Raw genomic sequence first — 144,179 nt, 5'->3', positions numbered from 1 at the left:
TAATACAAATCGGTTATAACTAATAAGTAGTTATTAGACCACTATGGACAGTCAAAACAATGACTCATCCATAGTGGCCTTGGTATTTTTATCGAGGAGAGGTAGGGGGGGAGGGGAGGGGGATTATAATTTTTAGAGAGAGAGAGAGGGAGGGAGAGAGAGAGAGAGAGAGAGAGAGAGAGAGAGAGAGAGAGAAAGAGAGAGAATGTCACGAGTTTTTGTCATAACGTTAACGCTCGAATCGTCCTGGCGCTATTATTTGTTCGTGCAAAGTTGTAAATCCTCTATTATTGACTGTCTCGTATATGATCATCGAGTGATCGTTACCGCCAAAACAATAAATTGCTTATATATGCGAATTGCCGAGCCCCCACCCCTTCGATAATCGAGTGACTGACATCCCAAAATCAAATGAGTAATACCGCCTCTGCGTGTCCGTGGTAGCTATTTGATACTTTTTTTTCGTGTATGTAAGTTATTAAATAATGAGAATATTTAAATAGCCGCCAAAAATGATTCTTTAGAATATATATAATAAATATTGATTGATAATAAATAATTATATGAATATTGTTAATAAGATTATGAAAAATGTGTATGTAAGTTATTAAATAATCTCACGCTATGATAGATGCCCGTTCGCTCTCGCACTCCGAATATAACTGACCATTTGTTAGCTTATCATATTGGATGCTTCTAGATATACCCCTTCTATCCCCCATAATTAATATATACCAGAGATAATGTCATAAGTTGGAATGCAATGCAATGCAAGAAAGTAAAACATTTCTAACACGTGTGACATCGTAAGATGATATGTGTTTTAGTATCTTCTCATGTAGGTATTACATATTATAATGTTAGGTGAGAAATAATACTAGCTAGTAAAATTTTTATACAAACGACCGGTATGTATGATTTGTATTGTCATGGTATAAATATGCTATATTATATTTAATTAGATGTGAAGCGATATAAAATATTTCTTGATGTAGCTAAATATGGATTGATAATAAATAATCATATGAATATTTATTGAAGCCATATTGATAATAAGATTATAAAAAATGTGTATGTAAGTTATTAAATAATCTCACGTTATGATAGACGTCCGTTCGCTCTCGTAGCTTGAATTTAACTGACCGTTTGTTAGCTCATCATACTGGATGGTTCTAGATATATCCCTTCTACCCCCCCCCCCCATAATTAAAGAAGAGGTAATCATTTGAACTAAGGATGAATAAATATATACCAGAGACAATGTCATGAGTTGAAATGCAATGCAAGAAAGTAAAACATTTCTAACACGTGTGATATCGTAAGATGATATGTGTTTTAGTATCATCTCATGTTGGTATTACATATTATAATGTTAGGCGGTGAATAATATTAGCTGGTAAAAAATGTAAAATATTTCATAAACTTTTTATATAAACGACCGATATATATATGATATGTATTGTTATGGTATAAATATGTTATATTATATTTAATGAGATGTGTAGCGACATAAAATATTTCTTGATGTAGCAAGATTTAACTTCAACCGGTGTTGTCTCTGTGCAAGAAACCGGCCGATAAAAGTTGCAACGCGTGTCTTTTATGCTACAGTATGATCATATGTGTTATAATTCTTACATAGCGCTAAGAAGCGCGACGCGTCTCACTTACGCTACGGTAAGGTATATTATATCGTTTTCTTTGAGAAATGAGTATATTTAAATAGCCGCCGACAAAATGGTTCTTTAGAATAAAAGATATATCATGCTGAAAAAATGTATATATGCATACTACAAGATATAACATGAGTATTTTCTGCATACATAGATGGATTCATTACATGAGAAATATGCAATTCAGGAAAAAGCTTGAATATTACATTTTTGTTATTATAAATATTTGTAGTAAAGAGTAGCGGGGGAAAGATTTTTTGATGATTTAGTCTCTCTATGCAGTTGCAGAATTAGTATATATACCGCTCTTAAATGTAAGGCCTTATTGCAGTCTTTTTCTGAGGTTTGAGTTGTATGTGTCGTGTCGTTAAAGATAAATGATAAAAATGGAGTGTAAAAAAAAAGGATTTTATATAGCGTTATTAATTCGTGTTTTTTTAACGGCTGTGAATTTAGAGCCAAAACTAAAGAAATTCGAACATTTGTTTAAACACGATGGACTAAAATTGTGGAGAGTGGAAATTTTGATGCGGAAATTTCGCTCGTTAATTTCAAAACTTAGTGCCAAGACAATTAAAGTGATTTATAACAAGGGTTATTTAAAAAATCGTAAAGCGTTCATGATTGCTGGTGAAGTGGTAGTGATGCATAAAATTAACAAAAATAATCTACTCGACATGATTTTCGGGTATTATTGTTTTAAAGGTGAGTCATTTTTTTATCTTATAATTGTTAAATTAGATATCCTTTTGAAAGTACACTGAAAACCATGTGGAGCTAGCAATATTCGGTGAATGTTCTGCTAACTTGAGGGGTTTCCAGCGAGATAGAAATTAAGCAATTTCGCCTAAAATTATCGTGCAGCCGCCGCGTTAGGATATTTGGGTTAAAACGTCTCATATAGCAACATATTACGATTTCATAGCGTAATGAGCCCTTTTCCCTGGCTCAATTATTTAATTAAAAATAAACTTACTGTTGTTCCCAGCGTAACATATAGAAGGAGGGTTTACAAATAAATTATGACATTCATTTAAAATGCATACACTCTAATTTATTTAATAATATAAAGTCTTTTAACAAATGTATCAGCTTACTGATTTTTATTGATGAGCCAAGTGCTCTCGACGTGTTATTACGCTGTGCTGTGCTGACTGTTGCAGAGATGGACGTGCTGCACTGAAGGTATAAGCCCAATGCATGGTGATTGGCGGTGCTTATTAGATGATCTTTTGATTTCAATCACTATTAGAGTTCTATATAAACTCTTTCTTACTGCATTTGCAATTAATAAACTTCCACTTTTTAAAACGTAAACTGTCGTTAATTCGTAAAATATAAATTGAATTTTTGCGCAGAGCTTTGCCCTCGTTAGCAGTTACAATTTGTTTGATCCCCTCCTTTAGTTTAGAGGCTTCTTTATATACTCAGATTTTTATATTGCTTGTAAATGTGTTTTCAATATGCTTTTAGCCCTTGCTTACTGAAAAGCAGAGGAGAGCGCATATCAGTTATTCGCCGAATTATGTTGTTCAATTGTTGAGTCTGAGACCTGTTATTTTATATTTTTAGTCAATACCAAGTCATACCCTTCAATAATTTCAATTGTTATCATACTTTTATGCGCGTGTCATTTATGTTTAATTTCGTATATGAATTTCATACAGTATTCCATTCGTGTGCTTACTCATACAATGCCGTGGCTGCTTATACGTGTGCTCATTCATATAATGTAGTGGCTGCTCATATGTGTGTCCACTCACATAGTGCCGCAGTTGCTTATATGTGCACCCACTCATATAGTATCGCGACTACTCATACATGTGAGCCTGTTCGTGTAGGCATATACATACCAGGGCACTCACTTATGCGTGTAGGTACATATACTGCGGTGCGCTCGCTCATGCATGTTTTCTTTCATTCTACTAAGTTCTTATCTGGACGTAGTACTATACTATCTTATGTATTACTTGCCACGCGTCTCATCATTGAACGGTATGAATTAATTTCATAATAATTATATAAGGCCTTAGTTTTCTTAATGAAATGATCGATGGATCATTACAATAGCTTACGTGTATAAAGTTGTAGCAACGATATAATATTTAGCCGCGAGGACTATATTTTTAAGCTCATACAGTTTGACGCAGTCAATAATATCCGGATGAATGCTATACCTCAACATGGTTTTCTGTGTGTACTAAGAATTATTTTATTAATTTAACATGCCCGATTTACAGCATTTGACGATATGCAAAAGGATAGCGAAGGAGATCAATATATATTAAATGTCGATGAAGATCAATTAATAAAAGCCGCGAATGCCACCCATATTCCTATAGTATTACAGCCGCAAAAACCGACCATTAAATCCGTAGAAGGTATATATTTTTTTAAAAAGAAAAACGAGTATTTTAAAAAGTTATTAACTGATTTCTATTTTAGTTATTAAGTTATCACCGAGCGAAATTGAAGCTTATCGCCATCCACGCCATCCACCCCAAAGAAATCAAATTTCATTTGGTTAGTATTTGAGAAAAAATATTTGATATAATTTAGTAAAATTTTTTATAATTATACTTGTTACAGCAGCTGATAATATTGATGATGATATATTTAATGATGCAGTGTCTTGTGATATTCAACAACCTCCTACCCAGCCATTAGTTTCACAGTCATCACAAGCTAATATCGAAGGTATATAACAAAATTTTTTAATTAAAAATCAAATTAATAATAATTTTAACAATTTCAGTTATAACAATAAGCGACGACTCCGAGCCTTGGAATATTACGGCAGAATACGGTGAATCGTTTCAAGAAGGTCAAATAATAGATGAATCATTTATTGAGGAGTCTAGCAACCATGATGATTATATGAACAGCAATATTTTTTTTGAAATATTGAATGATTCAACCCAAGAAGAAGACGAAATACAGCCCGAACAACCAGTGGAAAATAATGATTTGGGTAAGAAATTTTTATCTATTTATATGTAATGACTTTTTAATTCATATTTTTAATTTATTTTTAGTTTTACAGGTTGGTAACGGGCAACGTTATTTTGTCATCGAACGAGAATCCTCTCGTTATTACCGTAGATTTAGAACGGAAGGCATAGAAATTAAGATTCGACCGCTCATGCCACATCCAGACGAAAATCCTATAGAATACACACATCAAATGATGGCTTCGTTATACGAATTGCTCGCGAGCCGCGGCAATCCAACAGATTATATCGGATTAACTATCGCCTCGGATGCATTCAAAGATGGGGCTGTGTGGTTATCATATAGACCTGTTAAAGATTTTTCTCTCGATGATTTATGGTCTATTTTTTACAATGCAGTTCAAAGTAATCAAGATTTTTCTTTTAGTAATAATAATATTTTACATATAACATGCCAAATTGTCAATAATTTAACGGGTGCAGGCCGCGTACGATTATCATGTAGCGATATAAATAAGAGATCTATTTTAAGTATAAAAAATAATGATAATCTATGTCTACCTCGAGCACTAGTAGCAGCTTTCGCGTATGCCGTGCGAGGCCAGCAAAGATCCGGTTTATTACATGATAATTGGAATAAAATCAGAAATTCGGCTGGTAAATATCAACGTTCGCATGCTATACAATTGTTAGAATTATCAGGCGTGGTTGTGCCAGAAGAGGGGTGTGGGTTCGAGGAAATCGATCAATTTCAAACATATTTTGCTGAACAAAATACAGCAATAGTTGTATATGCTTTTACAGAATTCGGTCATGGTCATCCACCTATTTATAATGGTGAAAACTATGTATTACGTTTAAAAGGTAGCGTAAAATATTTTATTAGACTTATGTATTATGAACGAGAAGGCCATTTCCAGCCGATATTAAATCTAACAGCTGCTGCTGGTACAAGAGGCTATTGCATGGCGTGTAATAAGGCTTATTGGAGCTCGGAAAATCATCGTTGCGTGCATAAATGCCCAAAATGTTTAATGATTCCGGCTTGCGATACTCAAGTACAATCTATTAAATGTAATACATGTCTACGTACTTTTTATGGTGATGTTTGTAATAATAATCATAAGTTGCCATTTTCTTTTAATAAATCTTTAACCGTGTGCGAAGCAATAAGATTTTGTCATTCGTGTAATGCGACAATTCGTTCAAAAACACATAAATGCGGACATAGTTTTTGCCAGTTATGTGGTCAATTAAAACCGTATGGCCACCTATGTTTTATGAGACCGCTTAAGCCTTCTACTGATCGCGGTAAAGTATTATTTCTCTTCTATGATTTTGAAACGCGTCAAGACGAGTCAATGATTGGGGATGATGAGAAAAAATTACACGTAGTTAATTTATGCGTTGTACAGCAGGCATGCGATGCATGTAGCGAGATAGTCGATATACGCGAAATGTGTCCGATGTGCGGTATTCGCGAATATATTTTTCGCGATGATCCTGTACGCCAATTTATTGAATTAGCTACAGCAAAACGTAAAAATTTTACACAGGCTGTCGCTCTGGCCCACAATGCGATGGGATTTGATAACCAATTTCTCTTAAAAAGTCTCGTAGAGAAATTTACCGGCCGCGAAAAACCCGAAATTATTCTTAGAGGGTCTAAAATAATTATTTTAACTTTACCTTCCGTAAAATTTATCGATAGTTTAAATTATTTTCATATGCCTTTGAAAAATCTTCCAAAGGCTTTTGGTTTGGGGGCTATAGCAAAAGGAGATTTCCCCCACCTTTTTAATACAAAAGCCAATGAAAATTATATAGGCCCTCTTCCACCTGTAGAAATGTATGGTATCGATAGAATGAGCAGCGGTGATAGAAGTGATTTTTTAAATTGGTATCAAAATCAGGGGGATGTTATTTTTGATTTAAAAAAAGAATTGGAAAAATATTGCAGGCAAGATGTCAATATACTTCGTTTGGCTTGTATGAATTTTCGTAAAAATTTCATAAAATATAATGTTGATCCATTTGCAGATTGTGTCACTATTGCTTCAACATGTATGCGGGTTTTTAAAATGAATTTTTTAAAACCAAATTTAATTGGTATTATACCGCGTGGTGGGTATCGCCAGACAGATAGACAATCGATAAAGGCTCTAAAGTGGTTATATTGGATGGAGCGAGCCTTGAATAGACAGATCGAGCATTCAAATAGGGGTCGTGAACGGCGATTACCTGAAGGTATTTTGGTCGATGGTTTTTCACAACCACGTTTAACGGAAAATCATAAAGGTTTAGTATTACAATTCCACGGTTGTTACTTTCACGGCTGTGTACGTTGTTATACATTAAATAGAAGTTATTTATTGAGCGATGAAGAATCTATGGATGATCGGTACGAGAGAACTTGTCGAATTTCTCGTAAAATTACTGAGTCGGGTTATAAACTCATTGAAATGTGGGAATGCGAATTTGATTCGCAGTTAAAAACTAATATACAAATGAGAAATTTTGTAGCTAGTTTGAATGATCTTATTATTCGAAAACCCATAGATCCAAGAGATGCTTTTTTTGGTGGACGTACGGGAAATACAGTCAAATTTTATGAATGTAGGGAAAATGAAAAAATCCGATATGTTGATTACAATAGTTTATATCCGTTTGTTCTGAAATATAATAATTATCCGATCGGTCATCCAACCCTCTATGTCGGTGAGGATGAATGTAAAAAATTTATCGGTGATAATTTAGATATAACCAGAGTAAATGGATTGATTGCGTGCGATATTATTCCACCCCGAAATTTATTTCATCCTATTTTGCCAGCTAGATTTAACGGTCGTCTAATATTCGCACTTTGTCGTACCTGCGCCGAGATCGAAAATCAGTCCGAATGCGAACCCGAAGATGTGCAAGATCGTATTTTTCGCGGTGTTTGGGTATCGATCGAAATACAGAAAGCTGTCGAACTAGGTTATATTATCGAGAGCGTATTTGAGATATGGCAGTACGATATGACAAAGTATAACCCAACCACGAATCAGGGTGGAATCTTTGCAGATTATGCTAACGCTTTTTATAAAGAAAAAGCTATAGCCTCTGGTTTTCCAACTGCAAATATGACCGAGAGCGAAAAAGATAAATATGTACGCGAGCTTAAACTTCACGAAGGGGTGGACGTGGATAAAAATGAAATCGAATTTAACCCGGGACGTAGATTGGTAGCGAAGTTATGTTCAAATTCTCTGTGGGGGAAAATGAGCCAGAACGAAAACTTTTCTCAAACATGTGTGGTAAACGATGTAAAAACATTGATGGAATTTTTAACGAGCCCTGAAATCGTTGTTGAGGGTATATTACCCGTGAATGATTATACGCTTTATGTGACCTGGCGTTACAGAAACGAGGCTGCTCAGCCTAATTCTTCGGGGAGTGTAGTTCTGGGCGCGTTTACCACAGCACATGCACGTCTTATTTTATATGAAAGTTTACATAAATTAAATACACGCGTACTCTATTATGATACAGATTCTATCATATATGTTACCCGAGATGACGACGTTGAAAAATTGGAAACAGGAAATATGCTCGGCCAGTTAACAGATGAATTGGCTAGCTACGGTGAAGGTACTTATATAAAATCTTTTGTATCGGGGGGTCCTAAATTTTATGCATTCGAATATATTAAACCTAATGGGGAAAAAGGTACAGTTTGCAAGATTAAAGGTATTCGCTTAAATTATAATAACTCTCAATTGGTTAATTTTGATAGCATAAAGCAACTCGTTACTGGAGAGCTCGAAAGCATTTCATTGACCAATAGTATGATACGCCGTACGCGAGCGCACGATGTCATCACCCAAAATGAAACCAAAAAATGTAAGCCTGTTTATAAAAAACGACGGTTTATTTCATTAACCCAGAGTTATCCTTATGGTTATAAGCAATAGTTTATAAAAAATATAAGTGTACTTGATTATAGCTTATTGTAATAAGATTTATATATTAAGTTATTGTCTATATAATTAATAAAAAATTAATAAAAAGTATCATTTATGAGTGATTGGTTTTGATATTACCTAGATGAAAAATCATTCAACCAAGCTGGATAATTGTAATCTTAACAAAATATAAATAAATTTATTAAAAGGCTAGCATTCTTGCCCCCGTGACCATAAGGCTAGCATTCTTATTACGCGGCCATAAGGCTAGCATTTTTGCCCCGCGGCCATAAGGCTAGCATTTTTGCACCGCGGTTATAAGATTAGCATTTTCGTGCCGCAGTCATAAGGCTAGCATTTTCGCGGTCGCCGAAAGGCTAATAAACCGACCGCGCGCGATCGCACGAGCTCGTCGGCCGACGCCGCGGGGGGGCCCCGACGCGAATCACGAGTATCATCGCCAGTCATAATCATGTCGATGCCATGGATACATCCATGGACGTCTATGCTATCCGGCCCAACGGGGTGTGGGAAGACGTTTTTCGTTAAAAAATTTTTAAAAAATATCGATCGTATGAGCGATGTACGCTTCGAACGTATCATCCTGTACTATTCCGAATGGCAATCTTCGTATCGCGAATTGGGGGGCAAGATAGAATTTCGCGAGGGTCTACCGCAAAATTCCGATTACGCCGGAGATCCACGCCCCAAGCTGATTATTATCGACGATCTCATGCGACAGGCTTCTTCCAACGGTGCTATTTGCGATCTTTTTACGAAAAATAGCCATCACAACAACTTGAGCGTGATATATATCACGCAAAATTTATTTCATCAGGGTCGCAGCCAGCGCGACGTCTCTCTTAATTCGCATTATATCGTACTTTTTCGTAACGTTCGCGATCGCGGTCAGATTCAGCATCTGGCACGTCAAGTTTATCCCGAGGATATGCGTTTTCTTCAAGAAGCCTACTGGGACGCCACATCGAGACCGTACGGCTATTTGCTTTTGGATCTCAAGCAGGCCACACCCGATAATTGTCGTTTTCGCTCGTGTATATTTCCCGACGACACGTTTCACTACGTTTACGTGCCGAGCAAGAAGCAGATAAAAGGCGGCGACTCGGCGACCATGCTACCAGTTTTCTCTCTGTGATGGCTCCAACGGCACGTCGTCGTCCATTCGGCCGGAAAAGCGCAGCCATTTTGACCGCTCTCTATCATCTCAACGAAGAGGAGCGTCGAGCGCTGTTGAAAAAAGCCAACCCATCGCTCGTGAAAAATATCTGCGAATGCGCTCTCAACGTGCTAGCCGGTAATGTCACGCTCAGTTCCGCTCATAAAGCCAAGCTACGGAAACACGCGTGTATTTTGCGAAAATTATCGGAACCACAAATAAAATTGACGCGTAAGAAAAAAATTCTTGTACAACACGGCGGCTTTTTGCCGGCCCTACTTGGACCGCTGATAGGCAGTATACTCGCCGGTATATTGATACCGCGCTAATCATGGAACACGCAAAAAAATTAATTTTATTACCACAAGAGAGTGTAGAAAGACTCAGATATGCGGCAACGACACCCATCGTCAAGAGCGTTCAAACGCTCGGCACACGTCTCGATGGTGAGATGAGTAACATTTTGCAAACCGATTATTCGGACGAGCGCGAAAAATGTCGCAGCTATCAGCAAGTATTGCAACGCTATTTACAACTCAAGGATACAGCCGCTAAAAAAAAAATTGACGAAAAAAAATCCGACTCATCCGATATCGCCGATGCCGGCGATGCCGACGATGCCGATACTCCAGAAACGACCGATCCTATAAAAAAAAAACCAGACAGTTTCTATAGAATGATCGTTGAAAGCGTACCCGCCAGATCTCGGAATAATACCAAACATTTATTAAACTGGCTTCGTCATGATGGTAATATTTCATGGACTGATAAAGGTGTTGTGACTATAGATGGCTCTCTAGCCACTGGAAATATGCTGGATCTTGTTAACGAGATGATGCGATCGAGAAAAGCATCGCCAACTGCTGGCACTTCTCAGTTTGCTGAGGCGCTTCGTCGAGTGGGGACCCCGAGCGCATTCATCGACAACAAACAATATCGGCGTTTTATCGCGGAACCTACGCGATTCAGTGATACCGAGGAAGAGACTTCGAGCAATTCATCACCGGAGGCAAAATCAGGAGGCAAACGAAAACGGCAAAAGGGTGACCTTACATACATAGAAAGTGCCAGTACGACACCGAGACGGGCACGATCGCGTGTAGCTGCGCCGGGTGTTACTATTCAAAAATGGATGCGACTAAGCACACCGAAATAGTGTCATCTCCGAGCAACCGTGATAAATACGAAAAGAGTCCGATCAATCTTTTCTGCGATCTTGTACCGCTCGAGATACATCTTCCGACGTATAGCTATTGCGGAGTTGGGACCAACGTAAATAAACGATTGAAAAATGGAGACGTAGGAATCAATGCTCTGGACGAGGCGTGTCGCGAGCACGATATCGCTTACAGCGACAGTAACGCCGACCGCACGGCGGCCGATCGTCTCCTGGCCGAGCGTGCTTTATTACGTGTATTGGCTAACGATACACCGTCGGACGAACGTACATTTGCTATGTTAACAGCCTGCTGCATGGTCAGCAAATTATCGTTTGACAAATTTTTAGCGCTCGTAAAAAAATACATCGGGAAGAAAAATAAGAAAAACTCTATGAAAAAAGAAAAAATTTATAAAAATAAAAAAAAGTTACCAAAAAAATTAAAGAATGAGCACCGAATTTGAAAAGTTATATTTTTCCCCACCACATCCAGCTGCTTACGCCGGTGCCAACAGGTTGAAACAAGCTTTGCGTAAACTTTATAGCCCAGCCAAAATAACCGAATGGCTCGAACAACAAGATGCCTATAATTTGCACACGTATGTCAAAAGAAAATTTCCACGAAGATTCTATAACGTTCAGAATATAGACGATCTTTGGCAAGCAGATCTGATGGATGTCCGTGCTCTAAAAACTTACAACGATGACCACGGCTATTTGCTCGCCGTAATCGATGTTTTGAGCAAGTACGCCTGGATAGAACCTATAAAAGATAAGAGCGGCAAAAGCGTGGCCGCTGCATTTACAGCTATTCTGAAACGCAGCAACGGTCGCGTACCTGTAATTTTACAGACCGATAAGGGTAAAGAGTTTGTTTCGCGCGAAACTCTCGCAGTTCTGAATAAAAAAAATATTCAGCATCGAATCGTACGAAGCCCCGATACCAAAGCTGCCGTTGCCGAGCGATTTATTCGTACGATTAAAGAACGCATATGGCGCTACTTTACACATCTACGTACACATCGATTTTTGGACATATTACCAAAAATTTTAGAAGCTTATAACAATTCGCGACACTCCTCGATCAAAATGACACCGGCGAGCGTGAATTTATACAATGCGGCCGAGGCTCGTAGAAATTTAGAGCAACGCTACGGTCGTTACGAGAATCGAAAGCTCAAATATAAAATTGGCGATCTCGTACGCATCAGTCGTGCGAAGAGTGCTTTTGCGAAAGGTTATGAAAGCGGCTGGACTACAGAATTATTTAAAATTTATCGCATATCGAAAACCCGACAACCCTCGGTATATTATTTAAAAGACCTGGCCGATGATCCTATCGAAGGTTTTTTTTATGAAGAAGAGCTAACTAGAGTACGCAAAGACTTGACCGACACAGCGTTCGAGATTGAAGAAATTTTAGATACGCGGGGGAAAGGTCGGCGAAAAGAATATCTCGTTCGCTGGCGGGGTTACCCCGACAAGTTCAATTCCTGGGAACCTGCTGGACCTCTGGATCGCTTGAAAAAATGAGGAACGAATTTCATATTGTTTTACCGAGTAATAGTAGCTTAAAATTTTTTAATAAAAATACGACGACCAGCTATATAACACAGCTATCCCAGCCCATCAGACTCGTTGGTAATTGGTGCGTTGGGCTCACGGAGATACACGTACCTCTTACTTTTCAGCATATTTTACCCGATACTCTAGATGGTTTAGTTAGAGTAGAAAATATTCAAAGCCTTGATCCTGATGTACAAATCATAATAACAACAAACAGTAGTGATCCTGATACACAAAACATGATAACAAGTAAATATAATATAGAAGACGAGCGAGTTGGAAATCTCATCAGACCCGGAATTTATAAAAATATAGAAAATCTCTTACACGAAATCAACGAATTACCCCGTGTATCCGGACATTTACAACTTTCAGAAAGCCCCGGTCAGTATATAGAAATTACACGAGTTTGCGGTTTCGAGTGCTGCTTCACGCATAAAATTTCATTCTCCGATAAAATACGAAAAATTCTGGGTTTTGAAAATGACGATCCATCAGCAAACATAGTTTTGAACGTAAAGGATGTCAAGGTTGGTTCAAAACCCAGCAATCTATCGGAGGCGTTACCGAATACTCTAATGATTTATACGGATATAATCGAGCCAATTTTCACCGGTGATGTGCAAGCGCGCTTATTACGTAGCACTTCTATCAACGGCGAGAATTATTCTTACGGTTTCGTACATATAAATCGATTTTCACCGGCCATGTACATACCGTTACTCTATAACTCGTTTCAAACAATCGAGATAGATATAAGAGATCAGTATGGTATGCCATTACCATTCGATGGTGGTACGTTGACGGTAATACTACATTTTAAACGAATGGAATAATAAAAAATGGATTACGATAGTGTTATACAATATGGATCTGGTGGGGGTATTGGAGCCATATATATCGGATCGCGCTATCAACGTGGCCACGGCGGTATCGGCAGTTTTCTCGCGGGCTTGTTTAGACGTGTTTTACCTGTACTGCAGAGCGGTACCCGATTTCTAGGGAAAGAGGCTTTGCGCACGGGTCTAAATATAGCATCGGATATTTCGACCAAAAAAACACCGTTTAAAGAAGCTTTCCGTACACGCATAAAAGAGACAGGGGAAAATTTGAAGCGCCGTGCTGAGGAAAAATTAGATGATATGATGGCAGGTTCTGGTTATAATAAACCGCACTCATCATCGAATCTTCAGTTGCTCGAGAGCATTAGTGGCGGTCGAAAGCGCCGAAAAATATCTAAACGGAAAAAGAAAAAAATCATTAGAAAAAAAAAGACCCCCGCTATAAAAAAGAAAAAATCAGCTACGAAAAAGAGAAGAACGACTCGTGATATTTTTGGTTAGAAAAAATGTCTTTTCTACATACGCAATCTTGCGAATGTTTAAAGTCTGAGTTATTACTATTCGATATCCCACCGACTCAAACGACCATTGAAGGTTCCAATTGGATTCATTATAAGCCCATATCTTCGCTCACCGACGATTCACCGATAGAATTTGTAGTACCTGGCAATGGAGAAGATTACATCGATTTAGCTCATACGATGCTCAGTCTACGAGTTAGTATCGTTGATAAGACAAGTCCTCCCCCTGCTGCCACTACAACACCATACGTCGGACCCGTAAATAACTTTATGCATTCATTATGGAGTCAAATCGACGTGTATTTCAATCAAAAGCCTGTCTCGCCACCAAATAACGCATATGCTTACCGCTCGTATATCGAAACGCTGCTAAACTACGGCCCTGCTGCTGAAAATTCACATTTAAGCACAGTATTATGGAATACAGATAAAGCAGGGAAAATGGATGAATGCGCTGACGATAATACCGGACTAGCAAAACGCCGAAAACTTTTAAAAGATAATTCTATCGATCTTCTTGGACATTTACACTGCGACGTTTTTAATCAAGAGAAACTCTTATTGAATGGTGTAGAAGTTCGTGTTCGTTTGGTCAAATCTCGTGATAGTTTTGCTTTAATGGATCCCGATGATACCTATAAGATTCAAATTGACGAGGCAAATTTACTCATACGTAAGGTAAAAATAAGCCCCAGCATACAAATATCACATGCAAAAACTCTCATGAAAACAACAGCGAAATACCCCTTGACTAGAGTAGAGGTTAAAGCTATAACCATGCACAGCGGGATTTACGGTGAGACATTAGATAATATAATACTTGGCCAATTACCAAAAAGAATAATTATTGGGTTTATCGAGAATCAAGCATATAATGGCAACAATAAATTAAATCCATTTAATTTCAAACATTTCAATATAAATTACCTGTGTCTTTATATCGATGGCGTTCAAATTCCTTCAAAACCGCTTCAACCTGATTTTACCAAACGTCATACATACATCGATGCATATCATACGCTCTTTTCCGGTACTGGTATGCATTTTCTCAATGATGGTAACGATCTTTCTCGATCAGAATATCCCGATGGCTATTGCCTATTCGCTTTCGATTTGACCCCGGATCATTCAGCAAACGATTTGACTCATTTCAATCTTATAAAAAACGGTTGCGTGAGATTAGATGTACGATTTGCTGAGGCATTGACTTCTACAGTAAACTGCATCATTTATGCCGAATATCAAAATATTTTACAAATCGATGCAGCACGCCAAATCCTCGTCGACTTTTCTAGTTAAACATCAGTCATAAATGATAAGTATCAGCATCAACATATCTCTTTGACAAAATTTAAAAATGGGAAATAAATTTGGACGTACATCAAATAAATATAAACAATTTCATACACCAATCCAAAACCAAAATGAGGAGGAAAAAATTGATTTTACCGATATTAAACAATTAGCATGGATAAAAAAAGAAAAAGACGAGTGGCATCAATTTTCTACTGAGAGAGCTCATAAACATCATATATCTTTGAACTCTCCTTTTCTTAAGAAATTCGAGTAATCATAATAATAGTTCGATTTCAAAAAATGCTGATTATTAAAAAATATAATGAAGTTATAACTCGACCGAGCTGGTATACATCAGTTGCAATTCATCACTTGTTGACGATGGACGTTGTCGTAGATATACAGTTTATCAAAAATTTTAAAAATCAATACATCCCAAAAGAAGTGGCTATAGTTTGTTTTGATAATAATTATACCGCTCATTGGGTGGTTGCGACACCACCATGCAAAAATTTACCTTCTAATATCAGGCAACAGAATACTTGGCTTTTAAAAAATTATCATGGCTTGGACTATCACGACGGTGAAGTATCTTTGCGGTCTTTAAATACAGGACTTAGAGAACTTGCAAAAAATATTGGCAAAATTTATGTACGCGGCGACGAGAAGTGCTCTTTTCTACATAATTTGATGGCTCGTGAAGTTATTAATCTCGAACAAGATAATGATTGCCCGTCATTCAAGAATCTGCCATGGGACGATACATACTGCCTGCATCACGCTCTTAAATATTCATTTCTGCGTTATTCTTGCTCGCTCAACAATGCAATTCGTTTAAAACAATGGATATTACAACAGGAAAAATTTAAACAAAAAGATACTGATTTATATCGAGACTTATTTGACCCGGCACCGATCCAAGATGAACAGTTTGGAACTTTTGAGGAAGCTCTCACTGATATCGAACCACTCGGTAGGGGTTTTTCCTGCTGATCAGATCCCCAAAATATGGACAAGACCAGCAGCCTTTATATTTAATACAGACGATCACACAAAGCCAGGAATGCATTGGGTCTGCATTTATTTAAATAAACATGGAGATGGGTATTTCTTTGATAGTTATGGAATGCCACCTTTCATACCGCTACATATTCAACGAATACGGCAAAATTGTAAACGATACCGCTATAATAACATAAAATTGCAAAGTTTTACTTCAAATGTCTGTGGACAATATTGTTTAATGTTTTTATTTTATATGAGTAGTGGTCTCGGAATTCATAAATTTCTTGCAAATTTTTCTGATGATTCAGAAAACAACGATACTATTGTTAGAAAATATATAAAGTTCAAAAATATCAACAATACCTTCAATGGTAGTGGGGGAAATTTTGTGCGAGTTATACAAAATTCCAATAGCAAGATGTCTTTAATATAGCATAATCGGCAGATTTTACTCTATAAAAGACCACTGGGTCTTGCTCGACAGCAATCAGTCTGTCTAAACGTTCTGTGCTGTAAAGATGGCAAATCTACGTTGCTCTTTCCCAATTGCCTGCAAAATCTTTGCTCTGAATAAATCTTGGTCAAAGAAGATCCTCGTCGGCCTCGAGTACAAAGACATCCACGACAACAAGTTCGTACCCACCGTGCGTCTACTGGGCAACGACTTCAGGGGGATTCGCTTTGATCAAATCAACTGGAAAGCTCTTACCGCATGCTTTGACGACGTGGAGAAATATTTCGCCGACCTCCTGGACTGCACCGATGAAGTACAAGGCAACACCTGGAGTCTACGTTATACACATAGTTACGGTAAAAAAGCCATTGAAATAATTGAAAAACCGTTGTATGAATCTACTAATTATAAACAATTCACGCGTGCTATAGTACTACACGAAATAAGTTTCAAGTTGATGAAAAATTTTGCAATTGATTGTATTAATGGGTGGTTAGAATATATAACCGGTATGAGTAGTAGTGTGCCATATTTCACTGAAATTATCATGGATGTATTAAAAAAAAATGAAACCTGTAACCCGAACACCGATAATCAAATTAATTTAATTAATATGATCAAAGATCCGAAAATATTTGATGAATGCAAAGAAAAATGTAAAGAAAAATTTAATTTAACTGATATTGAATTATACGCTCTGTACTACGAGATAACAACCTATCACATTTATCACGACTACATATCATGGAAACATAAGTAAATAACAATTATCGATACATACAATATTTATAAAAAAATTATCGATAAATAAAAAATTCTTCAATTTAAAAATAAACTATTTGTTATTATTTTTCACACCTCGTTCGAATATTATTTATATAAAATACCATTCTGGGTTGATTTTATAATCAAAATAATAATAAATTCTCTCTCTTCTTATACAATTATTTAAATGGTAACTGAAAATCAAAAAAATTCTCTCTCTCACACATACTCAAGGTCGTAAACCAAGTTTATCATAACTCATGAGTCAGGAATGAGGGGAAAGTGATGAGTAAGAAATAAAGGGGGGGGTGGGGGGGTCAAGGTTATTAGATCACTATGGATGAGTCATTGTTTTGACTGTCCATAGTGGTCTAATAACTACTGACGTTGTTTCTTCCGGTATCGCAGCCATTGGTCTTGTTAAATTTCTGAGTCCCGTGTCTACCTTTGAACTTACAGGTTTTCGGGTTTTAAGAGGGTTTGCTGGTGAGGCAACTGCCTTATTTTTGGAGCATGTCCGTTGTGCGATGCACGAAGTATCTGCTGCTGAAGATGATGTTACACCCTTCTGGGTGTTCTTTTGAGTGCTAGTATCAGAACTTGATGCCCGGGTGCTTTCATCATTTTTCCTCTTTGCTGTGAGGATTCTCAGTTGAGGTAAGTTACGGTTGATTTCCAATTCTGGTAATGTGGTAACTGGGTTTCGTGATAAGCAATCTGCGACGACATTTTCTTTACCGGGTTTGTACTTGAAAGTGTATATATATCCGGTAAATTTGAACATCAACAACATGAGTCTTTGCCCAGGGTCCTTTCGATTATGCATCCAATTTAGCGGTTCATGATCTGCCACTAAAGTGAATGGTAGTCCCAGATGGTAGGGGCGGTAGTGGTACATAGCATATAGAGCAGCCAGGCATTCTTTTTCCGTAGTGTTATAATTAATTTCTGCTTTATTTAGTACTCTCGAAAGGTATCCAATTGGGTGTTGAAAGTCCTCTTTTTCTTGACTTAGTACGGCCCCGATGGCTAAATCGGATGCATCAATGGTTAAGATAAACGGTTTAGTGAAGTCTGGAAATATCAGTATTGGAGCTGATATGAGTCAATTTTTCAAAGTTTGGAAGCTAGTTTCACACTCGGAAGACCAATCAAATTTATTTCCCTTTTTGGTTAGGTCGTGCAAGGGCTTCGCTATCTTCGAGAAGTCTTGTATGAATCTCCGGTAATATCCAGCCGTACCTAAAAACTGGCGGATTTGCTTCACAGTTTTCGGTTGGGGAAAGTTGTGCATCACCTCTATTTTCTTTGGATCCATCTCGACTCCTTTCTCACTCGCTATATGTCCTAAGAACCCAACTTCTTTCTGCAGGGAGTTGACTTTCTCGGGTTCGAGGACAAGTTTCACGGCTCTCAATCGATCTAGTAGTCGACGGAGTTTAGCGTCGTGTTCTTTGAGATCTTTGGCATATACGATAATGTCATCTAGGTATTTTGAAGGCTAGCGTCTCGGTATTTTGAAGGCCTCTTAGGACGCCGTCCATGAGTCTTTGGAAAGTCGCGGGAGCATTTTTCAATCCCATTGGCATCCAACAATACTGATAGTGGCCGTTAAGCGTAGAAAAAGCCGTTTTCCATTTATCTTCGGGCTTCATTGGGATTTGGTGAAAGCTGCTGGCAAGATCGAATGTAGAGAAGTAAGATGCTGCTCCCAACTGGTCCATGATATCGGCGATATTGGGGAAAGGGTATGCATCTCCAACTTTTTTTTTATTGAGCTCTCTAAAGTCAATGACGACCCTCCATTTAGGACTTTCATTAGGTCCTGGTTGCTTAGAGACTATCCATACAGGGGAATTCATTGGGCTTGAGGATGGCTCAATAATACCTTCTTTCAGCTTTTTCTCCACGTCTTTATTAATGGCACCTCGATGAATTGGGGAATGTCTGTACTGTTTTGTGTTGATAGGGATATTATTTTCTAGGGGAACTTCGTGATATACCCAATCTGTGCATGGCAGGGAATCTCCTGGCAGGTGGAAAAGATCAGGGTAATCTGTTACAATTTTTTGAATGTTCTCCCTTTCTTCCGGGATAAGCTCCTCCAGCCGTAGGGTTTCAGGATTCGGTCACATCGGATTTTGACATCTTCAATTGGTGGAGTATCAAGTAGATGTTACAATAACCCGCCTCATTTTTAACAATTCCTTCCCCGCAACATAAACATCGTCGCATCCTAAATTGAGGCGAGGTAGATATCCTTCATCTAGATGAGTATGTATTAGTCCAATGCGAATAATTTTCCTAGACCGACCTGGGATAGTTATCCTCTGTCGTTCGGGGAGGATCGTAGCTTGGTTTCATAATTCATCGCATTCGGCCATGAAATCTCGATCTTCACAGTAGTCCTGATACTGATTTATAGTTGTAGGGGCGACGTAATTCATTGAAGGTATGCCTGCTCGATTTCGGGATACTTTGAATATGTTCGCAGTCGGGTTTTCCACTTGAGGGTTTGGCTCTGCAAATGGAATTAGATTCAGAGGGTCACTTTGTAAGACTATGGAACTATAATGATATGAAATGACTGCCTGTTCTTTTTTCATCAGGTTTCGTCCAATCAGCTTCGATAGGGAAATCATTCGGGACCATATAGAATCTATAGGAGTGACTGCATATTGATACATATATGTAACATAGTGTTTCTACAGGCTCACTTGTGATTCCTCCAAGAGATAGATAATGGTCTGTAAACATTTCCACATCGGGATCAATGGCCGAAATCTTTATTAAGTTAACAGTAGCTCCGTTGTATAGCATCAGACGAAGAGCAGCATCACAGCCTTCAATGATGGGGAGTCGGATTATTGTTGGAGTGTCATCCTCTGAGTCGCTTCCATCAGTTCTGCAGCTGTTGTAGTTGCTGGGGCATTCCCGTCGTCTCTCGTCATGTTTGATTGGACGGGTCGTCGGTACGAGGCCCCGGTTTCTGGCGTATTGGGTGGATGAGTTGCCGAGGTTTTGGGGCTCGTGACAGAGCTCTGGCGAGCCCCATTCGAGCTTAAATTCTGATTATGCTCGTTGATCGCTTGAGGGTTTCTGCCATATGTCGTGTTGTTGTACTGCCTCGGAGCATAGGCTCCCGGATATTGTCTAGGTTCGGGCTGGGGTCCAGCAGCGACATACGGAGGCCTTGCATTAGGCATTTCATTTCTATTAGGGTAATAGGGTCTGGGTGCAGCTCTATTTTGGTTACAACCCGAGTCCCTCCGATATCCATTGTCTTGGTTTTTATCATACTCTTGTCCATTATAAGAGGAGGGATATGCAGGACGTTGAACTTGAACGGCCTGTCCATACCTGGGTTCCCTCGGTTGTTGAGTCTGAACGTAACCTATCCAAGGGTAATGTTCGTCTTCCCTAGGAGGTCCATCATAGGTTTGTTCTTGGAGGTATTCTGGGACTTCCACATATTCCACATATTCCGGGTAGTAGTCAACTTGGGGGCTGTCGTAATAATCGCCCTGATTATTAATGTATCCCACGAAGGGTCCATGGTCGAGATCGAGGTCGAGATCGAGGTTCTTCGGGGTAGTAAGGGCGAGAAGATTGATGATGACTTGGTGTATTATCTCGTGGGTATCTTTGATAGCTAGTGTCGGGAATGATGCGAGCGGTCATGCGCTGCGCGATGCGTACTGCTTCCTTGAGGGCTGCGTCCATAGTCTTCAGTTTGATAGCATCCACTGAGCGGCATAGAAGTCATGTGTGGATTCTCCTTGTCGCATTCGAGCACTCTGAAGCATTTGGTTATAGTAAGTGTAAGTGTTGTTGGATCAAAATCTCTCTTTAAGATGTTTGATCACGTCGGTGTATTCATTGAACGTCTTACGGTATAAACTTTTTTTTGCTTTGCCTTGCACTTTACTTAAGAGCTTTCGTAAGAAACATGACTCCTGATCCTTGGTAATTCCAATGTGTGCGTTATGCACATGTAGGAGAAAGTCCCGTAACGGTATGTTGGTTCCATCATAGATAGGTATTTGACTTGTGGCCTGGCTTATAGTGAAATTGGAGGCAAGCAGCGTTCCTAGCCCTGTGGTTTTTGTTGTATAGTCTGGGATGATGATGAACTTTTATATACTTAATCTCTTGAATAAAATCTGAGTCTGACCTATAATCTGGTTATTATCTGAATGGCTATAATATTATCTGATTATTATCTGCATTTATTTATTTCGCAACTTTTCAAACCCGTGCCTACTCGGTTCATTTAATACTCTTTAGAAAGGGTTAAACTTGGTGAAATAAATAAATTAAATCGTCTAAAAAATTTATATCCATATCTGTTCCAAGTTATTAATAATTGAGTCAAAATTTAATTTAATTTCCTTTTGGCAATATTTTAAAAATATAAATCAGTAAGTACAACTCAATTTAATTTATTATCAAAACTCTCTAAAATGTGTGAACACAATTGCAACACTAAATATATATTTAAGGAATATCATTAGTGTATTTGAAGTGTGTGCGTAATCAGGTCGATAAATTAGATCGCTTAATATGCGGCATACCATTAATTGTACACATGCTAATTAGCATGATAATAGCAGACAGACAGAATACAGTGAAATAAAATTGCGTTAAACAATATTTGAACAACCTAGTGAATAATAACCTTGAATGTTGTTTCTTTGTTATTTACAGGTAGGAGTAATAATTGCAATAATGTACATAATTGTAAATAATGTAAATAATAATAAATTAAACCTTTGTTATTCACAGAAACGATTATATTATTCTAATCTAGGGAAAAATCATAATCATTATAAAACAACACTCTTGTTGTAAATCACGATTGAAAAGCTTCAGTTTCACTTTCAAATGCTAGAAGCAGCAGGTAGAAAAACGACTGTGTTGTGCGTAATTAGTATTACAACACAAGATGGCCAGACTTATAAAATCCCAGTTGATCACCTGCCTGCACAGAACCACGTAGAGCTTATAAAAACTCCTGCATATGCTTAAGTAAAAAAAGCGTTAAAACAAAGAAATCAATTTAGGAAAGTGTGGGTGAGTTTAAATAAGGAATTAAAAGAGACTTATGATACAGAAGGGAATTTATTATTTGGAGATGATTATTTGGAAGAAATCACCGAAAAACAAAACAGCAAAGAAGTAACGTCTGGTACAGCAGACCAACCATTGATGGAATTATTAGAAAAATTACTGGAAAAAAAGGAAGAAAAATCTGAAAAAATGAATTTTGGAAAATTAGCTGCAGAATTCATTATTGAAAAATTTGATGGTAAAAATTCAAACGCGGATCAATGGATTGGAGATTTCGAAAAAGAGTGTAAACGCTTTGAAGTAAAAAAAGACGAGAAAAAAATTGAAATTTTAAAGTCGTTTATGGACAAAAGTGCTACAGATTGGTATAGTTGTACGCTTTTCAAACTTACAATTAAAGCAACATGGAAGGAATGGAGAGAAACCTTTTGCAGTACATTCGCTAGTAAGTGCTGGTCTCCAATCAAATATGCATTAACATTTAAATATCAAGCAGGCTCATTGCTCGAATATTCATTAAAAAAAGAAAAACTTCTTTACAGGTAAGGAGAAGTATGGATAAGGACACACTAGTAGTCCTTATCGCTATGGGTTTACCTAACTTTGTGTTAGATAAAATCGATAGAGAAGGTCTGATGAAGCTTAAAGACTTACACAATGAAGTAAATAAATTAGAATATTTGATTAAAAACAAAAGCTTTAAAAAAAATACATTTAAACCAGAGTCCAAGATGAAAACCGAAAAAACACCTTGCAAAATATGCAAGGATAACAACAAAGGAACTAGGTTTCATCCTACGGTTTTCAATCTGTAGCCGACAACCGATTTTCCTAATTTCAAAGGGCCCAATTGTTGAAATTCCAATCGACTCAACTGTGGCATTTGTTATTACTTCATTCCAACCATCGAACCCTAACGAATCCCGGTGAGAAACGCTGGTTGCGAATTTTTTCACGTTCAAAACTAATTTGACTGGACTATGAAGCGGAATGTTGGTTTGAGGACCCAGACAAGAAAAACTCGAAATCAAGACAATTAAATAACCTAATCTTAGATGTAGATTTAAGTACTGATGATCCAAAAAACTAGATGTGCCATCATTGATTGAAATCCAAATTAAATTGAATGATATATTGGAAATACCTGCGATATATGATCCTGGCTCCAATGTATCATTGATAAATGCTAAATTAATTAAAATTAGGAAAAAAACTGTCAAAGAATCAAAAATTAAAATAAGAACAATTAATGGTGTTTATGAAACAAATGGCATGGTTAAATTGAAAATTAAAATATTGAATATAGAAAAGTACATGAACAAGTTCATTATTGACAATGACAATTTTAAATATGATTTCCTCATAGGATTAGATTGTGTGAGAGAATTCAAATTGATTCAAAATGAAAAATTAGAGATAGAACAAAAAATTCCGAATCTAATAAAAATATAATGAATGAGTATCAAATTAATTTCAATGAACAAATAGAAATAAATGATTTCAATGTTTCAATAAGTAATTTAAGTCATGAAGAAGAAAAAGCTATAACAAGCTTAATAAATAGATATAAAAATATTTTTGCAAAAGACGAATAGGATATAGGTACAGTAAAAGACTATGAGGCGAGGATAGATTTCATAATTGATAAATATTGTAGTGAAAGGCCATACAGGTGTACAATTGAAGACAAAAAAGAAATAGAAGAACAAATATCCCATCTGCTTGAAAGAAATTTAATCGAAGAATCATATAGTCTCTTTGCTGCACCTGCAACATTAGCCTTTAAAAAAGATGACAATAGGAGATCAAGATTGTCCATAGACTTTAGAGATTTAAACAAAATAATAGTACCTCAATCGCAACCGTTTCCACTTATAGAAGATCTAGTAACAAAAACAAGAAATTGCAAATTTTTTGTAAAACTTGACATTAACTCAGCTTTTTGGTCAATCCCTTTGCGAATTGAAGATAGAAGAAAAACGGGATTTGTAACGCAAGAAGGTCACTTCCAATGGACTTGCCTTCCTTTCGGTTTAAAGACGTCGCCTGCGATTTTTCAAAGAATCCTTAGTAATATCATTAGAAAACACAAATTATTAAATTTCACAGTTAACTACATAGACGACATATTAATATTTTCGAAATCCTTTGAAGAACACTTACACCCTTTGACGCAGTTATTGGAAACAATCATGAAGGAAGGATTCCGTCTAAAACTCTCGAAATGCACATTTGCACTGGACTCACAATCAGTACAATATTTAGGCCACATTATAAAACACAACTCAATTGCACCAATGAAAGATAATTTAATATCAAAAAGAAACTTTCCTCTTCCAAAAACAATAAAAAATGTTCGACAATTTTTAGGAAAAATTAACTTTTACCACGACTATATACCGTGTAACGGTTCCCGTGACCGCTACAATATTCACAGGGTCATTCTAGGTGATGCGCGTCCTCGCGCTGGTCGCCAGCTAGCTCAGTTATACGGTGCGACAATTCGCACCGACCGCGGCGGCGTCGTGGTCCAACCTAGGATAAAGAAACGGGAAGGTCTTGCCGAAATAATAATTCGCGAATTAATATAGTAATTAAGAATGAATTATTATTAAGTTCAAGTTCTGGATCGATAATTACAGCGCACGCAGCAGCGCAATCGCGATCACACACTCTTGCATACAGGACGCGATTGCACACGCATTGAGAGGGCTTGGTACTCGAGAGGTACTTACATTAGTTGCGCACGCCCTGGCCGTCGCTGGCCGCTTGTCGTCGCCTTGGTCAAGGATGGCCCCTCGTCCTGTGTGTGCTGCTGCACTCACGCACGCGATACGTAGAATCGGGCGGCAATCCGTTGCCGCGTACAAATGAACCACGTGGAGATCCGGAACGCGATACCGCTTCAGGTGTCCCGACAATCAAGCCCGTCCGAAGGCGTACACGCGAGTCCAAGTCGTCCGTACCGCACGCACCCGCGACATTCAGCGCTACTCGTTCACGCTAGTCCGGGTCGTGCCTCAAGGTACTTGCGACGTACGGCGCGATCAACTTACGCCCAACGCGACTTCTCGCGATTTCGGGACCACGTCGATGTGGTCGTCTCAGCGTCCGAAAACGATCTCTCCGTGCTGCTCACATTCGCGCGGCTCGCAGGAGCGAATCGATCACGTGACCAATTCGTCACCCCTGCTCCAAAATATGCTATGGCATCATGCGGTTCGCGACACGCCGTATCCTCACTCACACATATTCGCACACACTTGCGTCTCGCTGCCACTGCTGCGTGGAAAAACATAAGTCAGATGGTATATTTCATAATAGTCTGGCTGAGGTGGCGAGAGAGCTGTGACGGCGTAACGCAACCGTCACAACCGAAAAGTTCAATAACTTTAGAGCCACTGCATAATTTGTTGAGGAAAGGCCAAGAATTCATGTGGTCAGAAGAATGCCAAAATGTTTTTGAGAATATGAAAAATTTCCTTTGTACACAACCAGTTTTGGCAATCTTTGACCCAAACTTACTAATTCATATATCGCCGTTGCTTACGAGTAAAAACACACATCATCGAAGCGCCGTGAAAAAAAACACACCTCTTTGGATACCATGAAAAAAAACATACCTCTTCGGAACGCTGCGAAAAAAAACACACCTCATCGGAGCGCTGCGAAAAAAAACACAGCACATTGGATGCCGCGAAAAAAAACACAGCTCACTGGATGCCGCGAAAAAAAAACACACCGAATCGAAATTTGTTGCGTTTTTATTCTGCTGTGTTTTTTTTCGCGGCCTCCAATGAGGTGTGTTTTTTTTCGCGGCATCCAATGAGCTGTGTTTTTTTTCACGGTATCCAATGTGCTGTGTTTTTTTTCATGGCATTCAATGAGGTGTGTTTTTTTTCGTGGCGCTCCGATGAGGTGTGTTTTTTTTCACAGCATTCAATGAAGTGTGTTTTTTTTCGGGGCATTTTATCAGTATGTTTTTTTTCGTAGCGTTTTTCACTGTGTTTTTACTCGTAAGCAACGGCGATATACAGATGCAAGCTTGCAAGGCATAGGAGCTGTCTTAAAACAACCACAATTAAATGAAAATTTTAAAACAGATAAACCAGTAGCTTATTTTTCCAGAAAATTAAACGAAACACAGAAAAGAAAAAAAGCAATATAATTGGAATGTATAGCAATTAAGGAAGCGGTAAAGTACTGGCAACACTGGCTCATTGGTAAACATTTCATGGTATTTTCAGATCACAAACCGTTGAAAAAATGAACATAAAAGCTTGAACTGACGAACAATTAGGAGATCTCACTTATTACTTGTCGCAATATGACTTAGAGATAATATATCGCCCGGGTAAGGATAACTTAGAAGCAGATTGCTTAAGTAGAAACCCGGTGTTAGATGCTGAAGAAGAAGAAGATAAATTAAAGGTAGTGAATCTAATAAAATTACAAGATATTACAGAAGATCAAAAGAAGAACACAGATATAAAAATCGATGAAAATGGAGTGAGATTAAACAAAAAAATAAGGTTTATTATAAAAAAGCAAGATATAAAGAAAAATCCTTCTATCAGAAGAATTTAGCAAGAAATTAATAGAAGATACCCATAGAAGATTCGGTCACATTGGAATTAATCAAATGAACAACAAAATTCTAACGTATTATACAGCAAAAAATATACAAGAAAACATAAAGAAAACTTGTAGACACTACGAAATATGTATAAAAAATAAGTCAAGAGGGCAAGATAAAATTGGCTTAATGTTTCATCTTGGCCTAGCGTCAAAACCAGTTGAAATTGTCTCTATAGATACAATAGGTGGATTTGGTGGCTCAAGATCCACGAAAAAATACTTACACCTTCTAGAGGACCACTTCTCAAGGTATGCTTACATACTGACATCAAAAACGCAAAATGCAAATGATTTTGTTAAACTAACAGAAAAAGTACTAAAAGATCACAATATTCACATGGTTTTAACAGACCAATATCCGGGTATAAACTCCAAAGAATTTAAGAACTTCCTAATAAAAAAAGGAATTACAATGATCTTTACAGGAGCTTATGCACCATTTTCGAATGGTCTAAACGAGAGACTCAACCAAACATTAATTAATAAAATAAGATGTGCAATGAATGAAGACGAAAATAATCTCGCATGGAAAACTGTAGCTCATAACTGCATTGATCAATATACTGAAACTGAGCATACAGTAACAAAATTTAGTCCCAAATATTTAGTAGAAGGAGAGGATACATTGATATTAACAAATGAACTGAAGGTAATTAACAATTACAACCAACTAGAAAAGGATAGAATGATGGCATTTAAAAACAGTATGAAATATTATGAGTATAACAAGAAATTATACGATAAAAACAGAAAAGAATTCGAATTTAAAGCCGGAGATTCCCTGTTTAAAAAAAATCGCTGGATATCCAATTGGAAAATCTAGCAGGATTGGACTGGAAATCGAACTCGATTCGACTAGAAATCGAGCTGTATTTGACTAGAAATCTAGCTCGATTTTTTACTGGAAATCCAACTCGATTTTCGATCCGAAATCCAGCTCGATTTTTAAACTGAAATCTAGCTTAATTTTTGACTAGAAATTTAGCTCGATTTTGGACTGGAAATCGATCGATTTCAGATCAAAAATCAAACTAGATTTAAGGCCAAAATTCGAGCTGGATTTTCAAAACTCAAGCTAGATTTCAGATCGAAAATCGAGCTGGATTTCCAGTCAAAAATCGAGCTAGATTTCCAGTCAAATACAGCTCGATTTCTAGTCAAATCGAGTTCGATTTCCAGTCATATCCTGCTCGATTTTTCAACTGGAAATCCAGTGATTTTTTTTAAACAGGGTTCCGTGTATATCGAGAATGGCAACAAAATGAACCGAAAGAAATTAGATGAAATAAGAATCGGTCCATACAAAATCCGGAAGAAGATCTCAAACTCAATGTACGAAATTGACGTAGGTCACAAAAAACTGGAGTCGAATATATTTCATGTATCAAAACTTGTTCCAATACCCGATTAGCGGAAACCATACCAGATACTTAAGTACTAATTTACATAAATTTCTGTAAAGGATTATTGTTTAAAAATTTTCTTGTACACAAAATTTTACTCAAGGGCGGGAGATGTAAGGAATATCCTTAGTGTATTTGAAGTGTGCGCGCAATCAGATCGATAAATTAGATCGCTTAATATGCGGCATACCATTAATTGTACACATTCTAATTAGCATGATAATAGCAGACAGACAGAATACAGTGAAATAAAATTGCTTAAAACAATATTCGAACAACCTAGTAAATAATAACTTTGAATGTTGTTTCTTTGTTATTCGCAGGTAAGAGGAATAATTGCAATAATGTACATAATTGTAAATAATGTAAATAATAATAAATTAAACCTTTGTTATTCACAGAAACGATTCGGTTATTATTCTAACCTAGAGAAAAATCATAATCATTATATATATGGGTCAAAATAATACTTTTTTACAAAACCGTGAGCACGTATATCACCGATCTTTACGCGCTTTTGGTATGTTATAGTACATGGTAAAAAGGTCCTAAAAAAAAATTTTTAGACCCCCTCCCCCCTCCTACCCCCCACTTACGGTATAAACGTCCATTTTCGATCTATATTTTTTCTGAGGACATGAAGCAAGTAAAAAATCTGTAAAAAATTCATAAAAATACTTTTTTACAATCCAAACAACCTCGAATTTTTTCAGATTTTTTGAGTGCTTCAGGCCTTCAGAAAAAATTATTGAAAATTTCAAAAATCGAGATACGGTAGTACGAGCCAATGTAGTACTCGGGAATTTTTTCAGTTATTTTTCGCATTAAAAAACATAACCTCAATTTTTTCAGATTTTTTCAGATGACCTAACGCACCTTTTGAAGCCAAAACCCGATTTTTTTGACGAAAATAATTTTCTTAGGACAGTACGAAGCCTCGAAAAATCTGGAAAAAATTGTTTCTTGTTTTTTTCATCAAAATACATAATCTCAAATTTTTTCAGATTTTTTAATTGAAGGCGATAGCTTCTAGGGCCGAAAAATGCTATTTTTAACAAAAAAATGGTTCCTAGAACCCGATGGTTCCAATGAAAAAATTTGAAAATATTTCTTTTGAATTCCTTGTCAAATTTTAATAAATTTTGACCGTTTCAAAAGTTCGATTGAAGCTTCCTAGCTCATTTTAGAGCATCACAAAGATTAGTGCAAAATATCTGAAGACGTTTCTGAAGACACTAAGGAATGATAAAACTCGTTTCTTCGTTTCAAAGTCTTGTACTACGTAATCGAAGGGATGTATTTCTGCTGGGCGTATTTCAAATTCGACGTCGCGGTCTGTGGAGCATAGACTCGGCAAGTATTATCAGCATTCCTAACAAGATTTTCACCCAGAAAATCATCAGGATTACCCGTGTCGATTTTTGGTAAATACCCGTCTCGGAGAGTTGTGGCAACTAATTTTAATTGAACAAGCTTCCAGGTACGGGCTGGGATCTTAACCGTCTGCATATCTGAGGGTTTCACATTTCCTGACTGGCATAGTTCATCACAATCCGCCACGAATCGTTGATCAGCGCAATAGTCTTTATAACCGTTTGCTCCTGGGGATGCGACATACTCCAGGGATGGCATGCCTACGGCATTTCGGGTCACCACGTTGACTCGTTTGCCTTGAGATTTTGGAGTGTCAACAAAGGGTATAGGGTTGAGAGGGTCGCTGCGGACGGCCATGATATTATAATGATACCATATAATGGCAGCTTCCTTCCTCATTAGATTGCGGCCGATAAGAGTATCTTTTCTAAGAGGGTAGATAATTCGCTATAAAATAGAATCGGTACGGGGTTCCCCACAAGTTTATAAAAAAATATGTCCATAGGAGAGTCGAGGTTGCGGACTGATTCCTTCTAGTTCAATGATTTTTCCTTCGAAAACCTTCGTGTCTGGGGCCACTTTTCCGATCTTTATAAGATTTACGGTTGCCCTATTATCAAGCATTATCCGAGCGGTTCGTCTGGTGCATTCAGGTAGTTTGAGTTGTATTACTGTAGGAGTGTCATCCTCTGAGTCGCTTCGGCAATTTCCCCTATCACGTGGGGGTTCTCGGGGATGTCTGGTTGGCAAGCGATCGTCATAGTGGTAGCCGTCGGGTGCGGGTAGTTTTGCGGCTCAATCGCCGGGGCCGAGGCTGTTCTACGTGTTAAATTCCGCTCTTCCTGGGAGTGAGCCGAGCTTGACACTCGAAACGCTCCCACGAGGCGCACGCTGACTTGGCTGTCGCCAGACCCGTGCGCACAAGTTATGATTTTATTGCATGTATACTTATTTAATAGTGTATGCGTATTTAATATACTGAGGCACGCAGTGCCTGGTATATAACAGGTGTAATATATGTTATACGGGAAAGGTTATCAAAGTAAAAACAAAATTACCTATGTCAATCACTGACCCGCCATCAAAACCGTTCGATAAAATCTCTATGGATTTTTACGGGCGTCTAAAACATTCTTCAAAAAAGAATCATTATGTATTAACCAAGCAAGATTGGCTCAGTAAATTTATTATTTTAACACCAGTAAAACGAGGTACATCACGTGAAGTGGCGAAAGCTTTAGTCGAGAAAGTAATTTGTTACTCTGGACCCCCGAAGGCCCCAGTGACAGATCAAGGTACGCACTTTCAGAATAAGCTACTGTTGGATTTAGCCGAGGTATATAAGATAAAAAAATACAGCACTTGGGCCAGTTAGAGTACAGGTTGAAGTCTAATGGCACAATCGAGCGCATGTACCACGCCCTAACGGAATATTTAAACAAATTTACAACAGTCGAATGGGATGGCTGCCTACCGCTAGCAAAGCATGCATATTATAACGCCACCGAGCACTAAGCCAAGGGTTTTTCGCCTATCAAAATATTAACTGGTTTCAAATCAAGAACGCCAACAAGCTTCCCACCCCTTAAAGATTTTTAGTCATATTATGATTATATTACAGATACAATTACAGAGTTAACACATGTACAAACGCTCCCAGCTATGAATATAGTACAAGTTAAATATAGGTCGAAATTTTATTATGATAGGAAATTGAATGTGAAGCATTTCCGTCCAAGTAAAATGATATTTTTATTAAAAGAACCACAAATTCGGCATATGATATAAAGGTCCCTTTGAAATTAAGGGAGTTGATCATTATTTAAAAAATGTAATTTTATTATGTAATGGCACAGAAAAGAGAGTACATATAGATAAATTTGAGCGGGTATATTCAATTAACCCGCCAGATTTGGTTGCAAATAATTCAGGGGCGCAATTAGAAGAAATTGTTGAAAGTTAAATTTTAGCGGCACTTGAGTTGTTTAAAAAAATTTTTTTTCAACTTCAGCTGCGATGCTTTCTGAAGTTGTGATAAATAATAAAGATAAAATATTAGTATTGATACGTGGGAAGGGGTCAAATAAATAACAACACAGGAATTACGTGGTAGATTGGGGGTAGAGCACGAGAGAGAGACATAAAAGCATCGGTAGTTACTATCATACGAATGGAGTGGGATGACTCGAGTGCAGTGCGGCAGGTGCTTTTGCACCTTGCCTGCCTGCAAATAGTTACGTGACTAGCGGCTGCACTGCAAATAATGAAAAAAATATTCTGCTATTTTTTATAATTAACAGCTCTCTCATATTCTGTTCCCGAGTTATTAATAATATAACAATCATAACTATTTTTTTTTTCTCTTTTTCAAAACTTTTACAAAACATTTGTTTAATACCCTAATACCAATTCAATTTCAATATTACATAATATTCCCAAAATATATCATATATTTAAGTATTGCAAATTTTCATAAAAGAAAATATTTTTTTTTCTCTATTACAATCATATAATATAATTTATAATATCCAAACTATACATATTATATCTATAAGCTTGTACACATAATTTTTTCTTTTTAAACTTTTAAAAAACATTTGCTTAAAACCTTAATACCCATTCAATTTCAATATTTGTAACACGGTGGCGTGTTACGCGACACTCAGCCAGAGCAGAGTCTGGTGGGCGCTCATCCCTGCTCCTTTCCTTTACCCTAACGCCGTCACGACATGATGATTTCGCGAGTCGATGCAATCGCGAGGCGAATGCGAGAGAGAGCATATTGGGCAAGGAGAGCACGACACAAGAAGAAAGGTCACGTGACTGAGACCGCCTGTGCTCGCGGGAGACTACCACCAGTGATGATGGGAAGCAGACGACGCTTCTGGCGCCTTGAGTCTTTGTGGCGGGCTTGTGAGCAGCGTGAGGCACTCTGTCTCTGATAGCCCTATAGCGCGAACGTGTGTGAATCCGTTGCTGCGATTCTGCGCCTTATAATATTGTAACACGCGAGTGTGTGTGAGCTGCTGCGTTGCTACCCGAGGGTCTATCCTTCGCTGCCAAGGCCCTGCTACCGCTTTGTCTTAAGTCGAGGTCGCCCGTCGTATTTGGCTGTCCACAGCTCGAGTCCGCAACGAGTAAGTCGTTTTTCAACATTTATCTGCCAAGCTGCGCTCTCTCTCTCTCTCTCTCTCTCTCTCTCGACGCGAATTACCGTATTCTAGATCCTCATCCACCAAGTAGAGTCGTCATCGAGCCGACGCGAACGAATTCCAGTCTTATAATTAAGCATTATGCTCTGTGTAATATATTTATTTAATTGTGAATCATTTGGCTATTGATAAGGCGTCATCTCCGTGACTGGCGCCAAATAAATCACCTTATCGTTAATTTTACTATTAAATAATACGCCTAATTATTAGTACACCCTGACTCCATTTCAGCATTTATAAGGATTGAACGGGCCACATCTTCTATTACGCATCTCCCAGACAATCAGTCGCCTTCACGTGAGATAGCAGACGCACGAGATCATAATACCTCGGTGCGCGACACAGGCAGCAGCATACTGCAAAATGCTGACGTTACACATGTGACGGAGGAAGCCAAAAATGCGCAACAATGTCACGACAACGCGGCACTTTACAAATACTTTGTCGCAAAGTCGAGACCTCCTAGCGATAAACCTCCTTGGTGTGCTATGGCTTAAATGGGCATTATTTCTTTTTTTTTATATATATTTTTTTTTAATTAGCAACTTCGGTCGCGGAACGACCTGAAGCTGCATAAAAAGAAAATAGAGAGAAAGGAAATTATTACATGAATATTGTAACGATGTTACGGGCGACGAGCGCGAGCCGTTACGTAAGAATGCCGTGTGTATGCGTGTGACGCGCGACCGACCAACGGACCGTCCAGGGTGAAGGAAGAGCCGAGCGCTTATAACCTCCGTGCGCCGCGGCAGCGTAGGCACGTGCTCGACGGTTACCGACCGAACGAGCGGCGCGGCGACGAGCCGCCACTCGAGCAGCAGCAGCGGCAGGAGCACGGAAGACGAAGCGAGGAAGAAGAAGGCACGTGAAGCGACGCCATTACGACTACGACTGCGTATCGTGCGAGTGCGAACGACAGAGTCCGAGGCTAAAAAAAAGCAAGTTAAGTAGTAAAGAAGCCGACATAAAAACGAGTGATCGTCGCGTAGCGAGCGAGTGTGTTGGAGAGAGAACGAGAGTGAAAACGCGAAAAGAGAAGCTGTGTCCGAGGCGAGTGCGCGAGAAGGAAAAACCCAGTCGTGTGCGTACGAGCGAGGTTAAGTCGGCCGAGCGCGCGACGACGACGAGCATCGTGACTTGCATCCCGAAGTGCTGTGTGTGCCTGTGGAGTGCGTAGCCTGCGTGCGAGTACCGGCGTGGCAACAGCGACCAGTCAGCAGTGCGAGGTTACCGCGGGACGGACAGTCCACCGTGAACGGCACCAACCCCACGTGCGGATTGCGAGGCCGCTCAGCGATCGAGACACGGCGCCGATCCACGAGCCGAGTCGCAGCACGAGTCGACGAGTGAGCAGCGGCCGATCCACCACATCGGAACTCGGACAGGTCTGCAGCGTACCGCGAGCGGGCAACGACATGACGTCGTCGGACCGGGTCGAAGATATTGTAAGCGTTTAATCTGTACCTCCTAATCTTGGTCGGTCGTGTGTGTGCGTAAGCGTGCTGTGTGTCGCATGACGTGGAACGAGTGAAGAGTCGGTCGCGTAGTAAATAAGTCGAGTCGAAGAATTGTCATCGTGTGTGTGTGATTGGTCCGAGGCGAACAAGTCGCAATTACGTCGCGCGCGTTTCGAGTTTGTAAGCGGCCATTTCGCAGTCCGTCGTATCCGCTCGCGCGAAAGCAGCGAAGCCGTCGCAGGCCGAGCCACGTGAAGTCAAGTCCGCGTGTTATTAAGGTCGCGTCACGAAAACGGGATTCGAACCGGGCACGTGTTGTGACTCGGCGAGTCCCCTTGGACTTTCGCGAGCGAATTCACGCGACATAAGGCTTGGTGCATAGCGAGTCAGAGACGCGCGAGTGCAGGTGCGCGGCACGATATCGGGATTCGAACCGAGCTCGTATTGTGACTCGACGTTTTTCCCCTTGGACCTTATTGCACGAAACCCGTATGGTATTGTGACGTCACTAAAGTAATTGTCAGACTTTCCTTTGTCATTTATCTACATCTGCGTAATAATTCGACGATTATTTCTTAATTAATAGAATAAATAGTAACTTAACGTAAGACAATAAACGATTGATTTGGATTTAAACTAACTCCCTCTAGTGGTCATTTCGCGAACCTTTCCGACTTTTCAGCACACAATCGCCGACGCTCGAGGCACATTTGGTGGAGGGCTCGACCCCCTTTGAGGTAAGACGACCAGTTAGGCTAACCGGAGCCTCCGAAATAAATAATTAGACGGCAGGGCGAGCACAGGCTGCTGCCTAGACCCTCGCACGTCACAATATATTGTGACGTGCGAGGTTTTGGGCACTAGCCCATGCTCGGCCTGCCGTCTAATTATTTCTTACTGAGGCTCCGGTTATCCTATCGTTGAGTCTTACCTCAGAAGGGGTCGAGCCGCCACCAAGTGCGCCGCGAGCGTCGGCAGTCCAAGCTGAAAATAAGTGAGAGAGGGTCGCGAAAAGACTACGAAAAATGTACTTTTGCACACAAATAATCGTTCTTTATTGAGCTTCGACTTTCAACTATCATTCATACAATCATCACTGCAATCGCGCTTCACTTCGCAATGTCATCTCATTTCTTATCATTATCATCCTCTCATGCCTCGGACGTAATTGATTATACGCGAGTCCAAGGGGAAAACGCGCGGATTACAACGTTAGTCCGACGCGAGTCCCAGTCAAGTGCCGCGTAATTGCACTGCGCGCAATCGGCTCGTTTCTCCGAAATACGGTCGACACCTTCGCTCTGCTCGCGCTAGCAGACGCGCGATTTGGTCACACACGACCAAGGCGAACGCGCTATCTCGCTTGCTCTCACAGGAGCGTCCAAGGCGGAAGTACCGCTTCGCAAAAATGGCCACGCGCCGGCCTGAAACGCGACACGTGGACTCGAACCACGTCTTGAATGTCCAAGGTCCTCGCGACAATTACTCCGATCTCCACTACTCGTACTACAACGATTCTACGGCGAACTTCTTATTTTCTCTTCTACATTCACACTACGCAATCATACAACACTCTCACACATCCGCGCGACCGACCAAGCTTAATCCAATTTACAACCTTCTTCGTCGCTCCGTTGCCTCGGCCTTTATTCTCGATGTTGACTCCCGCTGTCCCCCAGCTGCTCCGTCCTCGTGGTCTGCCCGGTCCAAGGGCTCTTGCCTCGCCTCGGAGATGCCTCGGACGATTGATCAGAAAAGTCGCTGTACAGCGAATCGCGCGGCTCGCTGCCTTCCGAGCCTCACGATCGCCTCGTCACCTCGCAACTCTTCTCTCGTCGCACTGCACTCCAGGCTTAGGCTCAACCTCTCCACGAACACAACACACGAACTTCCGCTGCACGCACAGCTTGTTCACGACCGACTCTACCGCTGCCACACAGCTTGTTCACGACCGACTCTACCGCTGCCACACAGCTTCCCCACGACAACTCTACCGCTGCCACACAGCTTCTCCACGACAGCTCTACCGCTGCCACACAGCTTGTTCACGACCGACTCTACCGCTGCCACACAGCTTCCCCACGACAACTCTACCGCTGCCACACAGCTTCACACTCTACTTATCACTCTTCGACACGTCCGTTCTACCTCGCGGTCTAATTGCGAATCACCGTGTGCACTGTCGCGCAGATCGACGACGCATCGATCGCGAAGCGCTCGATTCGCACGGCTCGATCTACTCTTCAGTGCACGTGGTCCGAGAGCCGCGTCCGAGGTTAACTTGGCTCCTCCTTTGCCCTGAAACCCCGAACGCGCGCTCGAGCGATATCCAACTTTCCTACTTTATCATACTCCTCGGTCGTGCAACTCACTCATGCATACACACACTACCGTTCGCTTAATTTGCATCAAATGCCGCCCAGTGACATCGTCACAATATATATGAGGAAGGATAGTTTATTTATGAGATAATGTAATGATTTGATGTTGTCTTTGAGCTGAAGAGTATGACAGGGCAATGTGTACCTTGCAGCTTGGTTAATTGTGGGGCCATTGGGCCCCGTACATATTAATAATTATATTTTGTTATTGGAAAGCAGTTTGTTATATCAATTGTTTGGTTAATTATAGGAGAAGAAGATAATTAAAGCTTGGTGACATAAATTTGATTAAATTTTTAAAAAAAATGAATTTAATTTTTTGCTTTATGTTATAGCTGTAGCTGAGATTGAGTGCATCATGATATACGATATGGCTGACGCAGCTGAGCATAGGCGTTGCAATTTCAATGTATATAAATTATATGTGGGTAAAGTTACCGCGAGAGCAGGTAGAGCATCCGTGCATCGGAATTGCCATACCGGCGTCAGCGGTTAGCTTTTATATGAAATTAAAGTAAATATTTTTTTTTGAGTTAGAGTTTTGAATTTTTATTTTGATATAATAGTTGAAATTTGGGAAATTTGGTGCGATAATGAGTTGACCGAGACAGATCGATGCATTTGTTGCGATCGATGCAGTTATTTGCTATAAGTTAATTAATTTGATTTTATTTAAAGTTTTTGAGTTGCTTTTGAATAATTTTGTTATATTGTTACGCTTATGTGCAGTTGTAGTAGCTAGTTATATCGATTATTCACCATGGACAGCCGAATAAAATTGTTTATGATTTTAATATTATCAGCGCACAGAATACAAGCGCATTGTTTGGATATATATGCTGACCAAGCACACTGAATTTCATATCCGTAATGACGTCGACGATCGGGCGCTACGACGTGCTGGCAAAAACTTTAAAATCGCAGGAGTCTACATTCAACTTCTGCAACACCTTGTCTATAGATTAATGATTTTTTTTATTTATTAATTAAATGAGTATGAAGATGTATAATACAAATATATTGGCGTATAGATTAAAATTATGGTAAGCAATGCTAAATTGCAATGGAATAAAATATGAAAAAAAAAAGAATTAATTAGTAATATAATTAAAAGGCAATTAAGCTTATGGGAAAGAAAAGTAAAACAGAGAAAAAAAAAATCTTGAAATAACGATGATCATTGATTATAATAATTTTGTTAAGTACGTTTATGGGCTTCACACTACATACATTATTAAGATATTTATTGAAAAAAAAAAATGTATACATTGAATAATTGCGAAAATATTGAAACCGCAAGATAAACTAGTAATGGCATTAATGATGACTCAAAGCTATACGTAGCACTGGCAATCTTATGGAATTTCAGTTTTTACATTTTGATTGAAATTATGTGTTTCTCGTACACGGAGAGTAAAATGAAAATTATTATGATTTAAAGTATTATTTCATGGCTAGCGCATCAAACGAATACGCATAAAAGTTATTGAATGAGCCACGAAAAACGCAAGCAAGCAACGTGTCAATTGAACACAGTATATAATTTTACGTCGCACGTAGTATAGCACACAATATATACATATTATATAGCGCAACACAGCGTACGTAGCTTGTAATGCAACATGAAACGGCTCATCAAAACTATAACTTGGCCACCAAACGTGTGGTATTGCAATCGAACGGCCGAATGTATCTCACATGAACATAAGCCTATGGAAGCGTTTGCCATGAAAAGAAAAAACTATTTTATCATAATAGCTGAAAATGAGTTTATATGCGCCGTACACAGGAGACAGTACAATAAATTTGAATGAATTTCATTTGAGTAAAATAATTTGCCAGCCTGCGGACGGCAATGAGTTATAAGATAAGATGCATATTACATAGCTGATTCATAATATTATTATTGTTGATTTCAATTATTAGTTCAACTAGAATGCACACGTATGTACCAACTCACATACACATTTACCCAAAGAACAACTGCACACGGATGTTAGTAGAGAACCCTAACAATCGCTGCAGATAAACTTACACGTATACACTTGCCCAAGAAAAAAAATTGAAAATTATTTTATGGCAAAAGCTATTAAATAAAATAAATCTTCAAGTAAAAATAACATTATTATAGAAAAAGATTTAAAAAGAAAAAAAACCAATAATCATCGTACATTTTATTTATTATTATTAAATTGAAAGAAAAAAAAAACAAAATTTTTTAAAATAAGAATGTTAATGTTATTATTGTAAGCCTGACCGCTCGCAGGCCAATCTAAGCTGAAGCTTCATTATGCTACAATGATGATTGAATAATATATGGTATAATTTTAATTGGAAAAATTATTATTTTGAAATAATATTAATTGTAAGCCTGACCGCTCGCAGACCAATCTAAGCTTAAGTTTTAAGGAATAGTTATAATAGAAGACAATGGAAAAAAGACCTACTGGCATTAATCAAATTTGTAATCGTTTTTATATATGAATATTTTATATTATATGAAAATTTTGATGAATAAATAAATATCAAAAGAGGGGCCCATAAAAATATATATCGCGCCGGGGTCGGCGCGTAGCAACTTCGGTCGTGTCACGTGGGACGACAAGGCCCCACCAGTGACGCGGCGCACTACAATGAGAGTCATAAGCATAGCTCATCAGCGGCGGCAGTATCAGTACATCAAGCGACGAGGAGACACCTTGCGCGAACGGCCCCTCCCCTCTGATATATTTTGAGCCTAATTAGTTATTTCGCCTTTTATTTAACCCCTTCCCACGTAACAATATAAATGAAATATAATTTGAAAATCGAATACAATTATTGCTCTATAGTTAACCCATCGTTTCGTTAGTTTCAAAATCTTGATACGACTTTTATTGACTGAGTTATGACGTTTTGAAGTTTACTCATTTTTTTCTTAGGTATGGCAAAAGCGATTGAACGGCAGTGTATACCTTGTATTTACAATGTATATGGCCGATTATTTGTGAAGTCGAAGGGCCAAAAAAAATTTTTATGCAATAATATGTCGAAAAATGTCTTTTTTCGCACATTTTTTAGTGCGCAAAAAGCGTTTTTGGACACTTGTGTGCGGTAAAATGCTCCATTTTGGACACAGGTGTGCAGTAAAACGCCTCATTTAAATGAACGTATTTTTCGCCTACTATTGCATAAAATTTTGTATTCAACATGTGCCAAGCTTTTTGCGCACCGTGTGCGCAAAAAACACCTACACGTGTTTCAACGTAAAATTTTCCGCTCTTTTCAAATTTGCAATAAAAATAGGGGCTTCCATTTGAAAAATCGATAATTGGGATGCTGTTGCTTTGAGGTTATGTTCAAGGTCAAATCCAAGGTCACTATTGGATTCCCTATACGTCGGATATGAGGTGTTAGATTTTTTTTCTCTGCATATTATGCCCGCTTTTAAGAGGTTTCCATACTTTTTTGACACCCTGTATACCTTGTATTGTGACGTGCGAGGGTCTAGGCAGCAGCCTGTACTCGCCCTGCCGTCTAATTATTTATTTCTGTGAGGCTCCGGCTAGCCTATCTGGTCGTCTTACCTCAAAGGGGGTCGAGCCCATCCACCAAGTGCGCCTCGAGCGTCGGCGAGTCCGTGCTGAAAGAGATTCGAAAAGGTTCGCGAAATGATCACAAAGGAGGTTAGGTGAAATCGAAAGTCACTTATTTATTTACCAAAACTGTCCGAGTTATTTCCTATGCTATTATTTATTCAAGTTTCAAATTACCATTCAATTCGGTTTAATTACAAGAAAACTAGTCAACCGCTATCGTAATGTGACGTCAAATGATCGTAAGGGTACTCGCGCAACGAGGTCCAAGGAGAAAAGGTCGAGTCACAACGCACTCTCGGCTCGAATCCCGATATCGTGCCACGCTCTTGCACTCGCGCGTATGTCACTGTACGTGAGGCCTAATGCCACGTGAGTTCGCTCGCGAAAGTCCAAGGGGAGTCACAGAGTCACAACACGTGCTCTGCGCGAATCCCGATTTCGTGACGCGTGCGTGGCAACTACAGAGATTCCTCTACGTGGCTTGGCCTACGACGGCTATGCGGCGAAATGCCGACGAACACGGCGAAATGCAAAGATGGCCGTTTTGGCGTTCGACACGCGCGACGTAACAGCGACTACCTCGCCTCGGACTACTTGCTACAAATCGACAAGAATACTCTCGATCCGACTTAACACTACGCGATCTACAGACTCACACATACAACATACTCCACTCGACACTACGCATACACGACCGACCAAGAATGACGATTAATAACAACGACTACGCTTACGAGGTCTTTGGCTCGCTCCTGCGACGTCATCTGCTGACTGCTGCTGGCTGTCGGTGAGGTTACGTCCGGATGGATGGATTGGATTGGCGCCGTCTCTCACTAGGCAATGACTTTACGTGGCACTCGTACTACTGTTTCTCGCTCGCGAGTAGCCACCTCGGACTCGTCACGAGTTGGTCCGTGCACTCCGCGGCACACACAGCACGACACACTATCTGCTGCACTGCTCGGTCGTCGCTCACCAGGCTTAACCTGTACCGACACGTGACGCGCACGACTTGCTCGCGATCTCCGTGTATTTCGCCTCGGACGCTTCTCATACGCTACTTCTCTCGGCTCGGCTTTGCTGGTCGTTCTACTTCGCCTCGGACACGTTGGCTTTTTCGCTCACGAGCTCTTTTTGTACTTCACTCGCTGCACGAAAACTGAGGTGCGTATACGATCGCGCGGTAACACGTAATGGCCGCTCTTTCACGTGTCGTCGTCTCGCCGCTTCGTCTTCTTTCTTCCTCGCTCGTGTTGTTGCGCTGCTGCTGCTGTTGTTGCGATTTGTCGCCGCGTCTCTCGGCCGGTAACGCACGTGCCTACTCTGTCACGGCGTGCAGAGGTTAGAAGCGCTCGGCTCTTCCTTCACCCTGCACGGTCTGTCGGTCGGTCGCCCGTCACACGCATACGCGGCATTCACACAAAACGAGCGGTTCTTGTCGCCAGTGACATCGTCACAGTATATATCTTGTACAAACTTATTTTATATTTCTTGCTTTCTTAAAAATTCTTACAAAACTCTGACTAAACCGAGCTAGGTAAGTCGCTAGTTATATAGATTAAATTTTGAATTGATAATTTTTATTCTTAATTTTTAATATTATATAATCGTGACATTTTCTTTGACGTCGACGAAGTTAAGATCGAGAGGGCAGTACCCAGGTAAAAAAGTTTGGTAAGATCTTACGTAGGAACTTACTTAAGACGGTAGGTAAGAACTTACGTAAGATCTTACGTAATTTCTTACGTACGATTATCGGTCAATTTTCTTATGTAAGAACTTACGTAAGTTCTTACCTGGACTTTTTTGCACAGTTTTTTTTTTTAAAAATTAGGAATCGTCGGCCATTTTTGAAATTATTCACATTAATATTTAGAGTTTATTAAATTGTAGACATTATGGCGGTGAAAAAGTTTCCCGGGGCCTGGGATTAAACCGGTGATCAATCGGCCACAAGGCCCTACCGCTTGAGCCATTGATTGGTTATACAAGAGCCATCAAAAAAGTTATATAAATAAAATGTGTGTATGAATTTTTTCAAATGCTTTTATCAAACAATATTTATATTAACATGATGATATAAAAACTAGTTGAAAAATATAAACTTTTATATATGGTTTTCCAATTTTGTGGAACCTCAGTGCCTCAGTCATGGAGAGACTAAGAAAGTTTGAGCGGCAGATCTTGCGTGTGTGCTTGTACGTGTACCGTCGCGATTTTGATGCACATTATATCAGCAATATTGCTATTTATAACAAGGCCTGTGTGCCTCGTATTGATAATTTTATATTAAAATTGGTCCGAGACTACATGGCCGGCTTGAGAAGTGTTAATAACTGTTATATTAAAGATTTTATTCTATTTGACGAACGTCTTGCGACTGAAACAGCTCGCTCAGGATATATCTCTCCTCATAGCTTTATGTTTTATGACAGTAGGAGGAATATCATTCAGAGCGACAATAATATACCAGTTATCTATCATGTCTCACGACATCAAGCCAATAAATCTATTAACCTTAATCCACCTCTCCCTGGAATGATTAAGTATTCCACATCTATTACGGATGTTGATAAGGAAAATAATTACATTGGTAAACCGAAGTATTGGTGGATGCACAATATCATGGATATGTTTATGGAAATGCGTGGTAGACCAGATGTAAGATAACATTGGCTACCGTAACATATTGTTTGATTATTTCAATCTATGTACGTTATTTTTTACTATATGTATATTTTTCTTTTGTTAACCATGTTATTCTTTTATAATTTTATAAATATTTTTATTGTTCTGACCTTATTTAATAATATTTTTCACGGATAATCATATTATCTGTGACGTTTTTTATTATAACATATATAATTTTTGGTGGTTTTTTTTGGTGGCTTAGGCGCCGTGATCTTATCAATAGATCGCCTATTTACCATTTTTTGTTCCAATTTAAAAACGTAAACTATTGTACAATAACGCATTATGTTTGATGCTTTTTTATTTATATTACTGTTTTTATCTTACTTATGTTACTGACTACGAGACGCACAATAATGTGCCATGTATGTAATTATGCTGTATATTATATGTAGGGCCTTTGTTTAAGTTTTGGTTGAGCCCATTTTACAGTGGACATGAACTACTGTATCCAATCAACATGAATAAACTTTAAAAAAAAAAAAAAGGTCCCGGGAAACTTTTTCACCGCTCTAATGTCTGCAATTTAATACACTCTAAATAATAATGTAAGTAATTTCCAAAATGGCAGACGATTCCTAATTTTTTTAAAAAAAACTGTGCAAAAAAGTCCAGGTAAGAACTTATGTAAGTTCTTACGTAAGAAAATCGACCGATAATCGTACGTAAGAAATTACGTAAGAAATTACCTACCATCTTAAGTAAGTTCCTGCGTAAGATCTTACCAAACTTTTTTACCAGGGCATCACCTAGCCTGTTAAAATCCCCATAACATATTTTAGTATAAATCATTAAATAACATAAGACAAGTGTAAATGTGTAATTTTTATTGATATAAACACACTTCTTTCGACAATAGCAGAATGTAAAATGGGTATTGAACCTACTGAAAATGCACGTCATACTACATCTCTCAAAGTTAAAAATATTCAATGAATTCTAATAAATTATAATTTTTTTTCCTTAGAAAAAAATGTACAATAGAATACTTAATGTAAATTAGTTTATAATTTTTCTATTAATATTAGGTAACCAAAAACACCTTTACAAAAAATTTCATCACGCTAAATCGCTGTCTTTCAAAAGTCAGCAACTGATAACCAAGTAAGTCGAGTAATTTCGAAAAATCGTAAATTTACCGATTAATAAACGTATTTTCATTAATTTAAATTTTTCATCACAAGCAAAAAGCGGCATATATTTCTTCAAATCTATACGCATACTCAATCATGAGTAAAACATTTTTAACACACTCAACTCTTGAAAGAAGTCTTTAAACCAACGTTAATGATGAAAATCTTTCAAATTATTCCTGAACACAGATTTACTGAACATTTTGCTAATGGTAATTAAACCTCATTTTTTTATCTTTTAAGCAACAAAAGCCTTTAAAAAAAATTTATTAACAATTTAGGCTAATAATTATGAAAGTTTTCTTTTTTACACGGCATTCGGCGTTATCTGATTATACTTTACTATTCAATGACTGATATTGATGCTTTTTAAAATGATTATGACGTACATTAATCGGTATACACATTTCTGTTTACCAGGAAAATAATTTTAGGTCTTAAAATTTAACAATGAGGTATAAAAAATTCATGTAGTTCTCCTTCGACATACACAAACAATAATTCCATTACCTACATTTTAATGAATAATAACAAGATTATTTTACACGATTATTGTAACATATTAATAATATTTACATATTTAAAAAAAATTTTTCGTAATAAAATTGTATGATAATTTAAGATATACAATCTACTTGTAAATGATTCTCCTCTAAACTTCCATCCTTTTTATCTCAATTGAGTTTATTGCCTTTCATTAGCATTAATACTTATAGAAAAACTCATGTTTTCAAAACAACATATCCTGAATCCGTATAAGTCAATTTTGATTCTGGAAACAAGTGGCACCCTTCGACTGTGAATATTGATACTTCTGAAAATTAAGATATATTTTGTGTTAAGTAAAAGATATATGCCAAAGATCTATAACAGATAAATAAAATTTGTCAGATATTTCATCTTATAAGTATTACAAATCTCATCTTCACTTTATCTGAAGCTTCGTTCATTTACAACTGATCATTTCAAGACGAAAAATCGCATATAATAAAACAAATATTCAATGATGATACTACATCAGCCGTAAAGCTCCTGTATTAAAACTGATAATTGAAAATATGAGAAAAAAAATCAATTATGATTTCACACGAGTGCTTTGCTAAATAATAGTAATTGCAATTTTTGGGGTTTCAAAAACTTTGTAAATTACTATGCCTACCTAATTGAAACTCATAACTGTCTTAATTGTTCGCTCTCTTTCCCAGTCCGAATATATTGCAATTCATGTTGTAAAATATAAATTTTTGGTATTTTAATGAGCACATAATTTTCATGGTCTTTTCTTGAAACTTTGCTTTACTTAAGGTGGCTCTTCAGTAATCATAATAATAGTACAGCAAGGCATCTGTCTGTCTCTTTCTCGCATTGGGCAGACAACCTCTCACACTATTCGAAATCAATGATTTTACGCACATTTTGTTTAATTACTCATTAGTTAGTTCGGTAAGGGGTAATTTTTAACATACCAATCGAAAGCTTGGAACTTTCTTTTTCAGAAAATATATTTTTTATTAAGATGGTTGATCTTTTAAATTAGTTGTAAGCAATAAAAGACCGCGTCCCATAAGAGCTCGTATTAAAATCACCATTTTCAAACTTGTTTATCTCGAAAGTTTGATCGTCAACCACATGTTTTTTATGGAATCTCATTTTGAAGATCTAACAAATCGATTAATATAAGTTTTATCTTGTTGGATGATCTTTTGTATTATGTGTAGAGCCTTTTTAAGTGAAAGAAAAAGTATAACAAAGATTAGTCCTTTTTTATCGAGATTGATCCAAAACTGTGATCAGAAGCATGTGGCAGAGAAAATTGGATCAGAAGCATAAAAAGTACTTGTGGAATCATAATTCATCAAAGATGGGATTAGAACTATTTCAAGTAATCAAAGACATTAGAGTCACAGTTTTTGATGGATGATTTTTGATAACATAATTTTATACCGCAAACTATAAATTTCCAAATTAGGGTGATTCCAAAATCAGTTTAAAAAAATTTCGTTTTCTAACCTTTTTTTTCTTCTCTCTATCAATCCTTCTTTGAAAATTTCTCTTTTTTTTATGTTTTCAACGGAAATGTCAAATATTTATAAAAGTTTAAAGCAAAATGATTGCCATTTGAAAATTCATAGGTCATCAATGTATTTATATAAATTTTTCTTACCGTCAGGCAACTCATATAGTTTTGTCGGTAAAGATTTGAAGTAAGGATGTTCTAGTGCCTCTTTAGCTCCAATTCTTTTTTCTGGATTTAGTTGAAGTAATGAAGTTGCCATACTTTCAACGTCAGCTGAATCATACAACCGAGGAAACGAGAGCCCAAGCTTTTTCTTTTTATAAAATGTTAATTTGTTAGGTTTGTAAGCTGGAAGACGGCTCACACCTGGCCAACATTCTTCTGTAGGAGTACCTAGTACTTTAAATATTTTATCCAGTTGATCGTAAGTACATCGAACTCCGGGAAACGTTGGTGTACCAGTTATCATTTCAACAAATATACATCCAACACCCCACATGTCCAAAGAAGTTGAGTATTCAGTTGAACCCAAAAGAACATCGGGAGGGCGATACCATAACGTAACAACTTCATGTGAATAGGTATGGGATGGAACTGATTTGGCCCGAGCTAATCCAAAATCAGCTAATTTCAGTTCTCCGATCTCGCTGATTAGTAAATTTTGTGGTTTGACATCTCGATGGAGAACTCTCCTGTGAATTAAAAATAATTCAATTATACCTTTAAAGAAATCAAAGTTCAAAGTTCATATAAACTTATTATCAAAGTATTAAAAATATAAGAATCCTAAGGCATATTGCATTTATTATAAAAATTTTGTTTATTTGATTTTTTTACGAAATATTGCAGACATTTTTCAGCTTTTCCGATACGTTGCACATTCACCAAGAAAATCGATATCAAACATGCTGAGCTAAATATCTCGAAAAACTCGGTACAGAAAAAGTGATCTTTGAGATTTATTTTTGATTTTTTCTTGTGTAAATGAAATTTTTTTCTATCTTTATACTATTATTAAGTTAAGGAGGTTGATACAATTATGCATGCAGTCTTATTTCCACCGAATTGTCTTAGAAGCTTATGTAAATTAACTACATTGAAATATCTTGTTCATAGAGGTTATGAAAATCACAATACAACAATAAATTTGAATCAATCTCTTGAACGCTATCACAAAGTTTCCAGATGATTGATTCATTAATTATATTGAGAAAAATGAGGACAAAATAATTCGGTACTGGATACCGACTTAGTGGGTATGCCTGGCCCATAACGAATTAAAATTTTTTACCTTTTGAGACATATCAAATAATATGACACAGGAGATATTAAAAATTGACGTTAAGTATAATTTCATTTGACAAGATAATTAACATCACAAAATGCTTATATTTGAAGATCTTTAGACTTTTATCAGTGTGTTTAACTGTTTATAAGTGTCCAAGTAGACAAAGTACTTTTAAATGGTCTATTGAAAGAGGCTGTTATGCCTGTTGTTCAAAAAAATTTTTTTTCACTTTTACAGCCTAATACTGTAAATAGAATATTAAAAATATTTAGGATTAATTCTAAACACATTTTATTCTACAATTTTTTTCCGTAAAATTGATGGTTATCGAGTTATAATTGTCGAAATCATTTTATGACATACAGATTTACAGGAGTCAAATTTATGATCGCCATATTGAATTTCATAATTATAACTATTTTACATTAAAGTATACATGCCATTGATCAAATCTATATGCGAGAGACGCTCGAGCGAACCTTCTTTCCGTGTTGAGATTTGAGTTAAACGAGATTTTTTTCTTGAAATTTCATGTTTTTTTTTACAAAATTCGTTATAACTTTTTATTAAATAAATTTTTGAAAATTCTGACCCCAGATTCGAAAAGTACATTTAATTTTACTTATGAAATGATATCTGAAAAGTTTTTTAAACAATTTTTAGTCGGTGTAATTCATCGCTGTAAATGTTGTCCAAAAATGGTCATTTCAGGGGTTAAAGGGTTAAGGAGTCACATAGCTTTTTGTGACGGAAATAATTTCTTCTTTTTTTTTTAATTATATTTCAAAAACCAAAAGTCTAATCAATTTGAAATTTTTACACTATGAAGTTTGTGCGTTGAAAAAACTGGGAACGAAATTTCAGATAAAAATATTGAAAATGAAAATAAATTATAAAATGTTATTTTATTTGCGTTTCCTTCGTTCCATCACTAGCCTACAGTATAAACTTTGAGAAATATGTCGAATTTTTGATTTCCGATGATCCTGTCAGGAAATATCCTACAGAATACCAGAATAACTGGGGAAAACTGATGGAAAACTTATTTTAATTTTCAATATTTTTATCTGAAATTTCGTTCACAGCTACACAACAATGAAACTAAGTAAATGCAGTCTGTACGATTATTACATCTTAATTTAGGCCCACTGTTCAATAAGATATTGATTCTTTTGAAGATTTTGAAATAATGAGTAGTAAGAATATTTTACATGATCAGTAAATACTCCACACAGTTACCGATAAGTTACAAGACGAGAAATGCGAAGTCATCAGACTTGTCAACGCATGCACTGTTTTTACCGTCAAGTAATATTAAACGGACTACTGCAAGTTCTTAAATCATTCGCTTATTACTCTGAAGAAGTTTCAAGTTATCAGTACTATTGAAATTTTCATTATTAAAAAATGATAAGTTATTATTAAAATATGATAAGTTATTTTATTACCTGCGATGACAGTATGTTAGCCCACGTAAAAGTTGAAAAAGAAATAATTTTACATTACGCGGATCAAGGCCTCCTCCGCCACTTCCATAACGTTCCATATATTGTGATAAGTCCGTATGAACATATTCAAAAACAAATGTCAATGTTTCTCGAGTGTGCACTATATCATGTAATGTGACTATATTATTATGCTTTAATTCTTTTAGCAGGCTCGCTTCTCGTATGGCAGTAAAAGGTGCGCCTTCTTCTTCTTGCAGTCTTATTTCTTTAAGAGCTACAATTTGGTTTGTTAAGTGACTGAAGCCTTTGAATACTGTTGCGTAGGAGCCTTCACCCAATTGTTCTAGTTTTATATAAGCTTCTGATTTTCCAAATGGCGAATCTCCCTGGAAATTCATTTCAATATAATTAAATTTTATGATTAAATGAATCTGTGTATTGAACATATTATTAACGAGTTACAACTCAGTCATCATCTAGTATCTAACTACTAATTATGTTAAATCGATTCGCTAACAATTGTTCTATTTAAATTTTTAAGAATAACGCGTCTAAATAGTACTTCAGGCAACGGGTAAGCTATGCACAAAGCGAAGGCGAGTACAATCGTCTGATTCTCACGAGAGAAAATAATTACTTCAATTCCTATAATTAATCAAAAATGATGATCACGAATATCTTACTAATATACTATCTTTAGACGTTGTGACTATATCACTGAGCGCCCAATAACACCAATGTTGCGAGAACAATCTTATGAATGCATGAGAATGTTGCACGACCGACGAAACCGATAAGGTAGGGAAATTGTGATAACACCCAAGCGCGTGTTTGAGGTGTGTTTAGGGCAATGGAAGAACCAAACTAACTTTAGATTTGTTGCTTGGACCAAGTACACTGAAGCGTAGCTTTAACTCACGCAAATTCAGCGCCTCGCACGTTGATGCGTGGTGGAGATGCACGACAGTGCACACAAATTTCGCAATCGAGCCGTGATAGCGAGAGAACGTGAGGAGGTTAGATCGGAGTCGCTAGTGATTGATTGATTGATTGAATAACTTTATTTGGCCACAGGGTAAACCCCATCCGGCACAGTGGTATTTACATTGATGTATAAAATTGCTGATATTACTTATATCAGCAAATACTAATCATAAGCTATAGTTAAGTAAAGTGGCTCAACAAATAGTGGTACTTAGCGTCTATGCAGTATACATGTGTGTGAATAGTAGAATGCAATAGTAATAGTAGTAGTAACATGTAGTAGCAATAATAGTAACAGTAGAAGCAGTATATAGGGGTATTGGCACATATGAGTAGTGTCAATAGTATATAATAGCACTAGTAGTAGCAGTGGTAGTAGTATACAGTAGTTGTCGCAAAAATGAGTGTATTCTGGTGTAACGTTGCGTGGATGTCATCATCTCGGCATCGCCTTAAACGCTCTGATGTCTTGTTCGGTTGAAATGGGGATAGGTTTCGAATCAATTGGCTTCACGCGTAAAAACGGTGAGATTTCACACTATTGGTGGAGCAAAGTTCAGCTTTTGAGCTACATCATAAGCTTTCCTGAGCAAATTTTAAAGTTCACTTGACCACAAGGGTCGCAATTTCACTTTGCCATCACCCACTCCGAAAAGTGTACTAGTATTTATTGAGGCTAGCTTACACGCATTCATTATGCAGTGGTCACGAGTACTTGAAGACGACAGTTTGAACACGAATGCTCTGGTGTTGTCAGGCGCGGATTTGCATCTGTTTTTGGGGATCCATGCACGAGTATGAACCAAAAACCTGCTGTAGTTTTTAAGTCCGATTCCAGAGAAGACTTTGTCGAGAGCCTCCCTGTCAGTCAAACTCACATCTGTCGGGAGTCCAGTGAGTAGGATCTCACACGGGTCCAACAGATGTGAACCAGTCGGTGAAGGCAGTAAGTTAGGCAGGACAGGAGCAGGGCCAGAAGCAGAGCCAGAGCTAGCTGATTTCTTCAATCCGACGATGTCAGCGCGGATGTCGGCCATTTCGGCGGCCTGCTGTTCCGACCGCGTCTCAAGAGCCACAATACGGCCTTCAAGCCGGGAAATCGACGCTTCGATGGTCATAAGGTGCGCTGAGAGGTTGTCAAGCTTCGTGTCAAGACGCAGAAGGAAGTCAGCAAGTTGAGGTGGAAGCTCGTGCTGCAGTGAAGCTCCAGTGCTTGTCATTTTAGCAGGAATAAACTATCGCAATACGTATCCATAGACTTCACAGCAGATGGCACAGTCGAATCAGTTAATACAGTGGATCTCCACACAATTCACAACACAGATTACTGTAGAGTAAGCTTGATGCCAAGTGTCTTCACAATTGGAGAGTGCTCGATGTGAGTTCCCTGAACCGCTATCTTAGGAAGCCATGAGGCTTTGAGTTTTGTCAAAAAAGCGAGGCTGCCGAGTAGTTGCACTGTTGTTTTGCTCGGGTTGAGTCGGAGGTCACAGCGAGGCGCCCAGGCAGCGACCAACTCAGCGTCGGAGTTGACTGCAGCGATGAGTTCCAGAATACGGTCAGGGTAATCATGCGCGTAGATTTGCGTGTCATCAGCGTATACGATGTGATTACAGTGGTGAAGGACGGTGCGTAGGTCGTTAACAAATATTGCGAATAAGAGCGGGCCGAGCACAGACCCTTGAGGCACCCCAGAAGTTGTAGCGCATGATTGGGTCAAGGTGCCATCGGCGCGCTGTACAGACATGCGCCTGTCGCACAGGTAGCTGGCGAACCATCGCAGTGCGAGATCGCTGCAGCCCATCTGTCTCAGCTTCGTAGTGAGCAGGCCATGATCAATGGTGTCAAAGGCCTTAGAGAGATCGAAGGACACAAGGAGAGTGACCTTCTTCTTCTCAATAGCGTTTCGCACAGCTCCGGTGAGTTCGAGAAGTGCAGTTTGTGTCGAATGCCCCATTCTGAAACCATATTGCCTTTCATCAAGCAGAATACGCTGCTCAAGGAAGTCAGTCAGCTGGGCGCGGGCAAGACGCTCAAGAATCTTCGACATCTCCGGCAGTAGAGAGATAGGGCGAGTGTCAGATGGAGTTGCGGGTATAAAGGCACCTTGGACAAAGCAACGATCGACGCATGCTTCCACACAGAAGGGAAGACGCCCGCGTCGAAAGAGAGGTTGAGAAGCTCCGCAACATGGCCATAGAGTGTAGGCGAGGCCAGTCACAACACACGGGCTGAAACACCGTCAGAGCCACAGCTAGACGATTTACACCTCATCATGGCCGTCTCTACATCCCACGAAGTCACATGACGAAAACTGAAGCTCTCATGGCCAGGCTGGTCCGAAGGTGTGCCGTGCGAAGCGACTCCTGTGCCACGCAAAGTCCTCTAATAATCCGCAGGCGAAGAGGCCGATGCGAGTGTATCGCTATATATGCATTTTTGGCAGTGTCAAGCTTGTTTCTTATAGTACGGCGGAGTTGCTTGAAGCGCGCAAGCGTCGACGCAGAGAGGCTACAAAGATGGGACCTATACGTTCTGTCTCTCAGGCTCATAAGCTCGCGCAGCTCTTGCGTGACCCAAGGCCTGGTGCCCGACTTCAGCTTGGTCTGTCGGAGAGGGGCAGTGTCATCGAGTACCTCGAGTATGCCTTTGGTAATTCTAGACACAAGTCGGTCGATCGTCGCCTGATCATCGCCGAGATGCGTGCTCGTGTGTGACAGACTCTCCAAGTCGTTATCACTGTTAATTTTAGATGCTGCAGCTATTGGAAAGGTGGAGGGAGAGATTCTCGAGATGCTGCGTGTGAATCGAATTGAAGTTTCTGAAGGTGGCAATTGGACTCGATAGTCGAAACTGATGAAGTGATGTCCCGCAGCGAAGGGGTCAGGGCACACAGTAAAATTCTTCACAAGCTCTGGCCTCCTCACTATTGCAAGGTCGATGCAGCGAGTCGTCAGTGCTGTAAGTGACGTGGTGAGTGGGTTCACAGCTGAGAATATGCAGATTGTAAGGCGCAATGCGCTTTTTCAAAGAGAGAGCGTGCCTGTTGGTGGACTTTGCTACGTTGATGTTGAAGTCTCCGAGTGTGATTACATCATTATATTAAGGTAGGAGCTCAGATAACGTGTCAAGAAACAGATGAGGGTAGGCAGCAGTGGGTCGGCGATAGACAACTGCCACCAGAAATCTGGTTATGCCACGAGAGACGGCGTAAATAGCAAACGCAGGCGTGTTGGAGTATTCAGATTCGGAGGTAACAAGCTGCGTTACTGCAAAATCTTCACGGACATATAGTCCCAGGCCGCCACCCTCCCGTCCAGTGCGATCTTGATGATAAAAGTTGAGATTCGGAAGATTGTACACATTTGTATCATGATCAGATTGTAAAAAAGTTTCTGTGACAGCGATTATGTGAAAGTTGTGTTTATTTGAATGCGTTTCGAGGAGCTTAAAATTTGCTCATGGATTTGCTCATTTACTCCGATCCACGAAATGCAAAGTGTACCTGTCATCGGGGAGGGGGAGCCTCGTTTCCGGAACGGACGCTATGCTGAATCAATGGCGCTCGCAGCGCTCTTTGGCCCGAGCATCAGTTGCTCGGAAAGTTCTTCATTGTGTCCATATTTTCGGTCAACTTTGAATTAATTTTTTCTTCAGGATTGAAACTTAATATCTGAATTCTAATAATTATACTTCTGATAAAGATGTTCGAATCGTTTAATCAATTTTTAAAAAAAATTTTCTTACGTACAATTAAATTGTTAATAATAATTATTGACCAAATATGGGGACATGACCGTAAATAGAGGCATGGCTCCAAAACAGCAGCGTTACGTTCCCTCAAAGAGAACCGAACCTACGGCTTGAACGGCATTGTTTCATTACATGTAATTAGCACGCTAACTTACTGAGCCAAGGACCGTTCTTACTCATTTCTAGTTATATTTTTTATCAATTTTCATCAACTTGTTGATCTGTGCAATATTTTGTCACAAAAACAGAAGGCTATGGCAAAAAATTACACAACAGAAAAAGTTTTTGAATTTGTCAAAGAATGCAAGTGATTTTTTTCGAAACTTTGTCATAAATAGGTACGACTATCTTACTGTAACAAAATAAATGTACTCACCCCAAATGCCGAAAATCGTTTATTCCGTTTTGGAAGGGAGTCACCTATAAAAACCTCAGATTTTGGTCTTTGAAGGCGTCGAGGACGTAATATCACTTTTGTTTCTTCTCGACTATCTTCATCTAAAAGTTTAGAGTCACTAGAAACCGATAGTTGCCGATGTACTCTATCTAAATCGTCGATATTTTTCCAACCTAAATATATTTAACGATTAGTTTAAAATATTAAGTTTATAAATATTTAAAATACAATGTTACCAAATTGTCTTTGATTATTAGTTGATAAAATGCGATTTGGTTCAAGTCTATCCAAAAACTCTTCTGAATAACCATTGTAAGGTACATTGCAATGATCAACTGGATCGTCAGAATCATCTTTAGCAATTGCTAAAATTACAAAAGAAATTAGTAAAAAATTTTAAACTCTTAAAAGCTCTACTAAAATAAAGAACTATCCACTTGTGCGCATTCTCGTTTAGCATAGTATCTCATTAAAAATATAGAAGAAACGATACTTTATTAGTAATATTTGCTTTTTTAACAGTGAAACTTTTTTTATTTTTGCTTGGCACAAGAAATAAGTCCAAGGAAAATCCATTAATCTCTTCTGAACTCAAGTTTTATGTATAAAGCTTAAAAAGATACTTCCGAGTATTACTCTAGTCAAGTTTTCTTAGTTTCGCGTACGATGAAAGTAACAAGAGCTAACCTAACTAAATAGTCCCTAGGCAGGTGCGTCAGCTCGCTGTTCTCGTACTATATTGATCAGCTGTTGTGTGCAGGTTATGTCGCTCGTTAATCACCGCCCGAGATTTGCACTGAATGTGCATTCATGAATAGTTTTTATAGCACTTTATGGCATAAGTTCACATTTATGGCACGCTTTTCTGTGGCATAAGTCGCACATTCTGGCACCGCTGCGTTCGCATCACACTCGTATACGCTCGTGCGCTAACCTCACTTCTTAACCTATGCCACACAGTGCTATAAAAAAATTTTTTTTCAAATCGTCGGGACGCCCCCTCAATGTTTTCAAACAACCCAAAAAATAATCTCTGCAAAATTTCAGCTCATATGAAGGAAAAAATGCCGTGCCACAAGATGAGTGTTGATTTACATTAAATTTAATGAAAAACCCGTACTCGTATAATACGAGAAAACCACTTTTCCTTTACTCTGTACCTTTCGTTGCACTTGGAGTCGTGTTAAATTAATTGAGCGGCTTTGCATAACTGTTAGGAGCTATAACCTGTAGTGCTCGTTTGAAACGTGAATATTAACCCATTTCCTACCTAACGGTCGAAATTTTACACATTTCACACGTACATGGTGTTTTTCTTTACAAGGCGCAATTTTCATATGCAAAAAATACGCATAAGACCTATGGATAAAGATTCCTTCGATTCGAAAGTTTGGGTCTCATAAATTTTTTTTTAAATTATTCTTATTATTTGTTGTTTAAATGTCCGAACATTTTATTCATAAGCTTTTTTAACAATTATGACATCAAATTCGGAAAGTTCATAAAATTTTTCATCGTAAATTACACAGCTCTACAAAAAAAAAAATTTTCAAATCCACCGACCGGACCTAGTGGACTTTATGTTTTTAGGGTCGCTGAATCCGAATCCGGGGTCGGTTTTTCAAGGTTGGCTCATTTTAGAGGTCATTTGAAGGTCACATAATAAGAAAAAGGTAAAAAATCTGAAAAAATTCATACATGGTTTTTTAAGGATGCTGAATCCAAATCCGAGGTCGGATAACCTTCAGGAGGTCACTTTCAAGGTCATTTGAAGGTCAAATAATTGGAAAAGGGTAAAAAATCTGAAAAAATTCACACATGGGTTTTCGAGGATGCTGAATCCAAATCCGAGGTCGGATGACCTTTGGGAGGTTACTTTCAAGGTCATTTGAAGGTCAAATAATTGGAAAAGGGTAAAAAATCTGAAAAAATTCACACATGGGTTTTCGAGGATGCTGAATCCAAATCCGAGGTCGGATGACCTTTGGGAGGTTACTTTCAAGGTCATTTGAAGGTCAAACTACAAGAATTCAATGAAAATATCCGAAAAAATCACTCTTATGTTTTGAGGGTCGCTCATTCTAAATCAGAGGTCAGTTTGACTGTATCCGGCCTTGTAAAGGTCATTTGAAGGTTATTTTAGGGTCAGATCACGAAAAATGCTTAAAAAATCTGAAAATACACATTCAGAGGTTTTTAAGGATGCTGAACTCAAATCTGAAGTCAGATGACTTCTATGAAGTCACCTTCAAGGTCATTTCAACTTTAAATTAATACAAGGAAGTAAAAAATTAAGAAAATATTCTTAATTTTGCATGCGTTTTTACTTTTTTTTCGCAACGCATCTTTTTTTCTTCAAACGAACGGCGTAATGGTTTTCGTTTGCGTTTTTTGCCTTTCTTATTTTGACTCTCTTCAACATTCAGCAGTGATCAGCCATCATCGAAACATCCCATCTACCTTGATACCGCTGCTCCATACTTTTCATGTCTTGATGGAATCGTTTTCCATGCTCGTTACTAAAATCACCACAGATTTCCGGAAACTGATTTGAATGGTTATGTCAGAAATGCAGTTTATATGACATATTACATTTCATTTCACCGACATCAAACTTATCGAGGCAGCAGGTAAAGACTAGAAGAGAAAAAGGTGTGTCAGAATGAGAGGTAAGTTAAAAGAGCCGCATATTTCTCCATATCAATGTCACGAACGAAAACGGTGCATTAATATGAAAAGATATGCCGATCCACCTGGCTCATCTCTACTTTGTCATAAGGATATACTTATAGTGAATTTATTTTTACACTCTCAGACATTGTTTCACAAAATTTTAAAATACATTCGTTTTAATCAAAGAAAAATCCATTGATGAAGAATTTTTCAAATTTTGTGACCCAATTCTATAGTGAAAAATAAAATAGCCTATATTATATTCACATATAAAGAAAAATTTACCTGAAGCTATGTCAACAAAATTAAGGTAAACTTTATAATAACGGAAGTAAAAATTGATTGTTAAAAAATTAAGAGATTTTTTGGTTGCTTTACTGCGGGGATATAGCTTAGAAAAAATGTATTATATTTATTAAGTAGGGAAAAAAGCAGCTCTATCCCAGAATGTAAGCTCGCTAAAGGTCTCAGACTAAAAAATTAATTCAGTTTTAAAAAACTAAACACAAACTTCTTCCAATATTTTATCGCATTAAATAAATTTAACATTAAAATGACCTTGAAGGTGACTTAATAGAGGTCATCTGACTTCAGATTTGAGTTCAGCATCCTTAAAAACCTCTGAATGAGTATTTTCAGATTTTTTTAAGCATTTTTCGTGATCTGACCATAAAATAACCTTCAAATGACCTTTACAAGGCCGGATACAGTCAAACTGACCTCTGATTTAGAATGAGCGACCCTCAAAACATAAGGGTGATTTTTTCGGATATTTTCAAATGACCTTGAAAGTGACCTCCTAAAGGTCATCCGACCTCGGATTTGAATTCAGCATCCTTAAAAACCCATGTATGAATTTTTTCAGATTTTTTACCGTTTTCCTATTATTTGACCTTCAAATGACCTCTAAAATGAACCAACCTTGAAAAACCGACCCCGGATTCGGATTCAGCGACCCCATAAACATAAAGTCCACTAGGTCCGGTCGGTGGATTTGAAATTTTTTTTTTTTTTAGAGCTGTGTTATTAATTAAGGGGGGAAAGGTACCTTAAACCTACATTTATGAAAAATTTATTAATTATGAAGAAAAAAATTTTTTTTGGAATATACAGAGAAAACTCTGTTTTCTTCACTCTTTTTTCAAATTTTTTCACTCTGGAATATGAAAATTGAGGTCCCAGTCACCATAGAACCCTCCTCGATGAAGCAAGCCCACAGTCCTGACAGGTACCCCTGTGCCGTAGGATCCAGCTAGAACCGATGGTTCAATCATGGTTCTTGGGGTCTCATTTTGATCATTAGATGTATGGTTACAAACGCAAGCACTTTCAGATTTTTTAATTAGTTATACACAATTTGCCAGCCACATATACACATTTATTCATTAATATATATGATAAAACGACAGATTATGCTACATCATAGCCTGAAAAAAGTGCTCATTTGTCCCAATACCTTTGAAAGTGCTTGCATTTGTAGCCATTCTCATGTAGAACAATCCCTGAAAATTTCAGCTCATTTGCTCAAACGGTTTTCATGGAAAGTTACGGCAACAAAGCAATTTTGAGATAAAACATAACTGCCCAAGAGTTGAAAAAAACCAAAATACATCAATATATGTCATAATGACACTCTCATGTCACTGAGGCTGCTTAAAACTTTTTGGACGATAAAGAACGGTAATTGAATTTGAATTTTCAACATATTGGACCCACAAGGACAATGTTCAATTATCCCAGACAGCCACACAAAGCCAAATGCGCCAATTTCATTACTACATTTTATAAGTTGCACTAAAATGTTAGTATACGCTAATATGGGTTTTATGTAGAAACTGGTAACTAAGTTGATTATGTCTAAATCAACTTTTCACACAAATATACACAATCTCACATTAGAACTTGAACCCAGTCTTCTACTTATTCACTAACATTCATAAAACATTTATCACTAGATACTTGGAAATAAATTACTACAAGTTGATCAATTATCACTTATCTTGTTCATCACATGCAACATACAATAATATATATGATACAGTCATATACACATACATAAAGTACAGTGACATACATATACACTGATGTATATGGTGCATTATTTCAAAAGCGTGATATGACATGTCTTGTTATTGTAGCTATTAGAAAACTTTGAAAAAATGAAAACTAAGACGGTAGAACCTTTCATTTTACCCAATTTTACCTTCCGCAACTATAAAATTTCCATAAAAAAAGACCACATCGATTTGCCAGCCAGATAAACACACCAAATGTCCCCTCCGTGACCTGTCCTGAACTCAGAATCGATTGTTTTCACTCATTAAAAATATTTTTACAAGTATCCAGCAATATTGTGATACATGGGCCTTATTCTATACATCCTAAAGAAAGTTTTTTTGTATGACTCGTCATCTTAAATAGTCTCAAAACAATTGTATATAAGTTACAAATGTGTCCTTAAATTATGTGAAATTTTACATCATTACAAATATAGTGCCAGTAAACGTGCTAGACAATAATTTTGACCTCTCTAACTATACGAGGGTCATCTTTCAGAACTAAAGTACTCGATTTTTACCCGTAGAATATTCAAATCTTAGTTGCAGCTTCGCTATAACAATACTTGCACACGAAAATCGTACTAGTAAAATAAAGTGTCCCCTCCGTGATCGACGAGTTTTTGAGCTAGCACTTTTTATTTTTGAATCTGCTGGCGTAAAAACGTTCGTCTTTACAAACAATTTTTGTGCTTGATCGGAAAAAAAATTTTCAACTTTGTTGTCGTCGTGAAATTTGATGAAAGTGCGATTTGTCCCCTCCGTGAGTGTCCCCTCCGTGACAAATTTTCATGTTTGCAATAAGAAAATAAACGGATTAGATGATGGCCGGTAAAAAGTGAATATTCCATGAAAAAACAAAGAATCAAGTGTCAGAAACTACGGGGGTCCGGAAAAATTAAACTCAAAATAGAAGAAAATAAGTTTTTCAATTTTTCCAATATTGCCCATTTTACCCACTCCAAATATCACACTTTTGAAATAATGCACCATATATGTCAATTTACATATGTAATACTTCTGTATTTCTTGAATTAGAACTGCTAAAAATGTCACATTTTTATAAAAAGCTATTGAAACTTCTTCATAGCTTTATTATGAAACACTATGTTGAGTTGCAAAGATAAAATTGCACTCTACATATACTTTTTTCACTTTAAAAAAAATGTAATTTTTAGCCATTGGAAAATCAAGAAGCAGTCAGCAGACTGTTGTTGACATTTGATCAGGGCTCGTGCACGAAACAGAGAGAGACAGAAGATATGCCGAAACCCACGTGCTGCGAGTGGTGGCGTTACTGTACACCTATAGCCATGTAAATAAACAAATTTCTGCTAGATGTACTCTAACCAAAGAATAAAACGAGTATCAATAGATGGCGCTACGGACTTATGAAAGTCTCGAGATTCATGAGAGAATGGCCACGATATATCTTTGAGTCGTTTCATTCATTTTTTCTAAATAATCGTAAAATTATCGGTACTAAATAAGCTGTACATCACGGTACAGTTAAAATTTTAAAATTCCGATCACGGTACTGGAAAGCCGAGGAAAAATCCTATCAAAAAAGTCAATGAAAAAAAATTTTTTTTTTTTTAGATTTTAGGTGCCTTTCCCCCCTTAAACATTTCTCAGATACTTTTTCACAATTAGTTCGCAACGCCAGGAAAAATGTGTGAAATTTTGTCCGTTGGCCCAACACGAGTTAACGACATGCACGCACAAAAAATGCATACTTCGTTACGAATACTTTTTTTCCTTGTGTCAAAAAATTAAAACATCATAATTTTATCCTTATAAAGAGGGCCAATAAATAATATACATTTTTAATCAACTTTCACAATAACTACTAGTTTATGATTCAGTTTAATGTTAAATACATTTTCAGTTTTTTATACTTACTCAGGCGTCCAAAACTTAAGCTCAACCGTTTCTTCAATTTTTGAACTCTGCTCAAAGTTCCATCTTTTTTTCTTTGTGTTTTTAAATTTCCTGTAACATTTTTTTATGTTAAAATTTTAATGACAACGATTTCATTGATATACTGGTTCTACTAATTATATTTCATCAATAGAGAAATACTTAATTATTAACCTGTTGACATCGAGGATTTTTATGTTCAAAATTACTTTTTTCTCATCCCTTCCCGTAGAGTACATACTCGGGCTTCAGAATAAATATGAATAGAAAATAGACTTTTATAGTGGGGGTGGGGGGTAGGAGGGGGGAGGGGGTCTAAGATTTGAGTTTTAGGACTCTTTTATTATGTACTATAACATATCAAAATTCCAGAAAAATCCGTGGACCTCGTCCCCAGGTTTATTTTAAAAATTCTGATTCTGACCCATTTATATATGGGTCAGAATATTAATTTTTTAACTTTTCGTTCGCACGTATGTCACTAATCTTGACGCGCTTTCGGTATGTTATAGTACATGATAAAAAAAATGCCAACACCCAAAATTTTGGACCCCCCCCCCCCCCCTCNAATTTTGGCCCCCCCCCCTCCCCTCCTACCCGGGATCCAGACTACTCATCCTTTGAAAACTCATCCTGCGACAGCCCACGACAACTCATCAGCGACAATTCATCCTGGGCGACTATTCATCCTCACTAAAAATTGTATTTAATTTTCCTCTCGTTTTCTTTGATTTCGGCGTTTGTGTGAGTGACTATACGCGATATAGTGTGATCTTAGCTCACTCCCGAACAGATTATTTACCTGATTTATATTATTTCCATATGTATATGGAAAAACGTAATTTATGGAAATTTTATAATTGTGAAAGGTAGACTTCTGTTAAATTAAAGGTTCTACCGCCTTAGTTTTCATTTTTTTACAATTTTTTAATAGCTACGATAACAAGCCATGCCATATCACGCTTTTGAAATAATACACCATATACCAACAGAAGAATCAATTAAACGCGGTTCTGGCACAAGTGACACGTGATGCCTATTCATTAATAATGAAAAGTAAATATGTTTTTTTGGATACCAGAACTGCAAAGTATTCGAAAACTTCAACGTCAATAGATTTAAGAACTGCTGTGGTTATAACTATAGTTTTAACAAATGCAGAGAAGTCTTTCAAACCAAAAGGTATGCTTCAAATGTGCAGGAGAACATTCTTCTATTGATTGTAAAGCAGATGCCAAGATATGTATAAATTGTATAAATGCAAAAAAGTTACTATAAAAAAATAGTCAATAGATTGTGACGTCCAATGACATCGCGTCGATGATACATATTCCATATCTATATATTTTTATTTCTATATAGTACGCGTTGAATGAGTCTCGCGCTAAAATTCTGGCCTCCCAAACAAATCTGGAAAATCGATGACTAAAAAAAAAAAAAAATAATTTTATTATATACATACCTTGTATTTACAAGGTGTATATATATAAATACAAGGTATATATATATATATATATATACACACCTTGTAAATACAAGGTATATATATAATAAATATTGTGTACAATACCACCCTGTATACTGTTACGTGGGGCGAGGATGGAGAGGGGTAAAGTAACTTCGACACAAGACTTACAATGACAGTACGCAAGAGAGAGAGAGAGAATAATGCAGCGCTCGTGGCTGCGCAACTGGACTGACTACTCAAGGTGCGACGAGATAACTAAAGAGCTACGCTCATTACCTCGTCGCGCGTGACGTAACGCCGAGTCACTGGTGGGGCCCGGTGTGCCCACGTGACAATACCAATACCATATTAACAAGGTATCCCTGTATAGTATACAGTGTATACCACTACCATATTGACAAGGTATTTCTGCATACCAATACTACATTTATAAGGTATCCCTGTATACCAACACTACCATTACATTTGCTGAGAAACCGATTTATGTCTAGAGCTAGTGGAGGAAACTCCAGGCTTAGAATAAATAGAGTAGTAGGACGTTATAAGATCATTTTTCAAACGATGCAACAAACTGCGAGTCCTTTGAAGTAAATAAAATGGGAGCAATACATTCAAGTAACAGACTATCCACGGAAACCTGATTTTCCAAATCTTAACTAGAGTGATTTATCTTATTCAAAATGGAGAATAATTCGGATTTTTCAAGTGAACTTCAAGATCAATGTTTCCAACAGGAAATAACCATCAACTTTACGAGAAAAAGTTATGGAACAAAAAGTTGTTAAAATTGATTAAAGAACACGCTTGATTTTTTTCAAAATTTTTGGAACCATTTTTGGATTTTTGGAAAAATGGTCATATCCAAAAATCCAAAAATCGCTCCGAAAATTCGGAAAAAAAATCACGCGTATTCTTTGATCAATTCTAAACAGGTTTTGTTTTATAAAATTTTTTCCTCAAGTCCTTCGTTTTCGAGTTAAAAATCCTAGAAGTTTTTTTTTTATTTTTTCGCGTTCCGACCAACATTTTGTTTGTTTAAACATTAATTTTTCGAATCGGAACCCCTCTAACTTTTAGTTTAGACATCGAGGACGCGGTATTTGTACGAAAACCATGAGATTTTAAATGCTTCCCGTTTGGAAAATTAAAAAATAAAAAAATTTTTTTTTCAAAATCACGCTTTTTTGGATAAAATCAACCATAACTTTTGACCTGATTATTTTTTTGAAAATCTGAGCTCAGATTCTAAAAGGGCATTAAATTTTACATAAGAACAGGCTACTCGTATATTTTTTTTTACCCCTTTTTCATTAAAAATACAGCGACCGAAATGAGTGTCAAAAAAACGTCCTCTTGGGATTTAATGGGTTAATATTCATACTGATAATGAAAATAAATGGATACAATTTTGTACTATTGTCTTTTTGATGACAAACAGAAAGATTAAATTTCATATTTAAAAAAATTTAATTTTTTCATTATTAAAAATAAAAAAGCTATAAACAGAATTTTTTATGGCCCGTGGGCCCGCTCATGCGCCCGTTTCCACCCCCTTCTTTCCTTTTCCGCTTCCTTCAAACTTCCCACAACTCGTGATAAAAAAATAGTATACATCACTCGGACGAGAATCATTCACTTCACGCAGTCATAACGAAATTTACTATTTCGACGTGCCAGAGCTGAAAGAGGCCGCTCCGCAGAGCACAGCAGAAAAATGCCATTTGGCGCGTGATTCTGTAGGAAGGTTTTTTCTGCATTTGAAGTGACACCATGTTAATGTTTCATGTTTGCGAAGTAAAATTGAATGATCTTTCAGAATCTGGCGTTGGAATGAAGATAAAAGTTAAAATTGAAGCTTCAAACGCAGAAATACCGAGCGTCGAAGTGACATCTTTCTACTCGAAGCGCTAAGTGGCATCTTGCTGCTCTGCTCTGGGGAGAGGCATCTTTCACCTCGGGCATGTCAATTTCATACCAGTGGCTCAAAAGTGACTATTTCCCGGATGCTTCGCAAAACAGAAAAAGCTATTTTCAGCTTACTAGCCCGTTTGAGGCGTATTTCGTACTGAGCGTCGTCAATGGGTAATGCCGTCGATTTCAGTCGAGCAGCGCGGCGCCACTGTCCTCGCACTATAATCATGACTCCTGGCACTATAATAATGATTACAGTGCGAGGAGGTGAGTATAGCGAGCGCTTGTTTTTATATGTCGTACGTATAACGTAGCACAGCGGTGCGTATAGCGGGTTGCCACGCTCACTCACTGTCCCTCACTCGCTTCTGCGCAGATCCGACTTAACCAAATTTTTTTTATATTTACGTATACCGCACGATGGATTTAAACTCAAACATTGGGCATAATGCCGACGAAAGTGGGTCCAGCAGTAGTGAAGACGAAAAAAATCATATACATAAAGCTCGCCTTCGGCTCGCGAGAAACACTTACAATACTACTACAGCTCGCCTTCGGCTCGCGACGAGACACATATAATGCTAATACAGCTCGCCTCCGGCTCGCGATCCTCTCTTGCGACATAACATCTTCATCGACGTTATTGTTAACAGCTTGTGTCTGAGCTTCATCATTAATTGAATCTTTTTAGGTATTGCTCCTCAAAACGGGCAAGTAAGCAGAAAAATTGTTTATACATCAATGGCTGATAACGGGATGATTGCAGCCGAGGTGTGTTTGCAGCGTTGGGGCGCTGTAGTCACCTCGGCCGCGCAGCGGCCCCAACGCTGCAAACACACCTCGGCTGCAATCATCCCGTTATCAGCCATTGATGTGTAAATAACTATTTCAGGACACGCAGTATGAAAAGTAGTATACAGGCCTAAGCTGCGAAAAAAGAAAGCCTCAGGGCACGTGTTTATTGACCTCGGCTTCGCTTCAGCTACTAATCACACGTACCTGGGATTTTTCTGTTTTTCGCGGCCTGTGGTGATAATATACTATTTATAGAAAAGAATTCAACGGTTAACCCCAAAATAGATGCTTTAGTCGCAAGTAGAATGTTAAAATCAGCATTCTGTCGTTGATGGTGTATCAACATTTGGAAAATTAAGTGAGCAAGAAATAATTGATAATATTTCAAATAAAAAACAAAAATTTAATGAGGAATCATCTGATGGTGATGAAAAATAAGAAGAAAATACCAGTAAAATAATTCCCACACCAAGTGGAGCAATCGAAAAGTTTGAAAATTTCTGATGATTTATTTTTTGCTATGCAAAAATTTGAGTCCTTTATTACAAAAAAAAACAACAAAAGCTTTTAGTTCAATCTAAAAAGACTCCTTATTCTAATTAGAATTATGCTTAAATATTAATAAATAAAAATAAATTGAAAAAGTTGAACTCGATTATGAAACAATGCTCAACGAATCAGGTTCGATGAAATATATTTGTTTGTTGGCTTATACTATTAATCATAAGGGGAGTCATACACCAATTCACTCCTCTTTGCCATTTTTTTTTTATATAAACCACAATTTTATGTCAATCTACATTTTCTACATAAAATTGACATCTTTGAGCCCCAAAAAATGTGAAAAAAATTGCAGAATAGGCCTTTGCATCTAAACGAAGTTCATTTTTGCTATTTTAGCCTTTTGGCACTATGCGCAAGGTTCAGATCAGAGTTTTTGGGTTGGAAGATCCTGATAGGTCTCAAAATCTTCAGAAAAGTATCCTTTATGGGCTGAGTTTTGTGGAATTTTGATTAGAGTTATAAAAAAGTTTGTATGAAAAAGATGTGAAAAAAGCAAGATATAAAAAAAAGTTATCAATGTTTTTGAGCACACATTGAATAATAGAACTGATATGGAGGCCTAAATCAAAATTCCACAAAACTCAGCCCATAAAGGATACTTTTCTGAAGATTTTGAGACCTATCAGGATCTTCCAACCCAAAAACTCTGATCTGAACCTTGCGCACAGTGCCAAAAGGCTAAAATAGCAAAAATGAACTTCGTTTAGATGCAAAGGCCTATTCTGCAATTTTTTTCACATTTTTTGGGGCTCAAAGATGTCAATTTTATGTAGCAAATGTAGATTGACATTAAACTGTGGTTTATATCAAAAAAATGACAAAGAGGGTAAATTGGTGTATGACTGCCCTTAACTATTTACAATTTTTATTTCAATAAATTTGTTATTATATATTCATTGTCATAGGAATATTTTTTTTCAAGAAAAATGATCTCATACTATGAGGGAAGAATACTTGTCGTGATTGATCGCTTTCGACCAGTAAAATCACCACTTTTGGATATTCAATAACTATTGTTTTTCCTTGTTAAATTATTTTCGAATGTGGAAAACAAGATGCATCGTTCACTAAAGTATTGAATAACGTACATACAAACATATTTTTAATTGTTTTTCATATGATATTTTCCAAAATGGTCATTCACTGGTACCCGGTCATTAATTGGTCTGACTACCCTAAGATAAACGTCCCCAATACTGGACATGACCGAATGCTGGACACCTTATCAGGAATATCCTGAAAATAAGATTATATGACCTTTTTTCATGATTATGATAAGTTAGAAATTAACCTGGGACCCTATTACATTGATAACTTACACTTGAATACGTGAAAAAATCTTTATTCTTCCATAAAATATGTATGATAGATAGGTTAGACGACTGCCGAAGCAACTACCATATTGGCCTTACTGCTTTCCTTAAAGAATTAGCACTTCAGTCTTTAGATTATTACTCGCTCGATATTCATTTGTTCAATTTTTTAGAATCTATAAACAATTATTAATTCAACAAAAATTGAAAAAAAAAGGAAAAATTATTAATTTTTCAAATTGTCAGTGTCCATCTTTCGGCATGGAAAAATTGACTCTTAGACGGTAGCGGGACACCAGGCCTAACCTATTACATTTATGCGCAGACTCTTATGATGCGACAAGTCGAGTGCTACCGCTTCTACTTATATAAGTACATTAATTTTAAATTCAATTTTATTATATTGTTATCAATAAAAAGTTACTAAATTTAAAAAATTATTAGATTTCTAATTACATGTATTATTTCTTGATCTCAAATTGCCATCCTCCATCCGCCATCCTTTCTCATTATATGAATGAAATTTACTTGGTAAAATTATATGTACAATAAATTTTAATCTATCTATTGAGCTTCAGGTGAATACGCGAAAATCGCGTTCACATATTCTTATAAATTGATACCTTTTTTCCATTTAGTTACTTACTTATCAACTATAGAAAAACTAATAAAATGATCAGTATCGTGCATTTATTTCACCAGTCTTCTCTAGACTACTAAATATTAAATCGTAAAATAATCGTTAATTTTGAATGAATTGTATGAGCGCGTATCGATCTATGCTGTCCAGCTACTGGGGTTATAAATTCGGGACAGAGGCAAAGTCGCATTTTGCATGTCCAGTCATAGGCTCACGAAGAGGTTATCTTTTTATTCTAATATCTTATAAACTACTGCTCAAAAGTTAATATAAGTGGTTTTAAATGATTGATTAAGACATAAATGATCCATTGTAGGTATTCATTCATGTCTATATGCTAACTAGGAGGCTCAAAAGATCAACATTCCGCCACGCCGCTACTAACTGTCCAGCGACTGGATGGTTTACATCATATCTACTGATTGAGAATGACATATGAGTTTGGTCACCTCGCTTGAGGTTCGCGTTTGTGACCATTGATGTTCTTAAGAACTATACGCGACCCTGATGTTGTAACTCAATCGACACGCTCTGAAAGTTACGAAATATACGACACGCCAGAAAACACAAAAGAAAAAAAAATCTATTCCGCAAAACATAATAAAAATGCTCACAGAAACAGCTGTATCTCAGTGAATAATAAAAATTTTGAAGTTTTGGAAAATGCAATGGAAAGGTAGCAAAAAATTCTACTCAAAAATAAAATAATTTTTTTTCAATTTTCAAGACCCTTTTGAGCCCTTCAGGAAAGTCATACACCAATTCACTCTTCTTTGGCCTTTTTGTGATATAAATCACAGTTTAATGTCAATCTACATTCTCAACACAGAATTGACAACTTTGAGCCCTAAAAATGTGGAAAACGTTGCAGAATAGGCATTTGCATCTAAAAATAACTCATTTTTGCTATAATAGCATTTTGTCCCTGTGCGCATGGTTCAGATCAGAGTTTTATAGGTGGAGACATCTGGTACGGAGCAAAATCTTCAGGAGAATGCTCTACAGGATTGAGTTTTGTGGAATTTTGATTAGAGTTATAAAAAAGTTTGAACGCTAACAGATGTGAAAAAAAGCAAGAAATAAAAAACATTTATTAATGTTTTTGAGCACATATTGAATAATGGAACTGATATGAAGGTCTAAATCAAAATTCCACAAAACTCAGCCATCCAGGATTAGTCCGCACGGTGGGCCTGAAGCCGCGATAGGTTTCATCAAAATGGCCACCAAAACTGATTGCACCACTGTATAGTCGGTCAATCACAGACGAAAACCCCGTTCGAACCAAAATCCTAGCTGATCCTGTTCAAAAGTTATACGTATTTTTCTATTTTTATCCAAAAACCTCTATTTATAGTCCGGACGCTGGCTCGGTTTTCGTAAAAATTTCCGACTCCACGGCATTTTTACATGTTTCTAGACGTATTTTGATGCGCTGAATCGATTTTTCGAGGTTGATTTTCTCGAATCAGGTGCGTTTAAAAGTTATAAACAAATTAATTGTTTAAACGGCCATATCTTGTAAAATATTGAAGATAGAGTAAAACAATTTGATCGATTACCTTTTGGAACGTCTTAAAATTTTCGTTTTTTGACATACTTTCATTTGTATTAAGTTGCTACATTATTATAATAATTTATCCCATCGAAAAACGCGTATAAATAAATGAAAAGTACGTGACAGTCACTAAATTACGTCTCAAAACCGCTAATAATTGCTTTATAAACAATCATACTGGGATAAAAGCTATACCGAATTGTTGTGTAGGTTATTACCTTTAAAATGAGACGTCGATGAGCTCGATCGCACTAATACGAGCCAAGTTACGGGGGTTGAAAGATAAAAAAGGACGTATTTCTAGTAATTTTGCACTAAATATTGCATAACTTTTTTTCTAGTGGACGGATTTTTAATTAATTTAATGGAAATTCTTTGTCTTTTAAAAATAAATAAAAGAAAAGAAAATTGTTTTTATCTATCTTCAATATTTTACAAGATATGGCCGTTTAAACAATTAATTTGTTTATAACTTTTAAACGCACCTGATTCGAGAAAATCAACCTCGAAAAATCGATTCAGCGCATCAAAATACGTCTAGAAACGTGTAAAAATGCCGTGGAGTCGGAAATTTTTACGAAAACCGAGCCAGCGTCCGGACTATAAATAGAGGTTTTTGGATAAAAATAGAAAAATACGTATAACTTTTGAACAGGATCAGCTAGGATTTTGGTTCGAACGGGGTTTTCATCTGTGATTGACCGACTAAACAGTGGTGCAATCAGTTTTGGTGGCCATTTTGATGAAACCTATCGCGGCTTCAGGCCCACCGTGNCCAGGCCGAAATCCTGGTCAATTTTTTGTTATAAACAAATTAATTGTTTAAACAGCCATATCTTGAAAAATATTGAAGATAGATTAAAACAATTTGTTTTTATTTTATTCGTCTTTGAAAAACAAAGAAATTCCATTAAATTAATTGAAAATCCGTCCACTAGAAAAAAAGTTATGCAATAATTAGTGTAAAATACGTCTTTTTTCACCTTTCAACCTCTGTAACTTTGCTCGTATTAGTGCGATCGAGCTCCTGGACGTCTCATTTTAAAGGTAATAACCTACAGAATGATGTAACATAATTTTTATGTAGGTAAAATTGTTTATAATGCAATCTGTAGACGCGTATAAACGTAATTTTATGGCTCTGACGTACTTTCCATTTGTTTATACACGTTTTTCGCTAAGATAAATTATTAAAACAACGTGGTAACTTAGTTCAAATGAAAGTACATCAAAAAACAAAAATTTTAAGGGGTTTAGAAAGGAAATCGGTCCAGTAGATGCCAAGTTACAGCCTTGGTTCATGAGTTCATGTTGTCTCAGTGTGCACGCCCTAAGCGCTCGCTCGTTTCTACGCGCTAGTTCAGAAGGTTGTAACTTGGCATCTACTGGACCGATTTCCTTTCTAAACCCCTTAAAATTTTTGTTTTTTGATGTACTTTCATTTGAACTAAGTTACCACGTTGTTTTAATAATTTATCTTAGCGAAAAACGTGTATAAACAAATGGAAAGTACGTCAGAGCCATAAAATTACGTTTATACGCGTCTACAGATTGCATTATAAACAATTTTACCTACATAAAAAATATGTTACATCATTCTGTAGGTTATTACCTTTAAAATGAGACGTCCAGGAGCTCGATCGCACTAATACGAGAAAAGTTACAGAGGTTGAAAAGTGAAAAAAGACGTATTTTACACTAATTATTGCATAACTTTTTTTCTAGTGGACGGATTTTCAATTAATTTAATGGAATTTCTTTGTTTTTCAAAGATGAATAAAATAAAAACAAATTGTTTTGATCTATCTTCAATATTTTTCAAGATATGGCTGTTTAAACAATTAATTTGTTTATAACAAAAAATTGACCAGGAATTCGGCCTGGCGACCTTCAAATTCGGTTTCAGCGACCCAAAAAACATAGAAATCCGTCAACTCGCCGAGGGGATCTCGCAAGTTCACTCAAATGTCACCAGCGCCCGGACTATATTTGAAAATGGTAAAAAATGTGCATTTTTTCCTCTTTGAGTCTCAATATCTCGGTAAATAATCATTTTACGAAAATTTTACAGGAGACACTTTTTGCTTAAAATTACCCAAAGAACACAAATGTGGTTTTGAAATTTAGGAAAATAAAATTTTTTTTCATTTTGCAATTTATTTGTTTATAATAAATTTTCGGGCAGTCTGAGCGACTTCCCACCGTGATATTCGGTTTCAGCGGGAAAAAATACATAAGAATAACATGGTTTCATCCATCTTTTTCACGTGGCCGATCCGACCTCTCTTTGGCTTCAGGACCAAAAGAAAAGGACTCTGAAGTTTCACTTCTAGTGTGTTCATTTAATGTGGTGAAAAGTTATATAAATTACAATACTGGACTATTTGAAGTATAGTGACGAGTATATTTTTTTATTTTTATGGTATTCTGTAATTTCAAGGAATGTGATTTTTGATAACAAAATTTGAGTTTCTCCTGAAATATTCAATTAAGAAGCCCTATTTAAATATTTTTTTATAATCACCTTCAGGACCTAAATGGCAAAAAATTTTACTTTATTATTTTTTAATGAACTCTTCAACAGAAAATACTCATTTTAAATTTCATTTTTGGGACTGCAATGCTTGTTCTTGATAGACAACATACAATTGCCTAGAAAATGAATTAATATAGAAAACTAACTTATTTTTATGTTTTTTCCGCTTATCCATACAACAAATAGACAAAAGATACTAAAACTGTTGTTGAGCTAGGCGCAACCAAACGGTAGGCATAAAAGCAAAGATCAGATCCAATCTCTGTGAACAATTTTGTGACTTTGATGGGTGTCAAAATAACTAATATATTTTTACTTATAATCTCTAATACTAGTGTCACTATTATATTTTTTATTTTCATTGTAATACATAAATAAAATCATTTTAATTTATAACTGTTTCAATCATAGGTTAAATGCACTCACTTTGTCTCAAAACTTATAGTAATATCATTGCTGCATTAAATACAAAGAAGAATCCAATATTTGAAATATAAAAACATTGAAATAGACACAATCAAAAACTTGAAAGAATTAAATTAAAATACGGTTACATAAAAATAGTGTGAAACAATTAAGAATAAGAATTTTTAAAAGCAATACTAATTTTAGCCTTTCAATTTTAGCCCAACTTTATGTATAAGTATGTAAATGAAACTAATGTGAAAATTTTCTAAAGTAATATAAAGAAAGCAATATTATATGAAGAATGAATAACATAGCTATCGTCTATTGATTATTGTACTTCCTGATAATTTACCAGCTTCAGTTTAATCCTCACAATGAATCTTTTAATTTTTTTAATTACTCTCATAAATTTCATAAATACATGATGTTCAATTACGCAATATCTTTTAAATTTGTTTAAAGTAATAGATAAAATAAATGGTGTGAGAAATTAGTGTTGACACAAAAACACTTACCCTCTTTTGTTCTAGAACCAGCAGCTTCTTTATCCGGATAATACATTTTTACTACTCTCAATGTATTTGTTTTTTATTTTAGATTACTATATCAGTTTTCATGCTGATATATATAGAAAAAATAAGTCATTATTTGATCTGGAAAAAAATGAAAAATAGATACATTTTGACAAGATACTTATTATCACTTCATTAATGATTTCCCGTTTCATCATTTTCCATTTAACTAGAATTCAACGTAATAAACAATGAAATTGATATATTTATTATTTTTTTTTTATTTTTTTTGTAAGAAATATCGAAAATTAGAATAATTTTTTTTCAAAATTAAGAATTTATAATATATTTCACTTTTTATTTTAATATGAAACAAATATTACGTTTAGAAAGTGTATTTAACGCAGTTTTGGTATACAACGTAACTGATATGTTGTTAACAAGTACCATTGCTTTGTTCCTTTTAATGGTGATGGAGTATGAACAAGAAATTCAGATTGCATGTAAACACAATTTTAATACAACAAATACTTTTCTTGAAGCTGACATTTGATTTGACCTAAGCTGTGCGTTACTGTCTTACTGTAATAAATAAGTGTGTTGTAAAGCGCACCTAATGAGCAATTGTGGAACTAGAAAAACAGCAGGGTTTTTATTGTGGATCAGAGCTCTTCAAGAATGACGTTTATGCTATATATAGCAGCTAAGGCTAGCGTGAATTTTGAATTTAATTTGAATTATGAATTTGAATAATATTACTCAATATTTCTCTAAGTAATCCTCTAGTCTTGAATGCTTAACACTCCGACGGAAATTTTTTTTATGAGAAAGTTTTATAAAGTCTAAAAAAGTCTAGAAAAGACTTAAAAAGTCTTACGAATGTTCGGATTTCGTACACCTGATTAATGATTTTAAAGAGTTAATAAGAGTTTTCAAAAATTCATAAAACCTTGTGGAGACTCAATTTTTTAGCAAAAATGTTAAGTTTTTTTTTTCATTTTTTTTATTTTTTCTATATTTTTCATGTAGTTGCTTGTATAGTTTTTTCACCATGACTTTTGGTGAGCGTGGATACCGATCAAAAAAGTCTTTAAAAATATTAAAAACTTTCATCAACCCTATATAACTCTTAATAACTCTTCATAACTCTTTATAAAAATTATTGTAACTTGTAAGCATTTTCTAAAATTCAATAAGCGATTACCTTACCCGTCCAAATATTTCTATTTATATCATTTAAAACTCTTATAAAATTTTTATTAACTCTTAAAAATCATGGTACGAAATCCGAACATTTCGACGGTCCCCACGAAGAGTAACACGTTTGTGTGTTAATTTAAATGGAAACGTGTTACTCTTTGTGGCGACCATCGATTTATAAGAATTTTTAAGACTTATTTAGACTTTTAAAGAGTTTTTAAGAGTTTTTAAGAATTAGAGTGACGCTGAAATTTCCGTAGGGGCAATACATAAAAAATATGTTCATATAGGAAAACCCACGTCAAGCGTGAAATGTCAAAAAAATGCAGTAGAAACTAGGGTATTTAAGGTAATTCCCAGTTGCTGAACAGTTAGTAGTCGAGTTGCAAGATATAGGGCGTTTTCAGATTGTCACGAAGTGGTCACTTTACCGACCAGCTGATTTGCCTGGAGGAACAACAAACCGCGCGCCCCTATACTTCCCGTGTTAAATTAGCTTGTTAAAAGTACTTGTAATTAGTTCATAATCAAGTAAAAAAATAAACAAAAAATATCTGGAGAAAGCCGAAATCCTCGTGTATCGATATATCGAAGCGGTTTTTAATTAAAGTCTTTAGTTTGTAAATTAAAAAATATTGAAATTTCAGTTTTTTTGTCTGAGATATTGTCAATAATCTCTATTAAAATGATTATTAAATTTGCTTTTTCGGGTTGCAATACAAAATCTCAAGCAGGGAAATTTTATTCTTTGAAGTTACCGAGGAAAAACTAAGAAACAATCGTAATTAAGAATATTATCTTTCCACCAACAGCAGACTTGGGTTGGAAGACGATTGCGAGATGATTTTCATAATTTTTCGGAATTACGCTTCTTTCTTAGTTTTTCGTTGGTCATTTGAAAGAATAATAACTTCCCCGCTTCAGATTTTGTATTGCAACCCGAAAAAGCAAATTTAATAATCATTTTAATAGAGATTATTGACAATATCTCAGACAAAAAAACTGAAATTTCAATATTTTTTAATTTACAAACTAAAGACTTTAATTAAAAACCGCTTCGATATTTCGATACACGAGGATTTCGGCTTTCTCCAGATATTTTTTGTTTATTTTTTTACTTGATTATGAACTAATTACAAGTACTTTTAACAAGCTAATTTAACACGGGAAGTATAGGGGCGCGCGGTTTGTTGTTCCTCCAGGCAAATCAGCTGGTCGGTAAAGTGACCACTTCGTGACAATCTGAAAACGCCCTATTGGAATTACAAACCACCTAGTGAGCTTATTAACAAACATAAGCCACCCACAGGGTACAGTTTATCCCTTATAAAAATTTTCTATAGGATCCCGCAAAATTCCTACTGGAATCTTATAGGACCCCTGTAGGAATTTTGCGGGATACTATAGGAAATTTATGTAAGGGATGTCTAAAGGTAACATTAGAGACCCTTTAAAATAATTTTCAAGTAGAAATGATAAAGAAATCAAAAGATAAAGATTGCATGCTCAAGTAACGCAGTCATTGGACATATGCAAAATGCTACCTGTACGGCTGTCCAAAAGTAGTCAAACTAGTAGCTGGACACCCTTATAAAAATTTCCTATAGGATCTCGCGAAATTCCTACAGGAGTCCTATAGGATTCCAATAGGAATTTCGCGGGATCCTATTGGAAATTTTTATAAGGGCACCCTTCGACTCTTACTGCGCTCGGTCTCCGCTTATGTTAAAAATTAATTAAGTAAGCCGAATTAATAATGAAATTGATTTGAAAAATGGTAAACAAAGAAACAAACTATAAAAGACTTTTATTTAAACATAAAAAATATGAAAAACTATCTGAATCATGAATTTTGATGTTGAATTTGATGAGGACTTCAAATTTGTAGTCATGAATCATATTTTGAATCTCAAAACTCCTTTTATATAATGAAATAGCATAAAAGTTCAAAAATAGAGTTGTTTGAGTCCACTGAATCGGCCAGAATTGAAATTTTTTATGAAAGACCTAACTTTTCCTACAATTTGGTCATCGGCAGACTAGACACATTTTGACAGCAGGCAAAGCAAAGGATAAAAAACATGGTTTTACTCTGATTTGAAATAGAAATTTTAACCAAGAATTGAACTGGAAATCTACGTTAATTGGAATATAATTAATTCCCCGTGCATTAACCTGGAATTTAATTTTTAAAATATAACCTCTTTAGTTTGTCCAAAACTTAAGGCGCCTTTTATAAAAATTTTTTCAATCAGTTAAAATTGTTTTAATTTTCTTTTATTATAGAAAATTTTAAAAATATTTTGGCTTTTCATCAATTATTTGAAATAGTACTTTAAATTAAATATCAGTTTTAATAGAGGCTTCGACGAAAAGCAATCAAATAATCAAATAATGTATAAAAATTTGATTATCAAAAATTGTTCTGCAATTTAGGCCAAGTTAAAAAAAACGTTGATATCCATATAATTATTATGCGTGTATGGTTTACTCGAGAATGAACTTTTCACTTGGTAAAGTCATATTTTTCTGGCGGATGTTTTCAAGATACGAATGACACGTTGATTTTTAACTTATCTACCAAGGTAACACAGGCACAGTGAAAAAATTTCAGTTACTAAAACCGGACCTAGTGGACTTTATGTTTTTGGGTTCGCTAGATCCAAATCCGTTGTCGGTTTTTCTGGTTTGGCTCATTTTATAAGTCAACTGAAGGTCAAATTAAGGAAAAGTGGTGAAAAGTTCTGACCTTCAAAGTTATATTTAAAAGTCAAACTTAATAAATTCGATATAAAAATCCGAAAAATCACATACCATTCACCTTTAAAATGACCTTGAAAAAAAGCAAAAGGCACATTCGAACGTAACATTTTTCGCTCTTCATAAATTCTATAATAAAAAATTTATGTTTGCATTAAAAAATCTTTTTTTGGTTTATTAAAATTCGTCGGATATTGTATTTTCATTTTTCTACACCCTAATTCTGAAAGATTTCAAGAACTAAAACATACATTTTTTAGGTTTTTATTACAATTTTTTTCAATTTAGATCTCAGATTTGGATTCAGCGACCCCTAAAACATAAAGACTTTTACGTCCGGACTTCCCTTATAAAAATTTCCTATAGGATCTCGCGAAATTCCTACAGGAGTCCTATAGGATTCCAATAGGAATTTCGCGGGATCCTATTGGAAATTTTTATAAGGGTCTGAAACTGAACATATTTTTTGTTGGCCAGCTGTGTATAATTAATTATCTATGAGATTGTTTTCGTGAAACCTAGTGGATATTTCAAATATTCTCGTGAATTACTTAAAATTCTACCAAGTCTTTTCGGAAAGAAATCAAAAATGCTTTAAGTATATCTTTGTGCGCTGGCAAGTTGAAAATCCACGAGCTAATTTTCACGCAAAACCTCGTGAATAATTCAATATTCTCACGAATGAATATCTCCGAGTTTTTCATATCCTGGAATGATGGATATCATGTCTGATCCTCGAGGAAATACCACGTGTTATCAAGTGGAATTCGCATGAATGCGAAATTTTTGAATTCGAGCCCCACTAAAAAAGGAAAACCATATTATCGCCATACTTACTGCGCGAAAAAGGTTTTTTTGTTGTTTCATGAATAATTATGTTTTAAGAAAATATCCTCGAAGTTTTATGAAAAACTATCTGTAGTAAGCAGTACTGACTTGATATTGCAAACTTGTTCCAATTCTGTTCAAAAAGATGCTCTCTACACACACTCAGTCGATAACAAATACGTAATTATTTTATACCCATTTTTTTTATTCTCTGGGCAACCATTAAACTTGAAATTTCGTGGGAGATATTATGAACCTTATAAAAATGTGCCTATGTCGTCAGTTTTCAATTAAATGACCGGTACTTTCAAACAAACTTGATTTTCTATTATCCTCCTTTTATAACCTAAAAAGCAACATATTCTCAAATAATTAGTTAAAATGATTTCATTAAACATTTTATTGAAATCTAACGACATAGGCACATTTTTCTAAGTTTCATATTCCCTACAACGAAATTTCAAGTTTAATGTTCGTCTAGAGAATAAAAAAAAAGAGTACAAAATAATATCGGTATGTCGGTATTTGTCCCTCCGTATAAGAGGAGCCTTTAAAGGCTATCTCTGATTTCTTCATGTCCTTCTTGAATTGTAATTGTATTATCGAGAACCGAGCCCCAACCACAGAATAAAGATTTTATAACGAGCCGCTGAACCATATTATGGAACAAGTCTGAATGTTTTATACGTTAGCGCATTACTTATTTACTCACAGTATATATTTAAATCTTTTTTACTTTTCGCTTTTTTGCCAAAAAATATCGTTTTTATTATTTTTAGACTCTACTTTCAACGTTAAACATTGCAATTACTCTGAAGTTACAACATTTATTTTGATTATTTGGATTTTCCGGTTTGCAACATCAGAATGAAAACCAATTGCAACTACGTTTTACAAAATCAAGTGATGGCTAGATCCTGCAAATGTTCAGTTTCAGTAACTTCTTGTGATATTGAGTTAATTAAAAAGTACCCCGACAAATTTTTAAGTCTCATGATGTCCATTATGAGATGCCATGAATTGAAGCAGAACAAATTTTGGAGTTTTGAGTACAAAAAAAAGTTGAAATACTTGGTGCTTTATTGCAAACCCTCAGAATTTATTATATATTTAATTGAACAACTTAAAATGGCCAATTTATTCTACTTTTATTTTATTTTTGATCCACTGGAAATAAGCATATCAACTTGTCAGAATCATAAAATTAAAATAGACCTTGCAATCATCCTGGTTCAAAATGCTTTTCAGTTTTTGCCAGTAAAATGTGATGTCAATAATAGCAGATATTGTGGTAATATTTGCGATTATATTATACTAACAGGTATCAATGTATTATCTTTTTTAAATAATTTAACATTTATTTACTTTGATTTTGATGAGCACAATAAGATTCCACTCAACTATAAAAATATTATTGTGTTAATAGTCATTTTTGTATTTGGCAAACTCATGATACATATAAAAGCAAATAGAATTTATTACAATGAAATATTCAAACAAGTATTTCGAATTATAAACAAATTTTACAAAAATCTAGTACATATATTTAAAATCTTCAATTACCAAAAATGTGCTTTTTCATCATTGGTACATAGTCAAAAATTTTCATACTTATATGAAGATTTCAATAGTAACGAAGTCAATTTATGTGTCATGAATTTCTTTTGGTTTACTTCTTTAAGCATTGATATAGATATTCCTTGTGTCTATAGTCCTGTATATATAATTTACAAATATATGCAATTGTCAATTAAATTTATAGATATGTCACAAGATATCACTACTCTAACTAAAGCTCTTGATTTGATTGACTATGTATTAAACAAAAATGAAGTTCAAATTCCTCATGAATTTTTAGACTTATCAATTCATGATAATTTGACAGTAAATCTTTCAAAACTTATGTCAAACTGTAAAGTACCAGGTATACTAAAATATACTTTAAAAATTCTTAAGAAGTATGTTAATAGTTTTGAAATCACTGACAGGTTCAAAATTATAAAAAGATGTTTGAAGTTTGATTACGAGTCTAAATTCAGAACATTTATAATCACATTACTTAAAGATAATATAGCACAAGTACTATCAAATCATAAAACTATCTATTTAAATAGTTCCTATAATATTTTACAAATTTATTTACCAATACTATTACCATTAATTTGTGATAAAAATATCAGTATTAAGATTAATATTTTTGATAATCCTGATTTTACACTTACAATCTTAAACTTCATTCTATTTATTGCAATTAAACGTAAAGTTTTTAATAAATCTGTTTATATTGATAATAATACTGTTGAATTTTTAAATCTAATTGATTCAATTATAAAAGGAAATAAGCACAATATACAAAATGAAATAGATATTTTAAAAAACGAAAGTAATTCTGTAGGTGTTGAAAAACAAATTTTGCAAATGGAAAACAAACAGAAGTTATTACATCATTATCAGTGCTTGAATTTTTGTTTGTTAGTTGAAGATGTATTGATTAGAATATACAATGCCTTAAATTCAATTCTAACTAAATAAATAAATGTATTTATAATTTTTTCAATAAAAATTTAATATTTTGTTAAATTGTATGTGGTATCCATTCCAATCCGTTTCTCAGAATTAAATTTGAAATTAGAATTTGGTCAAAATGAAAATAATATGAGTTTATGAATAAAAAAATGGATTGTGATTGGTGATTTAGCCCTGTTTGGCCTGTTGACGAAATCCTGTTTTGAAGTTTTAAATTTACTCTCTCATATGGTATAATTCGATATAGAATGAAAAAAAAATTACTCTAAATATGATGAAAAATTTACGTTGGATATAATCATCAATCGAATTTTAAATTAAACAAGTGTTGAATTTTTGTATACATATGCCCCACTCCCTACTTCAACGCTTCACTTATATTAACTATGGTGGTAATATGCTCATATTATTTTAAAATTCTACAATTCTAAAATCTATTTAATATTTTAATATTTAAAATAATGTTAAAAAAAGAGTCAGTCAGATAGTGTCTTTTGTAAAAACACTATCATTTATTTATCAATTACATTTTGCTTTTCTTTTATTAAATTTCATAATTTTTTCTATTTTTATGTATTATTTTTCATTCATTTTATGGAATTTTATTATGTGGCACATACTCAAGAGGTGATTGTCCAAAGTACATTTTTGGTTCGCCTTTGACAGGCTCATTTTGCAAGTCAGCATCATTTTTGAAACCAGAGTCGCTACTTCCGTTTTGAACGACAAAGTTTTGCGATGGCGTCTTCGATGTCGATCGTTGAGCTTTCTGAATTTCAGCTATAGCACGCTCATGTAACGAAGTTTCGCGCAATAATATCTCATATAATTGAACTCCATTTACTTGTCCTGAATTGGCAGCAAACATTAGTTTTTGTAAAGAGTTATGAAGAGCTGCAAAGATGACGTCACCGCTTTGACAATTTTCATTTGAATTTTCTTGGTTGGAACTTGAACAGTTTTGATCTATAATTAAATATTTGATCAAACTTTCGACTTGCCACGGATATAAAAAAACATCGGTAAATAATTAATTAGTTTTATACCTTGTTCCTTGTCCTTTGATAACTTAGTAATTTGTATTTGATTTGGAGGAATTTCAACTAATTCCAATTCTGGTAATTGCATAAATTCTTCATTGTCAGTATGATTATTTAAAAGCATCATTTGTCGTTGAATTGATTGTATACTAGAGACCAGAATTTCTTGAAATTGCGTATTATCTCGGCTATGTCATTGAACCATAATGAAAATTATGGTTATACTTGAGAGCAAATTGATTGAAAATATAACAATGATTAAATAACTTACATAAAACCGGACCAAACGAGAACTACAATAGTTACAACAGTAATGATAATTAACATTAAGTAAAATAACATATTAATTTTTTGAATTTAGAAATTTGTACCACACTTGAAATTGTCACTTGGTTTGATTTTTCGTTATATTAGTGTTAACTTGATTATTAAAGGATTCATTTCAAACAGTAGAATGTGCATTTTTTGATTCTTACAGCTAATTTCAAAGAATATGATGTAAGAATTGCTATTGAGAAAAATATTACAAAATAGAGGTACTGCATTTAAAAATGATAAAAGTAAATATATATAAACTAAACGTTGTATTTTATATGTAAAAATCAAATCATCAATTTTAAAATAGAATGTAATATTGAAATGAAAAATTTTAATTTAATCAAAGAACAAGTTTTTATTCCACTTATGATACTATTGTAGTTCATAAATACACTTTACAAATGTTGCATATTTTGTTGACAATATATAATTTAATAGTTAAAATTTTTTTCGTGACATAAACGCTTTAATTTTTAATTATTTTCATTTCAATAACACTTATTGAAAAACGCAAGACTAGTACCATAGCATTCTATTATCACGGTTGCTATGGTCTTCTTATTGTTTACGCCTAACGCAAAATCTCTAATATGCTATTGTGTGCATTTAATCGTATAGTAAAAATAAAAATTAATGACACAACAAAACGTATGAATTTTATGATTTTTGCAATTATTCCCATAAATTATGCGTGTTGCAGGATTTACTCATAATCTTTCAACAAAAAATGTTCAATTTATTATCAAATTCTAATTTAATATTTTACAGTTTAAAAAACTTTAAATTTATGCTCATCCTGTAAATTTAACACACTTGCACAAACCTACATATTTTTGTATGTATAAACATGCTTATAAATTTACACTCACTTATACATACATATATGTATTTAAGTTACTCACTTAGAAATTTTTCAAAATTGATTGTAGAAAACAGGTAGCTTTGCAAAACACTTCTTAAAATTTTTAATAAAAAAAAAAAAAAAACAAAATGCATAGTCATTGTGCATCTTTTGTAACCAATCGAGAAATGCATGTTTAGCATTTTAACCATACAAACTAATCTTTTCTTGTTATCTTCTTCACAATAATAATTCATACATTCAATAATTAATTAAATCAGTTTTCTTCTTCTTCTTCATCCTCTTCTTCATCGTTTTGAACGTGTACAAATACTCGTCCTGTTAAACCTGCATCAAGTAGTGTGAGATCTTTGAAGTTGGGATATATTTCTTTGAAATTGAAACTCATGATGCGAAATGTATTGGGAGACTCTGGTTGACCATATATCCATTCATAGATATTCTGTAATCAAATATTTGAGTTTAATAATAACTTCAATAACAACTTGAATAACATAATATTAAATGCAGCTTACCTGTACTTTACAAGTAGAAGGAAACCGTCTTGTTATTTTTTGTCCAGCAACACAAGTCTGAATGTGACAACAAGAGGGATCATTCTTAGGAGGTTCTTCTAATAGATTCTGTAGGCACTCTTCCTTATGAAGTCTTATACGTTCCAACATAGCTTCTTGTTCCATTTTCTCAGTACGCTCTCGTTCAGCCTGCCTTTTAGATTCATTTTCTTGCTGTAAACGTATGCGCTCTTTTTCTTGATCAGCCTTTAATGACAATTGGTAAGCATCGTCTTGCTCCTGTCTGAGTGTAGCATTAACTTGTCTTTGAGCTCGTTCATGACGCTCTGTGCTCAAACTTGACTCATATTCCTCAGTTAATTCTTGCATTCTTCGTATCATTGTGGATGACTGAACCAATCCAACCATTCTGAAAAAAATATGATATTCTATTATTTCACGTACTCTTATTTTCTGAGGGTATTTTATTAATTATTATTGATTGAGAATTCACTTTAAAAATCCGTGAAAAGTCCCTACTGCTCAAAATTTATGCGATATTGAAAAAAACTGCCACTCTGTCGGTTGTTTCAGCAGAATGTAATCGAAACTGATAACTTACAAATGTGATGAAAGAGCTGTTTCTCTTTCGAGAGTTCTGCTCGAACTGAACGAATCTTTACAGCGCCGGACGATCTAACTTCTCTTTAACACGTGTAGGAGGCATGTGTACGAAAAAATAAACAAAGAGGAATTTGAAAAAAAGTGGGGGTAGAGGGCTCTGTGTATCACTGGATTTTCAAATGAAAGTCAGTGAGTTACGATTGAACAATTACCGAGTGCATTCATTTAAAGTCATTTAAAGTAAAATAAAAATTAGCAAGAATGTCCATTTTGAATAGTAGTAATTTGTCAATCATTAAGTTTAATTTTCAATATGCTACTTGGCGATAGATGAATAAAAAAATACATTGTCTTATTTTTTAATGAATCTCAAGCGATATTTCAGGTTTTTCGAAAAACAAACCAATCTAATAGAAAACAATGTTAAAAATGGTTATGTGAATTTTTAATCTTCATCATCTGCAGACAAAAAATTAATTAGAGTGATTTACAAAAGGATATTTTATATTCGTAAAATGTAATATACATTATTTTAGCCTAGGGAATTTTTCTGTATGACAACACGTTAAATTATTTTACGGTTACTTATTTGTACCGCATTAATATCGTGTTTTAAGTCTCCGAAACTAACCAATAAATTATTTTTTTCATTTTCGTGTAACTAAAGGTACCCTATTCGATTTCGAAGTACCAAAAAAACTAAAATCGCCGAGTCAAAATGAAAAAAAAAAACCAATACCTACAATTATTTATTGCTAAAAGTCATAACTGAAGCGTCTTATATGTTCTTATTTTCATGCATTTTCAACCAAACTTTTCTAAATTTTACGTGAAAATTATTGTTTCACGATTGCAACTATTATTTACGAAGTAGTAACAAATAACAAATCAAAATAAAAAATCAAACTGGTAATAACAATTAAACTTGGTTAAAGCTTTGTACTATCAGAGCTTTAGTGATTTAAATGAATATACTTCATGATTCAGAAAAATAACCTATTTAATTATTGCAAGTCAATGAATAATTCAATCGAAAGACCGATCTAAAATGACGATTAAGTTTTTGTGTATGAAGTTATTTACAAATTTACAATATTTAGAAAATTGCTGTCATTTTAATTAAAATATTATCTCAATGATTTGACTTCAATAGAATCAAAGCATGAGTAATGAAAGGCTGAGGCAAAATTGGGGCCAATAAACACATGGAAAGGGGCATGTCACATAGCCATAGGCTAGTTTACCATCCATTCCCCATGAACAAAGATAACCTTTATCTCATTTTTGCCAAAAGGCCAAAAATTTTTCTTACATTTACTAGAGCATCAAAAAAATAAAATTATCCATTTCCTGACAGTGAAGTACTTTTAAATTACCATGCGTTACAAAATCAAGTAAAATTAATTTAACAATCCACATAAGATTTAGATAAAAAATCAATCATTTATAATAAATGTGTTCCAATTTACAATTTACACGAAAAATGAAATGAAAAATTATCTATGATCTTTAATACTTGACACATTTATTTTTCTTAAAAATTGATATTGAAATATTAATTGATTGAATTAAAAAAAAAAAAAAAAATTAAACAATTTTTCATTTACATCAACAATTTCATAAACCTTTTCCAGAATAAAAATAAATTTGAATGCCTTGTCATGAAAATGGCAAGAAGTTGTTTGAAATTTTGAGTGTAATTTTTTTTATAATTAACAAAAAATAGTGTCATAAAAAATCAAATAATTCTTTACTATTATTTTTTGTTCAAAATTAACAGTATAATAAAATGGATTTTTATGAAAATTCAATCAGAACAAATAAATAAGCACTTACTTTCCAACAATTGTCATTTTATGTTCCTTTAATACTATTGTAGCCAAAAAAGGGTAGGTGCCAACTCTAAGAGCTTCTGCTACTTTATAGCCCTCTCCAGACTTTATATTACATGCCCAAAACAGGGTATTAGTGTTTATAAATCTAATAACTTCAGGATCTCCAAGAGTGTTTCTGTAATATAAATAGTGTATGGTTGTAATGATTGATTCAAGCTCTTAAAATGTAATAAGTATACAAGTAAATAAATAAACTTATTTTATAGAGTAAAGAATACCAAAAGTCAATTATCAAGCTTATATTACCTGCACCATTGATCAACTTCTTGTGATTCGTCTTTGTGTAGATATACTAAAAGGAAACGTAACTCTTGTTTAGCATCAGACAAAGCTTGACTGTATGAGCCCTGATAAAACACAGGATGATTTGTACCAAATTGTTCTTCATATGACCTGATAAAGTTTACAACATCTTGTACAGGGTCTAATGAAACTAAGAAAAGACCCTTAATTAGTAAATTTGAAACAAAATGAATTAAAACAATTAAATGGTAAGGTTGTAATTTACCTGGTCTTACATTTCTCCTGAATAATGTAAATATTAATTGGAATATACTAGTCACAACATTATAACATAATGACATAAGATATGAAAAAAATCCACCACTATTAGGACTTCCTTCTGGACTAAAGTATATTCTAGCATTTGCTTCATCAACAACTGTGGGTGGTCGTAGCCGGGAATCTTGCGCATACATAGATGGTCTACCTTCAAATAAATTTAATTGTTCCTGAAACGTCATTATTATAATTATTGAAAAATACTCAAATTTTATCCTGAATGGTTTTACTTATTTAAAATGTATTTTATCATCAAACCTGTACTGCTACTTCAAGATTCCAATTGTGACGCAATAAAACATCTCTACATACTGCAAGATCTTCATTGCCAGTTAGATCCTAGGAAGGTACAAAAATGATGTAAGTAATAAGTTCATCTTTCGAAGCAGAATTCATCACATCATAAAAAATTTTTATTTACTTGGAATTGTAGTACTTTTTCAATTTGTTCTCCTGTGAGATCACCAAGATCGAAATCGCCCATGATTTTAAATTACTTGAAGTATTAAAATCAAATTAACCACGTTTACGCTAAAAACGTTCAACAGAAAATGGAAAATCGCTTGTGATCCAGATTCTTCTTTGCCCCGCTCTGTTTCTACCTTTTTCTCTCGTTTGTGATGCCGTTGTTATAAGGGTAGAAGTAGCAGTATAAGTAGCAAGTCCAATACGTGAAGTTTTCACACAAGCAAATGCACGATTGTTTCGACTGCAGCATCAGTAGGAGCAAAACAATGATTTCAGTGAAGGAAAAACTGGGCTCTCGCGAGAATCGTAACCTCGAATCAAGCGCAGCCTTATTGCTAGGAAAACGGGTCTCGATCCAACTGTCTATGATTTCAACAGGCTGCATATGAGTTATGAGTTGTTGTAGCACATAGACATGCACTTTGTTATTTCGCACTTTCAATATTCAAAACTTTCATGACTCTCCAAAAAGACAACTCAGCATTTTTCCAACCGAGCAATATGCGCGATACGATATGTAATGTTTCTAGATTATACGATGAATTCGCAGTGACTGGTATGGTTTTGGTACTCGTAACAATGATTGCACTTATTATTATACACACGGAGCACGACACTTTCTTCTCTTCTGCAAATGCGATTACTACACCAATCTAGGATGTCTAGTCGGATATGGGCCAAGTAGATGCAAATAACGAAACGTAGATTTCAGGGTAAGAAAACTGAATATCTGCAGTAGCATCCAAAACAAGTCCGTTTAATGCCCCAACACCGCTGTCCGCTTCCAGTTAGTTAGCTGCTATCTCATATAACGTCCCCGCATGTGTGCCACCGCAATATCGCAACGATCGCAATTTCGCAATCACCATAGGCCGCAGGTAAACAACGCTGCTTACACATTACACTTTTGAGCGAGTAAATCAGCCAAGTGACTTTACCGACACTAGCGACCATATGTATGTATATCAAGTGCGTGTGTTGAGTGCAACAACCATAGTGCCCGCCACAATATTTTTGAACTATCAAAAAAGGTTATGTCAGTTAAAAACGTTGTTGAAACTTGAGAAGTTGTAAGAAACCACTTCTTGATCTAATTTGGCCAAAAAATTATTCCGTTCACAGATATGAAAATATTTCTTGCTTTACATTGATAAGATCCGTCCAGACTGTCTACAACCATGTCTGTGGCACCGATGGGCAATTTGCCGTGAGTTTTTCCAACTTTACATGATTGTTTACTTGCGAATTTTAAAAACAACTGAAAATGCAAAATTAGGCACATGGTGTGCATTATATCAACAAAATTCACTTGTTACATTTATTCTTTTCATCAAATACTCCTTGTATCAATCATTTTTCAGTTTTTTTACTAACATAATATTTCAATTGAACATTATAAGTTGATGAAAAATGTTGAAAAATATACATCCTTGCAAATTTTATGATCGCATTTGAAAATAAAATATTAATTTGAATTTTTATAGCTACTGCAAAGGTCTGTGGTCTGTAATATCTGGAACTACTTGTCGCTGTGATAAAGCACTTGTAGAAGATGAGATTAAAAGTGCTACTGCGATTCTTCAAGATGGTTTGTCTTATTTTAAAACATATACAGAAGAATCTTTGCAAGCAGTTAATAAGACAAATCCTCCTCCTAAGATGTATGACCTAATTAGCAAATTAGCTCCTCTTTTGGTAAGCATATATAAATTGAATTTCATTAATAATACATAGTTGATTAATTACGCATTGTTTTTTTTAGAATTTGGATGCAAAAATAGCTTGGGATTTAGTATGCAATTTTATGATTTATGAGTATCGCAATTGTCCAGAAACTTTTGCATCTCAACTCACAGATTTATCTACTATGCAAGCTCTCATAGAACAAATCTGGAATTTTTACTACACAGAACGCATAACTCTAGTAAAGTGCTTGAAGTTAATGGTTGAATACCGCGAAAATGATTCTCATCCTCACAAAAGTCATTTTGTTAAATTTTTTGATGAAGTTCTATTCATGGAACTTTTGGAATCAATCCGTAAGCAAATAGAGGCTTTAAAATATATAAACCCACCTACTCGATCACAGTTATTCACAGAAGAACATCAGTATCAACTTTATAATAGTTGCCTGATTGAAATGAGAGAATTATTGCACATTTTTACTATCATTTTACATGAAGTACATGTTGCTGAAAATCAATTTGTAAATATTTATGGAAGTATTAGTGGGGAACCACGCCGACTCACAAACAGTCAAAGTCATGAAGAAAAAGAAGCTGTTAAAAAAAAACTTCAAGAAATTCAATACAGTCAAGCTGCATTACTTATTGTTGGCTTAGACATGATGAAACATACTGGAATGGAAGATTGGATTAGAGAGGTACGCTGCAGTATGGAAGACGTTTTGCAGAATAAATGTGTCAGAGATCCTACTTCACAAGATGGTCCTCTCATGTTGGCTTGGATGCTAGCCAACTATGCAATTGATCCAGATAATTCAGAAACGTTTATGCGATATAGAGTTTATGGTGTCAAAGCAATACATTTAAATGTATTTTATTATTTACAACAAATGCTTGATTCGGAAATGATAAAAGAAAAAACACAATATGCTACAACTGTTAGGGGCAGCATTTATAATTTACTATCCTTACTCTGTGCTTTTGTCGATGATGAAAAATTCGATATCTTTCCAGGTGTGTGTAATTATTAAAATAGATTTTTTTTCAGAAATATCTCATGATTTATCATACTTTATTTCAGGTATTTTTGAAGCATGTGCTTCTACTCTAAGTTTCCCTGAGTCTGCAGAACGTTTTTGGAAAGAAAAAGAAGAAGGAACTGGCTTATGGCCTATTATAAAATATTCTATGCTCTGGTTCCCGTATCGATTTGAACCGTTGACAACTATAATTACTGGACTATCAAGAGCATCTTCTTTTAGTGCCAAAAAAACTCTTGGTCTCATTGAAAATCTTCCATCTATAGCTTTAGAAATTAATAGAAATTATTTGAACAGTAATATGCAATGCAGGCCTTACGATCAATGCTTTATTCATCAGAATACCTTTACCATTCCATCCAAGTGTCAGTTTATGAAAATGCATCGAGATAATGGCAGAGCTGACTGCGAATTGATTGTTTTTAAAATAAAGGCTAGCTTTTGGGATGCTTTTCACCATAAAATCGAATTATTACTACATCAAGCCAGTAGAGGGATTGCAAACTTAGTCACGGAAAATAATGTACTCCTAGATCAAGTTCAATTGGGTTTTGGTCTGTTAGAAGCACTTTTATCTGCAGAAGTAGATGTATCTTCTGGCATGGTGATTCCTACAGAGTTGAGTTTTGAAGTTGTTCATCGTTTTTCTTATCCTGTTTTGCCTGTTAATATATACAAGGTATAAATTTATTTTATTAGTAAAATTCAATAATGTTAACTCCTTAAATAATGTTTCAATTTTTTAGGTAGTAGCAGCATCTTTCAAGGTTTCATCGAAATTAGTATTACGCTATCCGGAAGACGTATTATCACGCATGCGATCGGGTGTTTATCCGCGTTTCGATGATCGCTATCAGCAAACAACTGAATTTGCTCAAGCAGTCGCTTTTGATGGTGGTCTTGTAGCCTCCTGGTTATCGAGTATCGAAACAATACAACATGCCTACCCGATCCTCGATGCTTACATGGATACTTTGTCGGATTACTTAGAACTGCGCCATAGCAAAGAAGCTCTCTATAATATTGAAATTCCGGGCATGATTATGTTGCTGCAGAGTGTTTTACCAAAATTAGATTCATGGTATTTTCGTTCGGAACTCGAGAGAGTTGAATTGTGGATGAAATGTGTAAAATGCTTGCATCGATCTTTGGATGTTGTTATTGGAAAAAAGGACGAAACACGTAGTGAACTCAGAAAAATTGTTACATATAATTTGATGCATTTGGAGCCAAGACATGCACTGTTAAAACTCGTAAGAACTGGTGAAAAAACTCTTAGAAACAGAATGTTAGGAGAAACTGACTGGATAGCTGGTAAAGGTTTCAAGGTAAATTATATTGTTGACGTAAATCACAAAATAATTTATAATTAAACTGTAATTTATAATTTATAATTTAATTAACAAATTTTTTCAGGTAATGAAAACTGTACAGTTAGCATTGTCCGTTGTAAACCGCTTGTTGATGTATCGTAAAAATTTGGGTTTTAATGTCGACGAACGCTCACCCCTAGAATCAGCACTTTATGCTTCACCATCTCTACCCAATGCTTTACTCATTGTTCCAACAATTGTTGATTACCTTTATGTCTGGTTTAGTCCGGCATTGCAAGCCATGGCTGTACGTTTATTGAAAAAATTTGCGGAAGGATTATCAATGTCGTTGCTAGTCTGTATGGGGATGGATGGTACAGCCATCAGAGAAACTTTTGCTTCAAGGCTTATGTCTCCTACTTGTGGAGCAGAAGTCAAAGTAGCTATACTTGAACTCGTTACTGTTTGTCTGGATAAACAACCTGGTTTGTGAAATAATTTTACGATACAATATTTTTTAAAAGTAAAATTAACTTACATGAGTTATTATTTCTAGGTTTAACTGAGGCAATGTTTAACATAATGCATCAAGCCGAACGTCGCAGAATATTCCCTCGACCAGCCGATGAATTTCTCACTGAAGGCTGCACTCGTTTTCTTGATCTATATCTTAAACGTGTGCAAAAGGAGGACGATATAATCTACGATCGGTTATACGATAGTACCATGAACTTGCTACGAGCTATGTGGCATCATCGTAATGAAATTTTAGTCAACTTTTTCCGTAAAAGGCCAGAATTCTGGAGTAAACTTTTTGCACCATTGCTCCGTAAGTTAGTGCCAGGTGTCAAAGGATACTCGCAGTTGTTAGATATTATAACTATCGAATTATTCAAAAGTCCGTCGTTCGAAAAAGATTTTACCATGAATTTGGATATACTGTTAGATGACAAATCAAACCATTGGGACAATTTGGTTAAGTATATTTTTGATAGTATTCCTCCTCCACCGCCGAATCAAACAAACCAACAAGATGAAAAAATGGATGATGGCGAAGACGACGAATTAGTTCTATGCGAAAAAGAAGCATCAATGAAACCCTTATACGAAACTAATTTAGAATCATGGTACCAAATGATGGTTGTTTTGACAAGTGAACGTACGAGCCGAAATCATTCTGTGAGTCCTCGGCAAGCCAAGCTCACCACTGGTTTAGTCTTGGATCAACTTCTCATTCGTTTAAAGGTGATACCTCCAACATCGAAACGAGCTCGTTTGAGCGCAGGAAAGTTAACGATGCTTCTAGGTTCTATAGCTCTTCGTTGTTTGAACTCATGGAAATCCAAATGCATGGGCTCTGATACTAGTAGTTCAGATGATTTGAAAAACAAACTAGTGGAATCAATGCAAGAAATTAGTCAAACCTACCGCGCCTACGGTAAAGGATTACGACAGACTTTAATATCATTACTTCTTCACTGGTTAGATCTTGTAGAAGATTCTTTAATAAATGATGAGGCTATGCTAGAATATCTTCTTGGTCAAGCATGTATTTTGGCCTGCGGAGATATTGAGCAACTACGTGAATCCGCCCGTATTCGCGACAAAAAGCGCAAACCCTTTGACAAAGATACAGAACCTGAAAGACTTGAGGCTGAAGAAGTGGCCGCCGTCTCTGAATGTGTACCTGCTACTCTGACAGTCTGCTTGGTAACACGTTTACTGAGATTCAAAATAGAACGCAGTAAAACTAATAGGTGTAAGCCAGCAAATACGTTGTTGCGACAACTCTTGCCTGAACTGTTAATATGTCTTGGTATCACCCTTCAAAAACATGCATACATGAAATTTAGCAAAGCTGCATTAATGCTACTGAGCGTTATCACAGGCTCATTTTTTGGTCCATTACCGATAGATGAGGAATCTATAGCCAAATTATGGCTTGCTCTCATTCCGCCTAAAGATATTAAAAATAGTTTGCAGGATTCTCTGTACGAGGTAAGGAGTCAAATTTATGAACAATTAATTTTCATTATTTTTATTGGCTTTAAAAAACCGATTTAACAAAATGCTATTAAAAACAATCAGAACCTTACTTTAACATACATGCATACAATGCATGATATGTAAACTTTTGGAACTATTTTTTTGAACATAAATTAATCTTCAACCATAAAACTAATTCAATATTCAATGTTTGTATTATTCTAGTTTTACATGTATTTTCTAAAAGTTTAGAGAATATCTAAATGCTAATAACAAATATTTCAAAAGTATTCTACACTCTAAACCCAAAAGAGTAATTTTCGAACCTCAAAAGAGTAATCTGCGCTATTTACTCTTTTTAAAAGAGTAAATAACACAGTTTAAAAGAGTTAAAGCTTTTAAAAAGAGTAAATAACGCAGTTTACTCTTTTGAGGTTCGAAAATTACTCTTTTGGGTTTAGAGTGTACAATTTTTCTCTTAGAATTATTTCAAATAGATAATATTTAACCTCATGACATCATTTTCTTAACTATTAGGTATTCAAATTTAATAACATTAATAAGATATAAGTGAATTTTATTGACAGTGTTATAAAATAATATTTGAATTGTTTGCATTGAAAACAATTGCATTTAGAATAGTGAAATTAATCTTTTGCTCTCTTATTTTGCTTAAATGTCCAAATATGTACACTTTAAAATTCATTTTACACATGTTTACATTTATTGAATTACGTCCCGCGTATAACGAGGGACTCCTGTACTTATAACAAACTGTTTTGATTATCAATTAATGCATTTTTCTTTTTTAACACTTAAACATGTGATTATAGCTAAACGATAAAAGTTGCAATAATTTCATGGAATTTATTTAATAAGTAATCTAAATACCTCCATTACAGATACTGTGTACAATGGTCTCTTGTTAAATTTGAAAACAATTAATAGTAGAGCAAAAATAACACCTAGAATTACAACCACTTTTTTGCTATTAGAACAATATTTTTCATCACGCTTAAAACCAGTCTTTCTCTGTTAAAAGCGCTTGCTAATTATTATTTTCAGGACTGCCCGAGTAGTCGCAGTAGATGGCAATGCCAAGAATGGTGGCCTTTATATACTGCTGGTCTGGAATTCATCATTGCGTTGATCAATGGCCCAGACTCGAACACGTCCACGCGAATAACTCAGATTGTTCTCTTCCTGGGCTCGCACGAGCATCTGCTTACCGAAGCCTCGACTTTATTGCGCCATACCGCCGATCCGGTGGCTGCCGATTTGATCCTATCGCTCGTCAATCTCATCTCAGCTTTATCTTGCCGGTCCACTTTCTGGAAGTCGTTGCATCTCTCTATAAAGGAATCATTAACGGTGAGTGCCAGTTTTTTTTTTACATTTAGGAATAGTTGTTAATTTTTTTTCGTTTTTAATTAAAAAAATTGAATACCCATGATGGTGAGTTAATGTGTTGAATGGAATTCTTGTTAAAAAAGTACAAAATTAGTCGAAAAATTGAAAAATAAATTACTCACCCGTTATAAAACATTTTAATTTGATAGTTTTATTAAAAGTCTTAATTAAATGGTCGAATTATTTTACAGAAATCCATGTACCTATCTTATGACAGCACAGTTAATTTATTGCTTCGTCCTCGTATCCTAAAATTCATAATCGACGGTATAAGCGTGGAAAGTGCCGAAGAATTACAAAGTTGCGATGAACGACAACTGAGCGCTGAGCTCAGGCTATTGGTTAACAAGCTGATACTCATCAACACCTGTTGTGCTCAAAGTTTTGTACGTTTCTCTCCGAAGCTCAATGCACTTGTTGATAGCATACACGAACAGGAAGATTTTTGGTAATTTTTTTCGCACCGAATATTTTCAAAACTTAGTAAAAGCTAGTAAAGGTAACGAGTATCATTTATTTTGTGCAGGTATGCTCCAATGGCAGAGATGAATTTTGGACCTCCACAAATGTCAATGACTTCAGGACCACGTCTAACTTATGGAGCCATCATCAGTGCAACGCAACTTTTTACTCAAGCTCAATGGCAAGTCATGTTACGAACTTCAGGTGGCTCACATCATCAAATGCAACCTCCACGAACAAAACCTACGAGTCCATCGATACATGGTCGTGATGATCGTATCGATTCAGCTCGACGTGAATGGGAACGTGCTACCCCCGAAAATCTACGTCGTATGCACGCAAAAGATTTGAGGCAAATTCTCAATCCTACTATGTCAACGTCGAGTCTTGGACCTTCTATAATCGCCAGTGGATCATCGTCTAAACTAGACTTTTCTAATTATCTATCTGCACATGATTTGACTGTACCACTGTTAAGTGCCCCGAGATTGATCAAACGTCCGTTCGATCCCTTAATTTGTGAAAACATGATACTTTCGAAAGCAACCGCTCTGGGACCGTTGGGCAGCAGATCTCGCAGAGCTACAAGTCCTGGACCAGCGAAGGTGCTCGATACGTCTGCCAGAGGTCGAAGTCCTGCTAAAGACGGCTCTGGAGCAGGCAATGCAAATGGATCCAGTTGGAGTGATCCATGGTTCGATTCGATGGATGAAAACAATACTAGGCTTGCATTAGAAGTTAATTTAGTTCTTCTCCTTTGTCAAGCATTAGAAGGCGTTAGAAGCCCTAGATTAGCCATAAGAGATAAACAGCTGATAGTCCGAGAAACTGCAACTGAGCTAGGGGTATTCTTTGATTTTCTAGACAATAGAGGATATCTCAATGACTGGTCCGTAAGTGCCAGTTTAGTAGATCCAGAAAATGACAGATGCAGAATTGTATTGGCTCCTGAAGATACGGATCGCCGATTACCGGCAAGACTTGATGCCAAAGCTACCTTTCACAAAGTGCCAAAAATGGTAGCAATGCTCGAAACAATTGACGAAGAACCTCTTGAAGTGTCAAGATCCGAAAGTTATGTAGTTGATGTTATAACGACAGGTTGTTTTCCAATCCGCATAGATATGTCGAAATTTTTGCCTTTGTTAGGAAAATTACTCAAATCGGTTGTCGAATCTTTAGATTCAGCGCAGTTTGGGTGTTAATGCATATTAATGCATGATAGACTCTTTTCCGCAATTTTCTATTTCCGTGATAAATTAATAACGAAGAATTGAAAATAGCAATGAATTTTTTATCATAAAATAATGTCCGAAACTGATATGAAATTATGCGAGTTAACAACAAAAGAGAACTCCATAGGCGTTTGTATGTATTTACTGTTAATACTTGAAATAAGTTGTATTTGTAATTAATTTTTGTTTCCAATAAATAAAATTTTCAATTTTTTAGACTAAAATTTTATGAGGATTGGTTAATGAAAAATTTAAAAAAACTTTAATCGAATATGTTTTTTTTACTTAAAATTTTGGAAAATTTTTTACACTAAGTGGCTGACGGGATATAATTGAAATCAATGCGTGTAATCTTGAATTCAACTTTTTCAATAAGAAAATCACATTTGAAATTATTTTATAATTTTATGGCTATGTTTTAATTAATTCTAGCTTTATACAAAATCTAAATCATTTTAAATTGATCATAAGAATTGGGCGCCAGATAAAGTTAATAACAAATTTTTTCCTTAAAACTTGTTAAATTCGTTACATAACAAGTGATTAAATATATTTATATATTAATAACATTTATTAAGTTCAATTGTAATTTTCTGAGTAAAAGTTTACATAAATAAATTGTTTTAGAATTTTACTCATCAATAATTACTACGCATTGACAGACATGAGACCTTATATGCATACAGTAGAAAAATATAATCCGGCGTTTACTTAACGAATGCAATAATTATGTTTTATCAATGAAATTTTTCTTAATTAAGAGTTTTTAAGAAAGATACAAATACATAACGTGAATTTACACCACGACAGAATTTTCTATCAATATTAATAATTTGATCAACGTTCCATACCAAGTAACATAAATGAATAGCCTCATGAAATTAATAAAAAATTTTTGATTATAAAATTGTCAGTAAAGTTGTAAAGTTTACCGTAAATATTTGAAAGTTAAAATTCAAAAGGTTAACAAAAACAGCTTTTTTAAGAACATAAAGTAGTTAACATTTTTTATTCTATTCTTTTTAATATTCATAATATTTGGGAGACATTAAAAAATAAAATTATTTGCTCTATGCCCATATTTCGAAAACCTGATTATCAAAAACTCGAATGAAATTTTTATTTTTACATGAAACTATTTGAATTCGGTTTATACTAAAACACATTTTAAAAATATTTTAATTATATATATATATAACTTACTCTACAATATACTTTATGTAATAAAATACTGTGAAATTAATTCCAGAGAAAATCAATCGTACGATTTGACTCGCTATCAAAACACTATGAAAGTTACAGCCTTTAAAACTAAAATATATCAAGAATACCTTCAATTTGAAAACTTTGTTTATAAAAATGAAAAGCCATTCAAAAGTATGTAACATTTTTACAAAAGTATCCAATCAATAGAAAATTCTTTCGTATTAGCTCTCCAAACATTTTGGGGTAATATGCATAATTGAAAAATTATAATACTTAAAAAATACTTACAGATATACTAAATAAAACAGTGCTTTAAAAATGTAGATTTACATACATGATATCAAAAAACATAAGACAATGAAGTGAAAATGTTGCATTATTGAATATGAGACCGAAAACGCGTTCAACGCGCTTAAAATGAATTGAGCAGAGCTAAGGCGGTAATTGTAAAACTTTATCGTGAGAGTGACTTGTCACCACGGGAGCGGTCACAGCCGTCGTATGTTGAGAATTATCAGTCGGTTGACTTTTACTATTTACACCAACGAGCAACTGATGACTCGGAACTGGCAATTGATGTGAAGTGGTCAAAATTTCTTTGGGGATGACGGCTGTGCTCGCAACCGTGCATGGTGCTTGATATGGCTGAGGTTGTTGTTCTACCTTGTTGAACGACATTTCAACTTGTGAATTGTTGACAGGACTATCGCTTTTAGAACGCATTGTGGACATCGTTGGCGTCGCCATCGTTGTCGTCGTTGTCGTTGCTAATGGACCTGATGTTGTAGAAGTAACAATGGTGCTTGTACTTGCGGTACAAGTTGCCCCATCCCAGTTATCAACATTGGATTTACCTGGTGGATCATCGTTGCTCAATGAATTCGTACTTGTTCTTTGACGTTTTACGTCGCCGTGTAACATGCTATGAACATTCGGAGAGCTACTTCGATCGCGTACACCTTCTTGTTCTTCTAAAAATCTATCCATGTAATCTCTACAGAATAGAAAATATTTTTTTACAAATAATTTAATGAATATTGAAAAATATTTTTTTTAATAATAAAACTCATAAAATCAGTATTGAAACAAATTTTTTTTGAAAACATACGTTATTCCAGGATGAAGAGCATATTTTTTCTTTTCTAATCTTGCTTTGTAGGTATAAATATCATGTCTTTCAGTTTTTTTCCATAAATAGTAAAATTGAACCAGTTCACCAACTGATCTCGTTCTGACCTGAGGAATATTAGATTTTTAGACACTTTTTTTCACTTTCAATTAATTTAGTAAACTATCATAAAATTTTACTTTATTTTTTTGAATTAAATGAAAATCCTTGCCATAACTCCTAAGTCCTGATTCAAAATTGTGGCATTCCTCTTCTGACCAAAGACTCACAGATTCATTAGGAGGTATTGCATTCATTCTGCGTCTACGTAAAGCTTCTTCCAAGTTGTAACCACATTGCAGTAAAAGATAAAGTGCTTGTTCATCGTCACGGATATGAATACCATTTGGTAAAGCACTAAATTTTATAGAAGGAACCATTGCATGCTCCAGAAATTCTTGGACATCATTTTCATTCATATGATGAGGATTCCAAAGTATTTTATCTTCATTTTCATATGGTAGAGCATCATCATATCTACAAAGGCCTTCAGGTATAGCAGCCTGATAATCAGTCCCTACCATTATTGTCTTTTTCCATTCTTCTTCATCAGGACTATAATCGCAATCGTCATCTTCCTCTTCACTTTGAGGACGAGATACGCTACGTAATAAACGTGATGTACCTCCAGCACTGGCAGCAACATTACTGTTAGTACTATCAACATTAGGGATATTGTTAACATTTTCAACACCAACTGTACATTCAACAACAGGAATATTAGTATCTCCTGTTTTGACTTCATTTTCACTTGTCCTAAAAAATAATTTTTAAAACATTATATAGTGTAAAATATGATAATTTAATTAATTTATTCAAGTTATTTATACCGTATAGTAGCATTTAGAGTACTAGCATCATTGTTAGAATCAGTTGTATTATCAGTTTTAGGGTCAGGTTTTATGATACTCGATCCATTTTCTGCTTTTACCATTTCTGTATAAAATTGTTTGAGATCAGGTTCATAGGGTGAAGGATCATCATCATCTTCTTCCTCTTCGTAATCCTCATCCTCTTCATCATCCTCTTCATCATCTTCGTTAGTCTCCATATTAGACATATTTGTATAATTATACATGCTTAGTAAGTCATTAAGAGGCATGTCACTCTCCTGTGAATCAAAAACACCAATCAACATCATGGGTATTGAGAATGATAGTCATTAAAGAATATATGTAATTGTAAAATAATTATTAAAATCATAGAATCAAGGAATATTTGAATAATGATACCTTTTGAAGATCATCTAATTCATTATTGGTATCTTCAGGAGCTTCTAAAGCTTCTTCTTCATCCAAAGTTCGTTCATCGTCATAATCGTTTGCCATAATATTTGCTGTTGGTCCAATTTCATAATCTCTATCAACTCGTGCTCGTTTAGATCGTCGTGATTCATCACGGCTCATTGTTAAACTTGACAATTATTGGTAAAGTAAAAATGTATTTTGTGTATACACTTAAAATATAAGTGTCATACGTCAATTTTTCAATAGACACTACTAACTGTGCAAAGAGGTCCAACGTAAAACTGCGGTCGTAAGAAATTAGTCCAAAAACTACAGCTTTCTTTTGAATTAGAAATTGGTAAAGCCGATGAACAATGCGAGCTTTTCACAACACTTGTCAAATACGCAGTTTCTAACCTCAATTTTTGCGATCTGAATAAATTCGCACTAGTTGAGTTCAACATTGATTAACATTGTATTGTATTCCTATTCGCTGTGATTAACACACTAAATATGACGAACTGACATAACTGAAATAAGTAAAGATTTGAAAATATTGTTATTGAATTGTCAACAAATTTGAGCCTTTTTAACGAGAAAATTTTTGCAAAGCTTACAGCATTTTAGCATTCAGCAAAATTAGTGTTTGGATTGTATTTGCGCAGAGTAGTTCGAAGATGACTCGTCACTGTTCAGTCACTGCGCTTAGGTCACTATAATACGTTTATTTTTCATTTGTTCGAAACTCAAACAAGATCAATTTTGAGTTTTTTGATAAAGTTGACTCTAAAAAAGAATCACTATCCCGTGAACGATCTACTAGCGACAAAATCGATCTCATCATTCCTGAAATAACGTATTAAGAGCCCTGATTGCATTCGTAATTGTTACGGTATCTAATCAAGAAAAATATAGAGTTCAACTTATTTATCAAAGGAAACCCCTTCAAATCATGCAATTTTAGGTAAGATAAATTTATTTTAAAATAGAAAATAGAAAATTGTTTGCCTCTAAAACACATATAAAACGTTATCCAAATTGACCAATAAACTCTAAGGTTCTTACTTAAGTGATAACGAAAATTATCATATGAATATAATTGAATAGTCAGAATTTTCGTTAATAATTTTTAAAAAATTCATAAATTTTTTTCAAGTAGTTGACACTCTTTTCGAAAAATTCGTTTTTCATGCCAATTTGATCTTGCTAGGGATTTTATCAAGTAGAATATACCTCAGCCATCGAGGAAATTCTTACTATAGAAGTGTTCTAGAAATGACTTCGCCCGTATATATATAAGATATGTATAGATATATATGAGTATATACATATATATATTTAATGTATATATATATATACATGTATATAGAGACATGTCGAGAGTCGACTGAAGATGCGATGAAAGCGTCTATCACATTTGCCAAAATTTTCATGCAGAAATTTCACAAATTCAAAACGTTATTTAGGCAATTACTTGTCTATCCCATTATTTTGTAAATGATGTCAAAGTTGCTAGTGAAAAGTGAACATGAAAATAACAGTACCATATTGAATTGTCTACAAACTGTGATTTCGTCCTTTATTCCTTCTGCTGGAGTAATATGTCTTACACTAATTTCGAAACATTAAACTAAAGATTCTATTTACTACACATTGACTTATTTTGTAAAACTGACTTCTTATCGTCAATCATCTTTAAACATCAATGTCAACAAAATTTGGTAAGCAAAACATGAAAGTAATAATAATTTATAAATTAGCAATAAAAGGAATTCATTCATTGTCAAGTGCCTTTAACTTCTACCATAACGAGTAATAAATGCATTTTTTTATAGGGCAATTTAAAATGAATAGTCGAACATATGATGGTTGTAATTACACAGCCTTGAAGGGAAATGAATGTGTTAGTACCATGTGAGAAAAATCTACTTCTACTATGAAGAATCCTCCAAATCAGACACAGAATGGAGGAGCAAAAGGTATGGTTGTTAAAAATAGAGATAATGCCAGCCGTACTCTTTGCTCCTTGAAAATCAACAATGGCTTTATTAACAGTGATATGTTTAAGGTAGGTAAACAGCAATTAGTTTTGCTTAATGGTGACTCGATCCGCTGTGACAGCATTGAAGGTAATGAAGCTTTAACATGTAATGTCACACCAGTTCCCAATACAAATAAAAGTAAAGCTTTGTGTGTTCATATCAGAGAAAACAAGTGGTATGATGCTGGCAATGTTGTATCTGTAGGAGTAGCTGGTACTAGCCTCAGTGATAACTTTAATAGCGTATCTTTGGCCTACAATGAAAGCCCTAAAAATATCTATTCTTTAGATGAGATCAGCATATCAGATAAAGAACTTTCGCGTTCTGGAGAATCTCTGCCATCTTTAGGCATACGACTAGATTTAGATGGTACTAGAGAAGATATTCATCAGCATAGTGAAAACAATAGTCCCAGAGGTAGTTTACCACGTTCTTGTAGTAGTACAGTGTCCTCCTTGAGTGAATGTTCAGCTGGTTCAAATGGAGCAGTTAGCGAGGATGGAAGTGGACAAACATCACCTGGGAAATCATCTAAACTTTGGCCAATGATGTTTAACATGTTTTCTTGGAAAAGTAGCTCTAAAGATACTGAGCAACCCAGTCCAACGCGAAACTCAGACAGAATTGGTAGTAGTTTAGCTTTAATAGAACAAGGCAGACCAGCTAATCTTCCAGCTAAGAGTATAGAAGAAGAAGAAATGCATCGAAAACAAGTTGAGTCTTTACTTGAAGCCGCTAGAAAACGTGAACGTCGAGAAGAGCGTGAACGCCGACAGCAAAGAGAACAACAATTGCGTGAGGAAGAACGGCTAGCTGAAGATTCACATACATGGGTAGTTCAAGTGCTGCCAAGATTTTATGTTCTAAGAGATACAAGAAGAGTTAGAGATCTTTGGTGGCGAGGTCTACCACCTAGTGTTCGAGGACGCGTTTGGCGGTTAGCTATTGGTAACGGATTAAATCTCACATCACAACTATACGAGCTTTGTCTTGAGCGTGCTCAGGCACAACCAAGAAATGAGAGCCTTGCAGCCATTCGTTTAGATGTTGCTCGTACATTTCCAAGCCTATGTGTCTTCCAAGAAACTGGACCATTGGCAGAAAACCTGCGAGGTGTATTGGCTGCATATGCACTCTACAGACCTGACATTGGCTATGTACAAGGCATGAGCTTTATTGGAGCAGTACTGGCTCTCAATATGGATGCAGCTGAAGCCTTTATCTGTTTTGCTAACTTACTAAATAGGCCTTGTCATTTGGCGGCCTTTACATTAGATCAACGACAGATGGGATTGTATTATAAAGCTTACTCAACAGCTCTTGCTCATCGACTTCCAAAGCTTTATGCCCATTTTTTGGCTGCTGGGCTTAGTCCAGATCTGTATCTCTTGGATTGGTTATACACTGTATATGCTAAAGCTATGCCTCTTGATATTGCTTCTCGTGTCTGGGATATATTTTTACGGGATGGCGACGAATTTCTTTTTAGAACTGCACTGGGCCTACTGCATCTTTATCAAGATGAGCTTTTAAGGATGGATTTTGTAAGGGCAGCTCAATTTCTCAATAGATTACCAGAGAATATGCAATCTGATGCTCTTTTTAACAGTATTAATCAGATGTCTACTTCGGTAGGCGCAGCTAATTTTTATCAGATGCTTGCACAATTTGCTACAAGTGTTTGAAATTTTTCGATAATGGTAGTATTACCTACTGTCAAATAAAAAAGTATATGCACCTTGCTGATTCATAAATTCATGAAAATGAGAATTTTTATCTTGATTTATGAAAATTCAATTAAACTGAAAAATGATTTCTGTAACAGAAGGAATTGATGGGTAAAGTAGTAATGCTTGAAATCTATTATTCAGTGCTTGAAAAGCTTATTTTAATAATCTGCTAAACATACTTACTTCATTACACATGATATTTCAAAATATAATCAAATGTTGGTAAAAAACATATATGAATGACTTGCAATTGTCATGAATTAATGATTTAAAGAAATATTTGTTATGAATTTCAATGTATTGCAACTATGTTACAATTTTCTAATATATTTCTTATTGATTATTGAATCAAAATGAAATATGATTCAATTTACTGTCAACGAAGAGGGAGTTTTATAAATACTCATTTTCAAAAATATATTTTAATTAATACTTAGAGCTAAGAAAAGAAATCTTGCATTTTATTATTTTACAAAATAACTCAATTATAGTAAAAAATTAATATATCCGATTCACAAATGCCAAAGTTTATATTTTTATATCAACTAAGTTTAAGTTTAAGTTTTTTTATCTTTAAGTTTTAATTTGACATTCTGAATTCTGATAACGACTTGTATGTTATTTAATAGTGCTAGTTTCATACAAAAGTCAAGAGAAGTTTTTTTTCAATATATTCAACATTTAATGAGAAAGAAACTATTATAAAAATGAAGACTATAAATATTTATCATACTAATAATAAAGTGGGAGATTTTTTTACTGCACAAAGAATACAAATATTTTTATATGAGATAAGAATGCTCGAAAATAGTTTGCTTCAGTCGATCGTTTAGTGCTGTTGTGTAGTATTGAAATAAATAAAATCAATACACGTGTTTTGGCTATGAGCTAAACACATGTATGATATATAATTTTTACCTAAAATTATACGATAAGATAACTATAATTGTCCAAAAAGCAATGTAATATTAAAAGTGTAAAAGATTGATATTTCTTTAACCGAATAAGTGTATGAAACATATATACGACAATGAAAATGTATAAATATCATTTTTGTTGCATAATTGTACACAGATCTGCTAAAATAAAAACCGTCCTTAGTTAAACACAATAGAGTCGAATAGTTTTGAAAAAAAAAATTAATTTCTCTATCTATGCTTGGGAACAGTAGCATGTAACATTACTAAAAATTTAAGCTAAAGTTTCATGTATTGATTGGACCTTTTTTGTGTCCGGGTATCAACTTTTTTTTCCAGTTTAAGTAGGCAATTTTCTCTTCATATGTGATTTAATAACATGAAGTAAATTTCAACTCATAAAATGATATATCCAACTAACCCAGGTATCGGACGAAAATGGCTATTTCGATACTACAAGTACTCGAAAGTAACTCGAAAGTAAAAAAAGCCAAAAATAAGTGGTACTCTGCGGATACTTAGAGTTCTATTGTTCTTATAATGAAGATAACATGTATCAGAATAACATATGAAAAATATCGTTGCATTGAATTACCTCGCACATAAATGAAGTTTACTAACTGCGAACATATATTATTGACTCTATTAGATTTGTTACACAATGTGTTGGTATAATACAAATCTAAGAAGTGTAACAGATAAGTAAATGATAACAATTATTGATTAACGATTAAACAGGACACGAAGATCTATTGGTAAGAAATTGAATAATAATTGAAAAGCAAGAGATTTATAAGATTTGCTTTCCACTTCTGAAAAGGCTTTTTAAACTCCGATATGATTATAAATAAAAAGCAAAAAATTAAAGACACAGATACATCTGCTTTCTTCATTTTAGGGGAAAAAGTCTTACGAGATTTAAAAATTGGACGAAAATCATGTGAAACTATTTAAAATTTAAAATTTCAACCGTGATTCTAAATATTTAATTTTATTCATTGCTTTATATTTATAATATAAAGCAAACAAAAATCTGATCGTAATGTGCATTCTTATGATTCACGTGTCTCAAATTGTTTCTAAAACAAGTAATCGATTAAAAAAATATGAAGAAAGCCTTGCATTATAAAAATAGCATGATACATGAACTGTAATATTAATATCAAGTAAATAATGAACATATATAAAACAAAATCTTACAATGTTAAATTATATTAAAAATTAATTTCATAATGTTTAATAAGTTGAGAGTGAATTTTTGAGCAGATTTTCTCGAAGAAAATACTTCTCATTTCAGAAACTTTCATAAATTTTAGTTTTATATTTTCCTAAAAAGTGAAAAAAGTGCGAGTTTTAGTATTGCTCAGAAAATTATTTCGAACGAGTTGAATAATTCGAACATCTTCGCTAAGTAAAAGCCAAATTGATAACCGTATAGAAGCATTCTAAATAAGAAAGAATATTTATTATAATATTTATTATATACTACACTATATATTTACAAGCTACGCAAGATATACCTTTATATGTACACAAAAAATGAAACATTATCTACGTGTATGTATATTGTACCTAAACGCATAAAAATATGTGCCTAAACGAAAATTTCATGAATTATAACTATCAAGAGGTGCGGTAGCACTTAGCCGGCAAAGTTAGTATACTACTTACCTTTACTACAAAACTTGCGACGTCATTTATGATAATTTTACTTACTCTCGTGATCTAAAAATGCGTGTTTATTACTTTTTACGGTCACGATGCAACAACTAACATGAGAATAATTTTACTCTGCTTAAGATTAATTATATTTTTTAAGCAATATATAGATTGAGAATGAATTTATAGCTATTATGTATGAGGGTTCTCAAGCTTTACGCTCATTGTGTTGTATTATAGAGTGTACATATTAATTCATTAATTGAGATTTATATTATAATACCGTGATTTTCTTTTCAAACGTGTTAGGTTAAATACGCCTGTGGAATATTTTATTTTTAAATAAATTTGTCTTATTATTTAGGATATGTATAAGCCGTTGTAAATTTTTTGCATATTATTTTCATCATTTTAAACGCTGGTCATGTAAATATTGGTATTGCGTCAATTTAAACTAGGTTAAGTTTATTTTATGTAACTTGTGAATATTTATTAAAAGAAATATCTTTTTACGTCAAATTAATATTATGAAAATGTTATATTAATTTTAAGTATTTAAAAAAACACATTTACTTGAGGGTCAAAATAATACTTTTTTAACATTGCGTGCGCGAAACACGGGTTTTCTAACCTTAAAGCGTCAGAAAACCCTAGTTTCTCGCAAGCAGAGTTAAAAAATATCGTCCTCACTTATGTCACCGATTTTGACGCGCTTTTGGTATGTTATAGTACACGATAAAAAAGTGTCAAACCCAAAATTTGGGACCTCCTCCCCCCTCCTACCTCCCTGTTCCCCTATAAACGTCCATTTTCTATCTATATTTTTTCTGAAGGCTTAAAGCAATTAAAAAATCTGAAAAAATTCACAAAAATACTTTCCAACAACCCAAACAACCTTGAATTTTTTCAGATTTTTGAGTGCTTCAGGCCTTCAGGAAAAATCATTGAAAATTTTGAAAATTCATATAAGGCGTTAGCATGCAATAACTTTTTCGAACATTTTTTCACTTTTTTATTTCATTGAAAAAAGTGACTTCAAATTTTTTCAAATTTTTTCAGACATCCGAACGCACCTTTTGAAGCCAAAAACCGCTTTTTCTACGAAAATAATTTCTTTAGGACGATACGGTGCCTCGAAAAATCTGGAAAAAATTTTTTCTTGTTTTTTTATCAAAATACATGACCTCAAATTTTTTCAGATTTTTTAATTGAAGGCGATAGCTTCTAGGGCCAAAAAATGCTATTTTTAACAAAAAAAGGTTCCTAGAACCCGATGGTTCCGGTAAAAAAATTTGAAAATATTTTTTTTGAATTCCTTGACAAATTTCAATAAATGTTGACCATTTCAAAATTCCGATTGAAGTCTCTTAACTCAATCTAGAGCATCAAAATAGTTTTATCATTACTTAATGTGTCTTCAGAAACGTCTTCAGAATTTTGCATTAATCTTTATCCTCCTCTAGATTGAGTTAGGAGACTTCAATCGGAATTTTGAAACGGTCAAAATTTATTGAAATTTGTCAAGGAATTCGAAAAAAATATTTTCAAACTTTTTTACCGGGACCATCGGGTTCTAGGAACCTTTTTTTTTGTTAAAAATAGCATTTTTCGGCCCTAGAAGCTATCACCTTCAATTAAAAAATCTGAAAAAATTTGAGGTCATGTATTTTGATGAAAAAAAAACAAAAAAAAATTTTTTCCCGATTTTTCGAGGCTCCGTATCGTCATAAAAAAATTATTTTCGTCAAAAAAAGCGGTTTTTGGCTTCAAAAGATGCGTTCGGATGTCAGAAAAAATTTGAAAAAGTTATTATAAAAGTTATTAAGGCTAACACCTTATATGAATTTTCAAAATTTTCAATGATTTTTTCTGAAGGCCTGAAGCACTCAAAAAATCTGAAAAAATTCAAGGTTGTTTGGATTGTTGGAAAGTATTTTTGTGAATTTTTTCAGATTATTTAATTGCTTTAAGCCTTCAGAAAAAATATAGATTGAAAATGGACGTTTATAGGGGAACAGGCAGGTAGGAGGGGGGAGGGGGTCCCAAAATTTGGGTTTGGCACTTTTTTATTATGTACTATAACATACCAAAAGCGCGTCAAGATCGGTGACATACGTGCGGACGAAAATTAAAAAAGTATTATTTTGACCCCTGAGTAACATATATTTGCTAGTTTATGGAAAAATTATTTTCAAACGGTATTATTTGCTGCAATAACATATTGGTATTTCTCAAAACTATGAATATTACAAATCCTCCAAAACTTGAAAAAAAATGATTGCAGTTCTAAAATTAATATCATTTATTTTATTTTATGCTAAAAAAACGCTCATGTGACACGAGTACGGTATACTCATTGATGGTACTTACAAATTCACATTCATAACTTTTTTTCTTCAATAAGTTACTGATTTTGGTATTTAGGTGTGCAATAAGCCATAGTGCTATAATATAGTTTATGGCAGAGAAGAATGGGACATGACCGTAAAAGTGTCATATGATAGTGCTATCACTGCGATTACGGATTGTCACAAAGTGTTAACTTGAATGTTTTGCGTGGAGGTTTAGTAAAAAGGTGTTACGAATTAAATAATTAAAATACATCAATTTCATGCCTCTGGTAAATTCAGTAAAGTATGTGCTTTGAAGCAATCTAAATAATAAAATTCGAATTGAAGCATCTTCACTTATATAACGTAAAAATAATATTAAGTAAATAATACATCTAATATTAGTTGAAAGTTAATTTTATGAATGCAATCATTTTTACAGACCCTTCGTTTAAACACTTTAACTTTTCGACCTCAAGCATTATTGGAAAATGCATGCCGGGAAAAAATATGTACATCAAATATCATATATTTGCAAAGTGTGTGCAATTAGTGTACAACTTTTTCCAATCAACTTAACTTGTTAATGCTACATTTATAACTAAACATTTTTCCTGAGATTCAGCTATTTATGTCAGCTTCTTTTGTATAAATGGTGTGTGAAATTGAGTTTCATCATTGTTTCATTTTTATCAAAAAACGTCGCTTTTCCCCATTAGTTCTTGTCAGATACCAAGAAAACCAATCAAGTTAAAGAACCGTTTGGACCTTTCTTTAAGATATCACAACGCTACAAGGACGGATGAAAAAAACAATGCAAAATAAATCATCGTAATAAGTATAAAATTATATCAGGCTAATTTTTTGAAATTCCCTAAATTACTCTTATATACTTCTGAATACTTGAATTAGCCTAGGGTCTTACAATAAATATTTATAATTCCACAGAGACTTTGTCACATGATTTTCGTCACAGGGTTCTACTTATCTTGATTTTTGGGATTTTGAAGTCTTTGCCATACGATTGTCGCTAAAATTAACTATTCACTCTGTCAGTCTCAAGGTACGCCCATAGGTATAGGAAAAGATTACATTTTTGCCATTTTTTTTTGTATTTCTGCTTGTTATGAGCGGGAGGGGAATTGAAATGGGTAAAAAATTATAGTAAGAATAATGCGGGAAAGCCCTTGTGGAATCAAACAACCTCGTTTTAAGGCCCTGGCTAATTTAATTATTCAAAAGTGTTTGATGTATATTTACTGTCGTAAAAATACTTTGACGAAAATTGATATTGAATGATGATTCATTTTACATTAATAAAAGTTTATAGGAAACATAGATACGGTCCTCGTAAATCAAGTTTTTCTTATTGCTACATTCTTTTCCAAAACATAATACTGGAACATATCAAGTACTATCATACGAATGACTGCTTATTTGTAGCATAATGATGCAAGTTAATAATAAAAAATATGTAGTCAAAAAGATGAGTATAACTTTTTTGAATATATAAATATAAGATCGAAAATGAACAACATCTTAAGATTAAAACAAAAAAAAATTTAATATTGCTTTCATCTACACACCTGAAGTTAGAGAGGACCATTAATAAAAAAAATTAGCAGGAATGAATAATATTATATTGTATGATTGTAAATATTTGGAACATACATAATATATATTCATATAATTATTATAAACAAAAGCGAAATCTGCAGAATGTCCAAATATGATCTATCTAATAATCTTTGATGCTGTAATCGTTATTTAATACGTGTCAGGTAATCATAAAGAATTCATGAACCAGACAATTCATAAACATATGGAATTTTTGTATTTTATAATATTTGATGGCTCGATTTCAAGGAAAAGAACATAAATTTAACAATGCGATCACTCTGAATGGATACATTGATCGATAGTCGATGTCTACTTATCGATATCGGTTTATTTAATACATTTTATTTATCTGTAAGCGAATCGGTAAAGATGTGAAGAAGGGTTTCGAATGTGATTATATACAATAAAAATTTAATAATAAACATAAAATTTAATTACTGATGTTAGTATTTTATTTTTATCCTTTCCGTATATAGGAAAGTATCTTCCTTTTTTCTCTTTATCGGCATTACACACTGTAAATTACTATTATGGGATTAATTCCCCATGTTAATCGAACAAATATGCTCATAAAAACTCCATTGTAATGAAACTGTATTAAAACTATTTCATCAAGTTTCAATAGCTTAAGGGCTCAAAAATCGAAAAAGTCAATTCCCAATTTTAGGTAAGGATTTTCGTTCCTTTTTCATAGCATTTATTAAAACGCCAAAATGTTTATTTATTACTGAGATACACATCAATTTTTTAGCCCTTTTTGAATACTTCGCATTGAATTTTTTCTGTTTTCTTTGCGTTTTACGTTTTTTTTAATGCACCTCACTTCTCATAACTTTCGAAATAATACGTCAAGTTCATAATTTAAGACTTACTATCTAATATGTTTAAAACTGTTCGATTTTTTTGTACTGTCAACAGAACTATTTTTTCCGAATCGATTGCGATCTCCTGACTACATTTAGTGTTCGTTAAAACGCACGCAAAATAAACTCATTTCGTATAAATGGGTGCATATAAAACATGAGGTTTGTTATCGGTGAAATTCTTTTTTACAAAGCTAAAGAATACTATTCAATTTAAAAATTTCCATGAGAAATCGAAAAATTTCATTAAAAATGATTTTGATTAATTGAAACAAGAGGAAGATTGAGACTTTTTTTTTAATTTAAGTATTTACAGGTGTCCGTTATTGAAAGATCCGAAAGGGAAGTTTCAGTGTAAATCCCGAAAGGAAAGTTTCAGTGTAAATCCACTACTCAACAAAATTATCGCCACAAAAAATTTCATCGGAATTTTATCAATTTTCAAATGCTTCTATTATGGTTTATTTTCATCGTATCAGGACGATTTTTTTTTAGATTTTTCAAAAATTTTGTCTTCTTTAAATCCATATATATTATGTATGGGTTTGAGTCAATATAGAGTTAGTAGTAGTATTTGAGCGCAACACTAAAAGTTAATGAAAAAAATTAATTGTTTAAACGTGTCCATGAACTACGGTAATTAGTTTATCAAAAATCAACATACACCATCGCAAAGTACTCCTTTCATAGAGTGATTTATAAAAGAAATAGAGTTCTCTACGATAATTTTTGCTCCCTGTGGGTCGTTTTGAAGGTACTATATAAAATATATAAAATCCCTCGTTTAGCTGAAATCGACTCGATTTTTTGGGCATTTTGCGTACACAAATCGTATCTTCAAAACGACCTACAGGGCCTAAAGCTATCAGTTAAACGAATGCAATTTTTTTCATGAGTGAATAACCCTCTTCGATTTTTCGGTTTTGACAACTGATGATCGAAAAGTTGTTTTTTTTTGTAACTAATTTTAAAGTATATAATAATATACACCGTTGGTTTTGGTTTTATTTTCTATTAATATTTTTTCTGAAGCCCTGAAATAATTAAAAAATCTGAAGAAAATAGACGTTTATAGCGCGGGTGGGGGGTAGGAGGGAGGAGGGAGTCTAAAATTTTGGGTTTCGGGATCCTTTTTCAATGTACTATAACATATCGACATTTCAGGAAAATCTGTGGACCTCGTCCGCAGGTTTATTTAAAAAATTCTGAATTTGACCCACATGGATTTAAAGAAGACAAAATTTTCAAGAAATCTAAAAAAAAATCGTCCTGATAGGATGGAAATAAACCATGATAGAAGCATTTGAAAATTGAAAAAATTTCTTTGAAATTTTTTGTTGCAATAACTTTATTGAGTAGTGTAGTTTATTAAAAGAAGGAGTTCAAACTATAAAAGGGTGAGAGGAGGTAATTGCGTGAAAAAATCATCTCGTATATGTCAAGACAAGGCCGAATTTAGTGGGTGAATGCAATGGCAGGCTTGATAGAAGCAAAACATTACCAACAAGCAAAGGCAGTGTAATTTGTGGCATAACTATCAAATTTTCCGCTAGAAAGATACTACATATGTAATACTTATACTTTTTTTACTCAATGAAAAATTCTAAACGTTTTCAACTTTTTTCTGAAGTAGCTATTGAGGATGCAAATTTCTATAAAAATTATTTCTCATACTGCATAACTACTAGACTGGAAGCAAAAAAAAAATTTTTTTTATTTTGCCCGGACCAAACGGAAAAGTGATCTATGTACCAAAAAAATAGTCTGTGTAAAATTTTAGCTCATAAAAAATTGAGATAACCCGTGCCGCCAGTCGCTTGAAGGTTTTTGAATTCGACTTAAATTAATTTTTTCCGCTTCTTTATAGCAATATTCAAATGGCTCTGTAGCCGTCAATTTTTAAGCAAATCAAAATCCAAACCCGTCAAATTAAAGGTCTTTTCAAGACCTTTTTTTTCACAATTTTGATTGCTTCAAAATTAACTGCTGTAGAGCCATTTGAATATTGCTAAAAAATGGGAAAAAATCGCAATTTTTCGAGTTTTCTAATAGCTGAAGTTCACTCGGAGAAACACCAATTTTTTTTAAACACTGGAGTATTTTTTCGTATGTAATGAGCTAAAAAATGACGTATGTTTTGACCAGAATATTGCATCCTAGCTCCGTACACAGGCATTTGAAATATTCAATTTTTTCGTATTTTTTTTTTGCTTTCATCCATCTAATGATCACGCGCTTTTCATTGTGAGGACATTCACAAAATACTGCAACATTTTCCAAATACTACTGATGATTAGAAGCATCTCAAGACCTATCTTTTAAGCCCCATAACGCGCTTAAAGGTGCCTCAGAACTAAATCTACAGCCAAATTAAGAATATAATCATTAACGGAATTGCAAAATAGAATCGTGATTTCGAACTTAACTTTACTAAAGTGTCTTTTAATTTCTACAAATCCCCAAAAAATTTTGAAAACATCATTTTCGACTAGAAAACCAATGGTGACATTGGATTTGACCTTGAACATAACCTCTAAGCTACTGCGAACCAAAATTGATTTTTCGTTCGGTGACCCCTATTTTTTATTGCAGATTTGAAAAGACCGGAAAATTGTACATTCAAATACATCTGTAGTTTTTTTTTGTATTTGATTTGGGAATTTGTAGAAGTTAAAGGACACTTTAGTAAAGTTAAGTTCGAAATCGCGATTCTATTTTGCAATTTCGTTAATGATTATATTCTTAATTTGGCTGTAGATTTAGTTCTGAGGCACCTGTAAGCACGTTAGGGGGCTTAAAAGGTAGGTCTTGAGATGCTTCTAATCATCAGTAGTATTTGGAAAATGTTGCAGTATTTTGTGAATGTCCTCACAATGAAAAGCGCGTGATCATTAGACGGATGAAAGCAAAAAAAAAAAATACGAAAAAATTGAATATTTCAAATGCCTGTGTACGGAGCTAGGATGCAATATTCTGGTCAAAACATACGTCATTTTTTAGCTCATTACATACGAAAAAATACCCCAGTGTTTAAAAAAAATTGGTGTTTCTCCGAGTGAACTTCAGCTATTAGAAAACTCGAAAAATTGCGATTTTTTCCCATTTTTTAGCAATATTCAAATGGCTCTACAGCAGTTAATTTTGAAGCAATCAAAATTGTGAAAAAAAAGGTCTTGAAAAGACCTTTAATTGGACGGGTTTGGATTTTGATTTGCTTAAAAATTGACGGCTACAGAGCCATTTGAATATTGCTATAAAGAAGCGGAAAAAATTAATTTAAGTCGAATTCAAAAACCTTCAAGCGACTGGCGGCACGGGTTATCTCAATTTTTTATGAGCTAAAATTTTGCACAGACTATTTTTTTGGTACATAGATCACTTTTCCGTTTGGTCCGGGCAAAATAAAAAAAATTTTGTTTTTGCTTCTAGTCTAATAACTACTACAATCAATTTCGCGAAAATTGTTATTATTATCTTATTTTTATCTCAATTTAATATTCATTTTTGCAATTTTCAATCGAAGACCTCTACATAATAAATGATCATTACATTGGGCTGTAGTATTAATTCTACCTGAGAATGGTAATGTATCAACTGCAATTTAAAAATTTTTGACTGTAGATAATGTAGATCGACTAATTTTAAATTTACCGTAGTTAAAAAAGTAATATCCACAATTCGAAAGATTACTCATTAGTGAGAAATAAAAGCAACCAATACTATGAATTGTTTTTAATGCCGTTTGTTAAAGAAAGAGGTTATATAAAGAGACGTAATAATAACTTTCCAGATTTATTGAATATTTCAATTCATTTTCAGCATATTTTGGATTCTACTTTTACTTTCATCGAGCTTTTTTAGTTTCTAGTACACAATTCATAATTGAATTACAAATTGAAATAAAAAAAATATATTTTATCTGAATTTTCTAACGATTCATTTAGTCGCTTTTTCAAGAAAAGATTTAAAAATTATTGTTTGAAATGTTATCGTTGTATGATGATTTATTTCTCTGACTTCATTTATACAAAACACTACTATTGTACCATAAAATCTTGATGATCATTGATTTCATTCAATATAGGATATACATTTTTCGAGAGTAGCATTGTTTATCATTTAATACATTCGGTTTCTGTAGATTTTAAAAAACTCTAGAAATGATTGTTCGAACATTTTTATAATTTCAATTAATTATTTTAAATTAAAATAATCATTGAGCTTATGAATGTGTATTTTATCCGCTATACATAGAACAATATTTTTGTACCCTGTTTGAGATGTCAGCGGGAGCTGTACGTTTAATTATATCATACGCAAATTATAGATTTAAAAGTTAGTGTGGTGAATATTTTATAATATTTGAATCATTACGTTTAGCGATATGCTTAATTGATTAATTAATTCACACACAGTATACTCACACATTAACATTAATTATTGAACTATATCAAATTACATCAATTGTAAGTAAGTAGTATTGATTGCTTTTATATTTATAAGCAGAAATCATTGATAAATCATTATTATTGAGAGTGTTTAAAAATGTACTTAATTAATCATTTCACTTGGTGCCATGTTAGCTAAGTCCATACAGATATAGATAAAACGTTTCATTTCTTTATATCTTTACAATGGACATAATTCACATAATAGGAAAAAAAGCTCGTTGACTGAAAAAATATCGGAAGGATGATCATCGCGTATGGGGTCGTGTGTCTATTGCGTGCGTAATAGGGATGTACATGTGCTGTATAATGAAATAACAAGTTAACAAGGAGGAGAAGGAGGAGGAGGAGAAGGAAGGAACTGAAGCAGGTAGTGTCTTACAGGAATGTGGCATGTGCATCTCTCACGCGTTGTAGAAAGTCGCACGAGGCAGTTGGCTCTCTGTAATTACCGGAGGGGGATATACGGAGTTGGGCCCTTCGCGTACACATACTAGCCTATAATCTTAGCCCATAGGTACCGCCCCTTGTTTGCTTGTATAATTACCCAGGCCGCGATCTCTCTTTACCAACGAGCTTCTCTCTCTCTCTCTTTGCCTCCCTTTTATTTGCCTCCCGTTCTCTTCTTCGGCACGCTCGTCGCTGTCGCTCTCCTTTATCGGCCTACCTATATGTATTCTGTTACGGCGGCGGCGCGCAAGACAGACCAATCCGTCCATCGCTGCTGCGCGATCCAGCGGGCTTTCGATGTTTCACTCAAGCGCATCAAGCGTGTATACTTATGTATCGACTTTATGAGTGCGCATAGCGCGCCTGATTAAACCGACGATGATGAGTTGATGGAAATGCAGCCCGTATGCGTTATATGTAAGATTTTAATGGCTTATTGGGTGGTAAGTAAACTCCTCGAAACGGCCAGGCGGCGACGGCAGCTGCGATTTTTCATGTTCCAAGTGTATGCGACGATTTTCGACGGCTTCTTTTCGCGTTGCTTTGACGTCTGCAAAATTATTGATTATATCGCTGCCGGTAAATGAAGAAGAGTGTCTTGGCCAAAGAGCTCGATGATGTTCGCTAACTCAATTCGGAAGAGCACCATTGCTTTTGCCTTGCAAGCAGCTTTTTTACTGATCACTATACTGGTACATGTTCTTCATACTATTACATACCTTTTACTTTATGGCATGGAACATAGTTAAATAATTAAAAAATTGCAAATCTTTTATCATATACCCGTTTGACACATGGCTAACCATTACAATTTTTAACGATTTATCATTAGTTCAATTACTAATTTTATATTGTAGCTCGAAATAAAATTTAAAACGAATTTCAATAAAATATTCGCATGTAATCATATATATGGGGCATTTCACGTCAAGTCTTCAGCGGTGCGCGCAAGCGGCCTTATCAAGTCAAATTGCTCAATTTGTAACTTGTCAGAAAAACATCTAAATGCACCTAGAAAAAATATGAGCCACACGATTTCGTTGGGAAATTACCTCACCTTTCCGATGGTGCGGTCAGATTTCCAAAAATTTTCCATTTTCCTCTAGAAATTTGCCGGAAAACCTTCAAAGTCGATTATCTCAAAAAAGGCATTTTTAAGATTTTTCTAAGCTGAGGAAATTTCCTATCGATATGCAAGTTTTCAAAGAGTAGTATTGATCATTACTTAGCGAATCACAGAGATGAACGTAAAAAAACGTGTAAAAACGTGAGATTTGGCACCGCACGGGGTACTGCGCGCCGAAACAGCTGCCGCGCGGGCCGACAAGCTGCGTTTTTACACGTTCATCACTGTGATTCACTAACAACGAGACCTTTTCACCTCCGGGTCATGGATTTGGCCCAAACTTTTTCAGGTGATTCAGGACAGTTAGAATACATGCCCTGTTATGTTAGGTTATATGAATATATATACCCTAGAAGCGTTAGATAAAAAATAACGGGAATAAGGTTACTCATTTCAGACACCTGGTTCTTGAAAACATTACATTTCATTGTTAAGAAGTTGTTGGATCTCACTCATGACACAAACATTGCAATATTGTTAAATTATGATTTTATAAAGCGTTTAATTTCAATATTTATGGCCTTAAACGCTTCAAATAATTATGTTTTTTATACGAGCACTGGAGGTCCAACAAGTTCTTATCAAAACACTTTTCACTGACTAATTTAACACTTCAAGTACCTACACAGAGTTGAATTTTATTAATGATGTGATGAGGTGAATAATATTTGCACATGAGGCCACTATTTGCCATGATCTCATGCCATGCATTTGTGCAATATTGCAATGTTTTGGGTCACGAATGAGATCCAACAACTTCTTGAAAATGAAATGTAACATCTCAAGATCCAGGTGTCTAAAATAAGTAACCAAAATAGTTTGAGCATAGGAAATGAATATTTATCGCTTTATATGCTTATTTTTATTATTTTAACGTTTATTTTTTACCTAAGGCTTCTAGGACATATTTACACAACCTAACATAACAGGGCATGTATTTTAACTGTCCTGAATCACCAGAAAAAGTTTGGGCCAAATCCATGTCCCGAAAGTGAGAAGGTCTCCTTGTAAGTAATAATCAATACCACTCTTTGAAAACTTGCATATCGATAGGAAATTTCCTCAGCTTAAAAAAATCTTAAAAATGCCGTTTTTGAGATATTCGACTTTGAAGGTTATTTTGCGGCAATTTTCTCGAGGAAAATGGAAAATTTTTGGAAATCGGACATCACCATCGGAAAGCTGAGGTAATTTCCCAACGAAATCGTGTGTCTCATATTTTTTCTAGGTGCATTTAGATGCTTTTCTGATGAGTTACAAATTGAGCAATTTGGTTTAATAAGGCCGCTCGCGCGCACCGCTGGAGACTTGACGTGAAATGCCCCATATTTTCAAATAAAATGAATAATTTATAATTTAACTTGTATTACAAGTAAATATCGAGATTAAAAGTATTAAAACATTGTACTCAGAAACTATTGAAAACAAAAAAACAAACGTTCAATATCAGCCACGTTTTATTTTTTTGGATTAAACGATACTGTCTTTTAACAGCATAGTATGTAAATACACTTCACAAGCTCAGCGCAAATAAAGCTTCATATAATTTTATGATAGTAAAATAGAACAAGCTATTCTAAAATTTTAACAATTATAAAGCTACACATAGTACCTTATACTCATGTAAAACCCATATAACTTATTCAAACGTAGTTTTCTTTGTAATGAAATGAGGTAATATTAATGATTTATCATTTATATTTGTTTCCAAGTTCGCGCTTAAAAGTCATTGGAAATTTTCCTCGCGTATAAAAAAATTTTAGGTCATCCGCGTAATGCACTACTACTAATGAATTATTCAATCCGTGCATTAACACTAAACAGGCACTGTATAGTCTGGGTCTTGACTTGTAGCGCTACCGTCGATTTTTACACGCACTCTTACAGAGATGGGGGATAAAAGTGCCCGTGGCCGCCACCACAACTATAATCCCCTCAAAAGACTTAGCATGCAAGCGGTGGCGCCCTCTAATATGAACCTGGCCTATACACATGTATACGTTAAATATATGTGCTCGTTTATAAATCTGCGAGGGAATGAGTATCGTATAAGGAGAGTGCACGGAAAAGATCAATGCACCGCTAGCATGGCTCGTTTCTCCTTCTCTATATCTTTCCCTTATATTGAATTGACTTTAAACTCGGTAGGGGCGATACATCGGATCGATTAGACGAACGATTTCCCGGGATTATTGACATAATTGGCTTATTTGCGAAGCGAAATTTACTGCTGCTATAGAGCTGGTGGGTATAGCATCGATACGCATCGGATGTGTTTCTCTTCTGCACTGTGAAGATTCGTTCGAAATTCTGTCTCGCACCTTGTGTATTATAATAGAATACGGCGCACAGGAGTGCGGTGCAGCGATGCAGCGAGTTGCAGGCTGCAGCTCGACGCGACCACCTTGTACGACTAAGTCGGCTGCTTTTTGCCCATACTATAAGCCTCTGCTCCTGCACAAGTTTTCTTTTTAGCTTTTTTTCATTCTTCCGTCGCCTTCAAAGCTTCAACGTTGTTGAAGTCGTTGTCGTCGTCGCCAATGCCGCTGTCCTTCCCTTTTCTAAATTTTTTTTTCAACTGCAATTTTTTTTAGACTATACATGGGACCTCTCTCGTGAGTGTACTTGTACACAGCGAGTTCATGGAGCTCGCTTGTGGGGGTAAGTACGCTCATGGAGCTCTCCCAGTTGCTTTATGAGCCGTGATAATGAGAGTTCCGCGAACGATACTCTCCCTCCCTCTTTGTGTGAGTGTGTCTCTCTCTTTCTTTCAATCACTACCTCTCTTCTCAGGGTACACCGATGTACGTATCTATACAGCATAGTCTCTTGGACGATAATTAATTTGGGCGGGGATAAAAAAGCCGTGGCTTCTCCGAGTCAATAAAACGAACGAAAAAAATAAACGGCCCCTGTCTTCGGCGAGTTAGAAAGAGCTTCATTTGTGTCTGTATCAGTCTTATATTAAATACATAATGACGACCAAAAAAGGATGTGAAGGCTTCGTAAGATATAGTTTCGCGTTAACTTATATTTTCAAGTGTTACACGCACCAATGCACTTGCCAGAGATCGTTTTAATGCTTTTAATTAAAAATAAATTTGATGGCTGACAGTACATTGATCATATTTCATTATTATTGTTCTAGGTAAATGTGATTGTATGAAAATGTTTCCCTTTTTAATTTATCAAATTTACGTCGTTTGTTTAAGCATTTCTAAATTATATTGAATCTTAACAACACCACGTTTGGAACCTCGAGAACTTCATTTTTATATTTCTGTAATGCGAGGTTGGAGCAGTATCTTTTATTAGTACTGTGCTTCAATTTTATTATGATATGTATAAAGAAACAATAATAAAACCACAAAGCGATGTCATCGCTTTTATGTTGATATTCATGTTGAAAAACATTTGATTTTATATGGCAAAATGAATATTTTCTTTGAAGTATCTTTACTTGAAAGCTTTATGTAGAATAGGTGAAATAATACAATTTTTTTTTACCAGTAGGTTCCATTGATATTTTTTTACTTTGTCAAGTTTAATGGCAGTAATTATAATCAGCAATTATTTTAGGACACATTTAAAAGTAGATGCAATTAACGAGAAGCATATTTTATCGAACCTCGTCTAAATTGTCAAAATATGAAATTTATAAATTGAAAAAGGTGCATCTTTGTCTTGAGGCGCTCGATGAAACAAAATATCATTCCGTTTATGCTCGCATGTGTATGTACGCGGCAACGTTTATTTTTTGAAGTACTCGCGCGAGCAAACTCGCTCACCTATTCATGCCAAAGCGAGTGCGAGATGAAAGTACCGCTTGAATTAACATCAATTGAAAGAGCCGCTACCTTGCTACTTGCTGTACGTAGTTGTACTGCAGAAGCGAGCGGAATTTAATAAGAGGCCGAAACTGCAGCACCGGAGAGCCATCTGATAGTATTCAGGACCTTAGCTTTTAAAATATTCCGAATCGAGCGCCAAAAAGAAGTGAATGTGCAAGCCGCTTCTCTATCAGATTATAAGTAAGAGAAGTAAAAAATGAAGGCATTATGTACAAAAGAATTTGATGCTAAGCGGCACCTTGAAGAAAACAATTCGGCTACTTACAAATAATAATGTTTAGTTTGAAAGGATTTAAATCTTGCTAAGCAATATGAAAGTAATAAGAACAAATTCAGTATTTAGGTGCTTTACCAAAATACCTCATAAGCTATTCATCAAAGCATCTCACTATAACCTCCTAAACGTTAAATAGGAACTTTCTTTTGTTAAACAGGTAATTAATTAGCATAATAAAAACTATAAAATATTTTAAAATGAATATTTACAAACTATGGTTTATATCAAAATTGTCAAAATTTATCTTAAGTTTATTCTTAATAATTTCATTTATTAGATTATTTTTTTACGATTATATTTTCGGAAAATTTTCTTTGTTCAAAAACTTGGCTCTTTCAAATCAAGTAAATAAACAGAGTGAAGGTTTTAAGAACTTTATCGTTAGTCCAAAGTATTAATAAGAGTTTAACCCTTTTCATGTGACTTTTATTAATTTTTGTTTACTTTTACTAGTTTAAAATCTTATTATTTATTCGTTATTCATTGTTAACATTATTATAGACTAGATAAAAAGTGTAGACGTGTTTCTCTTACGTTTAATATCGGTGCAAAATAATCGGTATAGAAAAATGATAAGAAGTTTTTATAATTTTCCATTCAACTGATTGCAACTGTACTTATTAAATGAGTTTTTTTGATTATTCAAACCCTTAGTAAATAAAAATATGGAAATTGTAAATACTAAAATTGGTTAACTTTTGATAGAAAATTGAATATCATAATCAAATAAAAGTTTTCAGATTTTATGAATGACGTATTCCACGCTCGACCAGACAGTACGCTCGCGCGGGGCATTTTTTAACGTATCGCAACATTTTTAACTCGCCGTGGCTGGCGCAATTATGTCTGAAAAAATATTGCGTACATTCATTCCAATAGATTTTTGTCTGTTCTTTTCAATGGTGATATCAGGTTTTCGAAAATAATTAATTTTCATGGAGAAAATTGACTTCAAAGTTAACTCAATTTTTCGGCTAGTATGCCCACTTCGATTTTATTCGCAGATATCTCAATCGATAGGTAATTTAATAACGAAGATTTAAATAAAAATTCAAGTTGGAGGCTCTAACGGTTCAAAAGTTGTGAACAATCAAGTACCGAAAAAATAAAATCGAAGTGGGCATACTAGCCGAAAAATTGAGTTAACTTTGAAGTCAATTTTCTCCATGAAAATTAATTATTTTTGAAAAACTGATATCACCATTGGAAAGAACAGACAAAAATCTATCGGAATGAACGTGCGCAATATTTTTTCAGACATAATTGCGCCAGCCACTGTGAGTTAAAAAATTTGCGATTCATTAAAAAATGCCCCGCGCGAGCGTACTGTCTAGTCGAGCGTGGAATACGTCAAATGTATTATCAAAAATGTTTACTAAGACATTTCACATGGATATCGATTTGTAAAATTCTTAGTGAACATTATAAATTTGTAAAATAATATTTTACAATTCCAGAGTTAAAATATTTCGAAAAAAAAATTTAAATTAGACTTTTCAATTGAATAAATCTTGTGTCCCATTCTATTCTAAGAAAATATTTTAGCCATAAACTTCAAGAAGCAAGTCTAAAAAGCTATTTAGTTGGCAGATTATGATTCGAAACAACCGAAATTTTCAGCTTTATACTCTAAGAAAAGTACATAAGTAGATATATAACAAAGCTTAGATCAAGTTGCATTGTGTTGCCAAGAGAAAGCAACTGCAGTCGTGTATAAAAGCCTACCTGTTTTTTTTTCGTTACATACAGTAGACACGTAACGAGCGCATCCGTATAATATATACTATCCACGTGCCTGCAATAGCACAGTTAAGGTGTATGGGTAAGTAAGTGTATTTACGCGAGAGCTGAGCAGGCTTAAAGAGTTCGAGAAAAGGCTGCGGGATGTCTTACGGGACTGATTTCTCTGCTCTCATCACACCTACGCGTGCTTTTCTTATACAATAATAATCTAAACGCGTGGGAGAGTAATACAATAATGCAACGTAGGTGTCGGTCGCTAAGCTTTGCTCGATAAAAAATCTATGTACACAATCACATGGGAGCTTTACGCTAAGCAGGTATGACGTTTGTATAGAAAAGAAATAAAAAACACAACAATTGATTGGTTATATCTGACTAACTTCATTGTTTGTGATTTTGAGATGAAAAAGTTAGTTTATCGATTTAAAAATTCAATTCTGCGTGCAGTTCTGCTGCATGCGTCGCTGGGAGAGCCAATGTTGACTTCTAGAACTCGGTGAGCTGGATCGAATATGTCGTTCGCCACTTCTTACTGTACCGCATCGATTCGAAAGTTGTATTGACGCATGGCGTTATCAAGATCAAATTGTAATTGGACTGTTATTCCACTGTTATACTGTTATAGATAAATTTTTTATTAAAAGGGCCCTGGTCGCGTTGGCGTTTTTCGTTGATTTCGCTATGCAATACAGCGCGTGATAACTCTTTAACCAAAAGCTTGACGGCCTAGCGACGCAAATGCTTATAATCTATATGTAACGATGAACGTATAAGTAGGAAATTTTCACTTTGAACAACTGGCAAAGTTTATACACGTATACGAGTAGTTACGAACAATTGCGGAAAGCTTGTGTATGCTTGTAAAAGCCATTTCGATGCTGCGCCGCAAACTCCGGCGTTGTCTACGCGTGCGTGCCTGTGTATGCAGTATTTGCCGACTAATGTCATTTTCGACTCAATTGTCACATAATTCCAATATATATTAACAAGTTTCTGTTGACTCTTTAGTACTGCTGAATGAATTGCTTTGACACGATTGTGTACGAACACAAGGCAGTCAATGTTTTACGTAAAAAAACGTTTAAAGTATTTTGAACATCAGTTAATTGTTCTTTGTAATTGAATAAACGACTTGATTGTGATGAGTTTCATCAGAGAATAAGCATAACCATTAGAAAAACTCAATTAACTCGTTGGCTACGATTTATCAGCTTGTATGATATGTATACATGTATCATTTCGTGTATGGTACTTTGTATGTATAGTCTAGATTCTCATACTTGGTGCACACAGCCTAACGAAGACTGCATTTAGGGGGTAGCTCTTATGCGTACAGCAGCTATGCAGGAGCCCACGTATATAGTTGCAAACTCTCTCTCTCTCTCTCTCTCTCTATCTCTCTTGGTGGTATCAAAGGGCAAACATCTTACCGTGCTCCACGTTGCAAGTATTTAAGCACACACAACCTTTGCCTAAGGGCCCGCTCACTTATACATACCCAAACATACGTCTTCGCCTATGCACACATAGGCTGTCGTACATAATGCACTCGCACACATTCGCGTGCAGCTGTACTTGTGCTCGGCGACGTCGCACGCATGTACGCGCACTTGTGACAGTGCGAATACGAGCGCTCGCGCACACCACCGCGAAAGGCCTCAATGGGAATGCAATTTTCCGTGCCAGCAAAAGCGCTGAACTATATTATACACGTTTGCAGATTTTGAACGGTTGATTTTAGCGAGCTCGACGTTATTTCTTCAAGTCTGACGTATGAAGTCTCGAAAAGCTCCAGCGAATTATCGAACGGCATTACTATTTCAATGCTTTTGCGAACTTGAAACTGCACTAATAAGAGTACCGTACTTATCAGTTTCTCAAGTTTGAATCGTAGAATGACAATTTTACTACCCTGCATCGTTTTTGTCAAAGGCTTTTTTTAGCATTGTCTAATGGAAAAACGCTAAAAATATTTTAAAAATATAATATTCTTGTACATGCATACCTCGCGCTACTGTTGTAGTGCAATTTTACAGAGAGACAGAGAGAACGAGAGAGAGAGAGAGAGAGAGAGAGAGGCAGAGATATATAGAAAAAGAGGAGCTACAGTTCTGTGCAAGTCAAAGAAGATCGTTTTATTGGATTTCATATGTCGAAGAAAATAAATCTTGAAAGCAAAGGGTGAGAAAAAAAATAAGAAGAAAATAACTGGGGGTACATATTATAAAGGGCGAAAGACATGAGCAAGAAGATAAGAAAGAGAAAGAGGGAAAAGAACGTAGTGAGTAGCAGCAAGGAATGCGCGCGAAGAAACAGATCGAGAATGAGAGGAGGAGAGTGAGAAAAATAAAATAGCACTCGCTGCATTTGTATGTGTGTGAGTGTGTATGTGTGTGTGTGTGTACCTCTGAGCAGAGAGAGCAGCTTGATGTATCCTGTAAAATTTTTTCGAGAGCTGCACGCGGGGGAGTGAAATTGATTGATTGGATGATTGATTGACACTTCATTATTTGCAACGCTCGTTGCTGACTGCACAATCCAATCGAGCAATTCTTATCCGCGCGCAGCAATGATAAATACGAGCGTTTATTTCACTTTACGCTTTGGCCATTTTCACAACGTTCAACTTTTCAATCAATTTGATTTTTTATCTGTGCAGCAGCTACCATTGCGTAGTCAATTTGTTATTTGCGGCATAAATGTATATTGCCATATTCTATACCTCTACAGACGATCATCATTGACGGCACTCGCGAATTTCCTTCTTGATGAAGTTATCATTCGCTGTCCGGTCTAAACGTGAATCGAGCTTCTCTCAAATGCTTGCTCTCATCTTTTTCTAAAATTATTATTAAGCGTTCAAGATAAACATAAAATTGCAAACTCAGTGGGAACGTTGACTTTGGGAAAGTTGTCTTTTTGCGCCGTTGCAAAAAACAAATAGGAAAAGCAGCTTAAAAAAGGCGCTGTAGTCGAGAAGTCGTTGCCCATGATCGATTCTCGAAACTATACAATCTCAATTGCAGTGGATCATCAATCGTACCGTCGACATTTTCGGTCGTGTTCTCGGCTCACACCTCGAGCTTGCTCACTAACGTAAGGCACCACGCGGCGCGTTATCGGCATTATTTATCTACAGAGCAAGAAAGGAAGAAAGAGAGGAGGAAAAAGAGAGAGAGAGAGATTCGAAACATTTAAAATCTTGTGAAATGACAATGAGTATATAATTCCGACTTTAGGTGTCTTTGCAAAGCCCAGGGCTATAAACTTCTACATGAGAAAACGAATCAATATTTCATTTTTTCGTCATTAAGAAAACTACATTTTCTATGTTTAAGACGTGAATTGAGCGAGAGAAAAAACCAAATGAAACAGCTTTTAAAGATGAAAATAATTAGAAGTTCGAAAAAATAATAAATTAGTACTTTACGATACTAGTGGCATAAGTAACACTTTTTGGCACGGCGTAGTTTAGGGCCGAAAAGTATCCCCTATGTCACGAGTATCGTACAACATTTTATAGCACTGTGCTAAGTTCACATTTATGCCCCCTTTTCCGATGCATAAGTCGCAGTTTCTGGTAACGCGAAGTGAGGTTAGCGCACGAGCGTATGCGAGTGTGATGCGAACGCAGCGGTGCCAGAATGTACGACTTATGCCACCGAAAAGCGTGCCATAAATGTGAACTTGTGCCACGCAGTGCCATAAATACATATTATTGCAATACATATTATAAGCCCCAGATTAATCAAAGATTTTTTTATTTATTACATAATAATGTTTTTCGTCCTATTTAATTAATGTGGAAGAAGTAATTTCGAGCGTCATGAGGTGCATATAGTAAATCATCATATTTTCATTTTTATCGAATGCTATTGAAAAAGTAATTTACATAAGTACGTAGTCTCTTTTTCGCCCGAATGCGAGTGTAGTTTGCAGTTGGGAGATCAGCCACACCTTGCAAGCTGCGCGTGCTGAGCATTGTGTATTTTAAGTTTATGTATTTCGGCTACAACTCCCAGTCGCGCGGACGTTAGTCGTTCATAAAAATACCCATACGCCTGTCAGCGAATCTCTTATATGCATATTTCAAGTGTGTACTGTTGCACCAAAAATCCGTGACTCACGTCCAATGACTTCTCACATTTTTCGTGGGAATCGTGAAAATCGTGCACATTTATGCACCAAAAGTATCTCCATCTTACCTGATTTTCTTTGTTTTTATTTTCACCGGCATCCGATTCAATTGTCTTGCATATTTACGAGTTTTTCCCTGATCAAGAGGAAGTTTTATGCACAATTACCTCACTTTCGTATTACGTACATCTGTAGGTTTTAGTTTCTATCATTTATACGATCGATAATAATGTATACGCACTTATTACATACCTACACAGACTATTTAGATGCAACATAACTTATATAATAGCTAAGCTGTATTGAAAAAAAACGCCAAGCCGCTAATGTTGCTAGAGAGGTTTGATTATCTGCGGTAAATTGAGTATTTTTAAACAAAAATGAATACATAGATTTATATTCAGTCCATTGACATCTCAATGTTCAAAACAAATACTTACATAAACTTATTTATGTAAGAATTAATTTATCATTTTCCTCATTCGTTTGATTCTCCCACGAAGAAGCTCTGTGATATAGGCTCAAAAAAATTATTTAACCAGATATCGTAGAATACTTTTTTACACAGGGAAAAATTTTTTCAAATTATTACCACAGTGTTTGTTCAAAAGAAGCAACTTCAATATATGAAACAAAAAACAGCGAAATTCATGACTAATCCGAAATGTTACCCTTCAAAAATGGAAAAATATCTTCTTTAGTTTCCATTTTTTGAATAAAAATAAAAATATGATGAATTTAATATATGATTGAAAAGTACAAGAATGAAAATGAACTCATCTTATTTTTTACACTTCGTAGTGGAAGTGCGATCTGCTAAAAAAACAGAAAAACCGGTGGAGAGTTTTGCAGCGTAAAAGGGTGTAAACAGAGTCAGTGCGCAAATAGCAGTTTTGAGCAAGAGATTTGGAAATATTTAAAGGGATCGCTTCGCCGCACTTTGGAATCTGGCACACGCGAATTCGAATCTCTGTTTCTATTGACTGGCGGATATCGTCCAGCGCTTGTCTTTGTGGTCTCTTATAGGAGAACTTCATGCCTGCTGCTTTATAGAGGCTATGTATCGTGGGCACTTTGACCTTTATATCACGCGAAGAAGCAAAACCGCTCCAGCAAAACTATCTATTGAAGATTTCTCAGCTTACTAGATTCATTGGTCGAATTTGAACAGTCATTGTCATTGATTCTTCTTTACATACGCTTTCGGTAATGCTCGATGATTTTCTTAGCTCTTTTTGCCCTTATGAACACATTTTCACATGTGCAATTTAAACATTTCTGTGCATGTGTTATTTCCGAAATATGCAATACAACGATTTTACTAGTCTTTCTTTTCAATATTTGATTTCTATCATACAAAACAATGCAAGAATTAACATTAATTGGTACATGCTACCCGGCATAGTCATAAGTTACGAATACTCAATTATTATTAAAGCATATTCGAGTTTTCCGTTATTCGTAATTATTATTATTTTATTATGATTTATAAGATCGAATTTCTTCGTTCATTTAAAAAAATACTTTATTTCGTTTTGTAAATTACGCGAAAACATAGTAATCCACGGTCGATACATCTCCAACTAACTGAAGAATTTATGTGAATGGGCGGAGCACTTTTTTCACTTCTCGCATCGCAATTTAATTTCCTTTAGTGCTGCGTTTGTTGCTCTTCGTGGATCGAGTCTTAAAAGTTGGCTATTGAAATTTTTATATCAAAATGAATATAGGTGACTATCAATCGGAGCCAATTGCAAGAAATCAATTTTAATTTTATCATAAAAAAATGTTCTTTGTTTAAGAATTATGAATTATTCACGTCTTTTATTTTGAATAAATTGAACTATGGTACGATTTTTGTGTCTGAAGAAATATTCTAAAAACTGTAACACACAAGTTTCTCAAATCTATTAGTATCTGACAACATTGTATAATGCATTATGGATAGTGAATGTGTGTTTTACGTAGAATTTGTTATAAAAACTATTCATTTATCGGGAATGAATTACTTATCGTCATGTAATTGTGATTATTGCTCAGGAAATAGAGCCATATAGATCGAGTACAAAATATTATTTTCTTTCAGTAGTAATTGATAGAATTATCGTAACAATGATGCTGTGTTTGCATTTGTGATAAAAATTAATCAAAAACATGCGCACCCAAAGTGGTTCTTTTTATGAGCAGGTTTGAAGGGACCACCTCTGACAGAAAGTAAATTTCCCCAACACTTTCGTGCGACTACTATATTACTGAGATTCACCAGCAGTGACGATTTATTATACCTCGTGTATTTTGTCGCAATCAATAAGAGAACTTCAATTCTTCTCTGTGGATAACAATAGTTCGATGCTTAGCTTTATCGTGCATTTGCATTCAAGAACTCATTGGCCAGAGCTTGATTCACCATTTCATTATTTGTAAGATTGAGATAGGGATTCGTCGGCTTAATAAACTCGCAAAAAATTTGATTTGATAACTTTTACCAGTAAATGTTTTGGTGAATTTTTTCTTGTGAAAAATAAAATTTTTGGGAATTCAAAAAATGAAATTTTTAGAATAATGACGTTGAAGAATATTTTTTCACTAACAAATTAATCTTCATTTCTGAAAGGTGTATTTCTTTCAAAACTTTTAAGATATGAAAACTTAAGTCATTTTTTGAAAAACTGCTTTCAGCAAACTTTTTACAAATAAGCTCGTAGAAGATTCTTTGTCGTTGAACTAACTTTATATTTTACCTAGTAGTATTTTTTCTTCCTTATTAGTTATAATAATTTGACTACAAATTTTAAATGAAATATTTTCAAATTTATTTAATTGAATTTTTTGCAGGCGAAAAATGATGAAAAAACGATAAAATAGCAGCTCAAGTGCAGTAACAAAAACAGGAATTGAAATAAAAGACATGTGCACAAGCTGCCAATACAAGTAACTTGCAGCTTGGTGACAAATTGAAGTTATAATGTCTCATCTCGCGCCTCGTGCAAACACAGCAGGACTCTAATCGCAAAAATCAAAAGAAAAAACCAAAGAAGAAAAGATGAAGCGTACACGATACGAAGGCTGTGTAAGCGAGCGCCGTATATTTATTACAAAACTGCTGCATCGGTGCTACCGACAAAAAATGTAGTCGATTCTTAATCCTCGATTTTTCTTGAAACTTTTTTGTGCTCGTACTCAGCTGTGCACTTGCATACACTCTATGGGACGCGCAACAACGTACTCGGGCGAGTGACAATAGTTTCGCACTGTACTGCATGCAGCTATATGGGAGATTCATCAGATAAGATAGCCAGTCTAAATGAAATTGAACTCGGAATTTCTTTTTTAAATTGTTTTTTATCATCCATTTAGCAAATATAAGCGAGTGGCAGGCAGCATATCGCTTGGTAATTAAATTAAATGATTGCATTTTATAATAATCACCGATTCTGTATCTATTTTAATTATCAAAAACATGAAAAAATTAATTCGATTTTCCTGCTCATGGCCGATAGATTAAAAGTAAATTGAGCGAAAATTGTTAGAGTCGCATACAAATAATAAATTTTGCAGAGCGTATAATAACTTTATCTAGTTAAGGTATCATCCGTTAAACAGTGAAAGCTGGAGCCGAGTAAAAAGGGGAAGCAAGTCGCAGCGGAGTAGCAGCAGCGGCATGAGCCAGGCGATGTTCGCACAGTTACAATATACTTATAAAAAAGCGCGCGATCGGGCTGCGCGCCGTCTTGTGGGTATACAGAGTGAAAAGTACTTTTCAACGCGGCTGCGTACAGCAAACAGTATGCATACTTGAGCGAGTACACGTATAAAACAGACAGAATTAAGCGAGAGAAAGATAGCCTGAGAAAGTGCGCGAGAGCAGAGGGTATTATATCTATGCACGTGTGTATGTATAAAATGTTACTCCGCCAAGATACGAGTTGAGCAAGAAGTAGTAGAAGAAGAAGAAGAAGAAGCAGCAGAAGAAGACGACGACGAGTAAGAATCAGCAAGACGTGGTAGCGAAGGTACATACATACACCTCTGCCGGAGAATCAAAGTACAAGAGAAAACGCAAAAGAGGAGGAGGAGGAGGAGATATTACAGACGCAGAGGGAGAAAGGTTCGCTTGCTCAGGGGGCGCGATAATTTATCGTGACATTACTCAAGCCGAGCGCGCAGGCTTGTGTGCAGCAGCAGCAATGGGACGGACGCTTCAATGGGATCCTATGTATACCATACGCATGTATATATCGCGCCGCAGTCGCGCTCGCTGCAGCCCGTGAGTCTCTTTCTCGTCCCTTTTATTTAACCTTTCCCTCCTCTTCCTCCCTCGCACGATCGCGGCCCCGCGCAGCTACACGGCTGCAGCGCACGGCTGCGAGTAGCTAACATGCACGCAAGCTCCTTTTTTTGCGCTCAAGCGCATTTCCTCTATATTTCTTTCTCTCGTCCTTGTTGCGCGCCGAGCTCGAGCTCGCTCGCACGCGTCTCCGTCGTCACCGACTTGGCCCTGCACGCGTACACATACGTACTTCTTCTTCGTCGCCGTCGACAATGTTGGCCTTTTCTCTCTCTCTCTCTCTCTCTCTCTCTTCTATATGCATTTACGCAGTGTATGATGCTACCTTAACCCTTTTGTGACACTGCGCTCTTAAATTTGTCAAGTCAAGCTCTCTCACTCTCTCTCCCTCTACACATACACACACACTCGGGTCTAACTGACTCTGACTTTGACTTACACATTGTATTATCTTACGTAGTTGTATACGACACTGTTTTACTCACAGTTTTCTGCTTGGGCTATTTTCGTTTTATACTAGTCCTTTTTAGACGCATCGGGTGCATTGTACACGGGTATATGCATCGGTACGCAGACACAGATCAACGAGGCATACGAAAATGCAGAGCGGAATATTATCTTTTGCAATCGTACTCAAGTGCTGTTATACGAAAATCTTATAGTAACTCGTGTATATGTGTACGATGAGCGTTGATATGCACCAAACTCCACCGAAGACGGAGATGATATTTTTTTTATTGTTGATTTAAGTATATTCGGTGTTGTAGCTAGCTATATGCGCATAAAACTCGAACGAGAAACTATCGGGGCTCCTCTCTCTCTCTCTCTCTCTCTCTCTCTCTCTCTCTCTATCTCTCTCTCTCTCTGTTGGCAGACCGAAACAAGTTCGGCGAATACTGACACGCGAGATTATTACATGACTCAGGTGTGAGTGCTGCGACTGCCGAGCCGCTGCTCAAGGACTGTGCTGCGGTGGTCGGTGTATATTATAATATATTAAATGCACAAGACCGGGATTTTTATTACATTTGAGAGACCAATGTAAATAATGAGCTGTCCTTTCACGCGCACTCCACTTTGTGACGACGCATCATTAATCGCGAGCGAGCGAGGCAGCTTTTTTCGCTTTCATGTTCGCATGATGATGCTGTTTTAAATTTTATAATATGCTTTTTCGTGCCCGCGCGGCGGATTCGAGCGCTTTTTCCTCTGAAAATAGTATCGATATCAAACAGGATGCTGCACCACCCATATACACTTACACACTCTTTTCCAGTTCAAGAGCGGCACAACTTGATACGAGCCTTTTTTTTTATTCGCCCATTTTGTATCCTAGGCAATGTATCATTGCCGCGCGGAAGTCGGTGGCTATAATTGTTTCATGAATACTTTCTGCCTTGCAAGAAATAAATCATTTTCATTTTGGAACTATGTCAACTTCCGTTTGATTTTAGGTCAGTAAACGTTCTATTGTAAGTATTTAATTTACAGCTCACAGAGATTTTGCATATTCGCTTAGAACTGATGACATTTGAAAGTCTCACTTTGTATTAACGAAATTCATTTGAAAAATTAAAATGAATTTTTCGGAATATTTGAAAATTTTTTTCATTATTAAAACTTTGTTTCATTAATTGCCTAGGACAATAACTCCCTACGAAGCTTTTGAACATTTTCACGCCTGATGTTTACCCGAATGCAAGGAACTTTGATAAGTGAGAGATGCATACGAGGCGCACAATCACGTCGGAATGTTATTTTGTCGCCTGGCATATGTACGTGTATCAACATGCACTTACGCCGAGGCTCTAGTTGTGATCGATATATTGTTTCAAAGTTGGCGCAGATCGTCGGGGCTCGGGTATCGAGCGAACCACTCGGCAAGTTGTTCGTCCCCCCGCAGCAGCAGCAACGAGATATTCTCGGTCCGCAGTTTCTTAGTTTATATATATGAAATGATCTATGGTCATGATGACCTTACGTGACTCTGTGTATATAAGTTTGCGTGAGCAGCTCGACAGCTCGCATACCGGTTATAGATACATAGGCTCACGAGCTATGTATGCGCTGTGGATGTATGTAAGAAAGTGGACGCCTCGCGGCTACGTTCTGCGCTGAGTATGCACGTGTTCCTCCACGCAGCTATGTGTGTATAGGTATACAGAATAGCTATATATATATATACGCGCAGAATACCCAAGACCCAAAATGACGAACGACGTGTTGTTAGACGACCATCTCACACCTCTTCTTCTTTGTATTATATTCCAGTCTCTGCGCCTTTCGAGTATCCTCTTCTCGTTTAATCCTGCGGGTTCTTTACATATATCGAATGCATGTCTTCTCGCTTCTATATGGCATACGTACGTACGTGGGCTGCCTGTTATAAATGTATTGGCAAGAGGTAAATTCTCGATAATTGACACTTGACCCTCCAAGGCCCAACCATGGGGTTCTTCGGTTTCTTTTTTCCTTTCTTCTTTTTTAACCGTCCTCGCATATAAGTGCGCACTCAAACGTTTCGTCGTTATTACACTCACGCATATCTAGCGATGATTATTGCTGTCCGTACTCAGACTCTATAAAATATCACGTCCGACTGCATTGAATTATTTTTCGTTGACTATGTAGTTTTTCAAAATAGCTATAAAACTGTAAAGATGCACAACGCAAGAATTCACGAGAGTGGTGTTAATTAATTACTGGGTATAATTACCAATTTCTATTGATTCACTCTTTTGTGTAGTAGGTGTCATGAGATTGTAGCAAATTCATTGGTGATTAACGATTTTTTTTAAAAAGGAATATTTCTGACATCCTATCCGAGTCGAAGAGAATGAATAGCTCTCAGAGGTTAGAGTACATGACATTCCAGAGGGAAAAATATACTTGCGCTGTTGAGCATGCGAAGATTGCGATGATGATAATAATAAATTTAATGTCAAATGTGGCTACAAGTATGCATATGTTCGCACGTGATGCAAAAAGATTTTTAAAAAGAAATGTGTCTTACTTGAAATCTCTGAGACATCAAGCTGCACAATAATATGTGCACGTGTATATTCATACGCTATTTAGATGCACGTAAATTCCCCTCCCCTCCATGCAACATTCACGTAATTCGATAACTGCTGAGTAACTTCATGAGTTTGCATGACAAGTATATAGCCAAACGGGAATTAAACGTATGTCCTGATCGAGTTCGATAAGTTTCTACTTTAAATAACATTCCGGACAGTGTGCTCACGGACGCATACACAGATTCACACATGCACGTACACTTGGAAATACATATACAGATGCTTTACAGCAGCAAATGAATTTACACCATAGACATTTGAGATTAAGATAGAGCATAGAAATAGCATTTAAAACGATATTGAAGATTTTAAATGAACTGCGCGCGCGTGAGTGCATCGCCAATTAGCTTGACAAGTCCTACACGGCGGGTTCATGCTTTGACTTTGACTTCTTATAATTGGATGAAAAATGCACTCGAATAATTTAACGTTAAATGTTATATTTATTGAATAATAATGTATAAATTAGTAAATTTTATTTTAATTACGTCAACAATAAAAAAAAAATCAATTACTCATTCTCCATTTGAGGTATTTCAAAATGCCCGAAAATTCTTTATTTACTGTGAGAAATTCTCAGGAAATAGAAAAATATAGTATAATGTAAAAACAATATTTAGTAACCACAAAGTAATAAGATAAAATCGGATGAGTAATCGAATCAATAAAACCAATCAGGATTGAAAGACAAGTCAATACCTGAACGATTGTCGTGTGATTATAGCATTCAAGTATATTTCGAATGTAGACTGTTGAAATGTTTTGAGAAAAAGTGAAGAAATGAATGTTGAGATCGGTGTAGTATGAAATCAATACACTTTTTGTCCTCTAATTGCATGTAGTGAGTAACGCGATTGCGTGATGAATATTTCAATCAAACAATATTATTTTTTTAAGTGACTCGATACGAAATTGATTGTGAAGCTATTATTATGAAATTTTGCTCGATTGTAGAATATAATCTAATTAACAATGAGATTTAAGCAACGGTTATAAACCGCGTACAGATAATTCAGACTATTATCTTTTAAATGAAATTAAAAGAGTATAATGCATGTGCGCATGTGTTTCTTCTTTCACACTTCTTTCGAATTTTGAATTGACAGTGGATTCTAACTGTTTAGAATTTATTTTTTATGAATCACTTCTTTCTATTTCTACTTGGACCTCTTACAACATATTTTGTTGAATTGGCTTTTCAATTAAATTATTATGCAGCATCACTTATGATGTAAGTTACGATATTAATGTAATTGGTAAAATGAAGGTAGTATACAGGCTAGATAGGGCAGTGTCCCTAATTTGCTCAAAAGGTATTGCGTAGAATGATTGATACTTCTTGGTTTGTACTAAACGAGCTGATAAAAAATTATTTTAAAATACTCTCTAAGCCACAAGAGACTAAATATTTTTATGCCATGCAGTTACAAGTCTAAAAAATGCACTAATTTGCTCGCGCAAGGACTACATAAAAACTAAAATATTCAAAATTAAATAAACAATTTTATAGCATGATCAATGTTGTCCATGCTGTTATGATTCTGCACTAACCTAAACAATGATTGGACCATTGCTTATGAACGTAAACTGAAAAATTCTTGAATATATATTAGAGCTATAATTAGTTAATTGTCTCATAGTATCTATAAGAGTCAAAATAATACTTTTTTTAAATTTTCGTCCGCATGTATGTCACCGATCTTGACGCGCTTTTGGTATGTTATAAATTTTGGACCCCCTCCTACCTCCTCCTCCCGTATAAACGTCCATTTTCTATCTATATTTTTTCTGAAGCCCTGAAGCAATTAAAAAATCTGAAAAAAATCACAAAAATATTTTCCAATAAATTAAACAACCTTGAATTTTTCCAGATGTTTTGTGCTTCAGGCCTTCAGAAAAAATCATTGAAAATTTTGTAAATTCATATACGGCGTTAGAATGCAATAACCTTTTCGAACATTTTTTCACTTTTTTATTTCATCGAAAAAAGTAACCTCAAATTTTTTCAAATTTTTTCAGAGATTTGAACGCACCTTTTGAAGCCAAAAACCCCTTTTTTTTGGCGAAAATAATTTTTTTAGGACGATACGGAGCCTCGAAAAATCTGGAAAAATTTTTTTCTGATTTTTTTATCAAAATACATGACCTCAAATTTTTTCAGATTTTTTAATTGAAGGCGATAGCTTCTAGGGCCAAAAACTGCTATTTTCAACAAAGAAAGGTTCCTAGAACCCGAGGGTTCCGGTGAAAAAATTTGAAAATATTTTTTTCGAATTCCTTGTCAAATTTTAATAAATTTTGACCGTTCCAAGTTTCCAATTGAAGACCCTAGCTCAATCTAGAGCATCAAAATAGTTTTATCATTTCTTAATGTGTTTTCAGAATTTTGCATTAATTTTTGTCCTGCTCTAGATTGAGTTAGGAGACTTCAATCGGAATTTTGAAACGGTCAAAATTTATTGAAATTTGTCAAGGAATTCAAAAAAAATATTTTCAAATTTTTTCACCGGAACCCTCGGGTTCTAGGAACCTTTTTTTGTTGAAAATAGCATTTTTCGGCCCTAGAAGCTATCGCCTTCAATTAAAAAATCTGAAAAAATTTGAAGTTATGTATCTTGATGAAAAAAATCAGACAAAAATTCGAAAAAAAGTATTATTTTGACCAATAAACATAAAAATTTTTTTTTAAATATTTTCTTTTGTGAAAGTAACTTTTTTATTTTAAATAATTTTTTTTGAAAAAAATGTTTTAATAATCTTTTTTCTATATACTTTGCCGGCTAGGTGCTACCGCACCTTTTGATATTGAGAAAAAATAGTGCAGAAAAAATCGTTTAATAAAATTGTATAATATTTCTTCAAACATTAACTTCACATCAGTGAGAACTTTGTCGAGTTCACGCAGAGTGTGTTTTTTCATATACACGTGATATTAATAAAACGCTTTATCCTATTGTAAAATTTGTTGAACGAAGCGATTTGAACAAAATTTATTGCACAAATGCAATATATGCACTGACCGAGTCCTTATTACTTTCGTAACTTTATGATAGATTTTGGCTTGTTAAATTGTACAAAATGTACTTTGTACACGAAGTTCAATAATGAAAGGAAAATATTACAGAGGCCTAAATTATAATAAAATCTTTATTCAGAATTCGTTGAATACTTGCTCTGGTAAGCTGAAATGCACACCACTGGCTAACGTCGCGATCAACGGCCAAGAGCTTTAAAATGTAATCGCGCTAAAAGTGAAATCAAAAGCGTCACGCTTTCAATAGATGGCGTGGGACAATTGCGAGAGCAGCACGTTACGAGTGCCATTCATTAGTCGCGTACGGTGTCGCACATGAGTTTTTTTCTTCGTCTCCTGCAGCGGGACGCGCGCTGTCCTGTGTCCATGATTTTCACTATTCACTGCTCTTCGGCAACGTCAAAGTAAAAATGACATTCAGGCGCAAGAACGAGCTTTTAATTAAATAGACGTGTTATATTTAATTCAAAGTTCGTTCAAAGACTACGAAGGTAGTACAATATTGATTTTCATTTGCAGCACCTCGAAAAGCAGTTGGGTTGAAAGTAGGTCTGATTGCAAATTCGCGTTGCAAAAGGCCAAAAGGCCCCCCCTGCCTCGACTACTAGTGCGAAACGAGCAGCACTACTACCACTGCGTACAATTGCTACCACTACAAAGTCAAGTTAAATATCAAGACTTTCGAAAAGACATACACATATAAAGGGCGAGAGAGCTAGCTAGCTTTGAGCGAGCCTGAGCATACCAGTGAGTATCCTAGTTAAAGTTTTCCGAGAGAGTGAGAGAGAGATGAGTAACGAGAGCGCAGGTGGGGGTTGAAAGAGAAATGCTCACGTACATATACCTCGTGCAAAAGTAACAGCAAGTAGAAGCAGCAGCAGCAGCAGACGAGCAGTAGCAATCGAGTTTCACTGGGTAAATATTTTTGCTTAATTTGAAATGATGTTTATTGTTCATCGGACGCGGGTTTTATGCGGCCTGACGCTCATAATTGAAGTGTTCAAACTCGTTTTTCCGCCAACGACCCGCAGCGTCCAGTATACCTACGCCTTTATATATAGTCTATGAAATTAGCGTTAAAGAGTTAGTGGATAAATAGAAGTAGCGCGTGCATTAGGCTGATTGGAAGATTCTCTTTGTCGGATGAGACTTTGGCCTTTGTAGGCACAAGATATACTGCACATTGTGAGACTCCACACTATGGTGAATTTTCTGAACTTTGTTTTCGTTCGCGGGTGGGACGTGTCCGAAAAGGTTCTTCACAGTTGCTAAAATGAAACTTATCAGAAACGAAAATGAAAGGGTTCAGCAAACTTTTCCACATTACATAACGCTTGGGCGACAAGATATTCACGATTTCGAAGATTCTGGAAAAATTGACATTCCTTAAGGATCTACATAAATTTACGAATGGTGTAATTTTTAACTAATCGAAAATAAATGTATTGAAGCACCACTGTAAGTATTTTTTGCAACGAAATGCTTAACAATTAACGTATAGTGCCGTGAACGGCTCGTTTGTAGCTACTAGATCCACACTTATGGCTGTATGTATGTATTTGTGTGCGTAAGCTTTATGGAACCTGAAATCTGTAAGCAAACATCGGGAACTAGACACGTTTCGCGTGAACAAGAAGTTAAGATATAAGCTAGACGGAGCAATTTGATCAAGGGTAGTGCACCACCACAGATATGTACGCTCTGTATACGTATAACGTAGAATTGTAATGTGCTCCTGTGTGCTTACTCGAGAGTGCATTCAATTCCTAAGTGAAATGCGATACAGTATTAGAGTAAAAATATATTGCGAGATGTATAAAGGAAAAACGAATAGGTAGGGTTTAGAAATGATAAGTTTTGACAGCTGATCAATCGATGCAGTTGTTTGCACCAAACCAATGAAATGATGAATCGAATACGACTGGATACTTTCAGTTTTTGGTCATTGACCCGTACCTTCTAAGATTACGTGACCAATGTGAGTGTTGATTGGGGTGGAACGATAAACATGAACTGACAGATGAATATGATATTTGCTAATAATAATATATTCATTTGGGAATTTTATTGAACGTGTTGAACTTTTTTCAATTATCCAAAACTAATAGATTGTTTCGTCTTATTAAAAATAATTGCTATGTTCATAATACCCCATAACCCAGGGATATGATTGAAAATTTTTAAAATTTTACTATGGTACACAGTAAAAAATTATTTGATATATAATAAAATTTCCTAAATCATAGTCATTTTTATATTTCTAATAATTTATACTTACTTATTACACGTATCTAATGTTAATATGCGTGAATAAATTATGAAACTCTTTTGATGAAATACCCGGCTTAAAAGATTTTAGAACTATACGAACTTTAAATTACATTTATGTTTTGAATGAATTAACTAAATATGAATTCATTGTTGATAAATGTATCAAGTGATACGTTTTAATCGAATTAGAGATGGAATACAACCAAAACTTCGAATTATTTAAATTATTTAATAAATTTTACGATACGCTTATGCTCCTTGTAATTATAATTTATTCGATCGATTTTAGATATAATATCAATTACCTCGCCTTTCCAATGAGCTTTGAACCTTGGCTATTAGTTTTAGACTTCTTAATAAAAGCTCGCACTTGACTACTAAGGCATTTAGAATATGCACGTGAAATTAAATAAGATTTTTGTTCAAGCATTACGGATATATCTAAGATTATTCATCAGAGACAGAAAGTAAATATTAAATCAAATGAGTTCCGAAGTATATTCAATGCTAGATACCATCACGGCAGAAAAAGCGTATAGTGAGTAAGGGAGAAAGAAAAATAAAATAAAGACGGGCAGGTTGCCAGTCAACGCGAGCCTGGCTTAACCCAAATTGGCAGAGCTTTCGCGAACAAATAAAGTCGTTGCCGAAGTTTAATGAAATGCGAGACAACGAGTACGCTACAAATTGAGTCTGATATTTTTTTTCTCATTCTTTTCGGAATACTTACTGTTTTTCAAAAGGATTTTACGAGTCTGCCTGTACTGCAGCGACACAACAACCATTGATATAGTTCGACCAATGGCCAATAATTGTGGCATAAGAACATGCGAGTTGAGTTATTACGTGAGTAAACGTTTCCATTTTCAAAGCGAACTTCCTCGGGCAGTGTCGAGTAAATCGAAGCTATGAATTATTATGTACATAAGAGAAGGACGATAAACGAGCCACTGGACTCTCGAGTAACTTCCACGTAATATCATTGACCGGGTCTATCAACAGCGAATTATGTAACATGCTTCGTCCAATGATTTGATATCGCACGAGAGTTTCTGAAACATTGAAACTGTTACATTTGTGCGAAACAGTTCGCAATGTGACACCAAATTATCTTAATAAAAGTTTTTAATACAAATTCGTATACTAGTATGATGCATGTATAAATTTGAATCATAATAATTGTATGAGGGTACCGTACAATACCGCATTATATGTAAGATAACATAGTGTTAGAGCATTGTGACAATTATCGACGCCGATTCCAGGCTCGGGGCAGAATTGCTGTAATGCCGAAGACAAGCAGAAATAGAGCCTCGAGGCTACTACCTATATATGAGCCGAAATTAAATTATTAAAATCTAATCTTGGTTAAAGGGAAAGCTAACTCCGCAACTTCATCGATGATTACAATAATAAGGATATAATCTGTGCACTGATTACTATAGTTTCGATATATTGAGTCGATGCGTTAAAAATTTTTTTTTTAAATAAAATATACTTATCATTGTAGTGAAAACGTCCCCAGAAAAATCTCATTATTTCGTAAAATAACAATTACATGTGGTGTATAAATTTAACAATTGAAGTTGTTCGCTGGCAAGTAGAAGGGAAGCCTTGTTAGTAAACGTTCAAGTGCTGAAGCAGTTTTCCAATAAACCAGATACGTGCTATATAGGATATATAGACATATCGCGCGGCAACTGGAAGAACTTCTGCTCGTCGAAAGCTTTAGCACGCGAGACTTATCCAAAGCTCGAGAGACAGAGAGATGGAGGCGCGGAGAATTTTATAGTCATTGCGCGTTTGATGCACGAGTGCGCAAAGTAAAGAAATGCCTAGCGCGTATTGTGACGATACGACACGAAACGGATTGACGGGAATTATCTGGGATTTTTACGAGGATCGAATTTTCACCTTATAAATACGCTCAGTGCGATTCGAGGAAATTTCCACATAGATACCTTTTCTAATACCTTCTCAGTCCTATACTGTATAGCTTAACATCAGTCGATGTCTTTGCATACATGCTAAAATATCCGTACGAAGATTGTAGAATACGCGCTAGAAAACAAACTAGCATTGCAAGTTATTTCAAATTTATTGGGCCGTCATGTATCAATTTTATTAATAATGAAAGTTTTCATAAAAAAAAATATGATAAAATCTCAAATAAGATTTTCCATTCAAAAATAATTCTCATATACTTAAATTAGTTAAATGTATGGATAAATAAAATGTTGTTACATCTTTTCTTGTCTCATACAAATTTTCGTAGTGAGCTTTTCTTCTAAGATCAAATAATATACAGTAGATTACATCAAAGTCTCAAATGTATACAGATTATTAAATTTTAATATTGCTTTAGAGATAAAACTAAAAATTATAATATTTTTCATTATTTTTGCAGTTAGCATTTCTCAAGTTAACTACCAATGCTCTACGCGTTTTTTGGTGGCTTGATTTTTTTTTTACTACGATGTTGCTAAGTACAGTTTACTCAATTTGAACGTCTATGATCTTCAGGACTGTCACTTGCGAATTGACGCACTCCTCTGTCACTTTTTGGAATTTTTCAAACATTTTGTTAAAAATGACTATTGTTTAAGCCTTAAAATCCTTACACGTAGACTGATGCTGCTTAAATTCTCAGAAGGAGTTTTGAAAAAGTCCATTCAGTTTATCCAGCTTACTTAAGCCTATTTTGTTAAGACCAGCTTACATTAGTTTATTGTAAACTTTGTAAACAGTTGATTTTTCTTGCTTGCATACATGTGACGGAAAATAATAAAATGCTCTACTTTAACGTGACTTTCATGACTTTATTCAAAATGTTAACTTTGACCTTTTTCCAGGTGCTTTTAAATACTTTTTATCCTTTTAGTGGAACCTTAATGGGTAATTTCTTTTATTTTCAAGCCATTTCTTCTGTAGATTCTACTGAATAATGATATTTAGAGTTGATTATATTATGAAAATTTATTAAAGGCTGATAAAATCGAATAAAATGTTTAACACAAAAAAAATGTTAAGCTATTTTTTTATGCAATACAATAAATATTTAACACAATGAATTTAAACCCCATAATTTATCCATCCAACTTGTATATAATTTTCACGGCGGGTATATTAATTTTGTGATTGTGAGTGCAGTATGATATTGTATTAATACTCCAGGCATGAATTTTTCACATTTAACTCAAATTACATTGAAACAGATCATATAAATGAAAAAACATTACGGTTCCCGAGAATCGTTTGAAGGAGAAGAAATAATTTTTTTCTTCGAGTTCATTTGTCAAAAAAGTCGGTACTCATCCAACATGAATCTTTAGACAGATATTGCAATGTATAGTGACACTTTCTTTGGTAGGGTGTAAAAAGAGTCAGTAGGTGTGTACAAGCGCGGCAAAAGGGTGGAGTCACGCGAACCTCGTCATTTTGCCGAGTATAGACGTAGGTGCAGAACTCGTAAGTGAACTGAGTGAGCTCAACTTGGAGAGAGTCGACTTCCTGCGTTTATCCCCATCAGCCTGCATCCGGAAGTCAAGAGGATCTAGTTTCGCATCGCCAGGCTAACGACAACAAAGGGTCGTGCTTGTTTTCGGTACTCTGTACGCAACAACAGCAGCACACACAAATACACACCTATGTACACGATGTACACTCACAAATGTTACCAATGCATCTTCTCTCTTTGTTGATGTTGGTGTTGTTTTTGTTTTTGCGAGCTTTGTATAATTCGCACTCTGTCGCCGAGAAACGGACTTTGTTCGCAAACCATGGTTGCTGTTTTTCTCTCCAATTTTTATGCGAGTATATTTTCTTTGATAGAGCACGGCAGCAAATCTTCAATTTTGCAACGTCTCAATGGTCGGAGTTCAGATAAAAATCATGTGAAAAACAGATGAAAGAAGATTTCTTATGATTTTTAATAGAGTTATTATAATTCTTTCATACGAATTCAACTTGTTTAGATTAGCTCTGCTGAGGTTGGGAATGTGGATGTTGCTGTAGTTGTAGTAGTTGTTGTTATTGTAGTTGCTGTCGACGAAGTTGGAGTGTTTTCCTTTTTCCACGCGTTTCTAACAATTCCACTTTTACTCTTCATACGCAATATGGAAACAAAGAGGTATTTGATATGTGAAAATTAAAATGTTAACGATCATTTGGATGATATAAATGTTGGTTGTATCTTGATTCTTCTCATTGATTCTCATTTTTCACTGTCTTTTGGTTTTGTCACTTGACCTATGTTAGCAATTAATGGTTGAATGGGTTAAAATACAAGGAATTGAAAAAACCAAGATTAAAATATGATTGTTATTTAGACGGTTAAACCGTTCACTTTACAATTCAGCACTACTCTTTCGATAATGTCTTTGTCAAAATATGTTTTATGCTGTTTTCGTAATTTCTTAGGCTTCAATATTTTTTCATCGAGGAGATCATTACCTTTACTGGGTGAGATCCAAATGTGTACCATGGTACAATCTAGCTGTTGTGCAGAATCAAGATACCCAAGTAGAATTTCATGGCACACGCCAATTTCAAATTGTTGCGGCCGGAAAAAGGGTACAAAATCGAGGTAAGCGATGCGAACACGCCGTGAATTAAGGTGCGTACACTAGCTCTTACACTATGTTCTTGTAAACATTCATAGCAAAGAAGTAATCTAGCGACTGCACTTGCAAAATCATTTTACCCCATTTTTTTATGCACACATAACTTCAAACGATACGCCGTATACGCGGCTTACAAATTTATAGGCTCATAAACGCCGAGCATAGGCTGCTGCGATAATTGCCTTGATTCGCCGCGTGCGACATCTGCTTCTTCTGTCAAAGCGCCACATACATTCGCGCTAAAAGACGCGGTTAATGCACTTCGCTTGCAAGCGGTATAATATGTGTGTGCAACAGGGAAAGAAAAAGAGAGAGAGCAAGAGAAATTACGCCCGAGCGATATTGCTCGACGGGCGTAGCAAGGCAGTGGCTAATAAACCTGCGTGTATACAAGGAAAGGAAGAAAAAAAGCACACATCTCGGATGACAAACCAAAATGAAAATTCGATCGTCGGAGTATCGAGCTTGAAATTGTTCGACTATTCCAACTGCAGCGTCAGTTAAGAATCTGGCTCTAAAAATGTCGAAATTAACGTCGCTGCAAACGACCATATAGAACGTGTTGAAAATGCAAAAAACTAATTCCGCCGTGCCTAAAGGGCTACACTGGGAAAGAAATTCGATTTTCTCATTCGTCTGCATGGTCTCTTGCGTATAGCATGAACGTTCGCATGAAATGAAGAAAATAATGTAGATCCGTATGCGCGCGTACATATATTTCCGCTGTGTACTGTATAGGCGTATTCGGGGCGACGATAAAACGTTTATTTCTGGCCTCATTAGTGTGACATTTCAGGCAGAAAGTTTGTTAGGCCGTACAAAGAGTAAAAAGTATCTTTGTTGCTTGGC

The 144,179-nt window shown here is 35.3% G+C and overlaps 7 protein-coding genes across 10 annotated transcripts; 3 read left to right on the top strand and 4 right to left on the bottom strand.

The window, feature by feature from the left end:
• Positions 1–43,972: 43,972 nt before the first annotated feature.
• LOC106658637 (cyclin-dependent kinase 14) lies at positions 43,973–73,122 on the bottom strand. Its single transcript, XM_014380659.2, has 8 exons — positions 72,983–73,122; positions 72,539–72,676; positions 60,813–60,902; positions 54,417–54,545; positions 54,160–54,353; positions 49,047–49,432; positions 46,458–47,002; positions 43,973–45,107 (listed from the first exon to the last, which is right to left on the bottom strand). Exons 2-8 carry the CDS (start codon positions 72,582–72,584, stop codon positions 45,016–45,018), a joined length of 1,482 nt encoding a protein of 493 aa, XP_014236145.1. The 5' UTR covers positions 72,585–72,676; positions 72,983–73,122; the 3' UTR covers positions 43,973–45,015.
• Positions 73,123–77,836: 4,714 nt separating this feature from the next.
• LOC106658468 lies at positions 77,837–79,855 on the top strand. Its single transcript, XM_014380468.2, has 2 exons — positions 77,837–78,036; positions 78,103–79,855. The coding sequence occupies exon 2, from the start codon at positions 78,191–78,193 to the stop codon at positions 79,853–79,855; it is 1,665 nt and encodes a 554-aa protein (XP_014235954.1). The 5' UTR covers positions 77,837–78,036; positions 78,103–78,190.
• A 311-nt stretch (positions 79,856–80,166) lies between these two features.
• Positions 80,167–81,448, bottom strand: LOC106658882. 2 transcript variants are annotated; one of them, XM_014381031.2, is made up of 2 exons: positions 80,896–81,448; positions 80,167–80,815 (listed from the first exon to the last, which is right to left on the bottom strand). In XM_014381031.2, exons 1-2 carry the CDS (start codon positions 81,014–81,016, stop codon positions 80,442–80,444), a joined length of 495 nt encoding a protein of 164 aa, XP_014236517.1. In that variant the 5' UTR covers positions 81,017–81,448; the 3' UTR covers positions 80,167–80,441. The 2 variants fall into 2 exon arrangements, with proteins under 2 accessions (XP_014236517.1, XP_023316315.1); XM_023460547.1 differs by having other exon boundaries at positions 80,167–80,788.
• A 94-nt stretch (positions 81,449–81,542) lies between these two features.
• LOC106658970 (FAS-associated factor 2) lies at positions 81,543–86,924 on the bottom strand. Its single transcript, XM_014381200.2, has 7 exons — positions 86,065–86,924; positions 85,902–85,982; positions 85,591–85,813; positions 85,329–85,515; positions 85,024–85,197; positions 82,585–82,993; positions 81,543–82,511 (listed from the first exon to the last, which is right to left on the bottom strand). The coding sequence occupies exons 1-7, from the start codon at positions 86,125–86,127 to the stop codon at positions 82,326–82,328; spliced, it is 1,323 nt and encodes a 440-aa protein (XP_014236686.1). The 5' UTR covers positions 86,128–86,924; the 3' UTR covers positions 81,543–82,325.
• A 157-nt stretch (positions 86,925–87,081) lies between these two features.
• Positions 87,082–95,402, top strand: LOC106658967 (nucleoporin NUP188 homolog). The gene is made up of 11 exons (XM_014381198.2): positions 87,082–87,142; positions 87,234–87,318; positions 87,596–87,806; positions 87,874–88,810; positions 88,878–89,515; positions 89,583–90,164; positions 90,253–90,634; positions 90,706–92,147; positions 93,201–93,506; positions 93,737–93,993; positions 94,072–95,402. Exons 2-11 carry the CDS (start codon positions 87,290–87,292, stop codon positions 95,210–95,212), a joined length of 5,925 nt encoding a protein of 1,974 aa, XP_014236684.1. The 5' UTR covers positions 87,082–87,142; positions 87,234–87,289; the 3' UTR covers positions 95,213–95,402.
• Positions 95,403–95,503: 101 nt separating this feature from the next.
• On the bottom strand, positions 95,504–99,788 carry LOC106658968 (mesoderm induction early response protein 1). 2 transcript variants are annotated; one of them, XM_014381199.2, is made up of 6 exons: positions 99,460–99,788; positions 98,849–99,372; positions 98,447–98,727; positions 97,757–98,372; positions 97,557–97,684; positions 95,504–97,442 (listed from the first exon to the last, which is right to left on the bottom strand). In XM_014381199.2, exons 2-6 carry the CDS (start codon positions 99,020–99,022, stop codon positions 96,881–96,883), a joined length of 1,761 nt encoding a protein of 586 aa, XP_014236685.1. In that variant the 5' UTR covers positions 99,023–99,372; positions 99,460–99,788; the 3' UTR covers positions 95,504–96,880. The 2 variants fall into 2 exon arrangements, with proteins under 2 accessions (XP_014236685.1, XP_023316318.1); XM_023460550.1 differs by having other exon boundaries at positions 98,849–99,463.
• Positions 99,789–100,221: 433 nt separating this feature from the next.
• LOC106658731 (TBC1 domain family member 14-like) lies at positions 100,222–103,725 on the top strand. Of its 2 annotated transcripts, XM_014380821.2 has the most exons (3): positions 100,222–100,563; positions 100,678–100,821; positions 100,915–103,725. In XM_014380821.2, the coding sequence occupies exons 2-3, from the start codon at positions 100,779–100,781 to the stop codon at positions 102,567–102,569; spliced, it is 1,698 nt and encodes a 565-aa protein (XP_014236307.1). In that variant the 5' UTR covers positions 100,222–100,563; positions 100,678–100,778; the 3' UTR covers positions 102,570–103,725. The 2 variants fall into 2 exon arrangements, with proteins under 2 accessions (XP_014236307.1, XP_014236306.1); XM_014380820.2 differs by having other exon boundaries at positions 100,678–103,725.
• The last annotated feature ends 40,454 nt before the right edge of the window (positions 103,726–144,179 follow it).

The sequence above is a fragment of the Trichogramma pretiosum genome, unplaced genomic scaffold (genome assembly GCF_000599845.2).
Source record: "Trichogramma pretiosum strain Unisexual culture from Peru unplaced genomic scaffold, Tpre_2.0 scaffold105, whole genome shotgun sequence".
In the NCBI taxonomy this organism is placed as follows: domain Eukaryota; kingdom Metazoa; phylum Arthropoda; class Insecta; order Hymenoptera; family Trichogrammatidae; genus Trichogramma; species Trichogramma pretiosum.
This window is presented reverse-complemented; position numbering and strand designations above follow the sequence as displayed.

Coding starts and splice junctions, on each gene's coding strand:
- LOC106658968 (XM_014381199.2), bottom strand. CDS start 99,022: ATGAGCCGTGATGAATCACGACGATCTAAACGAGCACGAGTTGATAGA. Junction 98,373..98,446: donor ACTCTAAATGCTACTATACG/GTATAAATAACT, acceptor ATTATTTTTTAG/GACAAGTGAAAATGAAGTCA. Junction 97,443..97,556: donor GCTCTTCATCCTGGAATAAC/GTATGTTTTCAA, acceptor TCTATTCTGTAG/AGATTACATGGATAGATTTT.
- LOC106658882 (XM_014381031.2), bottom strand. CDS start 81,016: ATGATGCTTTTAAATAATCATACTGACAATGAAGAATTTATGCAATTA. Junction 80,816..80,895: donor ATCAAAGGACAAGGAACAAG/GTATAAAACTAA, acceptor ATTTAATTATAG/ATCAAAACTGTTCAAGTTCC.
- LOC106658967 (XM_014381198.2), top strand. CDS start 87,290: ATGTCTGTGGCACCGATGGGCAATTTGCC. Junction 92,148..93,200: donor TGCAGGATTCTCTGTACGAG/GTAAGGAGTCAA, acceptor TATTATTTTCAG/GACTGCCCGAGTAGTCGCAG. Junction 93,994..94,071: donor CACGAACAGGAAGATTTTTG/GTAATTTTTTTC, acceptor TATTTTGTGCAG/GTATGCTCCAATGGCAGAGA.
- LOC106658468 (XM_014380468.2), top strand. CDS start 78,191: ATGAAAACCAATTGCAACTACGTTTTACAAAATCAAGTGATGGCTAGA.
- LOC106658731 (XM_014380820.2), top strand. CDS start 100,779: ATGAAGAATCCTCCAAATCAGACACAGAATGGAGGAGCAAAAGGTATG.
- LOC106658637 (XM_014380659.2), bottom strand. CDS start 72,584: ATGTATTATCCGGATAAAGAAGCTGCTGGTTCTAGAACAAAAGAGG. Junction 54,546..60,812: donor CTTAAGTTTTGGACGCCTGA/GTAAGTATAAAA, acceptor TTGTAATTTTAG/CAATTGCTAAAGATGATTCT. Junction 47,003..49,046: donor CTAACATACTGTCATCGCAG/GTAATAAAATAA, acceptor TTTAATTCACAG/GAGAGTTCTCCATCGAGATG.
- LOC106658970 (XM_014381200.2), bottom strand. CDS start 86,127: ATGGGCGATTTCGATCTTGGTGATCTCACAGGAGAACAAATTGAAAAA. Junction 85,814..85,901: donor ATCTTGAAGTAGCAGTACAG/GTTTGATGATAA, acceptor ATGACGTTTCAG/GAACAATTAAATTTATTTGA. Junction 82,512..82,584: donor CTTCTACTTGTAAAGTACAG/GTAAGCTGCATT, acceptor ATTTGATTACAG/AATATCTATGAATGGATATA.